A 142629-nucleotide genomic window follows, 5' to 3' on the forward strand; every position below is an offset into this window, starting at 1 on the left:
CATAAAATACGTTTAAAAAAATCAATTTATAGTCTATAAATGCATGAGGCAATATTAGTTTTGTGACGGCCAAAGGAACAAGGAGCAGACCTCTCTCGACAGGGACGGACATTTAATCACACTAGACAAGTACAATAAATATGACACGCATGTATAATCAGTGCAGCATGAATACAATGAACACATAACAGCCAACATGAACAATAACTGACCTCAACCTAGACACACACAGGGGTTTATATACATACAAACATGTGCCCTATTGGTTGGGGTGTGGCAACAAACAAGGAGGCAGTCACATTAAACACAATCAGAACTCCCACTGCACATGGTGGGCCGTACCACATGATCAGTGAGAAGGGGAGCGTACTGTGACAAGTTTTTGTTGCTTGTTTAAAAATAGCCCATGACACTGTATTTAAGCTTGCTTTTATTCAATCCTTTGGTCCGTGTCTGAGCAGAATAATTTGACTCTGTTATTTTAAAGGGTTTGTAATTACTGTTGTTTTTCCAGATTTTACATCTACTATTGATAGATCACAATCAGTGAGGCTACTGATTAAGCAAGTGGGTCTGGTGGGCTCACCTCTTTGGTTGAGCTAGGTAGGGAGAGTAATGAAGCAGACTCTGAAAAACAGGATGATCCATTCATTTCTTTTGCATGGATTTATTTCTTGATTAAAACAGCCTGGGTCATTATGTTGCTTTTGGACTGCTTGCTGTCCCCTCAGTAAAAGAGTACAACATACTGAGGGGAGCTCGCCAGAAGAACCAGCCACACTCTGAGCTGCTCAGACTGAAGGGCATTTGTTAATAATTGTTCTCTGCAAAACTGAGATAGATGAATGAGAGAAAAAAGGCTTCTATTTTTATCTATACTCTATATTTATCTATACAGAGCACTTTTTGTACTAGGCTGATAGTTTTAAAACACTTTTTAACGTACTATTAAATCTAATACTATATTAAATATAATGGGATAGTCCAGTTTACTATTGATATTAACTCTTTGCCATGATCTGTGAGACACATTTGGCTATGAATATGTCACTTCCATAGGGCAAATACTCCCAACTTAATAGCCAGCCAAAAAATAATAAATCCAGGAACAGCTCAGTTCAAATTCCTACACAGCATGATTCCTCACTACTCATACTGAAAAGCCTGCCACTGCTAATGACCAAAACAGTAAACACATTTTCTGGCCTGAATGTCATTCTCGTGTCCTTGCTGTAGATCCTGGTCAGGTAAATCAGTGAGTCAGTGTTCCCTTCTGTCATGGCATACTGTTTGGTGTCATCCATGTACAATTTAACTCTTGAATCTGTACTTGTACCCTCTCTAATTAATTATATATGAGCCAATGCATAACAGCAATGGGCACAGTCCCTCTCGTTTGTATATACAGCACTATGGTTACCTGGGCAACTGTCTTCATGTTAACTTCTGATGTCCTCTAGTACATTCCAATGAGTTTTGGATGAATGCCCTTATGCTCATATTGACTTTATATAGGGCTAGGCAAATATGAAGATGTGTGGCATTGAGTTGCATGCTTTCATATAGCTGATCTGGGCAATCCTTGGAAACTTTATCTGTCAGTAAGTGCTGCCATGAGCCAAATATATATATATATATATATATATATATATATATATATATATATATATATATATATATATATATATATATAAACAAGAAAAATGAAATCCTCGCTGTCAGTTTATAATCAAGCTTTAGAAAAAGTCTCCAGCATCCATTCTACTTTAAAAATACAAGGGCTAACAATTGCAGAGTGCAGAATTCCTTCATATCCCTTTTCTTGCACTGTGGAATACTAAAGACACTCTATGAAGAAAAAGCAAATCCACCTTTCATTAAAAAAAAAATATAGAGTGAGATTGCTTAGACATAGAAATGTATGCATTTAACTCTAGGGAAATGCTGAAAAATCATGATATGTAACTGTTCTAGAACAAACTAACGTTTGTTATAGAGATTGTTGCTTGAGAGACTTTTTTTTACACAAAACATACATATTTTCAAGCATTTCTTCAGCCTGGGGATGTTCATTGTGTTTCAGCAAAGATGTTTTTTTCAGTCCACATATATAGTTAACATTTTTACTCCATTCTATAGGCAATTTAGCATTGTAATTTTTTTCAACAGAGTAATCTAAAATGTACCATTGGTACTCTGGGGAAAGATTCTGGATGAGTAAACCATGGCTGATTTAGCACTCTCTTTTTCTTGAATTATCTCATTGTTTTAAACAGATCTTTTCGTTATATCTTAGGGTTTGAGACAGACATTGTCAGACCTCACTGGTACTACTCTATTATAAACATAAACAACATTGATTCTGGTGCCATTCCTATTAGTTACACACTCCCTAAGACAACACAGCTGCAGGAACTTGTTGAAAACACCATTGTGTGAGACTTTTGTTGAATAGCTAAATAAAAACATGTGAGAACAGTGAGTCTGCTGTTTGGACAACTGTGAGCATACTTATGTCATTAAACCATAGCCAACATGTATTAGTTATGACACGATAGCTCCAACTCAATTGGTTAGTTATGATAAGATTACACTGTATGACTGATTTAAATCTGTCATACAATTTCAAGCAACTTCCAAGCACCCATTTCATCTTGCTGAATGAAAGTCCCCATCACACCACCTTATCCTTCAGGGAGTGATGGTCTCCATCATACTAACTTCACCTTCGGAGAGCACACCCCTGCACTTCACAATTTCCATGTGTCCCTCACACATCCACCCTTCATCCAGGGTCACACCCATGCCCCTTAACAGGGTTTTGCAGTAGGCTTTGCACCATCTCCTCACAGCAGAGGGAGGGGGGTCATCAACCCTCAGTATGCCCCAAATGGCCTCACACTAACATTCCACTTCAGACACCATTTTTAGTGAAGGCTCACAGCCAGTTTGGAACCCAGATCCTACAGATGACAAACACATTCCTTTCTGAGGTCCAGACTTATTTCTTTGCTTTTTGGCATGATAAAATTACTTGTAAGAGTGGTAAGTTTTATGAATTATGTTAATATTGTGCATAATTTGTGTTGGGGAATGGTTGGTGGTATAATAGGTAAAATCCATATGGAACTTGCAGCACTGTATATGCATCAACAATGCCTGTGTAGTACAGCCCTCAACACTGCAGAGACCAATATGGATTTTATGGGTTAGGAAGGGATGAATGGAAGTGAAGGAGAAGTACTGGGGGCTTAAATAATTAGGAGGTTAGCAAGGCCAATTGTGCATGGTTCAGCTTGAGAGAGAGAGGAATTGTGAGTGTGATTGATGTGTGTATTGGGAAGTGGGCATATCCCGCTGTCTGAGTGCCAACCAGAATGTGACATTTTATATTTATGTTTATATTTGTTAGAGAGAGTGAAGATTGATTGTTCTGTGCGGTTAAATGTTGGCTCTTTGTACTGATTAGTTAAGTTTGGGTGGGAAGAAAAATATACTTGAATGCATTCCTGCCCTAAGTACATGACTCCATATTAAAGATAATCCTAATATTTGTCCTTTTATAGCTATATGAACACCTTAACTTGGCAATCGAAACTGATAATAGTAATTGGGGCACCACCCTGATTTTCAGGGAAAATTCATTAATTTTAATTCATATTTCTTAATTCAGTCAGATCATCAAAGTTGCAAGTTCAAAGTTACTGTTTCTTTTCTACCTGAATTTAGGACTACCACTCTTGGATTTCAAGCATTCTAGTTAAGGATAAGTTTATTCAGTAATTAGAGATAAAGGAAAAATGCATTAAAAAAATGTAAGAATATGTTAATAACAAACAGAGGTATCGAATCCACTAACATGGCACTACAGCAAAACTTAACAAAACAAAATTAACCCCAAGCAAGATTCATTTGAGTATGGCTAAAACAAATAGGAAAAAAAGCAAGAGAAAAAATTATTAAAGTAACCTGTGAGAAGGACTAAATAAAGCTGAGCAGGCTGCTTAGCAGACTGGAGGAAGAAATTAACTTATACAATTTTAATACTTTTAATAATATACAGGCCTCACACTTTGATGGGTTTGACCAGGTTAGAACCAGCAGCTCAGTACAAAAGGGAACACCTTGCACAAGCCTGCGTGCACGACATGGGGCAGATGAACAGTGAGATGAACGACCTCTTCCTGATCCTCTGGACTTGATTTCTGAAGCCAGCTCAGTCAGAGAGCTAGCTTCATTTGTGTGTAGGCCTTTCCACAAGATAATGTAGAAAGTGTCCTGGTACCATTCAGTTCTGTAGGCCATCCTTGTCTTTTCTGAAACCGCTTCAGCTGACTAATCGCTGTGCTCACAACAAAACTTCTGTCTATTAGCATGAAAAAAATTGGTTTGGTTGATCAAAAATATAGGTCAGAATGTGATGAGCGAATTCTGACAAATATGCACTAAAAGATAAGAAATTAAACAAGAAAATAAAATGAGACTTAATTAACTTAGCAAGAGTCTACTGACTTGGTTTCTCTGAACAGTTGAAACTGTTGAATTGTTGTTCTTCCAGACCTGAGTGTCCAAACTCTCCTTCCCTCCTCCAAGTTGTCTCCATTGCACCTATCAATACCCCCTTTTTTATCAGGTACATGACAAGGAGAGTTCATGCATTTTTAATATTCTTTGTTTTAATGATAGTGGGGAATTCATTTCAGGCAGTCTTAGGTGGTTCAGCATAAACACCATTAAAACAGAATAAACAAACATGCTTTTCTTAAACAAATTTCATAACAAGATCTTAGAATGAAGTTTTCACACAGCAAAGTATTATACACAAGTGGAATATGTCTCATATATACATGGAATATGCGAAGTGTCACTTTCATTCCTTTACTACTTCAAGACTAGAATATATTTTGTTAAGTTGTGTAACGGTGAGCGGTTCTGAGGTGGACGAATGTGCAGAGAAGAACGAGATTTATTATGGGCAAATCCTCAATCAGAATCGTTGTAGCAGTCCAGGGTCATAAAGCCAACACAGAGAGTACGTGGATACATGATTAAACAAACAAAATACACTACAGCAGACTATAACAAAGGCTAGGAAACACAAAGGCACGGAGTACAAACTTAATACAGTTATTAAAATATCCAAACCCAAAACGCAATGAAGTAAACATTCACAATGTACAGCCAAGACATAGGGAACAAGACAGAGTTTAAATACATGAACTAAACGAGGGACAGGTGTGGAAAATGAAACTATGGCATGGAACTAAAATACACAAGACAGGGAAAACATGGAACATGGAAGATGGCAGGGACTAATCATGACAGTCCTCCACCCCAAAGTGCGCAACACCAGGGCGCGTACAAACGGCAACCACCAAAACCAAAAGCAAAACAGGACTAGGACAAGACACCAAAAGGAACAGAACGGGCAAGATGCAGAGCAAGGACAGGACCCAGACAAGACACAGGAGGCGACAGGTCAGAAACAGGACTCAAACACGGGACACGGGATAAGGAGGAGCAGGCACCGGAACAGCAGCAAACACAGAAACCGGGGGAACAGGAGAAGACTGAACAGGACAAGAACCCTTAGCAAAAGCAGGAATAGACACAGGAACCGAAGGAACAGGAGCAACAAGAAAAGAAGCAACAGGAACAGGAGCAGAAACAGCAGCAGCAGACGTGGACACGGAAGCGGGAGCAGAACCAACAACAGAGGCTGACTGAGGATGAACATGAACAAAAACGGACATGAGCACCGGAAAGGACACAGGGCACAGGGACAGAAACAAAAGGAGACACAGGAACTGAAATGGTCACAGAAACAAGCACAGGTACAGACAACACAACAGGAGCAAAACAAAACAGGCAACAGAGAAGGCAAAAACAGAGACACAGGAGACACTCAGGGAACAGGAGACACAGGCCAGGGTGGGACGGGCCGGAACCCAGGGGCAGGAGCAGCAGAAGACACAGGTCGGACAGGACGGGCAGGGAACATGAAGCCTGTGAATCAGGAGGCAGGTCTGGGGACACTGAAGAGACTGGAGAATTGGGAGTGGCAGCCTTTTGCGGACACAGGAGAGCTTCAAGGAGCAACCACTGGGACAAGTCTAGCACGAGGCATGAGAGAGGCCTGGCACGAAGTACGGGAGTCATGGAGTGGCTTCTTCCATTCCAGGAACTGGAACTGGTGGGTCTTGGGGTGCGGCTGCGGCATTCAGCGGCGGAGGGGCCAGAGGTGCAGCTGAGGCATTCAGCAGTGGCGGGACCCGCGGGACCACAGTGGCGCGGCTACAGGAACAGACCTGGCAACAGAACGGCGGCGTGTCTCCCACACCGGGAATTGGATCAGGACAGGCGGCGTCTCCCACCCCAGGAACAGGAACTGGCTCAGGATGGGCGGCGTCTCCCATGCCGGGAACAGGAACTGGATCAGGACGGGCAGCGTCTCCCACGCCGGGAACAGGAATTGGATCAGGACGGGCGGAGTCTCCCACGGTGAGAACTGGAACTGGATTGGGATGGGCGGTGTCTCTCACACCAGGAACAGGATCAGGACAGGTGGGATGGCCACAGGCACTGGGGGGGTGGGGTTTACCCTGGAGGAACACACAGACACAGAACCTTCTCAGCCGCTCCCAAGGCTCATGCGAGCAATAGGGAGCTCGCAGTTGCGCTTTAGTGCACATCGAGTGCCTAGCCATGGATTGTCTGTGCATTCACTCTGCCTACTAACCTCTTGCACTGCAGGCCGCTCCCCCCTGCAGCGATGGTCAAGACGGGTACACTCTTGGTGCTTACCTGGGATCTTGTCATCATCAAAACAAATGTGATCCTGCTTTTTCCGGGAATGATGAGATGTCCATGTACCTGCAGTGCCAGGGGACTTGTTGTCTCTGGTTTGGTGGTGCTGAGATGTAACAAACTCAGATTGTGTGGAACACCCACCTCCCAGAGTCTCACTCTCTCGCTGCATCCTTTTTGGGCTGTTCATTCTGTAACAGTGAGCAGTTCAGAGGTGAAAATAGGGAACAAGACAGGGTTTACATACATGAACTAAATGAGGGACAGATGTGGAAAATCAAACAAGGGGCAGAGAAAATGAAACTATGGCATGAAACTAAGATACACACAACAGGGAAAACATGGAACACGGAAGCTGGGAGGGACTAATCGTGACAAGTTGCTTCAAATAAGACTTTTATTAACAAAATAAGAAGTGATTAATAATTTTGTTTTATGATAAGCATAAGGTAAGCTACATGTAATGAAGATAATTATGATAGTAAATGGAAAATAATGAACAAGTAATGAAGAGAATATCAGGAGTGGCTGTCATCCTGGCGTCGCTGTTGTCATGGTTTCCCTGTCGTCTGTTCTCCTGCATTTCCTGGTTCCGCTCCTTAGTTTTGTTTTCGCTGCCCCTTGTCTGTTCTTTCATTCCAATAATATAAACAATAAAGAGCTAAATAAACAGTGAAAGAAAAGAATAATAGTAAAAAAATTAAAGAAATAAGCAATGAATGTCTATTCTGGTTTTCTAGAAATCCTAGTCTGAATTCAAAGGTGTACATGTGTCCGAAACCCATCTTGCAGGAGAATGACTGTCAAGGGCAAAAGAGAAATAGTTGGCTGGGGTGGAGGTGTGGTGGGCTACAGCAGGGGACATCAGGGGGTGGTGGCAGGAGCCATGGCACCTGAGACAACTTAGATTTTTAGACATGTCCAAGTACAAAAGTATGTAAATTATGGAACTATAATGTGCAAATATGGGCTCTGGCAGATCTAGCTATGGCAGCACAGCTAAAAGGATAGAGCCAGAAAAAAAAAAAACAGGCATGAGGGCACCCTCATCAACATCAGCAGTCCACTGCTCTCAGTCAACAAGCTGGAGTGACAAAAGAGAGATGACAAAAAAAGAGGTGAAGAGACAGCATCATAATATCACAGTTTACCATAACCTTTAATGCTCATGGGTCCCTAGATCTACACCTTTACTTAAAATGGGAAGTATTTAACAAAATGCCTAACTGTACAGGTTTTCAGCCTAGCCTTAAATATAGAGACTATGCCTAAGCCTCGGACATTTACATGAAGGTTATTCCATAGTGTGGGAGCTGTATAGGAAATGGCTCCACCCCTGCAGTAGATTTTCTTATTCTTGGTACTAGTAAAGAGTCTGCACCTTTCAATCTAAGCAAACGCAATGGGTCATAATGCACTAGGAGTCGTTTAAGGTACTGTCGGGCAAGACCATTTAGTGCTCGGTCAGAGGAGTATGCCCCCCCCCCCCCCCCCTTTGAGTCTTGGCTCCTCTCAAGGTTTCTTCCTCATGCTTTAGGGAGTTTTTCCTTACAAATTACAAGTTGTTCCTCACCCTTCGCTTGCTCACTGGGGGCTTGGACTTGGACATTTGTAAAACTGCTTTGTGACAACATCTGTTGTAAAGAGCACTGTATAAACAGTAGTAATAAACAGTACTGCTTTGTAGGTCATGACAAGTATTTTATAATCGATACAAAATTTTACTTGGCGCAAGGGTAATTATTATTATTAATCACAATTATATAGCACCTTTCTCAAACCCAAGGACACTTTACAGACAGAAATCAGCTTTTACAGACAAATCACTCATATACGGCGAGAAGTGGCAGCCAAGGAGTGGCACAGCATACTCTCTATTGGAAACCACAGCCTCCTGGGGGACTGCACTGGGTACAGGGAAAATAGAGGAGGTTAAGACCAGGACAGAGCATCAACCATTCCTGGCTGCTGGGATTGCTGAGTCTGGCTGCCTACCTTTGGCCCTGCCCTTATGTGATTGCTGTGGTGTATATAAGGACCCTGCTAGAAGAAGATGGAGGCTCACCCTAGGTTTGCTGTAGCATACATTTTGTTTGGTTTGTTGGGCTCCTGGCTGTGCATATCTTGCCTCTTGATATCTATAGTTAGTAAAGCTTGTGTATTGTGTATATCTGGATCTTTATGTAAGCATGCACTGGGTTTCACTAATGTTGTACTCTTGTGACTATAAAATTGTGTTAGAGTACATGTTCTGGTGTATGTGTAAGTATATAGTTACTGATTGTAGGAAGTGGTGTCTGTTTGGGATTGGGGTTATTTTCTGTTTATTCTCAGGGAGTTAATGTAGGATTATATTTTAGTTTTGTCTTGTGGAATGTAGTTAGATGTGGTGTTTATTTTGTAGTGTGGGTTATATATATATATATATATATATATATATATACACACACACACACCCTCCTAGCATCCATGTTGTCATGGTTACCCTGTCTTGTGCATTTGTTTTGCTTCCATATTTTGTTTATCTCCTTCTATGGTAACCCCATTAGTACGTGTGTGTGTGTGTGTGTGTATATATATATATATATATATATATATATATATATATATATATATATATATATACACACACACGTACTAATGGGGTTACCATGACACAGGTATATATATATATATATATATATATATATATATATATATATATATATATATATATATATATACTGTATTGTTCACAGTTAGTTTTCTGGTCATTGTGAATCCTACCCTCTGTTTGTTTCCCAAGCCTCCTTTGTGATCTCTAGTGTTTAGTGTTTGTTCTTATCATTGCTTGTGTCATTGTTATAGCCTGCTTCCCCTTTTCTCATCTTATTTTTTTTTGTGTGTGTGTTTGTATGTAACTGTCCAGGGCCATGATCAGGACACACAGACTCCCTCAACGTAGACAGACATTTATTAGACTAACAAGAATAACGAACACAATGGCACTCACACTCACAAACATAATGTGCAACACAAATTAGACAGGATCAATAACAAAGACCGACAAAGATGCACACTGCCACAATGTTTTGAATACACAAAGACATTACAAGAATAACCTTGTGCAGGTGTGTGCTAACAAGGAGGGTGTGGTTACAAATAAGACAATTAATTCCCTCTGCATGTGATGGGCCATACCACATGAACCTTGGGAAGGGGAGCATTCTGTGACAGTGTGTGATGTGTGTATGATGTATTCCCAGACTCTGCATATTGGCTCTATGACCCTGGACTGTTCTAAATATTATGATTCTGAATGTACCCATAATAAATCTCACTCTTCTCTGCATATGCGTCCGCCTCTTAACCGCTCATCATTCCATATATAAATTCCCTACACACCCTCCTCCGGCCCTTTTCTTTTTCCTTCAGGCTCGGGTCCTCTACCAAAAGCCTGGGAGCCTGTGGGTCCAGCATAGAATTTTAGACTGCAATCTTCTGGACAAAGATGTCAGATGTTGTTCCTGGGATATACTGGAGCCATTCTCCTGGTGTGGAGGTCACAGCCCCTAGTGCTCTGATTATCACAGGAATCACGGTTGCCTTCACAAGTCATCTTTTCCAGGTTTTAGTCTTTGGTATTTTTTTTTTAGTTTTTTTGTGTTCCTTTGTCCTAAAGTTGCAAACACTTGGGCTTGCTAAATCTATCACTGCGGCCCTGTTTGGCTATTTGTCTATCCCTATTATGTATGGTTGGTTCATCATTGTGTACCAATTTGACCTCGGGAATTCCAGCACGTACTCGGAACAGATGTTTCTATATACTATGCTAGCCAGATGGTTAGGGTGTTCCATGTATGCTCTGCTTGCTAGCATCTTGCATCCAACTTCCAGCTCATAACTGCACCCAAACAACTCCACATAAACTTCAGCTAAAATAAGCCTCTTCCTTTCAACGATGTCAAAAAGTTTTGGTGATTAAATTATTCACTAAAAACAATACCCATAACTGCATCAGTTTTGCCAAAGTGATGCACAAGTGATGTTTTGCTGTGTGTATGGTTCTAGCTCACACAATGACTGCCTAAATATTGTAAGTGAGGTGTCTACATTTTTGTCCAAGCGTCTTCTATTTGTGGAAACAGCTGCCAATCACACCAATTGCACCTAGAAAACACTTGTGAAGTAATTTTATGTTCATTGTTTGAATGTCTGAAAGGCCATAAGTTTGTACTCGGTGTATCCTAGTCTGACTGTTTTTCCTTACCTCCGTGTTATTTCTTAGCCTCTGTTATAGCCTGCTTCCCCTGTTTGCATTCGTGTGCTTTTGTTTGTTTATCATGTATCCTAGTACTCTCGTATTGGCTCAATGACCCTGGACCGTTATAACAACTCTGAATCTGGATTTGCCCCTAATAAATCTTGCTCTTCTCTGCACATGTGTCTGCCTCCTTAACGCTCACCGTTACACAAAGAAATAGCAATTATGGAATCTAAGAAAGGAGGGTCTTATCATTCTATTCAGGAACATTGCCATGGGAGAAATGTGCATTTTGTGGTAACTAAAGGCTTGCATATTTTGTGTTAGGTTATGAAGAAAAGAAATGCGTGTTTCACATTGAAAAAATTAATGAACTCATTACTACTATGTGATTTTGTAATCTGAGCATTTGTGGGGTTTTTTGCCTAGTCAGATGTGTAATTGTACTAAATAAAAATCTAGGACTATTATTGTTATTTTCTATTAAGGTCAAGAGATGAGCTGTTCGAGTGGTAATGCCTTTCTATACTTGAGATGGCTCTCCTTCAATGCGAGCTGGATGACAAAGTTTAATGTGGCGCCATTTACGTTCTATCTTTTGAGTATTCTATTTTAAATTGTGAATGTGATCATTATACCAAGGTACTCATTTCTGTTCCTATTTTTTTATTGTTAAGTGTAACAGCATCGTTGAGTGTGCAGCAAAATACTGACTCTAAACATTCAGTCATTTGATGAAGTTCTGTGGGGTTTAAGGGTATCCCAGTGACAAATGATATGTCTGGGAGATTGGCAATAAATCTAGATGCAGTGGCTAACAAGTTCATGCATCTAGTGTGGTAGTGAGGCAAAGTCTCTGTATTGTGGCTTATATGTAGTTCAAATGAATTGAGGGAATGGTGTGAGATAGCATCAGACTGGGATGGAATGACTATGACTATATTGTATAACAGTACTAAATCAAGAGTTTGTCCAACAGAGTGTATGGGTTTTCCTATACATTGAGTGAAACTAGTTGATTCTAGAATATAATTAAAGGCAGATCTCATAGGGTCTTGGGCACTATCAAAGTGAATGTTGAAATCTCCAACAACAATAGCTCTACTAGTGTAATATAGGATAGAAGAAATCTCCAAACTCATTAACAAATCTTGACTAGGGTCCTGGTAACCTGTAGACCAATTATCACTGGCTAGATTACTTATGTTAGTGAAAATAATTTCAAAGGACTTGAAATCATAACCATCTTTCTGATTTACGCATAATGTGTCAGTATAAATAACTATAATATCGCCTCCATAGCCACTTAGACAAGGGCAGAGTGCATACAGTGCTCAAAATATAAGTTACTGTAAACAGTTAAGCAAGTTGAAGATGAAATTATCTCCAAAAGGCATTAAAGATGACATATTCCTTTTGTATTTTAAGCAAAAACTTTTTTTTTTTCATCTTTTACATTTTCAAAATAACAAAAAAGGAAAAGGGCCCAAAGCAAAACTTCAGACACCCTGCATGGTTAGTAACTAGTAGCGCACCCTTTGGCAAGTATCACAGCATGTCAAATGTAGTCCAATTATCTATAAACCCACATTGTTTTGTGAGCACCACTTGGACATCCAGCAGTTCAGCAAAGATAACCAGCTGTAGGCAATATCGCCACCCTGCATTGGAATAGGACCAGAGCATACTACAGCATCAGACATCGCTTTCGCTAATTGGCACACCTCTACAATATTATTCTTTGGAAATGTGTATCATGAGCTCCTATGTGAATGACATATGCTTGCCTAAGACCTTAAGATTAGTTGCAATGTCGGGTGCCCCAGAACCCAGCATAGAGCTAACTACTCTTGCTGGTATCCCTAACAGCCTAGCTAATTTCATGTGTCACAAAATGTAGTCCCTTATACAGATCTCCTATAACAAAAGCTTTTTCAACAGGCTTCTCAGCAGGTGCCTCTCTGAGTGGGGTAAACCTGATGAACATGTGAATGGGAGGAATGTGGTGCTCACACGCACGTGCTGAAATTCGGCTATTTCGCCATAAAGTCACCTGGTTGCCCCACTGTGAGGGCTGTGGTGCCAGAGTTGATGGCTCTTATATTTCATCTAAGGTATCCAGAACGTGTATTTCTATTTCCTCGATATCTCTAACACTTACTAAGGTCTGGATGCATACCTCTAGTGCTAGAATCTAGTGCTATCAAACTAGCAATTAATCTACATTTCTCACAGATAAATCCATTGTTAATGACTGATGAATAATAGATAAAAAATATTGCATTCTACACACTGAAGAAGAATGGAAACATCCGTGTTAAAAATAATAATAATAAAAACAAGTAGTCTCCAATGTCTAGTAGAGGTTGCCGATTTCTGGGTTGTATGTAGTTATCCCGAAAGAAAAATTAATAATAGGTTAGAGAACAGTAATGGCTAAAATACCTAAACAGTGGCATTTGTACAAAACAGTTTCTTTGTAGATCTTATAGCAGTGGGAATAAAAACATACATAAAAACATTTCTCCCTGTGGCACAACGGAACTATGAAAAATGAAAATATTTATTATACAAATTGAAAGCTTTGCAAATAAGTTCATGTGGAAATCCCTTTGGGATGTGCACAGAAAATATTTGGTTGTCCTGTTAAGTTAAAGTCTGATGGAAATTAGGGCTATAGTTTCAGCAATATAAACAGGCTGTTAGAAGGTTTCTGGATTCCAATCTTTGGATTTATGACACTTAGGATGTCCTGGAAAAAAATGAGTGGAAAGTCAAATGTTCAGGCAGGTGTGATGAGACCTGAGTTAGTGTTGTATTATGGTTGTGGTTGCTAGGCATCACAGAGCCTCAGTGGTCCTGATTCCTGTCCGTGGGCAGGAGGTGAGACAGGTCAACCTTCCCACACCAATATTTTTCAGAAGAATAAGGAGTAATCTATCTTCGCTAAAAAAAAAGGCTTAAATCACGCAGGTGACCTCTTACACTTATTTATCACATCCTCCAGTTGACATTATATAGTTTGTTTGGTCTTCTTTGTTTGCCCCTGGATTGGTGCTTTGACATTTCAGTTAAAAAATGCTCACGGTCTAACTTGGCCAGTAAAAAATGTTGCAGATGGGCAACCATGCAACCTAGGACTTCCAAGCTCTCTGTATGCCATCTCCATAGGACCTAGTTTATGCGTCCAAATTTGCTCCCCACCCTTTTTTTCTTCAATGAAAAGTAAGCACATTAAAGATAACATTAAGACTATTAACATGACATCTGGCAGCTACTTAGAGATCAGAACAACCAAGCCAAAAATGACTCTAGAATCCTTTACACGTATCCAAGAGCCAGAACTTACATCGCTGATCTCGTGCGCAAACTTCTCCACTTCCTAGATTTACTGCCCACACACTTTCTTATGAAAATCCTACCTAAAGTAATTGAATCTTTACTAAATTTAATAAACTCCCCCTTGAACCTTGGCTACATTCCTAAATCATTCAAATTAGTAGTAGTCAGACCACTTATCAAAAACTCTAATCTTGACCCATGTCAGCTGTCAAACTACAGGCAGATCTCACCCCTTCCATTTATTTCCAAGATCCTAGAAAAAAACTGTAGCTCAGCAATTAAGCTCATATCTGAATCGGAACCAGATCCATGAAGAATTTGTCAGTCATTCAGTCTCACATCGTCCCTAGCAGTTAAAGATATTGGAGTTCTTAGGGATCCCAGTCTCTCATTGGAAGCTTATATAAATAATATTTCTAGAACCGCCTTTCTCCAACTTGGGAACATTTAGAAGATTAGGAACGTGCTCTCCTCACATGATGCAAAAAAGCTAGTCCATGCATTTGTCACTTCAAGATTAGACTACTCTAATGCCTTACTATCTGGCTATACCATTAAGTGCCTAAACAAGCTCCAGCTAGATCAAAATGCAGCAGCCATAGCTCTTACTAGAACTAGAAAATTTGATCACATTACTCCAATCTTAGCTACTTTACATTGACTCCCAGTAAAATTTCATATTGATTATAAAATACTTCTAATAACTTACAAAGCACCTTAGAGAACTCTTAGTGCATTACGATCCACCAGGTCTACTTAGATCAAAAGGTGCAGGCTCTTTTCTAGTACCAAGTATAAGAATATCTACCACAGGCTAAAGAGCTGTCACTTCACCAACTTTGTGTCACTCAAGTTGACTGAAAGCAGTGGCATGCTGATGTTCCAGGTTGTCCTCATGCCTGTAGTTCCATCTGGCTCTATCCTTTTAGCTATGCTGCCATAGCTAGATCTCCCAGAGTCCACCATTGCGCATTATAGTTCCCTAATTTACACACCCTTGTACTTGGACATGCATAATAAACTATTCTGTCTTTTTGCCAATGTAAACCTACCCCTGATGTCATGACGTAACTGAGCCTCAACCCATTTCAGCTGCCATGGCTACTCCCACCACCCCATGATGTCCCCTGCTGTAGTCCACCACACCTCCACCCTAGCCAACTACTTCTCCCTTGCCCTTGATTGACGTTCTCGTGCGGGATGGGTTTCAGACATGCGTACACCATCAGGACCAGACTAGGACTTTTAGAAAACCAGACTAGAAATTAATTGCTTATTTTTTCCATTTTATTATTTATTTATTTTTCTCTTTCGATATGTATTCTGTTCCTTATTGACTATATTATTACAATTGTGGTGTCCATTGTCGGTCAGAGGATGGGCTCCCCCTTTGAGTCTTGGCTCCTCTTAAGGTTTCTTCCTCATGCTCTATGGAATTTTTTTTTTGCCACTGTTGCCCTTGGATCACTGGCTTGGACTTGGACATTTGTAATGCTGCTTTGTGACAACATCTGTTCTAAAAAGCACTATATAAATAAATTTGATTTGATTTGACAGAGACCTGTCACACATGATTAGTGTTGTTAATACTGAGGTAATAAAATGCTGAGGTTGCTAGTTCAAGCCCCACCACTGACAAGCTGCCACTATTGGGCCCCTGAACAATGCCCTAAACCCTCAATTGCTCAAGTTGTACTCAGCCATGATTGTAAGTTGCTTTGAATAAAAAAAAAAATCAGATAAATGTAAATGCAAAGGATTCTGGGTAGGCTTCAGTAAACCCCTGTGTAAGACACATCATGTCTCTACCAGGCACAGGATTGTACAGAAAAACAACCTTATGTAAGATTAAGTCATTTAAAAAAAAGAGAAGTCTTCTCTTGGAATGTAAAGGTACTATGCTCCAAATAGTATAGGTATTGAATATCAAGTTCCATATATTGACTAATGTATGTTTTGGATATATTGGTGGAGATTTGGAACACTAGTATGTAAAAAAAAGGCAGGGCGAATACATAATCACTCCTGAAATCTCTAAAAATTTGGGTTCTTTGTGTAATTGTCAGACATTCTCCGGAGGACGCCTCAAATGCATGTTATCTTTAACTTGCAATAAAGGGCCAGCTGTTCTCTTCAAATAATTCTGAAGTCTGCATTTTTAGTTTCTATTTGAAACTTTAAACCTAGCTAATTGGGGATTTAGGAACAACAATGCCAAGTTAAACTTGCATTGTGGACATCCCAACTAAAGGGACATCTCACTGAGTGCCACCATGGCCAGCACTCAGTTGTACATTAATGAAGTAAGTAAACCATTTAATTTTATTTTATTGGAGGCCATGGAGACATGCACAGCATTTAAGTAGCCTAAGGCTGATTTGTTCAGATTCAAAAGGTGATCTTATCTGTATGTATTGTATAAGCTCACTCTAGCTTTTGACTCTAGTCTGTTTTTTGACTTCGGTTTTGGAATATCCCATTTGTAATAAAAGGCTCTCATTTTACATCTACAGGCATCTGATTCCAGTCTGTAGCATTACAAAGCCCAAACACCCTAATCTTTCCCTGTGTGCTTTTAAAAAAATCAAAGATAAAAAAGGCACTTAGTTGCTTCATTGCTTTATTGAACATGTGCACAATTTGTTAGCATAGTCATTTCACACAATTATTAAGATACATTAATAACATCTAAGTTGCATGATTAGGCCTAGTAGACAATGTTTTGTCATTTTTGCCATGGTAATTAAATTCATTAATATCTCTATATTAAATTGTTTCATATATTTTTTACTTTGTTTAACTTACAGGCATCAGTAGACAATAAATCTCACAGACATTCCAGTCAATACAGCATAAAACCATCCCAAATAACTTAACAATGCTGAATAAATATACTTTAATAACAGACAACACCATATGTAAAATGTACTTTCCAATGAGGCATTGTATAAATGGAATGACAAACAAATATTAAGAGTCATAACAAATGTTTTGGAACACAAGCTGAAGTTGAGCATTAAAACATTGAAAAGGGATGAAAGAGGAACCAACTGATCACATGATTCTGATGAATATAGTGCATCAATATATGCCCCTCCAAGCCATACTTAAACCTGCTCACATGCCTTTGTTTTAGAACACAGACCAGTTAATAATCAATAGAATCTGATCTAACACACCTCTTTAATGTCGCCGAACCAAACAATTCATTTTCATATGTATATGAACATATTTAAAACAATCACAAACTGTCTGCAAAATAACCTCAAACTATGTATGTGATGTAAATCATTTAAAAATAAATGCTTTGAAAAAGAAATAAGAAAAAATGAATTCACAAACCTAACTCAAATAATTCTAAAAAGACTTCTACAAGAACTTGACTAACACATTTAACTAGTAACAGTCAACTCTAATGGACAAAAAGAAAACTTCTCATTTGCCATATTTGTTGTGACAATCTGTACAGCACTTACATTTGGTAATGACAGATTACGGTACAACATTTACAAGCTAATGCATCACTGGCACAAGGAATCATCGTGGATACACAACAGGCTGGTGGCAGGAAGCAGAGAAGGGACTGGGGATTTACTGGGGTTATCACCTTGGTGTTCAGTCCACTAATGGAAGACACGGCCTTGGCCTACTACATGAGTTTCAGCTACAGAAACAAGAGAGCTATGTGAGAAAATGGAGCAATCCTGTTACAGTTACTGGATAGCTCTTTAAGCTCTTTAAATCCTATGGCATTTTATTTGAAGGATATTGTTTTAATCTGCAAGAACATTCATTATAGTAATAGCATTCCTTGGCTGTTGCATCCTGTTGACTGTGGCCCCATAAGAAAGACCAGCACTTAAGACGCTGCCTAATCTCAAAAACCACGTCCAGGGTCTCAGAATGGCTGACACAATATTAAGTTTGTGTAACACTGTGCAGTGTTCTTTTGAGACATATATTGTAGATGCTTCAACCATCCGGCGCTTTGAACCATGCGTTTTCTCACACATTACAGTGTTTACTTGCAAACATAGTTGCAAGATCATCAATCAGTGATATATGAACTATTGGATTGGAAGACCAGATCATAGACACTTTTTTAATCTGTGACTCTCTAGAACATCCCTGAGATCTGTGCAATTGAACAAGAGTGATTTTTTTCTTTCTAAGGCATGTTCACCAGATTAGGGTTTAAATTGGTGTATTAACTACATGTTTCAGGACAGGGAATATTGGGAAGGCAGCTACAGCTTGGTCACAAAAATTAAACACTTTTGACTACACCTACTTTATCTATGCATATTAACAATTACAAAAGCAAGGGCTAGAAGGGATGTGTGTGACTACAAGTTCCTTGACATGCAGTTTCACTGACATTACTAGTGCTAACAGCAGCAGGGTTAGTTTCACACTTGACAAAAGCCTGTCCATTTTTAAATATTTAGTTTAACATTGATACAATGGCTTACTAAAGACCCCAAACTGTGCTCATACATACAAAGTGTCAGCATTTCTTCAGCATTTAATCTTTTGGTCACAGTGTTCCTATGAAAACCAATCAAGATGAAGCCCCTGACTATAAAGTACTCAGAGATGCAGAGATGTGAATTTTCCAACAAGATCTGCTAAAATTGCTGAAATTCAGCTCTTACCTTCGCCAAAAAAGATTTTTGGCAGCAAAGAGTGCCTTTAAAACTCCAAAGCATTCAAATGGTGTCAGAATAATCCATGATATTGCTTTGCTCCTGTGTGTGTGTGGTCAGAAGATAAACTGGAAAAGATTCTGGAAGAAACAGATGAAGTGCGTTGCCTAGCTGTATTCTTTGAGTGTGTTGCAAAATTTCTCTGTGTAGGATCTTATGAATCTTTATTTGAGCAGACATTGACTTGAATTAAAATGTTACATCGGATGTACACTTATCAATGATCCATGCAAATACTAAACGACATTGATATCCTTGGTCCTTTGTGTGAGCTGAATATAGCCATGCATTTCAGGTCTTCAAATGTGTGTATATCTGTTGATGCAAGTATTTTAAGTAAATGAAGGGTAAATATATGACTGTACATAACAATCTAAACATCTGTCTTTCTGTTCCAAAGCCTGTCTTCTTGGAGTGATTGTGTGTTGAGAGTGTGTGTGACTATTCCACTAAGAAGAGACTGGCGAAGGATTTTCTCAGGTTGCGGATGGTCTCGGCTTTCACCTCGTCTTGACTAAGAGTTGAGCGTGGGGCCGCTGGCATTTCTGGAATGTTGAATGTATTGGTAAGAGACTGGGATTTGCTAAAGAGAGAAAGAATGGCAATAAAGGAAAGGAAGAGGCTATTAAAATCATGCAACAAACCCATGAAGATGATTGTACAGGGGTAGGGTAGAGAATGGACTCATTTCCCTCCATTGGCGTTTTGGCTCTTACTGTTTACATTATGCTAAATGAAATCCCATTGTAACAGCATGCACGGTTTTATCATCATTTATTCAGTCTGAGTATTCCTCAATCAGGATCCCAAGTGGAAAGGTATATTTTCAAATGTATCTAAATAAAGGTACCAAAAATTATAATGCAAGTATTGTATGCATTTTTTTAACCAGGCTCTACATTCTCAGGAGTTAATTGAGGAATAATTGGAAATATTAAATGATGCTCACTTTAAAAGTATAAAAAGACGTAAAGATGTAAAGATGTAAAGTGCAAAGTTGCATTTTAGAAAAATGCAGTTTCTTGCGAAAACAAATTCTGGTGGATGACGAACATTTTAGCATGCAGGCTGTTGGCATAGTACTCTTCATTCTTCCACCGTGCTTTTAATATATGGTGGCTGTGTCCTTCATCCTCCTCCTCCTCAGATGATGATGCATGCATTTAAAGGTTTACTTTAAATTAGCACAGTGTAGCAGAGCTATAGTCAGGCACCCTTACTTGAGCTGTGGGGATCCACTCAGGGCTGGGTGATCAGGACTGGGCTTTTGTGGAGGCTGCGGTTTCTGCTGCACTGGCGGCTGCACCCCCCCAGGTCCACCCTGCCCCCCTTGTGCAGAGGGTCGTGGCTGCTGGGTAGTAGGGGGTTTGGAGACACCCTGCTGTGGCCCTCTCTGCTGTTGGCCTGGCTGAGGGCCCCCCTGGGTAGCCTGCCTCATTGGCTGGCCTTGCTTCTGTTGTGGAGGCCTCTGCTGGTGCAGACCTCCAGCCGGTTTAGGCCCCTGACCTCCTGACTGTGGTCTTTGTTGCTGCTGCTGAATGGGTCCTTGTTGGGGTTTCTGAGAACCACCAGAGCTACGCACTGAAGAGCCCTGGGATGTGGGGGCCTTCTGCTGGCCTGGGGGCCCCTGGCTTGATGGCCGTTGCTGGGCAAGGTTGGATTGTTTAGTCTGCTGGGCTGGGGAATTCTGTGAATTAGGACTGGATGCAGTCTGGGACTGGCAAGGTGGCTGTCCCTGAGGAGAGGGACGCTGTTGGGAAAGAGGTCTCTGGTGGTCAGAGGAACCACCAGGTGCCTGCTGTGGCCCACCTGATAAAAATTAATAAGAAATTTGACCTAAATATGTTGGGCAAAATCCATCATGAAAAATTGACATCTGTGATATTCAGTGATGAATTTATGATCACAGGACAGCTATTTGCTGGATATTTTCAACTGTTGGTTGGATATTTTGACTACTCTCCTAACCCAGCAATAAAATTAAAAGAAATGGTCAAACAAAAAAGTCAGATTGACAAATCTTATCACTTATCCCAAATGTAATCCCTTATCACAAATGTAGTCAACTAACCAAAACAATAATTGCTCTCAATCTGGATGATTTTTAATTGTTTTACACAAACACCATTAGGCAAAATAATTTGACTATTATTTCCCACTAACAGCCAAATATCTAATAGCAGCACTCTAGTCCTGTCAGTGCATCACTGCGGTTCCTTACCTTGTGGAGGGAGGCGCTGGTGAGCTTGCGGAACTTTGAATTGAGAGGTGGCTTGAGGTGAAATAACTTTTTGGGCTGAAGCCTAACAACGGCAGAAACCAAAAAAGCTAGGAGTTTGGTAACACTTTACTGAAGGGTATGGTTTATAGATTTCACATATAGTCTACATTCTTTGGAGAAAATACAGTTAAGGAGCTTGTAAGGAAAGTTCAAATTAGGGTGTAGAGGTTCAAACTGAGTGTGCAAGAGCATGCTTTCCAATAAACGTGGGCCTAAATATGAAATAGATGTACTAAAAAATATATGTTCTGAGGAAAAAAGGCCATGGTTAACAAAATATTATATTTTATATCTAAAGGTTATATTCATTATCTAAAAGCTATATTCTATACAGTGGGGAAAATAATTATTTGATCCTCTGCCGATTTTGTAAGTTTACCCCCTCACAAAGACATGAACAGTCTATAATTTTCATGGTAGGTTTATTATTAATTTTCCCCATTGTATCTAAAGGTTATATTCTATATCTTTGCATATACCCCCAAAACACATAGCCACTGAAGCCAGTTATACTTATACATCCCAGTCATAGATATGTTAATGAAACATCTTAGCAGCCAAGATGTTGAGAATATGTGTATAAGAAACAGAATGAAAGGTTGCTAGAGATTGTGTGTTCTCTTTTAACCTGAGAGTGGACTGGAGAGGGAACTGAAGTTTTTGGGACAGCCTGGTTCATTTTTGACACAACCAGGTCAGCAATCAAGGCCCGATCCTCTTCCTGCTGATCTCCAATCAGAGGCAAAGAACATCCTACCACCTAGCACACACAAACACACAAAACACTTTGTACAATGTTTACAGGGACAACACATACTCACTCTTTCTAAAGACTTAAATTTTGAGTAAGCCCTTACCTCAATAATGTGATCTCGCCCATCTTTGCCATGTAATGCTTCAACAGCACATATATCCAGTCCTCCAAAAACCTCAGCACACCAGTCTACCCACTTACGATACCTATAGGCATCAAAAGCAATACATATGTTTTCTTTGCACAGAATGCATCAATCCAGGTAGTGGCTCAAAGGAATGAGACTATAATGCACAAGTCTTATATATATGCGTGTGTATACACACACACACACACACACACACACACACACACAGAACACACACACGCACACACACACACACACACACACACACAGACGCACGCACACGCACAAACACGTGCACACACACACAGCATGTATATACGCATGGTGAGCCTGATCCATGTACATCAAGGCATAATTAAGATGGCTAAGATGAAAAAATATGGACATTTGTCTTTGACTTGTGCATTATAGTCTCATTCCTTTGAGCCACTACCTGATATTGAGAGAGATATATATATATATATATATATATATATATATTATATATATATATATCAGCAATCTCCTTAGATGTTGTCTCTGCTTGATGCATGCCAATAATTTGACCCTTCTTGAAACAGATTTATATATATAGAGAGAGAGAGAGAGAGAGAGGGAGAGAGAGAGAGGGTTTGGTTTTTTTTGTTGTTTTTTTTCTAAACCTACATGGCCCTGTGTATGTGTGTGTTTGGAGATTAATAGCTCTCAGCAGGGGAATCTCACCTATCAGACATGGCTACCTGTTCCAACATGGCTGATCCTGTGTTTGTCTTCCAGTTTCCAGAGATAGATGTTCTCCTGTTCAACCACACATCTTACATTAAGTATCTTCTCAAGTATAGAAAAGCACTTATTACTGCTTAAACGGGTTCTCTCTCGACCCTTATAGAAAATAACAAAAATATTCCTAGATTTCTTTTTAGTACAATTCTACATCTAACTAGGAATAAAACCAATGCTCAGCAAACAACACCACACAGTAGTAATGAGTTCATGAATTTCTTTAATGAGAAAATTAAGAACATTAGAAATAGCATTAAGACCATTAACATGACATCTGGCAGCTACTTAGAGATCAGAACAACCAAGCCAAAAATGACTCTAGAATCCTTTACACATATCCAAGAGCCAGAATTTACATCTCTGATCTCATGCTCAAACTACTCCACTTGCTTACTAGATTCACTGCCCACACACTTTCTTATGGAAATCCTACCTGAAGAAACTGACCCATTCCTAAATTTAATAAACTCCCCCTTGACCCTTGGCTACATTCCTAAATCATTCAAATTAGTAGTAGTCAGACTATTTATTAAAAACTCTAATCTCGACCCATGTCAGCTGTCAAACTACAGGCAGATCTTACACCTTCCATTTATTTCCAAGATCCTAGAAAAAGCTATAGCTCAGCAATTAAGATCATATCTGAATTGGAACAAGATCCATGAAGACTTTTAGTCAGGCTTAAGTCCTAAGTACAGTATAGAAACAGCACTAATTAAAGTAGTTAATGATCTGTTGTTGGCTTCTGACCAGGGTTGTGTCTCTTTGTTTATATTGCTTGATCTGAGTGCAGCATTTGACACTATAGATCACAACATTTTAGTAGATAGACTCAAAAATGTTGTTGGGATTAGGGGACCAGCCCTAATTGGAACAGTTTCCACTGCTACACTGATGATACTCAGATATATGTCTCAGCCAAACCAGAGGACATATATCATCTTAGTATTATTGATGAATGAATAAAGGACATCAGACACTGGATGTTGAAAACAGAGGTGCTTCTATTAAACCCAGAGACAGCTAGGCCCTCACTGTCTAATTACTCAATGAACCTCAGTGGTCTCCCATTTTCCCTAGCATTTAAAGACATTGGAGTTCTTAGAGATCCCAGTCTCTCATTGGAAGCTTATATAAATAATACTTCTAGAACCGCCTTTCTCCAACTTAGGAACATTTCAAAGATTAGGAACATGCTCTCCTCACATGATGCAGAAAAGCTAGTCCATGCATTTGTCACTTCAAGATTGGACTAATCTAATGCCTTACTATCTGGCTATACCATTAAGTGCCTAAACAAGCTCCAGCTAGATCAAAATGCAGCAGCCATAGCTCTTACTAGAACTATAAAATTTGATCACATTACTCCCGTCTTAGCTACTTTACATTGGCTCCCAGTAAAATTTCATATTGATTATAAAATACTTCTAATAACCTATAAAGCACTGAATGGACTTGCCCCACAGTACCTTAGAGAACTCTTAGTGCATTACGATCCACCATGTCTGCTTAGATCAAAAGGTGCAGCCTCTTTTCTAGTACCAAGTATAAGAAAATCCACCACAGGGGAAAGAGGCTTTTCCTATAAAAGCTCCCACACTATAGAATAACCTTCCTGTAAATGTTTGAGATTCAGACACAGTCTCAATATTTAAGGCTAGGCTGAAAACCTATTTTATTAACTACTTCCCATCTTAGGTAAAGGTGTAGTTCTGAGGGTCCATGGGTATTGAGAGTTATGGTAAATTGGGATGTTATGATGCTGTCACTTCACCAACTTTGTGTCACTCAAGTTGATTGAAAGCAGTGGAGTGCTGATGTTCCAGGTTGCCCTCATGCCTGTAGTTCCTTCTGGCGCGATCCTTTTAGCTATGCTGCCATAGCTAGATCTGCCAGAGTCCATCATTGTACATTATAGTTTACACACCCTCGTACCTGGACATGCCTAATCTAGTCTTTTCTTTCTGCCGAGGTACACCTGCCCCTGATGTCATGATGTAACTGAGCCTCTACCCATCTCAGCTGCCATGGCGACTCCCACCACCCCTTGATGTACCTGCCTGTAGCCCACCACACCGCCACCCTAGCCAACTACTTCTCTGTTGCCATTAATGAACGTTCTATTGCAGGATGTGTCTTGGACACATGCACACCTTGAGACAAGACTAGGACCTCTAGAAAGTTGAACTATACATTAATTGCTTTTTTTTTTTTTTTTTTTTTTAATCTTAATTTTTATTATTGTGGTGACCATTGTCAGCCAGAAGAGGACAGGCCCCCTTTTGAATCTTGGTTCCTCTCAAGGTTTCTTGCTCATACTCTAGGGAGTTTTTCCTTGCCACTGTTGCCCTTGGCTTGCTCAGTAGGGGCTTGGACTTGGACATTTGTAAAGCTGCTTTGTGACAACATCTGTTGTGCTATATAAATAAATTTAGATTTTTTTGATTGATATTAGCTCACTAGCACAAATTCTACAAGTCTTTGTTTACGAACAAATTAATTTGATGCTAGATAAAACATTTTGCAACATGCCTGTGTGCAAAAATGACTTGGTTTGCTTGCTTACTTATACTATTTCACTGCCATGGACTACATGCCCCATAATCTTCCTGTTCATTCCCAATCCCCTACTGCTAAGCTATCAATTACACCTGCATTTTGTTTCCTCGGACTGCCTTTTGTGTTTTCCTGTCTTTTGCAAAGTCTTGCTCAGTGTTTTCTACTATTTCTAAGCCATTTTGTCATCTCTGCTTGTTTCTGCATTCTGGGTTTGACCTTAAGCCTAGTTTCTCTGATTCTCTCGCTCTTTTGTTTTGCCTCAGCCTAGTCTGTTTAGTTCTCCTGTTTATGACCTTAGCCTGCCTTTTGACTTCACTTTTTTTCTATATTTAACCAGGTTTAAATTAATCTTTGAGCAACTCCACTTTGGACTCCCATGCATGACAGAAGATAACTAATGTTTTGGCATATTCTGGTTCATTACCAGACTCTCTAGCTGCTCAGGGATGGTTATTGGGTCAACACCACCAGCACAGTGAATGTCTCTGCAATATGCTCAAGGAGCTTTTGAGGTAGATTTAGTAACTTGTCAACCTCAGCACCCAGGTAAGTGAACTTATTCATTGCTTTGCATCTCTGACACCTGGCAAAGGGAAAGCCATGGGAGCTTCTGTTTTCTCTTACCACTTCTTTTCCCTCTCCCAACAAGTTTACCCAACAAGTATGACAATAAACCATCAGTTTGTCAGGGCTGTTTGTTACAATGCTTGTTATGTTTTGTCTACCAACTGCATTGTACTGATGCTGCATGCATCACAGTAGTAGTAAGGTGAGATCATTAGAGTGGGCAAATGTAGTGTGGAGTCAGGGAGGAAAGGTCACTAGAAACTAACACTTTACTGCCCAGTCCAGAGCTGTCTGATCCTCCCTTGGAGGTTAAGTACAGTGATGAACCTCTTATCTTATTGAAACAAGGCTCTCGCTAAGCAGCAGACTATGCACTGGACTTCTGTACTTTGACATTCATTTGCAAATAGTTCAGCTGGGCTCAACCGCACTCTGCTCCACAACCCCCCAATTTGTATGACCTCTTCATGCCAAACAGAAATGCAATTACAACAGTGGAAAACCATGAAATGCAATAGACACATATTATTTTCAGTTTATATTGCAAAATACATGACAGAATGACAAAAACTAATATATTGTTTTCACACTGTATAGAGCTTTGCATTTACAACACACTGAAATTGTGTCAGATTCCAATACAATTCACCTTGAAAAGTAATCCAGGTACAACTATATTGCTTTCCACTTCAAACATGCATGCATAGGTGGAGTGAGGCAATGGCTTCTGAGGTTCAAGACCTGAAGGTTTTCTCATAAACCCCAAATCAATCTTAGGGCGTATTTTTGTTTGTTTGTTTGAACAATTCAGCTTTGTGTAAGTTCAGTGACTCTGACTGGACCAGCAAATCAGTGGAGCAAAATTTTTTTTCTAAGAAAATATCCACAAATACAAGTCTGCCCTGATATTGCCATGGGCAGTTGTTGCCTTGCATGTATGTTTCATGTGTCCATAGATAACTATGGACATAAAAATGGTTTTCAAGAGGAGTCAGCCTCAGCCACCATCCACTGAAAGTAGTTTAGCTTCAGCAGCAACAGCATTGACCAGTGAACCGTGAAAATAAGTTGTTTCAGGATATAAACCCACAGCTGTAGCCATTAGGCTAGTAGCAGTGTGAAATGAATAATGGATTGTTGCTGGCTAGCTAGGTAACTGTAGCTGTATTATAGCTGTAACATTTCAATAAATTAAATTATTATATTGTTAAGATGAATTGGGCACCTCCCCAGATTCCAGGAAATTTTTATTGATTTTAATAAATATTATTTCAGCCTTAACTCATAGAAGTCACAAGTTGTTTAACATGTCACCCCATCCCTGTTGCTATCTACCGGCAACCATCGGTGCACATGGACATTTGTTTGTGTTATTCCTGTGTTTGTTTTGACTCATGTTTTATTTAACACTCCATCAGGTGGTGTGGTTAATGATGTCCAGCACATACCACTTGTTTGTTATTTAAGCTTGTTTAGTTTGTTTGACCTTAGTCAGTCACTGATGTTACACTGGCTCTTCGTAGGTCGTATTAGTAGAACAGTTTTATGTTCAGTTTCGTTTTTTTTGTTCATTTCATTAAATACTTCAGTTGGAGACTCGTGTTTGTGAGACCACAAGCTTTATCATTGATTTAATGTTTATTGAGTAACAACAATAAAAATAAGATAATGCATTAAATAATAAAATGGGCTGAGGTACCATAGGTATCAAATAAAAAAATGTAAAAAGCTATAACAAACTGACAATTAACATAACAGAAAAACTAAACAAGATTTGTGGTGAAATGATTAAAACAACAAAAGAAACAAAAGATTAAATAACTTCTTGAGACAGGAGGGGATTAATAGTGACTGATTATTCTGCAAAAACAGGTACTAGCGCAATTTTGATGCCCAATTGTTGTGTGAACCACTGAATATATTAATGGAGTTTTTCAAACCTTACAGGGCCTTTTTTTTTTAAATTTGTCAAGGGTTTGGACCATGCCACAGTTGGATTGCTTAGCTTGGGTGTCTTGGTATTACATTCTGATAAGTTGATGGAGGGAATGGTCTTCTGGCCATCTCCAAGCTGGACCCTTTCAAGGATAACAGGATAACCGTGTCGATTTAGTAGGTGTACTCCTGAGATGCAGTGTGTCGGAAATGGGATGATAATCTATTTCTGTCATTTTCTTAACTAGCTAACCTGAATATCCGAGGCTAATCGCCGTTAGCCAAGTGAAAAAAAAAATCCATCACTTTTATCCTTGTAGCTAAAAAATAAATAAAACAGGTCTACTAAATGATCAACTAAGATTGCTTGTTGCACGTGTTGAGAGTTAAGTGAACAAAGAATGAACATGATAACAAATAAAGGGGCCGAAATGGGCCTGTTCAGGATTCATGTACAGTCATGGCCAAAAGTTTTGAGACTAGCACAAATTTTGGTTTTCACAAAGTTTGCAGCTTTAGTTTTTATGGTGGCAATTTGCATTAACTCTAGATTGTGAAGAGTGATCAGATGAATTGCAATTAATTGCAAAGTCATTCTCTGCCATGAAAATGAACTTAATCACAAAAATGACTGCATTCCAGTCACTGCATTTTAACCCTGCCACAAAATGGCCTGCTAACCTAATTTCAGTGATCTTCTCATTAGCTCAGCAGAAAGTGTTAAAGAGCACAAGGCAGCTGATATCACTGTCATACGGATTAGAAGACCAGACTGGTTGCCTGAAAAGAGTGGTGGTGCTTGCAGTTTTCTTCTGTTAATCATGGTTATCTCCAAGGAAACACGTGCAGTCATCATTGCATTGCATCAAAAGTGCTTTACAGGCAAGGACATTGCTGCTTATAAGATAGCACCTACATCAAGCATTTATCAAATCATCAAGAACTTCAAGAAAAGAGATTCAATTGCAGTGAAGAAGGCTTCAAGGTGCCCAAGAAAGACAAGCAAGCACCAGGACCGTCTCCTAAAGAGGATGCAGCTACAGGATCGGGTGCCCACCAGTGCAGAACTTGCTCAGGAATGGCAGAAGGCAGGTGTGAGTGCATCTACATGCACAGTGAGGCGAAGGCTTTTGGAGGATGGCTTGACGTCAAGAAGGGCAGCAAAAAAGCCACTTCTCTCCAAGAAAAACATCCAAGGACAGACTGACATTCTGCAGGAAGTATAGGGATTGGACTGCAGAGGACTAGGGTAAAGTTATTTTCTCTGATGAAGCCGCCTTCAGACAAATGATTGTCCAGAGAAGAAATGGTGAGTGCTCCCATGAGTCCTGTGTCATACCAACAGTGAGGCATCCTGAGACTATTCATGTGTGGGGTTGCTTCACGTCCAAGGGAGTTGGTTTGCTCAATTTTGTCTAAGAACACTGCCATGAATAAGGAATGGGATCAAAACATCCTCCAAGAGCAACTTCTCAAAGATCCAATGATCCAGGAGCAATTTGGTGAACAACAATGCTTTTTCCAGCATGACAGAGCACCAAGTCACAAGGCAAAAGTGATAACCAACTTGCTCAGTGAACAAAACACTGAAATTTTGGGTTTTATCTATCTATCTTTCACACACACACACACACACACACACACACACACACACACACACACACACACACACACACACAAATGAATATTAATAATAATATAATTTAGTTTGGTTTATCATTATTCAATATTTGTATTGAATATTTTTTGAGTATTCATATATAATGAAATTCTTATTGTACATCAGCTTACTCCTACAAACACTTAGTGTGTTATATAGTACTCAAGTGTCATGATACAAAACTATGTATAATTCTAATTAAGTTGATGTACATAAAGTACCAAACATCTTATAGCTTAAACATTTAAATAAACAAATATGTAGTACAGCACTATTCATATATAATATTAAGACATAGACAGGTACTTACATGTAGGCTTTATAATTGTCACCTATTTTCTGGATACGAACATCATACTTGGCATCAATGAAAGGCTCAGAAGTGGCATAAGTTTTGGTCAAAGCCACAACACTGGCAATATCTTGGAAATCATATTGATTTTCTACTTTGACCTGTGACAAACATTTTGAGATGAAAAATACAATTTAACATCCAGCTAGCCAGACATGTCACAAACCTCTAAATAATAATAATAATAATAATAATAATAATAATAATAATAATAAGTATACTGCCTGTAAATGGATTTAATAAAGAAACCAATGCTATATTCTTACCTTTCCCATGCCAGAATGAGCATGGCCCATTTTCACCACAACAGGAAAGCAGGTGCTAGTTAACTGTGACCAAAAGACATGCATGCAGTAAATACAGCTTTAGTAGTTATACATTAAATTAAAAAACAAAACAAAACAACAGTTTGCATATGGTGTGCAAAAAAATGGAAAACCAACAGTTTGCATGTTACTCTTCCCTTAAAGTAGCAGAGAGCAAGGATGAAAATTTTGAAAACATTTTTAACAAATATATCTAATGTACCCAGAAAATTACATGATATTAACAAATTAAGAACAAGAAAAGAAACAAACAAATGATTGAACTAATTAAAAGTGTTTTCCCTAAAAATATATTAAATAAATAATTGTATCTTAATGAAATTATTACTCTTCTTTTGCCAAGACCAGCACAAATCCTTGTCTGATGAGGTTGCCACAATACTGTACCATGTACTATAACTCCCAATCCTTCTGTATTTTTTGCCTTTACTTTGCGTTTTCTTCATTTTACCATATATTTTCTAGGTTGGTTATTGCAAAAGCTTGTTTCTAAAGTTATGGTTTTAACAGAAGCAAACAAACAGATTTTCCCTAAAATATCCTGAGACTTCAGAATGTTAGGATATGCCCTTAAAAACGTTCCAAGGCCTCTGAAACCACCATACACCATGATATAACCACAACCACAGAAGTAAGTTTCTACTACTCTATTTCCAGTTCTTTATTTATTATATGGCCAGAACCCAGTTAGGATTTTTACAAAAATAAGTTATTAATTACCACTTGAGTTCCTAAATAACACATTTATTTTTCATTTCATAATTTTGATATGTTTAGGGGAAAAAAGGTTTTTTATTTAAAAAATATTTGAAGATTACATTCACCTATATTTCAAATAAAATACTTGATATATATCCTGATATACTGACATCCACTGAGACCTGACCTAGCTTTCAGTGTAACACATATGTTTAACTGATATTCAAACATTACTGGAACAAATAGGAAATGGTACAAAAATTTGGAGCAGTCCACATCATGCTTCTAAAGCCTAACGTGGAGCAGTGAAGTATAGGGGTGTGTAGCACTGTAAATTAACAGGGAGGTACAGGACTGTGTTATGTGTGTCTGTGTAGCACTGTAAATTAACAGCAACTACCCCAACCTCCTATATCCTAAGAACTTTTCAGGAAATAATAAGGATGGGCTTAAATTAACCATTGATTTATGACATATATCTGTATAACATGTATATGTGTATTTCTCATCTAAGGATAGTACATTCATGCACAATGGTGAGCTGCAGGCAGTTAATGATGGCTGCAGTGTTGGATCCTACAAAACTGTCAGAGGCTCTGGGACTGAGCAGGGCCAGGAAAGGAGGAGACAGATGGTAGTATGCTCACCATTTCCCTGTGGTTTGGGTAGTAAACCTGCTCGATCAGTGGGAATTCCTCTGGTCCCATTTTCTTGTACAATCTGGACATCTGAGCAAACTATGAGATGCACACATGCGTGTCGACAAACATACAAATGTTGTCATGCAATTTTAACAGATATGAAAACACAATCATATATACACTTTACAGAAATGTGGAGGATGTAATTTTTTGTATATAACATGCCCAATATTACTACATACGATTCATTACATAAAAATCCAAAGTGTTTTAGAAACTCAATTAAATGAGTTAATAAACTGTTCCAAACATTACCCACAGGAACATAAAAAATAATTAAATGACAAATGATCCCTAATAAACAACATTTATATTTATATATATATATATATATATATATATATATATATATATATATATATATATTTATATATATATATATAGCATGATTTTGTACTTACCACCCAAGGCTTGTCACAAAAATTGTAGACAGAGTGCAGAGAGTTGACACTGGGGATGCCAGCATACTGAAGACCAATCACAATGTTCCTGTGATCTCCATTTTTGGCCATACTGAAAGCATGCTGCCGCACCAGTACAAAATCTGGCTTGAAACATCTGTAGAACCAAGCAAATATGAACTGTGACTAATGAATAAGCCTACATCCTGTACTTTTGACATTTTGTAATTCACTTCACAAATTAAGCATCAAAAGAAATTTTAATGCTGCAATATTTGCAGCCAATAATTGTATAATGCTACAAAATGTATAATGCTACTGTTTTTGCTTTATACACCGCAACAAAAAAGTTCAATAAGCATTTAATGTACAATGCTTATATGTGAATATACGTAAATGTTATTTAAAAACATTTTGTTTTGATCATTGTAATTCTTCAGAAATCTGAATTTGTTAAGTTTTACAAAGTTATGACTCTACATATGTCTTACTTTGTGATCTTGCCACCACCACGGATAGATTCAATGTCCACACTATAGCTGCCAGTTGCATGAGCCACCAGATTTATCTCAGAGAAGTCAGCCTTGAAGAAAACCAACACCAGTAATTAACACTAAACAGCATATTAATGCATATGATTAGGACGTTGATCACATGCATGAATATGATCACAGTAATTATACCAAACTAACAACTATGTCCACTGATGTTTAGCTAACAACAATAAATCTCATTATGAAAAATTGGCCTCTATGATTCCAGAGGACTCAATCAAGGTGATTAAAGCCCTAGTCATAGATTTCTGTAATTTGCTGCTTAGTACTATATACTATGTATTTTTTTGTGTGTGGGGTGGCTGGTAGTTTCTTGCTCATAATGTAATAGAAGACATATCATGGAAGATTTCACTGTAAGAATGCATTTTTAAAAATCTACAACAAAAACAATGAAAGAAGGATATTTTGTAAGTCCAACTGGAGTGGAGAAGAACTTTTATTCATCTTTTTTTTTTTTTTTTTTTTTTTTTACAGGAGATCCCATAGTTAATGCCTTACAGATTTACTCAACAAAAAAAAAAATCAAACTGAGCATTTTTAATTATGAGAGAATAAGAACAATCCTGTCAAAACCATCTATTTGAAAAGCATTCACATAATTGAAATGGAAACATTTTTCACCTGTTCCACTTTGATGTCAAATTCACCATGAACCTTCTTGCTTTTAAAGATCTTTGCCCTAATTGGAGGAAAAAAGAGCAGAGAGACTCAATTATGGAAAAAAAATAAAAAATTCGGTCATTGTTTGAACAGTAATTGAAGGCATTTTTTTTGCTCATAAGCCTCCATTATTATTAGCCCTATAGCTCTAGTGTAAAAATTAAAGAAACAAAATTTGGAATCATTTCAGCTGATCAGCTGTACTTGAGATAAATAGATAAAATAAGCAGAAAATTTCTGTTGATTTTTCAGTCAAGCGAAACCAATTATATATATAAAAATATATAAAATATATAAATATAATTTTATATATATATATATATATATATATATATATATATATATATATATATATATTTATATTTATATTTATATATATTGCACTGTACTTTTAAGCCAAAATGTCAATTTCATAACCACAAATCTAAACATCACCAAAACCATCAAGATATAGGTACTCCATTGTAACTGTCAGCAAGACTGTAATAACTGGTCAGGTTCTGCATCAGACTCTGCTAAGGGTGTGTCTGATAATGCAACATATACATATAACGTAAATCAAAAGTCACAAAATCTCAGGGTACTAGAAAAAAAAAATCATTGGGAAATCCTAGCTTCTTTGTTACCTTGTATGTAGACAGACCTTCATGACCTACCAAGCTACATAGTCTAAATTATACTTTTACCTGTCAAAAGCAGCTACCTAAAAAGTAATCGTAGATATATGTGAAGATGACCAGTCTTTCAGTGAGGCTGTTCACAAAACAAATCCTTACTACAGTTTAGGGACCATTATCTGATCATAAGCACAATGTATACTACAAAAAAGGTTTTGTAATTGAACTTGTTGAATTTGTATTCAGCAGCCACCTCAAACATCTGAAAATATTGCACTTCATTCCCCAATAATCAATATGTTTTTTCTTAAGTTTGAGTTTGAGAAAGGTTCTGAGGAAAAGTCTGTCAGATTCATGATGTGATCTTAAACTGCAGAACTGGTCGCATCTTTGTTCCTATAATGATGAATCCCATTATCTTTGTAAACTGAAAGGGCATGCCAGTGGTTCCTAATTAAAAGTAGGGCATTCCTATGTAAACGATCCTCCCTTATTTTAAGGTTTGCTTAAATGAAAGTTTATTTCTCACAATTGACCAGGGATGTCACTAGGCTTGAGCCCCCAATGGTTTGAGACTAGCTATGAAAGGTTTTTCCTCTAGAACAGAGCGTAACGTTAGTGAAGGGTTTCAATATTATCAGCAGTAATTAAGCACAACACTGGTTTAAAAAATTATTTTGTCTGAGGAGAACAGACCAGAATATTATATTATTACATTTAGCAAAGCCTTCAAGTAGAGTGCATGATAACACTATCACATTCACTAACAGTAAAGTCATTTTTAGCCAAGCTACCGCTGTAAATTAGCAATTATGCTTGTCCTTCGATAACCTGAAGTGAAAATCTCCACCATACCCCCATCTTTATCTGGCTTTTGGAAGAAAAAATTGTATGTCCATTTGTTTTATTTCCTGCCTTTATGCTTAGTCAGGAGAGGGTCTAAGGAGAGGGGTCCATTCCTGCTTGATACTGTAGTGTAACTTTTAAAGTGTCAGTAATATTAAACTGAGCTGTTTTAATAAAGCTGAGAGAAAACCTCTTCCAGGGCTGCCATGGAAACGTTTGGGGATTAAACCCTGAAGGCCTACCCCACACAATGCCGCTGATTTTGACTTCATTACTCTTGATTTCTGACATTTTTCTTAATTATTGCATGATGGAGACAATTAAAAAAGCTTGCACCTGTTTATTTCTTTGATTATTGGTTTGCATGGTTCCCAAGTAACATAACTGATATAATTTATAGTGTTACTGTAGTATTTATTTATTTGAAAAGGCCATAATGCTTTATAAACTAATAAGAAATAATTATTAAGATAGAGGCAAGATAACCTTTTATTATCTTTTGAGGCCCTTGTCCTATTCAGGAGAGCCTTCAAATTTGGAGCAACTAGGAAAACACAAGTAAATATTGGATTTGAAAAATGAAGATAGCATAGAGCCCAGAAGGACATGAAGATGGATGCCAAGTTGGCTAATGTTCTTCTGAAGAGGTAAGCATTGAGCTTTAGATAAGGTTTGCTGATCTTAACTCATTTATCATGGCTGCTAGTAGGGATGAGCATTTTAAGTAATTTCAACATTCAAGTACTTGCACTCGCAACATTCAAATACTTGGGTCAGTGTGCAGCTGGGTTATCAAGGCAGTGAGTATTTAAGATATCATACACACTAAACACTGGTATTGGGTTGGGCAAGAGGGTATTGTAAAAATAAGATTTTTTTTTTAAAAGGCCTCCACCCTGCCTCTTGCATTGGGACCCCAGTATTTTGCACTGCACCGCTGATACTAACATTAACTGCCATCAGTCACACCTGAGGAGTGGACTGGCCATGGCTTTTTACTAGCTAATTTTCTCGGTAACAATGTTGATATTAAACTTTAAAAAGACTAATATGTAAATGTTAGCTAGTTAACCAACTTATCTATGGTTGGCTTCACATCAAATCTGTGTATAGCATTGCTTGATGATAAATTCCAAATTGATTTGTCAGTAATTTAAGCCTGGCTAATTAATATATGCAAGTATATGGATAACATAACGTACATGAATGCTGTGTGTGTCCTTCTGACTATTTCAGTTCCATTTTGTGTTTTGGCTGTCTTTGTGTCCAATTCACAGTTCAGTCCTAGGCCTTCGAATTTGCAGATCAAGCTAGCCCAGTGCTCATTTGCATCTCATTTTGACTGTCTGCTGTTTGATATTTGATATTTTGTTTTACTGAGTTTTGTGTGTTGGATTGCGAGTTTTGGTTTGACGCTCTCGTACTGTTACTTGTGTATATTATTGTCTATATAACCTATCGTATAGCTTTGTATATATTCTGTTTCATTTTGTGTTCACCATTGTATATTACAGTCACACTAGGTGTAGGGTTGGTCACTATTTGTGTTGGGTGTGGGCTTTTGTATATGTTTTGTGTGTAGTAAGGAAGGTATGGGATTGCCTTTTGTGTCGGGGCAGGTCAGGTATGGTTCACTTGTACAGTTAGTGTGGATTTTTGTTTGTTGTTTTTAGCATGCGTGATGTCTGTACTGGAGTGTGTGTTTGTCTTTTGTACTGTTTTGCAATATACCCATCCGTGTATTCCACTCCATGTGTTAGTGTTTTTATTCAATTTATCCTACATAATAATAGCTTCAGCTGTTTACAAACATACCCACCCAACACTCCCTCTTTTTGCTGCGACTCAATCTAGAATCTGTCTTAATAATCGAGAAAGCACAAAATGGTTTATTACAGTAATATACTGCTGTTAATGTGTTGTTTTGTAAAAATCTTCTTTTGTACACCATTGTAAAATAGAGTACAATATGGAATCTCTGTAAATGAACATTACATTCAAAAAAGTGAAAAGTTGTAATTGTAATTTAAGTTTAAATAAAATTGACTTAAAGGGGGATTGATACGAACAATACCTGAAAAAACTACAGACAAGATAAATGGAAGTATTAAAATTAAGTTGTGTGTTTCTTTAATTGTTTAGCACCAGCTAACACTAACAGCTGATGTAACTAATATATTAGCTAGATGTTATTTTCTAGAAAGTTTGTTATTGGCATTACTTATTGCAGGATCTACCATAACTAACAGTATTGATTGTTAGTCAGTAACTAAAGTTGAACTTCACATTATCAACACATGAATAACGAAAACATTTCAAAGTTGCAGTTGTGTTCCACTCAAGTAGCTAGCTAAATGTTTTAACAGAGTGAGAAATGTGCTGTGGTGCTTGATCCTTGTGGTATTCTTTACTTGAAATTCTGAAGGGGGAACTATTGTACGTGATTATTTCTGCAACCCAGGTCTCCAAGATATGCAACTTGAGCTCTGGGCTTGGTTTCAGAATGCAATTGCTCAGGTATTCTGGCTTGGCTCTCAGCAGTTGAATCTCTCAGGTGACTTGGAGAATGATGAAACTGGTTGGCCAGGCTTGAGATCTCAATTCTGAGACTGATGGTGTGAGTGATGTCAACTCTACAGTATCTGAATCTCAGTATTAAATTATTTTACAGTCTCTGGTATTCCAGAAGGTAGAATTAATTTCAAAGCATTGTTCTCTGCAAGAACATGCCGAAGCTTTGAAGCTTTGTTAGAACCATTGTCATGTCTGTTGTCACATCCATCTTTTATTCTGAAGAAAGCAAAGTAGAATAAAGGAATGGTTTAGCAAAAAAAAAAAAAAAACTGAAAAAGAATTAACAATTTTCTACTTTGTAATGTGCAGACATGCGGAATTACTATTCTGTTAAACTACCTGAGAAATTATGCATCCAACCGAAGCATTCCAGATTTGTAAAGGAGATAACTATCTGTCAGTTAACTCAATTTAATCAAACATCCCTTGTAGATGGATCCAATTCAAAAGTCCCATAGTGCTCCCTGTATCGTGCACTTAGCTTTCTCACTATAAACGGCAATTTATCCTTCAAAACACACATTTACAAAATCTGGCAGGCTATGAACTGATCTATGTGCAATTATCATGCCATTTGTTACCATCAACAATTCTGGGCAAAATTAATATTGTCTTTCAAAACATTGATACAAATGGCCACCTTTAGATAGGATTGTTCACACTTTGATTAATAGATGTTTATTGGTGAAAGACTTCGTTGTGTTTCTGAAGTAGATTGTGTGCCCAACAACTTGTTTTTAAAAACTGTTTTTGCTTCAAATCTCACTGTGCACAATAAAATGTGGACCAAAATCCTAAATCATTACTGGATAAAGTTTCAGAAGTTTTGGCTAGTTTTTAAAACACGTTTCCTTGTGGGAAAAACTCTTACTTTACTCTCAAAGTATGCAGTGGACTCATTGTTCTGAAAAAGACAATACACAGAGAGAATAGATTGCCACTTAATTTGGGTAAAATTGAATCAATTTTGTTTGGAACATGGAAAAAGTTAATTAGGTTATAGTGTGGTCATTGGGGATAAGGTTATGGAAGCTAAGAATACGGTTAATTATTGAAGATATATGTTAGATAAGTATATTTCAGGTAAGGAGCAGGCAGATAGGGGTTTAACTGAGATAAATCAAAGGATTTGTTTTCTTGCTAGAATTTCAAAATGTTTAGATAGGAGAACAAATGATTACATTGTCAGGGACTTTGGCACAGTCATATTTTTATTATGCCTGTTGTTCGTGGTACAATGGTATTCAAAGTTCATTAAAAACAGATTATAATTTCTCAAAATAAATTGGATAAGGTTATTTGAAATCTCTCAGTAACAACATATTTGGAATTGTCTCTTTATAAAATAATGATATGGTTAAAAGTGCAGAACAGAGCTGCACTGATATATACCTTATGCAAATCTAAGATTTTGCATGGGGTTGTTCCTCAGAAGTATTTCATTTAATTTTAGCTTTTAGAAGCAAATCTATTGTAATAATTGTTTTATTATACCATGTTTACTGTTTTCATCTGCTGCCGAATATGGTATTGTATAAGGAACCACAATGGATATAGATCTTTGGACTTTTTGTGTTATCCCAGACTGTTTCTGTTATGATAGGCACCACATGGTATGTCAGTGTGGATATTGTTTGCGTAAAATATGAAAGGGTCTAATTAAATCAATAATAAAATAAACAAATATCTCTTAAATATGTTTCATAATTTGCCAGACTAGTTCCTCCTCATTTTTAAACAGTGGCATCAGCCATAGCAAAACACCATTTACTCATGGGCAATTCCACAAACTGTCCTTTTAATAAGTGCTACCCTGCATGACCCTCAACAACTATCACGAACATCCTTCTATTTGAGCAACTATTGTAATGATGTCAGGTGCCCTTTTGCATCAGATTCCAACATGCATCAAAGCCCCATAGACTTTAAGCTATAGTCTAATGCATCCAAATTCAATGCTCATAGCAAAGTGGAAAAGTGGAACCCAATCTATTAATGTTTAAGTTCAAATTTACTTAGTAGCCTCTCTGGTATTGGATTGTTGAATGTTTGTGATTTATTCTTTTAATTATAGTTATTTTATTTCAGCAGTCCGTTCCAAAAAAAAATAATAATAATCCACTGAAACTCACTTCTGCATATGCCATCTTCTACATAATTTGGCATGTGGGAGACCACATCTGAAAGCCCTTTGTAAATATAAAGAACTCAACATTTAATACAAGTGTAAAAAGAATGCATCTTCTATATCTGCGTACAATTATACAACCAGAAATGTCTGTTGGCTGACTGCAGAAGTTACAGCAGCTGGCAAACAAAGCTTCTGTGCCGAAGCAGATGCTTCATTGCCTGCTGTAGCTGGGTTCTGCCCATATTTGACAGCATATAATACACTATGCAAAAAGGCCTGTGAGCAAATCATGTTTACAGTAGGTTTCATCAAATAAAATGGAAACGATGTGTGGGCTGGTATGCTTTTTTGCAGGAAAGTAAGATTGGATCTCATCTGGTCACACCGGAGATGGATTTTTGTGAAAAGCGTAAACAGAATCCAGCCAAAGAAAGTCCATATGCATTCTGGATATAAAAAACATGCACAGTGTAAACAGGCTAATACTCACAACTCAGGGATAAAAACCAGTGTGTCTTGATTGTGAATATGGTGAAATATCTGTAAGAATACAGTCAAACCTCACAGATGACATTACTATGGGAATATGAAATGACATCCAAAAGCATATTCCACTGAAGCTCTTCTCAGGGGTCGTCAGGTTGGCACCTCTCTTCATTGGAGTTTCACTGAGTTAAGCCCACAACACATCTGAAAGGCTTAACAGTAAGGTCTCCAGTCCCAAAGCCCTACCCGCCCCCACCAAGTTCACTTTGAAACCACAGATATATCACTTAATAAACTTGTTTAATGCCATGTGCACACTACATGATTTTGGCCACAATTTTGCTGTGGCAGATTTTAATTTTTTTTTTTAGCTCACTGCCCCAGCTCAGTGACATTTGTGAGATTCATTATTTGACTTTCAGGACATTATGCTTTTTTTTTTTAGCCTCAGTCATACCAGACACCCTAGGTTTCACTTTTTCTGACGAATTGAATAATGTTGAATGATGTAAACAAATAGGCTTAGAGGAAAGGATTAGCTTTAGACCAGAATAGTTTTATACATCTCTGTAAAAATCTCAATAATCTTAACAATGGTCTCGTTCTATGCATAGAAAAATATTTACCCATGAGTGAAGATAGTTTGTCTTAAACTGCATATGAAACTATAGCATTTTGCTGATGCATTTTTTAATCAAAAGTGATGTACAACTATGACTAAGCACAATTTGACCAATTGAGGGTTAAGAACCTTGTTCCCAACAACAGCAACTTGGCATTGGTGGGGCTTGAACCAGCAACCCCCCAATTACAATTCAAATACCTTAACCATTGAGCTACCACTGCCAGTGCCATGTGGGCTTCACCCATTTACCCAGTCCACTACATACCTGAAACACCAAACACACCTTAGCCATTCCATCTTTATGGCACATTTCCCCAACTAGCCTGTGATCTCCTCATCCATAGCCACTGACTACTCTCAAAATTACACCAGCAAGGATGTGTCAGACTTAGGTAAAAATCCCCTAGCACCTCACTCTACTGGCCTAATATGTGCTTGTCACCCACATTCACTCACCTCAGTCACCAAATCTTCATATTTAATCTTCTTTTCGAAAGCTTCATCAACTGCAACCTCAAATGCAATTGCTATCTCTATAAAATAAACTGTCCATAATTCTGTTTCAAAAATATTTTGCCAGTGTAGATCGAATTCTTTTTCTCATGGTATCACCTGTCTTCAGATTTAGTCAGGATGTGAATATGACATAATATATCAAACACACCACCCATTTTCTATTATAACCATAGACTGTACATACAAGTAAAGTAGATGTTAGCGGGTGAAAAGTGTCTGACACCCCTCTAGTGGCTACACTGAAACGTTTAACCTCTGCCATTCCCAGAAGTGAATGGATTGAAAATTGAAAGTCATGAATGCACAGGAAGCTGACTCAACAGCTCACAGTTTGTGGCTGGCCTAACTGCCTGTCACTACTGGGTGGTGATGGTACATGTCATCACAACTCCACAGCCTCTGTTCCCATTCGTCTGGAGTCTTCTACCTACATGCTCTACTTACCACTCCTCTGATTCTGCTATTCCTGTTTTCTGGACAAATGGATGACATCTGCAAAATCACCCCTACCCCTGCACCCAGAAAATTAACTTTGATGTTCTTCACCCTCTGCCTCGCACCATTTCTCAGACCCCTTGGGAAAACTCTAGGACTAATAAACTTAACTTTGCATTGCTCAACTGTCGCTCCCTCAAGGATAAAACCTCCATGTGCCTCAATCTCATGTTCATGGGTTTTGTTTTGTTTTTTAGACTTGGCAGCAAGCTGGGGACTACTTACATCTAAATTTACTAACATCCAGTGAGCAAAATTATTTGGCTAATCACAGATCCCAGGGAAAAGGTGGTGGTCTGGCTGCTGTCTATAATAACACTCAATGTTTCTGCCTGTACCTTTCATGAGGTATCCTCATTTGAATATTTAGTGTTGAAGCCAACTGTTTCCTTACCATTACTGTTTTTTGTTCATCTGTTTTGTTCAAGTAGCTCAGAGATGGAAGCATTATATATAGAGGGAATATCTTTTGAGGACACTTTTGAAACAGACATCAGGGGAGAGGAGTAGAGATGAGAAATTTAGTGAATGGCCGAGTGACTGAGATGCTAGCAGTAGTTTCAAATGGTTTATGATCAGAAATACCAACTAGCAATCCAGTAACAGAAGTAATATATAAACAAGAGGAGCAGATTAGATCTAGCGTGTGACCATGAGAGTGGGTAGGAAAATCAGCATGTTGAGTCAGAGAAAAACAGTCAATCAGTGTCCACATGGGTATTAAAGTCCCCCAACACTACCATCACTGAACACACAGAACTGGCCAGAGTGAATTCACTGAAGTCTGACAAAGTCCAAGGATGTTCTGGGTGGTTGGTAGATTAACAAAAACAGTAAGGGTAAGGAAAAAAGCCAAATATTCAAATGAGGATACCTCATGACAGTTACAGACATTAAGAGTGTTATTATAGACAGCAGCCAGCCCACCACCTTTTCCCTGGGTTCTGGTCTTAGCCAAATAATTATGGCTATACAGGGTGTTAGTAAATTGAGATGCAAGTAGTCCCCAGTAAGAAAAAATAAATCAAATTAGTTTTGAACAATGAGATCGTGGCATATGGAGGATTTATCCACGAGGGAGCAACAGTTGAGCAATGCAAAGTTAAGTTTATTAGTTCTAAAGGGGCCTGGGAAGGGGGCAAGGCAGAGGATGAAGAACATCAAAGTTAATGGGGGGGGAAGTTCGCTGGTGTTATCCATTTGTCCAGAAAACAGGAATTGCAGAGTCAAACGAGTGGTATGTACAGAAGTGAGATCTGTAGTAGCGATTAATATATCGGGGGTGGCGAAGAAGGCCAAGTGACTGGCATAGCATGCAGGTAGAAGACTCCAGACGATAACAGGAACAAAGGCTGCAGAGCTGTGATGGCATGTACCAGAATACCATAGCCCAGCAGTGGGAGGCACATAGACCAACCACAGTCCAAAACAAAAAAGTGAAAAAAGGTAATGCATACAACTAGAAAAGGTCATGGCAGATCTTTATTGGCAAAGAAACAGTACGTATTGGTAGAAAAGACTATGGTCGGTGTACTCGGACCTACTCACCATGCTACATTAGCCATCCTACTATACCAACCAAAAACCAACCTAAGAACAGTAATGATGCACATAGCAACCAAACGTATCTAAGTATCTGGCAGCCAACAACTTTAAAGAGCAATTAAAAACTCACCCGATAAAGAAGCAGCCAAAGTGAAGTTTATTGGTAAGAGCTCACAGCAGGAAGGCAGGTAAGGTTGAGATACACACACAGAACTGGTGCTGAACACACTTGTGGGGAGAATCATATAATGTATACAGGAGACCAAAAGAAGGATATAAACCAAAAAATGGCATCCAGAATTATGATCCAGGGGAAAAAAACAAAAACAAACAAAAAAAAAAAAAAAAAAAAAAAAAAAAAAAACAGCAACAAAAAAGTACAAGATCTAGCAAGAAGCAGCAGCAACAACCACGCCAAGCACACTCTCACCTGGTACCGACAGGTCCATTCGTAATTAGGGGACTTAATGTAAGTTTATCTTTTTTATTTAGCCAATAGATGAAATTAAGAATTTCATTTATTCACTTCATGCATACCGTTTATGGATGATCAAGAATCACTAATGTATAAGAGAATGTATTCTTTTGCTGTGGTGGTGTGTCTGCTACGGGCACAAAGAGAGAGCGTGTGTGCACTAACAAATATGGCCAGGATTTGGGTGGATAATGTCCAACCTACAGTCTCTATTGCACGTTCATCTACTGCACAAGTCCACACACGATGGCAACTCCCATTTCAGCCATTCAAAAATGTCTTTAAAAAATTCAGAATGTGAGTCAATGGAGGCATACTATTGATTCATATACAGTCTATAGTTATAACTTGTACCTGTCTTCAAGTGTCCAGCCCCAAAAATGTACCCTGTATCATTTCATGACTGCATTTTAAATCACTGGGCAGGAAACCCATGAGCCTAGCAACTTGTCATGAGTTCTATAAGAAGTGAAGAGAATAATGTGGGCCACTCACAAAACCTTTTTTCAGCCAGTAATGTGAGTAGTGCTCATGTTTACAGAACACGTTAAGGATATGCCACTAAAACATAACTTTCTGCTCATAACTGCTCAGCAGTATAGTACAAAAGATACCATCAACTAACATTCCTCTTAATGAGACATGCACAAGCAACTTTGCTAATTATTGCTACTAGCTAGCAATAGATTAATCATATCTGTTAAGATAGCTATATTAACTGACATTTATTTTTAGTATTTTATACCAATATCTACCATCATCATAAGTTTAGCTAGTACATGTTGCTAACTTTTCTTGCCATGTCAGTCAAAATTCAGAAATCATACTCAAAAGTAAACACATTCAGTTTTTGGACAGAGGTATTATGTATATTGTGTTACTGTAAGACTTTCTTACCCACATATCCAAGGACTTCAAAATTAAATTAATGCAACCTCATGCTGGGCACTGACAGTGTGAAGTCATGTGTTTTACTCAATAAGATTCCATTCACCAAGCAGACACTTATTGAGTAATCCTGAAAAGGTTTCTGTTTCATTAAAACAAGACTGACTCAGTAAAATGGAGTAACATGAATGAAAGAAAAATGAAAGATTTCAGTGAGATTTCATTTTTGAGTATAGAGTATACTATTTTTTTGAGCATACCAGTTAAAGTATATTTACAGAATTATTTTTTTAAAAAGCAAAATTAAATATGTTTATACTCTGCCTGGCCAAAAAAAAAAAAAGTTTCACCACCTGTATTTAACTAAGCAAATAGGTAAGAGCCTCCCATTGGATAATTACTGCATGGGTGATTGTTTCAGCTGGCAACAAGTTATTTAACCCTAACTGATGCAGTGAGTAGCTTCTCATTTGTTAAACAACCAGGTTGAAAGACACATTCTGTGGTCGTGGAAAAGATGTTAATCTGTTTAAGAAGGGTCAAATTATCAGCATGCATCAAGCAGAGAAAACATCTAAGGAGATTGCTGAAACTACTAAAATCGGGTTAAGAACTGTCTAACGCATTATTAAAAAGTGGAAGGACAGTGGGGAAACATTATCTTTGAGGAAGGAATGTGGTCGGAAAGAAATCTTGAATGATTGTGATCTGCAATCACTTAAACGTGTAGTGAAATCAAATCACAGAACAACAACAGTAGAACTCAGGGATATGTTTAATAATGAAAATAAGAGCATTTCCACATGCACAATATGAAGGGAACTCAAGGGATTGGGACTAAACAGCTGTGTAGCCTTAAGAGAACCACTTGTCAGTGAGGCTAACCGGCAAAAACAGCTTCAATTTGCTAGGGAGCATAAAGATTGGACTCTAGAGCAATGGAAGAAGGTCATGTGGTCTAATGAATCCAGATTTACCCTGTTCCAAAGTGATGGGCGCATCAGGGTAAGAAGAGGCATCATGCCTAGTGCCTACCGTACAAGCCTGTGGGGACAGTGCTATGATCTGGGGTTGCTGCAGTTGGTCAGGTCTAGGTTCAGCAACATTATGTGCCCAAAGAATGAGGTCAGCTGACTACCTGAATATACTGAACGACCAGGTTATTCCATCAATGGATTTTTTCTTCCCTGATAGCACAGGCATATTCCAAGATGACAATGCCAGGATTCATTGGGCTCAAATTGTGAAAGGGAGCATGAGACATTTTCACACATGGATTGGCCACCACAGAGTCCAGACCTGAACCCCAATGAGAATCTTTGGGATGTGCTGTAGAAAACTTTGCGCAGTGGTCCAAATCTCCCATCATCAATACAAGATCTTGGGGAAAGATTAATGCAACTCTGGACAGAAATAAATGTTGTGACATTGCAGAAGCTTGTGGAAACGATGCCACAGCAAATGCGTGCCGTAATCAAAGCTAAAGGCGTCCAATGAAATATTGGTATGCGTGACCTTTTTTTTTTGGCCAGGCAGTGTATTTAATCTTGTAGAAGGCAATTTCTTAAAGCAATATGCTTAAAGCCATTCTTTCAGAAACTATGTGCATGGTTCCACGTACTTTGCTGTCCACTCCTATTGGCATGCCAACTTTGACACATCCATTAATACACAACCATCGAGCTTAGTACTCAGTACTCTGTCCTGCAGAGACTTGTGTGTCCAAAATAAGGTGCCTCTAGGGAGTTGTCTTATGGGACCAGTTTTATCTCAAACATGAAAATCCTGCTCAAGAGGCCTGTATAAATTGAGGCTTTGACTGAGTTCTGTCTGTAAGTGAACAGATGCAAGTCTTAAATTCTATTTTGGTGTATTTGGAATCTTTATAATGTTACATGCCCATTTTTTGCAACTCAAAAGGCACTGTTGCTTTCCAGAGAACAAGACATTTCAGACAGAGGACCATCAGCTGTGCCAAGTTTGGAAGAAGAGTAAGAAGCATATTGCTTGCACAGATAATGAAAATCTTGTTTCTCTGAGATCTTGTATATTTCTCTACTACACACACATACACGCACTGCATCTTAAATGTAGCAAAAAAATAGACACTTTTTAGTTTTAATACATTTGCATCTCCATTAGCAGTGGGTTGACCTTAACGCTAGTTAGGCCTAGGCCTAAATTCCAGTCTTCTGTCTACGCTCATGAATGCATGAATGGGTTCTTTTGGATTATAAATATAAGCATGTATTTTTCCCCATGTCTTGTTGCCTGTTGAATAAAGTAGTCTGCGTCTGTAGACGTAAGACATAAATGCATACGTACATACATTATACAGTACACTCACAAACACACCCATACACACACCCACACACAAAACTGAAATAACATTCAAAAGTCATTTCAAAGGTCGGTCAAAAAATAAGAGGGGAAGGAGAAATGGGGACTAATGTTTTAGTATTTATCTTACCAGTCTGTCTGCTGATCATCAATAACTAGCAGAATCTTTGCATTTGTTGCGCTCGCTCTCTCGGTAGCCTCGTTAAATGTGGCTGCGGCGGCAGCGGTGGTTTGTTTGACAGCATTGGAGATGGAGGAGAAAAAGCCGGCTCCTGTAGACTGACTTGTAGGCTGCCGCCTCTCTTGAGATCCAGGCGATACTGCTGGGGCAGGGCTTTGTTGAGGCGAATCGGGGCGTTGTAGGTCAGTCATGTAGCCATTTGGCAAGTTGGACATAAAATTGCTATCCGATAGTCGACGTCGCAGGTAATTCATAGTGAAAATAAACTGAGACGATAGGAGGAGTAAATTAAACTACTATATATTCGGTTAATCGTCAGATGTTGCAAAGGATCCTATATTTACTGTGCTACTCCCCCATCGAAAATTAGTTGAATGAACGACACTGAAGATTTATCCTACGCCGTAGATTCTTCAAGCTGCACCTTACTGCAGTCGTCGATTTCACAGAAGCAAAGATTCTAGTGTATTGCTTCACGAGCATAAAACGTAATAAAGGTGTTAAAAAGCCGGACTGCAGTGCTTATTCTAAAGGACCATTTTTAATTGATCGTACTATTTTGTCAGTTCTGGCAGGTGGATCTACATCAGTTAATTAGCTGTACTTTTAAGATAACAAAATACTGAGCGAAAAGATTAGCAAAGAAAAAAACCGTAAACATGAGTAAGGATCTCCTCTTGTCGTCCTCTGATCAGAATGACCGTGATTTCTTTCGGGTTCTTGTAAGCAAAGGTGTCGCGGAAGCTCCAGAATATTTATCACGCCCACTGCCAAATCCTTACCAGCAGAATCCGCTTAGTGTTTTCCTTTATCCCGTCTCAGACTCAACATCCGTTCTTTCTCTAGCTCATCTTATTTGGTTTGGTTGTTAGGGTGATGCTCATGGATCGGAAAAGAGGGATGTTGCATGAACGGGCAGAACTACATATACCATTAGCATGGTAAATTCATTGTTTATATTACAATATTTATTTTTGTTTTCTCAAAAAATCAGAAATATTTTCCTGTGCAAATCAGTTTTGTTGGCTTTTATTCACAGAAATATGTAGTGAAGTTAACTATTGGCTCAACACTAGCCTAAATAAACATTTTACCTATATGAAAATTCATTTCTTTGACTGAGAAAATTCATGGACCCAGTTCTTTGAAGCCTCTTTGTTCAAGTACAGTGAACAATACTAAATGCTTCATTTGAGCAGACTGTGATAGTCTTGTTTTACCCTGATGATAAAGAAGCACATGAAATATCTTGCAAAATACATTTCAGCTCACTCCAAAAAAAAAAAAAAAGATTTTATATAGTGTCATACAATATCCAGTAGCCTGAAAGCCCCTAAGTGATGTACTTCTGAACCTGACTATAACTAGAAGACTTAAAGTACCAGATGTGTGTTACAGTAGTAATATAAGAGAAGAAACTGGCAATAAATATTAACATGTATAAAATACATTTGCATACCATGTACTGCATACAGTAAATGAGGAACTGGCCAAATTAACACATATAGACCAAAACATTAGACATGGCTAGTCTCACTCAGATCTCTGTATCCAGTGAGATGCAAGCTGACATCAGGGGAGCTGGAGCTGAAGCTGAGCTCTAAGTGAATTTGCAGAAGGAACATTTCTAAAAGTTTTTCTAGAGGATCAAATTGACTTTGCACCTCATTTCCTTCATTTCAAGAAGCGATTATGTAGAATTTTAACAAGTAATTAGACCCCTCTTAGATATTTTAATGACTATTAACAACCTTGCTGTTTCACATGATAGGCTGTTTCACATGCTGTTTCGTATTTCACATGATAGGCTACAGGTTTGTTCAGTAAATTTCACATGATAGACTACAGGTTAGCACAGTAACTTATATGCATTGACCGTTATCTTTTTACTACTATGAGGGTTTCTTTTTATCTGAATCAACAAGATCTACATAGAATTGATCTGTTTTACCTAGACTTTTTTGAATATGCAGGCTGAGCAGTTTGAGCACTTTAAAACCATGAATCATATATTTCTTATATTATGCATATTTGTAGAGAACTGTTCTTTTGTTAGTAAGGTAGCTATGTGTTATTTTGTACCGAAACACAGGGTAGCAGTATATACCTTATTTTGGAGAGCATGGTAACAATATAGGTTGTAGGATAGCTAGTCAGTTCATTCAGGTCAGAGTTAAAAATAAATCAATTTTAGAAGCTGCATCCTGATTCTGGACAGTGTGATGATTTGATGATTCTCAACATATAGTATGTCACATAACTAGCAATAAGGTTAAACCTATGACTACGTTTTCAACAAAAGAGTCAAGCAGAAATCATTTGGGCTTCCAAGAGCTTCAAACAAGTAGCAAGGGCGTTCAAGCTGACAATAGCCATGGTAGGAATTGTGACATCTTTTGATTCCTAGTCACAAATATGAGAAGAGTATTGCCAAATGCTAGAATATTTTTTCAAGGCCAATGATATTACTGATGCAGAGAAGAAAACTGGCTCTTCGATAAACTGTGTTGGTCCTGTTACTGATAGCTTAATGAAAAGTGTGAAGAAGCCACAAAAGTATGTGGAAAGACTTTTGAGCAGCTAGTTAACTTGCTCAAGGCATATTTAAACCCCTAAGGGAAATTGTACAGAGATTCATGTTCAACTACAGACCTCTTAAAGATCGTGAAAATGTGGCCAGCTATGTCTCTGAATTAAGTAAACTTGTGCAAGACTGAAATTATGATGACATTATCCTGGGGACTGGGTGGGTTCTGTAAGGTCAGTGTAAGCTAAGAAGGTTGAACCAAAGCCAGAGAGTTTACCTTTTAAAAGAAGAAGGGGAACAAGACTCTGAAGAGGATGCATACAGTTTATATTGTGGAGCATTGCTCACACAAAAAGTAAACATAAATTGTATGTAGGTGATATTCAAAATAGATACAGGCTCTGGAATGACAGTAATGGACAAAGACTAAACTTTGGCAGATGTCTATATCTAACTTATAAAGCTGCAGTCTGATGCTAAAGACATGCACAGGTAAATGAATAAAGATTCAAAGTAAGACAGAGGTAAAGGTGAAATGACAAGATGGCAAAGTCTCTACTAATAATTTTCATATAGAGAACAGGACCAAGCTTAATGGGCTAAGATTGGATACATCAGTTTGCCATAGTGATCCAGACAGCTAAACAGATCCCTGCAGTGAAACCTTGATGGAAATGTTAAATAAGCTCTTCAAGGAGGAACTAAGCTCCAGTTTTTACAGAATGCAGCAGACAGTTTTCACTCGACCAGAACAATTGATCATATTAATCCCACTCTCTCCACCCCATACTGACTACGAGTTAAATTCCATATTGACTCAAATACTCTTTTTGATGTATAAATCTCTAAGAGAACTTATTGAACCTTAAAGCCTGCATGTTCCCTTTGCTCAAGGGTGCTGGCCTGCTGACTGTTCCTCGAATTTTAAAAAAAATCACAGCAGGTAGCCTAGCGTTCTTGTATAAGGCACCACAACTTTGGAATGTACTTCCTACTTCAGTATGGATTCAGATACACTCTCAGTATTTAAAACTAGACTGAAAATTTACCTTTTTGCAAGTCTTTGGCTAGCATATTGTGCTCACACAATGCTATCGTCATAGTTTATTCTAACGTGTACACATCATTTTTAAATATGTTTCTACATTTATTGCTACTTGGTTAGAGATTAACTGATTCTACTGCTTTCTCTTTGTATTGTCTACCCTCTTAATTTTCTCATCTTATCCTATGCCTCTGTCCTTTCTCCAGGCTGTCCCTGCCCTAGTACCCCTACCTTTGGATTATGCTCCCTACCTCAGAATAGGACCCTGATACACCTTCAAACCTTAAACCCAAGTTCAATCATATCTATTTGCATAATCCTCTAGCTAACATCCAGTGATATGTACTATGCTTATATATGCTTTTGTTTGCATATATACTACTATACTTCCATCCTGTTACTGCCTATCTTTCTCTTCTCTCTGAGTATTCCAGTCCCTATAAGTGGAATCCAACTGAGATTTAGCCTCTCAGCCCAGCTGTCCCTGGACCATTCTCCACCACCATGAGGTCATTTGCTTCTGCATGCCTGATGAAGGAAACCCTTAACCTTCCCTGAGTTGGCCCTCCACCAGACTTGACCCTGGATAGACAAAATTAACCACGCCATTGCCATCTCACGTCCTCACTTCAAATTTAGAGACATCAGTGTCAATATAATTCCCCCAATTTGCCTGTCCCTTCTATTCTGTCTCCATGTGGTTATTGTAACCGGGTATTTATCAGTTGTACCTACACAAAGATGGTGCTACAAAAATGTCCAGCAGGTGGTGGCATCGCGATAACAAGCGGGATTAACATGTATACTAAAAAACGAACAAGGAAAATTTTACTCTAGCTGCCATTTTGTAAGTGGTGAGAAAAAGGTGAAGAAATCTTGGATTATGCCTTTATCAACACGTTAAAGATTTAAGAGTTGTTTTAGCCGTGTAACAAAATGGTTCTTGAATGACTTTGTGTGTGCGCGCGCCTGAAGGTGCGTATTGGCGCATGGGGAGTTTTACATCAGTGTAGCAGGTTAGCCTTCCATTAACCTTTTTATCCGTTTAGGAGCAACGGTAAGGCAGCCATTTTGTGGTTTTATTTTTATCCAGTTTTTGACGATTTTGTAATAAGGGAAATGGGAATAATTGTATATGGTCAGTGAAAAGTGAAGATGTTCCTTTTTTGTTTTGTTTGTTTGTGTAGCTACAGTGAGTGGGCACAGATAAGTTCCAGTGTTCAGCCTATGTGTTTTGCAGTTTAGCACCTGTGGACAAAGTACAGGCACAAAAGGCCAACGATCATTGTAACTTTTTTTTGTTTGTTTTGCTTTTTATTTCCAAACAGCCAATGTCGTATTGTGTACCCTAGCTTCTGTGTACTAAATACATACAAGTGTATGAGTACAGCTGGACGTTAAAAAATAAATACATGGTTTCAATTGACGTGCCTGGGTTCCTTTTACTCATATGTAAAAGGAGTGACCCACTAGGGCCTCAAATATTCACAGGCCACAGCATTATCAATTATTTATTTTTATTTATGTAGGGACCCTAAAAAGGGAAAGGAACCCCGTATTGTTTGTGTATTATTTTTAGTTGTTGTTTATTATTATTGTTGTTGTTATAATTATTGTTATAATTATTGTTATAATTATTGTTATTATTATTATACTGGGTAAATACTCTACTTCCCAGAACTCTTCGAGTTTCGCGCCAGTTTTCTTGCTGGCTCGGCCGGTCTCTCACCAAGGCGAGCAATCAGATGGCTGCTAGGCTTGAGCGACATTGTCGCTGACCTATCCGTGATTAGGAGGAGGGACTAGACTGGGACGTTTGGGAAGGTTTTTGGGCTGGAATGAGAGAATGAGAGAGATGCAATGTACCCCAGAAGTTGCGGTTGTCGGAGACTCAATATACGCTGTATATAGGCCAAAACTAACTACTCCCCTTGGCTTTAAAGTCTAACGGTGTTTGTTAGCGTGAAAGTATATTCTCTGCTGTGCCTTTGTTTCGGTTCTGTGACGAGTTAGCCGTATTCGGTTGAAGAGCTAACTACAGCTCCAGGCTATACCACTGAACTGGCTACTTCTCAGCGAAGAAAACTGAATTCTCCACCCTGCTGCTTGTGTGGATGTACAAGGAGGACCAGAGTCTTAACAAAAATCATCGCATTTATGTCGTGTGAGAAGCTGAGAAAAGACGCAAATAGCTGCACGTTGCGGACGCTATGGCTCATATCTATAGGTGTCAGGGACTCGTGAGTACCGGACCAAGCAGCTCCGTCTTTCTCAAATACTTCGTTCGGCATTCTTCAAATGTACCAACGTTTTGGGCCCTAACGAGTTATAATACAAACGCTTGTGAACATCCACGTGCTAAACTGGACATGGCCCAATTCTGGTTCACGGTTGCATTTGCTGTAGTGACTATTTATTATTGAGCGTTTCATTTGCTAATTTTCCGTGTTTATTCAGTTGACTAATTTAAAACCGAAGCCTCGGAGGGTAAGATAAATATTAGTATTGGTGTATTGTTTTGCATGTTGCTTCTTTTTGTTGTTTTCCCCCGCCACTTGTGACGTTAATATGTAACTGCATTGCTCAGTCATACGTTGAATCGGTTTTAGTTGTGTGTGACTTGCTTCTGTTATTTCGCCATTGCTTTCCTTTGTGCAGAAATATATGTGCATTTTTTATATTAAGTGTCGTTTGGGGTATTTACTAACCCGTGAGTCATTCTGGTCACTAAGCACGAGGGGTTTAAAAGGTTTTATTACTATCAACATAATTAAAGTAGACACATTTTTGGAGGCTCCGCGCTAACTTACATTGATCTAACACGAAATGATACGTTCCCCCTATTTGATGAGGGTCCCTTTAGGGAGGGGTTACATTTATATCATTCACATCACTATTCCTTTTCACATTTGTTATCTACTGTTAATGTCATTGTTGTCTCAACCAGAGAGGCATGTTACCATTTTGTGGAGTTGGTTCCTCTTGATGTTGTTACTCTCTGCATCAGGGAGTTTTTACACACCACTGTTGCCTCTGGCTTGCTCTATTGGGGCTAGGACCTGGACGTATGTAAATCTGCTTTGTGACCAACAGCTGTTGTAAAAAGTACTATTATAAATAAACTTTTGCTTTGCTCTTCCCAAATTTTCAAACCATGGCCAATGTCTTATGCCATGGTGGAAACAGAGCTCCAGTATCTCCTCAGAGACAAAATCATAGAAACAATTAAGTTCTGAGAGTGGGCAGCTCCAAAACAACCTATTGTCACACATGTGGGAGCTGTATCTGCAGGAATTATAAATCATTAAGAATGCCTCCAACCTCAAACAGTTCCCAATCCCAAAGATTGAGGATCTGCTATCTGATCTAGCCGGAGCAAAAAGTAGAATATGAGCCAGGCATACCAACAAATTGTGTCGGAGGATAAGGATGCTGAAATTATGTAACAGTGAACACATGAGCCTGTACACCTACTGTCATTTAGCAGTTGGTGTGTCTTTTAGCCCCACCTTATTTCGGGGAACCATGGACATACTGGGGGAAAAACTGAAGCCAAAAACCAACAAAGTAGATGAAGTGCTGAACAGATTGGGAGAGTGGCCTCATGCTCAATAGACGTGAGTGCAGTTTCTTAAAAAAGTGATGTTTTAACATAGCTGGCCGTGTGAGGGAGTGAGAGCATTGTTACAAGGCTGAGCCATAATGACAAAGGTACAATTAAGGCAAACCAGTCTCAAAGTCCAGCAAAACAAACAAAGGCAGAATTCAGAAATGTACAACTCGATAGCCAGTGAGCACCAGGCTGCCATACTTCACAATAGTAGGCACTTCTGTGTCCCATAATCTGTGTGACGGCACACCCGGACTGGCCCATAAACCGAACTCGGTGGAGCAGCAGGCATAAATGGTCAGGAGCTAGAGCATTCAGAGAGAAACACAACACATACATATTGGAGCCTAGGAAAGTGCCTATAGAGGAGCCGGTCTCCACTGCTCTGCATTGTGTATTTGAGGGCGTACTCAGGATACTTGAGTGCTAGTACTAACCACAGATGTTACAGAATGCTCTGGATGAATAAAACAAATGTACTGGGAAAGCTAGATCAAAGCCCCTCTCTGTCTGGATTTTGCCTCTTTCTTCAGCCATCTAGCAAATTGGTTGGATGTATTTATGTATAGTATTTGTATGTATAGTGCAATTGTTTTTATTATTTATTTTTTTAGATGAATAGTCATTGTAAAATTGCTTTAGGATACTCTGTGGGGTTAATAATGATCATAGTTTGAAAATATTGCTGGCTGAACTGCATTTGACTTGAGAAAATATTGAAACAGACGGAGTTATGGAGTCAGCTAACAGAAATGTGGAAGACTTGCAGGGACTGGAGGAGGGAAGTTACCTATGATAAACTACCATTTCTATCACATGATGTCTGATCACAAATATGGATCTGGTGTGCCTTAGGTGCAAAAGTTCTTATTCAGCAGTGGAGTACATCAGCACTATAAAGGATGTGGTAAGAGGGGTCACATTATGCAGGCATGACCCAGCACAGTTAGTGTGGAGCCAGACCATTCTAAAAAAAGGACCTGGGCTCTTTGGAATATCTTTGGAATACAATATGAATAGTATTTCTCAAAAAAGTGCATACAAAACCACAAATTACTATAAAAGTGATTCCAGTGCATCAAATCATATTACATGCTCAATTAACAAGTGCAAATTGTAACTCAACTTCCACTGCAAATTAAAAATGTTATGTATAGAAAAAGATACTAAGGCACACGTACATGAAATATCCCTTGACAATGTAGCCAGATTGCAAGCCTTGTATTTAGTGTTCTGTTCAGATTTTTAATGCATAATTTTTTAGGTAAATGGTTTCAAGACATAAGAACCAATAAAAAAACTTTTAACTTACTAAAGCAGTATAAAACATATCTGGGTGAATAAATCAGATGCATTGATAGATGCACAAAGTCTGTTAAGCTATCTGCAAGCACCTCTCAAAACAGTCCCACTTAGACCTGCTGGGTATGCATCTCATCTGGTCCAGTCAAGCTCACCTGATTTTTAACATGCCACATCTGATCATCAACTCCCTTCCTATCAGGTTCACCTTCCCAAGCTTCCACTTCCTCAACACAAAGTATTTGTTGTTCTTATAAAGTATACTGAGCGATTTCCCCTGTTTGTTGATCTTTGTGGTTACTGAAGTCTGTTTTCCTCCTAGACCAAGCTTTCAGCCTAACTCTTCCCAGAGCTTCCCAGACTGTTCAGCTGTATAAACCCTGGACTGCATTGACTTCGTTCTGGACAACTCACTGATAGTCCTTACATGGTCAACATTCAAGCAGCCAGTTCTGCAAACCAATAAAGACCTCATGCAATTGGATTCTCTTTTTCTTGTGAGATTACTACCATGACAAAGCCATGTATTTGCATTTACTCTCTGCGTACACCCAAGCAGAGAAAATTGGGGGGGAAGTCACACAATGCAGAGAGAATCAACAGCATAAAATTTCCTTGCATTAACAGTATGATCTTAACAATTATACAATTGTAACAATTATAGTTACAAAGCCTACAGGTTCATATATTTAATAGTTTTACCTCATATTTAGGAGTTTTCAAAACATCACACTATATAGAACCTTATTGTTTTGTATGTGTTTTGCTGTATCAGCTAAAGAGTTAATTGAATATTTCCCTTCAACTGAGAACCCTGTCATGAAAAACATTTTTGCAACTTATTTTGGATGTGATTGAACAATTGTCTCTTTAGCCTGATTTATAATTTCTAGTAATAATAAATAGATTTGTTTCAATTTTAAACCTAATATATCACTTGTGACATGTTTACCTCGGATTTGGGGCTTCTTCTCTGTCTTGCTAGATCTAGGGAGTGTGGGATTAATGTTAACTGTTAACGTGGTCTAGGTATTGGATCGTAAAAACAGCAAGACGGGGGATAATGGGTAATGGAGTTATTTATTCATTATAAGATGCAGGAGTTGAGAAGGAAAAATTATAAACAAAACTGCAACTATAACCAAGAAGTTGCTAATGTAATGGTGAGTGGTAAGGCGGACGCATGTGTGGAGAAGAGCAAGATTTATTATGGGCAAATCCAGAGTCAGCGTCGTCGTAACGGTTCAGGGTCAAATTACCAAAACAATCTGAATACAAGATTAAACTAAACGAAACAAAACACTGAAAAAATGGAAGCAGGCTACAACAAAAACAAGCAACGATAAGAACAAATAACTAGAGATAACAGCGAAACCAAGAATCTTGTAAACGAGAAAAAAGATGGATTAACACGCAGCGGCTATACCCAACACAGATTAGGAATTGCATACAAGTTTCAATACGGTCTTATAATGAACATCACCAGCACTAACCTAACACAGGTCTTGAATACATGATCTAATGAACACTAAACAAGACACAGGTGCAAATCATAAGGGGCGGAGAAAATGAAACTAATGAATGGAATAACAACATGGAAGTAAACCAAACAAACAGACAGGGAAACCATGGAAACATTAATGCTAGGAGGGTGGCCAATTGTGACAGCTAATTTACATTCCCATAACCAAAAATGGCAAATAAAACACAAAAATCTACCCTGATTCCCTAAACCTATAAACAGTAGACAAAATTCAGGGAGCAAAATAAAAGGCATCAATTCCCTACTTCCCACCTACGATTACAATTATATAAATGTTATACACTACAATGATATTTACAATGGCAACCAGGTCCAGTGATTGGGGAAAGCAATCATTGTAAATGGTATAACAAAGCCAAGGTCGAAATAACAGAGTTGTAATATAAACACAATAACAAATAGAAACTAAGTGACACAAACAATCACACAGCAAGACTGCATACGAACACACTCGACAATAATCATAGAGACGCAAACTCTCAGTCACACAGTCAAAGCAAAAGAACAGCAAAGCAAGAGGGAAAAGCCCCCTCATCTTATCTGGGCAGGCACACCACAAATAGTAATGGGAGGGAAATCCAAGTAGGAGGTGTAGAGCCTGGAACACAGGAAACATAAACAAACAATTGAAACATATTTAAATTGGTGAGTACAGTGACTTTGTTCGTATCAAGGATGGAGACTTACAACTTGTCACTTGCTCTGTCTTCCTAGGTGAAGAATTTATACAAATCCTCTGGGAGGTGGAGATAAAAACACCACCCACAAAGTTTGACATCATGAACATGGACAGAACACAACTTAGTTTAAGCTGGTTTCATGTCCCAGGTCTGGAGGCTAATGTCAATCTAAGTTAGAAGAGCTAAGCAAACAGTTTGCCAGTTTTGATGACTGGTCAGGCCTGCAATGAAGCATAGCCTTATTCCAAGCAATAAAAGTCCCAGAAAAGAAGTGAAATATGTTTGCCAAACATCACCTACAATAGAAGACAAGTTACAGTGAAGTTCATGTTGAAAGGACAAGAACAGTCAGTGACTGAGATATTCAGTGCCTTGGGTCAAACCTATAGTTACAAAGTTCCCATCAGCATCAGACTGAGAGTTTTGTGACAGAAAACAGATGCCAGGAAATACTGTTTGTTCCTATGCATACAACTTACAGGAGAAGCTGACTAAGATTCAACAAAGTCCCAGAGGAAAAGAGTGTGCTAAAAGAACAAGTTTTGTTGATGCTTGGTGATGATCTTTTCAGATGTGAGATGAAGCAAAGACTCAAGGATGCAGAGCTGCTGACATTTATCCAGCACAAGCCACTATAACCTGGTCAGAGAAAGAAGAGGTACATACTCTGAGTTGCAAAAATGGACTAAAACCTTTTAAGGTATTGGTTTTAGTCACACGCCCTCTGAAGTGTTCAGTTGTCAGAAAGGGCTTAATACAGTCTGAACTGTAACCCTGACATCCTACTACAGTGTGTGAGATCATTTGACTAATGATGTATTACTAAATATTAATGTATGTACACTTCAAGTGCCTTTATAGTTAGATGTATCACATTTTATAGCCTAAATACCTAGCTAAGGAGATAGATATCAGGTACACTACCTTGCCTAGCTGATCCAGGTAGTGCCAGTTCTGGTAGTTTAGTTCAGTAACACAAAGTAAAATTTAGTAGCAAACAGAGCAGTACATTTGAAAACTTGTTTTACTTTTGGAACAAAAATCATACTGAGTACTAGCCATACACAATGCAACATTAGACACTGAGGGTGACTCAGCTCTTGACTGGTAGATGGCAGGCTAAGTTGTTGTAGAGGCAACATTTAGTACTGAAAAGGACAATTTCATTGTTTCTTATTGTGATTATACATGACAGCTAACTAGCTAGAGAAATAATAACAATACCTCAGCCACTTGAGTGACATCACACCCTTAGCAACGCACTAGGCTCCAGTGCGTAGTAGTAAGAAAGTAATTATATTGTAAGTTGGATTCTATATTTGTCTTTTGTTGCAGTGTTACATATGTATTGATAGAGGAACATATATTAATGTGGTTCCTTAATTTTTCCAAAATTCCAGTAGTATTAGTAAGTACACTCAAATAGAAAAATAAAGATGCAGACTCAAGAATTAATTGAAGAGAATAGCAAGTCCTGTGTTTATTTGCTGTTCAGTAAAACATATAAATGGCACTTTTTGATCTAAGCTGACATGGTGGATCGCAATGCACTAAGATATTAATGCACTAAGGCACTGTGGGGCAAGACCATTCAGTGCTTTGTAGGTTTTTAGAAATATTTTAGAATCAATAAAAAATTTGACTGGGAACCAAAGTAAAGTAGCTATAATAGGAGTGATGTGATCAAATTTTCTAGTTCTACTAAGAACTCTGTATGCTGCATTTTGAACTAGCTGAAGCTTGTTTAGACACTTAACGGTACAGCCAGATAGCAAGGCATCACAGTAGTCCAATCTTGAAGTAATCAGTGCTCTCCTGTACTGCAAGTGCACAACTATAGCTTAGTGACCACCAGCATATTTTGATGGCAAAATGCATACTTGCTACGCAAAATGCATAGATTGGCAGGTCTGCTTTCATTAACCGAGGTTGTGAGAGAGAGACTGTTTTGTTTTGTTTTGTTTTGTTTTGTGGGTTCCCCCCGCCAAAGTTCACGTTTGTCCTAGCTCCTCGGTGTTTAGTTAGCTCTCGTTTTCCCTCGCTCATATGTGTTTAGCATCTACCCGTTTGTGCTCCCCGCTCTCTGTTTAGTTCTCCGCTGTTCCCTAGTCTATCGTATTCTCTCCGCTCCGTTTAGGTTTCCTTTCCCCGTTCATGTACGCAAGTATTGCCTGGCTTTCCTTTTTAGTTCTGTTAACTGTTTTCGTTTTGGAGGTTTTATTTATCTTACGTAACCCGTTTCTGTTTTCCCTTCCTTTCCAAGTTTGAATGTTCATAGTTGTATTTATCGTTGTTCTTTCTGCCAAGGTACACCTACCCTTGATGTCAGGTTGTTACTGAGTCTCAACCTGTCTCAGCTGTCTTGGCTACTCCCACCACCCCAGAATGGGTTTCAGACATGTACACACCATCAGGACAAGACTAGGACCGCTAGAAAACTGGACTAGACAGTAATTGCATTTTTTTTCATTTTATCATTTATATTTTTATTATTAATTATTTTATTTATTATTTATTTTTCTCTTAAAATTGTTACTATTGTGATCGTTGCCAGCCAGAGGTGGATGGTCCCCTACTTTGAGTCTTGGTTCCTCTCAAGGTTTCTTCCTCATGCCTTAGGGAGTTTTTCCTTACCACAATCACCCATGGCTTGCTCACTGGGGGCTGGGGCCGGGACTTGGACATTTGTAAAGCTACTTTGTGACACAATCTGTTGTAAAAAGTGCTATTTAAAAAATTGATTTGATTTGGAATCAGGTGATGTGTATTTGTGTAATGAGGGAGAGTGTGGTCTAAAGAGCTTTAATTGAATCTGAAAAGTCAAAAATTGTTTTAAAAAAAAAGGCTTTAAAAGGGATACGGCACTCATAACATTTCTAGAATATTGGGGCATAATCACAGAACCATCAAATGTTTTGTTGATTACATCAATTACAGCATCTTGCTTACCTATTGTTAACAGACTTTAGACTCAAGAGGTCACTGTTTACAAATAAACTGAGGTTATATATCATGCTATTTAAACTGAGAGAGGTTATGAGAGAGATACATCAGAGAGATATACATATTGCTCCCCACCTCACACCCCCCAAAAAACCCTGCACAATACAGTATGCATACGGTACACAAAAAACTTAAATCACTCTTCACCTATCTCTGAAAGCTCTTTCTTATTCGGATGTCTATGAGTAATTTGATTATCCATAGATATTGTTATTGCATATAGATTACTGCAATAAAGTATAAATCCCCATTGAACATTCTGACATAGTAAACAGTAAAACCATTAATGATGGACAGTATGTTTGACATGTATTTACAATAGATGGCATACAACCACATGTATGGCAGCTGGGCAAGATATTAATTTAGGCAGATTTGCAGTATGGGACAAGTTTAATTGTCTTTTGATTTAATTTGATTGAAATGGAGAGTGTAATGATAAGGAAAAAGGCTTTAAAACATTCATTAGGTTACAAAGAAAATGCATTAACTGCACCAGATAGGAAGTGTATTGAAGAATATAAAGATGGTGATTGACAGGCACCAATATTATCTTCTTCAAACCTTATTTGAGTTTACTATATTTTCAAATAATTTCTATACATTTTCCCCAATGGGGTTAATGAGTTCACACTGTGTGTCCTAAGTGTGTGTGTGTGTGTGTGTGCGTGTGAGAGAGACACAGTGTGGTTATGGATCCAAATGCATTAGCATGCTTAGGCAGAATTACACACATAAAGCACAGCTATCTTTTCTTTGCTTTAAGCCTTTGTTCAGCAAAGGAAACAAAGAAAAAAACCTTGTTAGGGGAACTTACACAGAGCTGCATGTATGGGCAGGCTGGTAGAATGACTGCAGCTCAGGCAGGCTAAGCACTCAAAAAAAAATGCAGTCAAGCGAGATTTTAGATTAGCCCTGAAGGAGGGGCTGATGACAGGTGCTGAGTCTTAGAATGGAACCAAAGACAGAGCAGGACTTGTTTGTGGATTAAAAAATCCAGTTAAATACAGGAATTGTACACTTAGATTTCAAAGCAGCATTTGCATGCATCTTTCTCCACTTTAGTGAATATGCCAAATATATATTCTCCGAACATAGTAAATATAACTCTACCAAAGCAAGTTAGGTAAATGTTTCTGTTGACTCCATGCTGGAAAGGGGGAGGGGAGAACAGAGAAAATTCACAGTCCCTCAACCGGCTCCTCCCATAAGGAACCTGTGGAAGTTAATGTCTTAGAAACAGAAGCAGACAAAGAGCAGGGAGGTAGGGAGAAGGGGTTGGACTTGAAAGAGCCAATGGGTACTCAGAGGGAGATGTTGAACAACACATAGCACAGGTCCTTAGTCCTGATACAAAGCAGGTTAGAGCTTCACATTTCAGTTGTCCTAGCAAACAGCCCAGGTAGATTTCACTTGCAAGCAGCTGCCAAGGGGGCCTGAACCACTAGAAAGTAAGGATCTGGAATCATGGCTGTCACTAATTTCCATTACATCACTCGGATGAGCAGTGGCTTCAAAGTTTACATCCTTGAGGGTAATTATCACTCTGTGCTCTGTGGTCTTCTACTAGTTACTTAGTCTTCAATAGGTCTTCTACTAGCAGCTTTCTTACAGGTGATCTTCTACCAGCAACTTGTGTTTCATATTTGTCAGTGAAAAATAAGACCAATACCTGGTGCATTTGTGTGTAACAGGAGCCCAGCAGTAGGTGTAACTGAAATGAGATATCTTGCCTCATAAAACACAAATAAGATTTTAAGCTATTTTAAGATGTTTTACTTAAACCCACAATTCATTAATTGATGTCATGTAAACTGCACAAAAAAGAACCATGTTGATGCTGTTCTAGCTTTAAAAGTGGAGGAGAGTGAGATTATTTTTCACTTATAGTCATTTTGTAGGTTTCTTCATTTTATACCACTGGAGCTGATGTATCAGGTGGAAGAGGCTTGTTAATTATTGGGTAGTGACTTATTGGGTAATGACTATAAGTGATGGAAGAAGCCCTTAGGAGGGTCTGCTTTTGTGTCTGAGCAATCAAGAAAAATAACCCTCCCTCAGGCACTAGAAAACCACTCAAGTTGCAAGGTGTGGTTTACACCCGGTCCCCTGTCTTTTGCCAGACCGTGTCATCTTGTCACACTCCACTGCATAGGGGATATGCTTTGTATGTATGTCTGTATGTGTGAGGGAGAGGGGGTACATTCAATTCACCAACAATGCTGCTCATTACCCAAACCACTTGTGCGTTTTTAGAGTGTTGAATGCTTGATATGATTACATTCCCTCAAAGGTCTGTAAAAAAATAACCACATTCATTCACTAATTTTTTATTTATTTTATTTTTTTTGTAGAAGTTGAGGAGCTTTATTGGCCTTTAGGAATATTATTGCCAATCTCATGTAAGGTTTCTCTTAGTTGACATTAGTGTGCTTTATACCAGCTCTGTTGTAATTGAAATGCCTCAGAGAATTGTATACGCCACAGTGATAATTTAAAGCTTTCATATCTCTGTTATATAATGATTGAGATTTCTAAACTAATTGTGAACTATTTGTCCAAGATACCTTTTTCAATGTTTGTATGATAAGTGTGAAAAAGTTGCCAGTGTTGTAGACCTAGCAGAATTGGACTAATGTATATTAATTACACCATAAATTTATTTCTGTTCGCATTAGACCATCTTTGCTTAATTTATGTTTGGATTAGTCTGTCCTGCCTCCTGTCATTGTCATGATGTTGAGTAAACACATGATCTAAACATTACACTTTATGACATGGCATAGGTCTGATTTCACAAATGTCAAGTTCTTAGCCATCAGGAGAAACAAACATGTCTGTAATGGCTAATAATGTTTCAGTTTGTTTCCAGGCAGTTTAATGTGTTTTCATGTGACAAATATTGCTTTTGTGTTTTGTATGTGAATGACATTTACCGTTAGTGGTGAATCAGCTGGGTTCCACAGTAGTACTAAAAGCCAGTTGATCTTGTTCTGCTGCTTAACGGAGTTTACATTTAACGGTGGCACAGCAACATTTTCCCACAATTAAGTCATACAGGTGGTGATGAAATGGTAGAGATTAACAGTAAGATGGTTGTTTACGTGTTTGCCACTCCTTTTCACCGTTTGGCCCTGTAAACAGTGCCTGGTCATGTGATATGACTGTGAGGCCTACCTGTGTCAGTTAATTCACCTACACACCAATTAATATATTTGTGACTTTCCTCATTAAATTTCTATTTATGATGTTGCCTCATAGGTCAGCCTAACCTGAGGAGTGAGGACAGATTCCGCCATATGACCAGTGACAGAGTCCGAGTAATCCCTGCTCATTCACTCAAGCGCAAGCACAGTTCAGAACGAGGGCGAACACTGGAGGAGAGGTACACCAAAAGAGCATCAGCTATTTGTTATAGTAATTTTTTTAGTTTATCAAATGCTACAACCAATTTTTGTCACTGATAGAAAAGTTATAGTTTCCTGAAGATTAACAGTCTGTGTGTTCCAGGAGAGAGAGGGCTCTGAGTAAGAGCCTATCCATTACTGCTAGGAGACCATCAGGGTTCAGTGTGCCAGAAAGTCCTACTTCTACTTGGAGCCCCACAGCCAGCCCCACTCACCTCATTCCTAGCCCAGTCCACTCAGCACCAGTTATGGATGAGCCTCTTGCCCTTATCAAGAAACCCCGCATGGAGCCAGAGAAGACAGAGGATAAAAGCAAAACAACTGCAGTGAGGCACATACAGGTAATTGTTTCCAAAGTGTTCTTTGCTAAACATCACAAATGTGTTTAATTTTTGTTGTTACTGTGACATTAAAGTGGACTTTGACTATCCAATTTTTTACCCAGCAAAAACATTGCCATAAAATATATAAATAAAAATATATAAATATATATAAATAAAAGTGGCATTTTAAAAGATACAGAAGAAAAGCTTCACAGCATTCCAGAGAATTCCAAGAACCTAAATGTTGTCCTTTTTGATTTCTTACACTCCTACACAAATAACTTAAGGACTCGTCCAACAACCAAAAGAACAATTTGGGCCATGTGCCATCAACCCTGCCCAACCTATAGCAAAGGCTGCTGAACACACGTAGTATAGCTCCCCAGTTCTCAGAATCTCTCCAGGGCCTACTCAAGTCTACTTATCTCAACTATCTGTGAGTAGCAGCAGAATGCAGGAAGGCTGTCCATATTCCTGAACGAGTCTTTCTGAGGGCACAAACAGGCCTCTGCCTGTCTTAGATATGCAATCCAGCCGGATTCAGGGAGAAATGTGAGCAATGGGCGGAGGAATGCTGTCAACAAGTCCCAACACACCACTTCTGTTGTTGACCTGCTAATAGCACCAGAACTGAAGGAGCAGTCTGGAGCTTTGAAAAATCTAAATTCATAGGGTTTAAGTTATGTTTATGTTTTTGATATCCTCTTCCTTTAGAATATGCTTTCTTGAGACCTGAATCTGCTTGGTTTGACTGTCTGTTAACTTTGGTTTTAGTGTTGCACTCATTTTCTAGAGTTCAAACATTTATTAAAGAATTGGTCTTTTCTGTACTGTAGTATTTAATGAATCATTAATCACTGTGTGTCTTGCAGGTTCGTCCCTCAGTAATCACTTGTGTCTCATCAATAAAGTCAGCCCACAAAGCTGAAGTCTGTTGCAGTCATTCCAGTGGTATGTTACATTAAAACTTAGCAGTCTGTGATTTACATTTTTCCTTCATAGCATTTCTCTTCACTCGCAGCTTATTTACAACATTAAAAATCAAAGCACTACAAATAATACGGTATTAAATCTGTTTTGGGGTCTGTTCTGAGCATGATTTTATGTTGATTTCCTCTGCATAGTTATGACACAGCGCAGTTATGACCATGTTGAGGAGCATTTCCAGAGGAGTCTTGGAGTGAATTACCAAAAGGGCTCCTCCAAGCAGCTCTCCATTAGTGTGTCTGTCGATGATCACTTTGCCAAAGCCCTCGGAGAGAAGTGGCTTCAGCTCAAAGCGTCATCCTCTTCTTGCAACTCTTCTTCATCACCATCATCATCTTCTTCATCTCCACCTAGCAGTCCAACCTTCGTCCATTCACCTTGCTACGGTCAGAATCCAATACAGGTCAGCAAAGATTCTGTCAGCCCAACCACAACCACTCCCAGCCTGTGGTCAGAGAAATGAAACTGTTGGAGAAACATTTTGATTGAACGGACTTCAGTGCACAAGGCTTATACAAAGAACCATGCTATGCATAACCACTGCCTGCTGTACAAAAATGCCAAAATCAGAGTGTTCAATGACAGGGTGATGGGATAGTGAAGCAATATTGAACATTTTGGTGCTGAATCGCTACCAGTTTGGGTGTCTCTACATGGGGATTTTCTTTGGAAGAGCTAACCATACTATGTCCTAATTTCAAGGATGTGATAATTTCATGATGGCTATGTACTGTTAGAGCAGGTCAAATCGGTTAAGCTTTATTGTTTTTTTGTTTTTTTCCCATGCCTTACATCATGTGCCACTGATGAATGTTTATGGTTCTTGATTGCACTGATTATAAATAATACCATTTCATTTGGCAGTATTTGCCTGTATTCTAATACTAAATGTGTATTTATGTGTTTATGTCCAGTACTCCAGTAGTGGTACCATGCAAAGAAAAAACATCAAATGCATTAGTAGGTCTTACATCTGTTCATTTCAATTTCTGTTTGGATTTCAAGATGAGTTATGGATCAGCTACTGTAAATATTTGTAAATAAACTTCAGTCTGTTCATTCAGGATTTTGTTTAGCATTTTATTGAAAATAAAGTTTTATGTTTTCCATAACACATTGTCATCCACTACATACAAAACTGAGTTAACTTTAATCCTAAGATCCTGCTTAAAGTAACACTGTGTTTTTAGATAAAAAAAAGGGGTGGTAACAGACTAAAACATGGAAACATGCAGACATTACAGATTACAGAGAAAGAAAACAACCTTTGATTATCAGTAGAATGACCTTATTCGGACAGGAGAAATGGCAATCAAATTGTTCACAAACACAACAAAAACAAACAAAATGCAGGTAAATTTCATAGGCAGAACTTGTCAATCATATGAAGGCACAGTAAAAACTGGTTTGAACAAATAACTGTAGGCATATGAATATTGTAGAACAACTGAAAAGGTTCAAAGGAGTCTCCTCACCGACAAACTCTAGTTCTAGGCTCAGTTTGCATTGTTCTTGTGATGGTTTCCTGTTACTTAGTGAAAAAATAACTCCCACTTCATTGCTTAGCACTGGAGGTGGTGTTGTAACATGATGACCTCCTGGAATGTGGACACTTCTGGGTAATTCTAAAGAACATGAAAAACAGATTAGAGATGACATCACCATTGTCCAATCCAGTTACACGGTGATTAATTTACTGGCAAGTTGAACTGAAAGAAATAGTTACTATTACTACTGCTATTATTTGATTGTAAACCTGCCAGTGCATATGCAATGGTTTAATTAATCTTACTTATTTTTTTGCTTCAGTATTTTTTTTACTGAGTTTGTGGTTTGTTTTTGTAAAAAAAGATACTAATCATTACATGCAATGTAGAAGCAAGGTCTGTGGAGCTGGATGGATCATCTTGCTATTATTTGTGTCTAAAAACTGAAATTACCATCACTTTGCCCCACTACAAATCTTGCTTGTCAGCTTCGCTGCAACCGAGCCTTGCCCCTCAGGCTATACATACTGTAGTCTATCATGTTGTTCTAATGTGTAATTACATGGACAGAAGGAGAGCATTCAGGGGCTTTCACTAAGTTAAAATATCACCTTTGTGGTGATATAATAGTTAACTTACAAGCCTTATTAAGAAATAATCAAAAACTTCATAGTTTATAGGTGTTTGAAACAATCTTGTTGATGGGAGGACAAGCCAGTTTGCAGAGGCCACACCTTCTTCACATGTCAAAGTGTACATTTGTTGAAACACATCCCTTTTTCCTGAGTCATCACTTTAACTATTTCAGGTCTAGAGGTCATTAGCTAGAAATTATCTTAACAGACACATGCCTTCCTTAAGATTCCTATAATAAAACATAAACATATACCACTTATACATATACCACTTATACTTACATGTGTTTTATTTTAGCATAGATTGTATCACATGATTATGCATGGTATTCAGCCATTCTTTAAAAAAAGTTATATTCATATATATATATATATATATATATATATATATATATATATATATATATATATATATATATATATACATACATATATATATAAATGTATTTATATATATGTGTATATATATATATATATATATATATATATATATATACATATATATAAATACATTTATATATATATGTATGTATATATATATATATATATATATATATATATATATATATATATATATATATATATATATATACATACATATATATATAAATGTATTTATATATATGTGTGTGTTTAATTTGAAACCCCAATAAACACTCCCTGTTGGATTCTAGTAAATTACTATGACTCACTTCCACAGGATGAAATCTTGAGACTATCTTCAACCAAACCTTAAAATTCCCACCTTCAGAGTATCTGCAGACATGTATGTCAGAGCACTAGACAAACTAATGTGATGACACACTGTTTGTTGGCAGCTCTTCTCCCAACCTGAAGGCCACATTATCTAGGAGACCAGGCAACATCTGTGGGATTGATTCACATGGACAGGGGCCACTGGCACAGAAATCAATACACAAAAGACATGACGCATGAGTTATAGTTTTCAAGTCCTGCTCTGAGAGATGTAATGAGGTTCAGTGGGGGATGGGGGTGCAATGAAGAAGTGAAACAGCATAAGCAGGCCCCAGCAAGTTCATGCACCTCATATCCATACTGCACACATATACACATGCACACACACGCACAGAGAGAGAGAGAGAGCGAGAGATAAATACTTGTGTTTACTGTAGACAAGTATTGCTAGTTTTGTTTTTCCATAAAAAACAGAGACCTCATATTTCTCCAGGATGCACACACACCCATACATACACTCACAGACATTCCTCTCTCCTAAGAAATGCTTGTGAAGGATCCTACAGATCCTGTTTGGCAAGAGAACAGAGCTAAGGAAAGTATGGATAAGGGAGGGTTACTTGGAGTTAGAAATAAGTAGAGCAGGAATAAGGGAGGACCAAAGAAGAGCCTGTTCTCATGAAGGAGTCATTTTTCACAGGTTCATTTACATGTTGTGTCTTGTCTAATTGTGGCAGCACAGAAGCGTTCACTTAGAATTCTGCCTTTGCAGTTCTTGATTTGCAAGCTGTTTTATCTATCTGGAAAATCAAGTATGGGAATATTTACACAGATTTAAATCAACTGTCTTCTCTTTCTGTATAAAGATGGCACCCTTTAAATATGTAACTATGTACAATAAAATGTTTATCCTTTTACACAGAAGAAGCATTAAAGCTATAGAAAATAGACCACCACCTTATCAATGTGAATTACTATGACATTTCAAATGTAGGTTCAGCAACTGAAATTTATGTTTTTTTACTATAATGACTGATAGGTTATTGCCATCTAGTGGTCATTATATGAAATGTAATGTATTTCAGTATTAAGGTATACAGAATAAAAATCTGTATTTACTCTCAGTGCTGCTATTGCTCGCACACATGTGATCTTTTGAAGTAATTTCTAAAAGTGAAGATAAGGTAGCAGTTACTGAATAGCCATGAGTTAGCCCATTAGCCTTAAATCATTTAAGTTAAATATTACAGTCTAGGTTATATAGACAGTGTAAACTGTAACCTACTAACAGAACCAAGGTTTTGCCTATGGTGCTTATCATATATAAACCGTAATGGTGTCATAAGAACTGTCTATAATATAAAAACAAGCAATTCAGAAGCTAATAAAAATGTGAAGCATTAAAATAATGAATTTGGATACAGCAATCATAGCAACTGTGTCTGCAATTTCTTGATGTAGTTACTGAATGCAATATCAAGCATTAAAAGAGTTAAAGTAAATAATTCTCTTATCTCAAATGTATCTGTATTTACTTTTTTTTCCAGTCCAATATTACTGTTTTAGGGGAGCTCTGCATCTTTTCATTGTATCTTCCAATTTGTGCAATAGTTTTATCAGGAGTCAGGAAATGTTTGGCATTACAATAGTCTGCTTTAGTTTGGAGGCAATAAAGTAAAATATATGGATCTATTTCATGGCTTCAGCTTCCTCATATAACATTGCACACATCAATCCCCTACTGTGAAACCTAACTATGGGACTAAGACGATTAGCAAACTTTATAAACACCCGTCATTTATTAAAAACATTATAGTTCAATTTAATGAAAGGGTATATAGATTTTATTTAAGGACAATACATTTCTAGGATGCAGTGTAAGGGTCTTGTCTGAAAAGAGGCACTGATCAAGAGGTTGTAGCCTATGGGAAATATCTCCAAGGCAGAGATCTCCCTGCCTTTAGCAAGTTCAAGCTTGCTTCTGAGTTTTGTCTTCTTACCTCCATGAGCATGTTTGCCATTTCTTAAGGTTGTGTTCTATGGGAAGTCTGCAGGTGTATTTCTCCTTTTTGCTTTTTTAGTCTGTGTGTGGTCTTATGTACAGAATATTATGTAAGATGTTATTATGTAAGAGACCAAACAGAAATTCACAGTACATATGTTTTTTTTCTGTGCTTTTTGATTATATATTTACAATGCACTATTGCTATTCTTCTCAGCAGATTGCATTGTATATATAATTCAGCGAAACTTGGACAACACTTCTTTGACTTGTCTCCTCAATGCATTTATCACTATCTGTTCTAATCCCTCCTACAATTATTCTCACATTATCACTACTATTTTATGTAAGTGATGTTTTGGGTAGAGGAGAATTTTAACATCACCCTCTCCTTAATATGTAAAGTTGTCCTTTCTAGTTTGCTGCTGTGTGGATTGTCTATATAATTATATAAGGTTCTATGAAACTGCATTGGACAGACGGTAGTCTAGGGAATGATGTATTTAGACTGCTCAACAATGCTATGTTTAACAATGCCTACTGCATTTGATAAACAAACAAGCTAAATGCTCCTTTGCACCTTGTGCAATTAAGTATATTTGTAGATAACAGGTTTAAACTAAGGATTTAAACATGTGGACGTAGAAATGTGGGGGAAATGCAGATGTGCAAACTAGTTATTTAGTGAACTTTTTAAAGTAATGTAAAAATGTTATTTCAACAATCACAAGTAAAAATATAATAGGGCAAAATTGTTTAATTATCATGTGAGGTTATTTGAGAGTGAAAACAGGCAATAAAATCTACACTTCTGTTAAAGCCTTGCCAGTGAGATGCAGAATGACAAGACACTAAAAAAATATGTTTTCTTTCAGTTTTTCTAAGGCAAACATATTTCTGAAATGAGGTCTGTGCAGCATAGCACCAATCCCTATGCCATATTTATTTGCTATGCTGCACAGACCTCATTTCAGAAATATGTTTGCCTTAGACAAACTGAAAGAAAACATTTTTTTAGTGTCTTGTCATTCTGCATCTCACTGGCAAGGCTTTAACAGAGGTAAACTCAGGTGAGTGAGACAAAACAAAACAAAACAGTTTAGTCTGAAAGCTCTTTTCCTGTTTTGATGTGACCCTTAAATATGGGGTTAGAGATGTGGCCACAAGCAAGCAATGCCACCACTGTATGCTTATGGGCAGGGAAATTATTTTTGGCATTCCTAAAAGTTCTTAAAGGAAACAAAGGAGAAAATGAGTACTAAACATTAACAGTTCTTCAAGCCACATACATTTGATTTCACTGGAACTCAATTTAATAGCTGGATAATGCAATAGTTCAAAATTTTGAGCTTTATTGAGGTATGAGATTCAGTAGTATAATATTATAGTAGTGTAATATTTGGTAAATTATGCTCTAATATAATTCAATATTTCAGAATGAATTTTAATAGCACAAAAACATAACATCAAGCTAATTTAGCCAACTTGCCAGTTTCCATAGCTTTAAGTCCACATGCAAATGTCCTGGATTTAGCACTGGAGTTATTTGTCTTCTACTGTGTAATCATTAATCATTTAATCATGTAATCATGTAATCATTTCATTATTTCTTTAACTATTACTCTCTTGTAAGAGGTGTCATTGAAAACAAATGTGTAATCTCTTTATCCAAAAGACAGCTACCTCAGAGTTAAATATGAACTTCAAGAGATCTTAAAATAATTTCCAGTGATCAGTTTTTTAAAGCAACACAACAAATCCACTGACATACAAAAAGTGGGTTTCTTTCCGAGCATTATCTGAGGATTGTGGATTGATAACAAATTTCATAACATTTTAAACTTTAAAACAATATGTTCCCTGGTGTTCTTCTTTATTCCCTTCAAATGGGGAGTACAAAAAGTTCTCCAGAAATTGAATCCGGTAACTTTATGCTGAACAAACCTTTTCCATCCTCAAGACAAGGTAACTTGTAAATAATAATTACACAGTGTAAGGCTGTCAGCAATTTTGTGTGCATTGTAGCATCTCCTCTTTGTGCGTAAAGTTGATGATGTTGAGGGATCAGCTTTTTTATTTTATATTTTAAAAATATTGTGTTTGTGAAGTTGGTACTTATGCAGTGTTTTGCAAGAATAACTTTCCATCACAAAATAATTATATTATATTATATTATATTATATTATATTATATTATATTATATTATATTTTTGCTTGTTTTTAATTTATGTTAGATTTTAAATCTCTCTCACTTCAAGACATAATAATATTCTCTTATTGTGGCCATGGACATTCACTGGAAAACTGATGAAGATTTCTTAAAACTATTTTAAGGAAACTGCTAATTGTAAGCAGAGGTTTAACATTTATGTGAAATATAGCTATAATGTTTTATTTAAAAAATAGGCAAATGTTAAGAAAATGTTTTGTTTTAAAATCATTCAGTTCAATACATAGGCGCACCTTACAACAATTTCACCGTACAGAACATTGAAAACATATAAATATAGCTACTACGAAAAAGCACATTAAAAATAGTTCACCAGTAGCTAAATATTAAAAGCTGTTTCCTGTGATTCAAACAACCCACATTGCTACGGAGGTGTGTCCTAATCAGCCGTTTGACCGCCTCCTCTGAAGCAAAAAAACAAAACAAAACACACACACACACACACACACACACACACACACACACATATAAAATCAGCCTTGGATATTTACAGAGCCTCAGAGCTAATGAGGGAGCCAAGTAAGATCACATGAAAATATATCCGAGTAGATTTTTGAGTGAATGTTTGGCAATTACACTAATTAAAATAGTTTCTTTTGCAATAGCTGTGTTTTGTTTATTTATAGGCTGTATTTCTGTTTAAATTAGCGTTTCAAATATTGGCGCCACTCTGTGATTGATGAACATTTCGATGTACCTTTTACACCGATAACGCCCTTGGTGAGTAGCCTACTTGCTATAATTAATACATTATTGTGCTTTGACCTATCGGAGCTTCTTCTAGTGCTTTAACACCTTCTTTGCAAAAAGAGGGTGCGCAAACGGGACTTGAAAGTCACTACAACTCAAAAGAACATACCTATTTCAGTAGGCCAGTATTCTGTTACAGTGTCTATGCAAAATTGTTAAAATATTGTTATTAGTAAGATACGTATACACTTTTACTTCAGTACTCTTGTCATTTTCAAATTAAGTACCAATTTTATGTCTCGTGACAATTATCTAATCCGCCAACGCTGTACTTCACACCTTCAAAAAAAAAAAAACTGTTAGTGAAAAAGTGTTCCCCTCAACAAATTATATCCTGGCATCGGCCCACTGTTTATTTTACAGCTACTTACCTACGTGAATAATAGTAAGATTAATAATAGCAAGATTCATATTTTCATATTTGAATCAAATGGCAAAAACTTAAAATTGTTTTGCTGGTAATGAAAACCACTCTTTGTTTAAGAAAATGCCTTATTTTCATTATTATTATTATTATTATTATTAGTAGTAGTAGTAGTAGTAGTAGTAGTAGTAGTAGTAGTAGTAGTATACCAAATTTCCTTATTATTATACCAAAATGTCAGTGAAGTACAGAAGGTTTTCAAAGAAAGAGAATGTTTCATTCAGAGGGCCTTCAGCATATTTGATGAACCATTTTCATTTTACAACTGCATATATGTTTGATATGTAATGTTTAATATATTGCCTTCTGAATGGTTAACTGCAATATTCTGCCAAGGAAGAAATTATTTTGGAATTACTTTGAAATAACCTTAGAATATAAAAAGCAAATTTGTGTGTTTGGTGTTTTCTGTTTTATAATGTTGTGGCCTACTTAAAATGCCACATTTCTGCTCAATTCTTTCTTTTTCAGAATTTGCTGTTCACCATAAGATGTCCTCTGCAATGGCATTTTCTGTGTGTGTAGCTGTATGTGGCCAAAACAAAGCAAAAGCTAAGCTTAGTATATGCAGCTAGCATGTGCTTTTTGCCACTTCCATTCATTTCCCAGACAGAGAGATGAAAGGAAAAGGGCATTGCTGATTTTCTTTAGTTTGACAATGATATTACATTTTTAAAGTTCCCTCATATAAACTACTTTTTTGTAAATCACCAACCTTGTTATCTGTATTTTGACTATATATTAACCTTTTTTTAAACAATATCTTATTTTGCCCATATGTTGCATAAATTCTGTAATGCATTCATATATATTTATATCTTAATAACTAAAAGTTAGATCATAGCAGTTTGATGAAAGGTACATTCAAATAACTGCAATGGAGTCCACCACAGTAGCATCACTAGTAGCTGTTACCACAGCAACCTTAGTCACCAAAGCCGATATGTCTCCCTTTCTATGGCTCTTGGTTTTGGGCTTCATCATTGCTTTTATCTTGGCATTTTCTGTGGGAGCCAATGATGTGGCTAACTCTTTTGGCACAGCAGTGGGCTCTGAAGTAGTCACACTGCGTCAAGCTTGCATCCTTGCTACCATATTTGAAACATTGGGTGCTATCCTTCTGGGGGCAAAAGTCAGTGAGACCATTCGATCTGGCATCATTGACATTCACATGTACAATGGCTCTGAGCCACTGCTAATGGCTGGCTCCATCAGTGCCATGTTTGGTAAGAAAGTGTTTATAATTTTAAATTGCATTTATTTACTTTTGTTTTATTTTTAAATTTTTGACCCAAAGTTAATTAGGTTTTCCCTATTGCACAATAGCTACCAACTTCATATGTTTATAGACATATGTTTGTATATTTACTTTTTCCTCATATATTTGTTTAATTGCTACCATTCAACATCATAGAACAGTTCATCTCGCTTTTTAATATCTTGTTTTTCTGGGTTAATTCATTTATATTTGCTTCAGTGTCTTCTTGGTTCATCTCCCCTGTGCTCTAAGGCATCATATCTGCTATTCTCTTTTACTTTTTCTGGAAGTTTATCCTGTCAAATGTGCCTTATATCAAACTGATATATCAAAAACATGTATTTATACTGCAGGGTCAGCTGTTTGGCAGTTGGTGGCTTCATTTTTGAAGCTCCCTATCTCTGGAACACATTGTATTGTTGGGGCCACTATTGGTTTTTCCATAGTTGCTAGGGGTTATCAAGGGGTAAAATGGCTGGAACTTCTCCATATTGGTAAGACATTTTTAATATGCCTTTATCTAACCTACTTTAAAAATATATCATGGCAATAAACTTTTAGATCAAATCAAGGCTTAATTCTTTAATTTGAAGATATCTTGTTTGTTACTTATATCTTTATTTAAGGAACAATACAGTTTGACTGCAGATAGAAATGTAAATATATGAAAAGTGTTTACATGCATTAAATTTATCAGGTGATTTAGGCAGTTTATGGACACACAGCTTTGAGTTTTAATAAACTTGAGATCATCTAATAACATGATCTCTATATAGAAATATACCCAGAACATCCCATTTTCAAATTATTTTAATAAATATAACACAATAAAACTTAGAGTTTTTAATAGTTTGTTTTGGGTTTATTTGTTTATGTTTCTCCAGTTTCTTCCTGGTTCCTCTCCCCTCTTCTGTCAGGCATCATGTCTGCCATTCTTTTTTACTTTGTCCGAAAGTTTATCCTAAATAAGGTAAAATAAAAACCTACTGCTAATTTTTATGTGCAAATATGGAGTTTTATTAAATATTGGTTGTGATTTACATTGACTATTTTATGCATTCAAGGATGACCCATTGCCCAATGGTCTAAAAGCCCTTCCTGTATTCTATGCTGTTACCATGGGAATGAATCTGTTCTCCATTATGTTCACTGGAGCACCAAGTAAGTACAGTCCTGCACATATGCACATGCATGCACACATAACCATGCTCACATTAGACATACCTTTGTAAGTTATTTGAATATTTTAAACCCAGTTTGAATAGTATGTTTTTGTGTCTGACAATGGTGAATGTCTTTGTCATTTCATATTCTTTTGACTCTTGGTAATTCAGCAGGTATTTCCCACTCCTAATCTTCTGCCATGTTTTCAGCTTGTTTGTCTTGACTTTAGTTTGGTTGAGAGATGTTTATTAAGCAGGTCATTTTGACCTTCTCACTTTGCAAGTTTGACCTAATTGAGAGGGCTGTTGTTTGTCAGCAATTATTAACCACAAAATACAAAAAGTATCACACAGACATCAATATAGCTTTCAGTATTTCCCCCTACTGCATTCACATATTTTCTTCTTTAGCTTGCATGTGCACAGACACACAGTTGCACACACATAATGGACACATTTTTAAAAAGATGTTACCAAGATCATAAGCCATGAGCAGACAAATTAGGTGCTTGCTAATATTTGCCATAGGTGATATTTATCAGAGCAAAGTTTGACTATCATAATCAGCAAAAAATAATATTGATTTCCAACCAAATCTGTCCAATAGTTTCCATCTGTTTTTTGGTTTGTAAAATTGTTGTAAGATTAGCAATATAACATCTAACTTAATATATTATGTTCACATTCTCAAAACACAGAGAGATAGGCTTAAGTAAAAACATGCTAACTCACAGTTAATGACTTCATTTTCTAATCATTAAACAGCAGAGAATTACTTTCTCTCATTATCTGCTGTACCATGCACATGAACATGCCTGATACTGTCTCTAGAATGGACTGTCCTGCTTCAAGGAAATTAAAAAAATTTGTTGAAACTTGGTTTCACCAGAAATTCACTCCTATTCATCCTCACTAAATATGACTCACAACTTTGAAAAATGGTTGTACATTGGTAAAAATAGATTCAGCAGTTTATATACTGAATATTTTTCTTTGCACCCTTTAGGGGAGTTTTGTTTAATTATTTCTAACAGACAATAAACTTCTTGAGGTGTAAATTGACTTCAAGTATGGAGGTTAATGCAGACTGATGACAGTTAAGTTCTAATTTGAAACATACCTTTTAGGCAAGTAAGTGCATTATGGTTCAAGACATTTGTATAAAGGTTTTGTCGGTCTAATATTGGATAAAGGTCTTGCAGGTCTAATATTGTGCCAGCACTGCCACTGGATAAAAGTGCTGATAGGTTTGGATTTTTAATAGCGTCGTTTATCTAATCATTATCTAATCATCATGTCTATTTTTGTATTTGTGCAGTGTTTGAAAGCATGAATTTCTGCATGAAGCATGAGTTTCTGATCATTTTCATTTCTACTTTCACTCATTAAAGTACAAACACCTGCAAACATGCTGCTTAGGCTAAATGGGCTGTTTCCATGGAACCATGCCGCACATTTTCAGGAGTCGATTAGAATATGCCTGATGCATAAATCACGTCCAAGTACTGCTTGGTGTCGCATTAAAAACATTTTTGGTTGAACAACAAAATAAGATAAACACATTAATGTCCATATAACCACACTGTTATCTATTTTTATAAAATAGCATCAATTTTTACTGCATGATTGCACAGATATTTGCTGAAAATATGTACATTTATGTTCATATAGGCTTTATACAATTTTTGTAGTTTGTATCTAGGCTTTTTTAGCTGAAGCCATATACTGAAAATGCAAGCTCCGCCCCTGTATAGCTGCAGAGCACAGAAAGCCTAGACTTGCCAGGATTTCAAACATCTTTCCCTCTTGTTTTTGAACAGTGCTGGGCTTCAACAGAATACCGTGGTGGGGCACTCTCTTCATTTCACTGGGTTGTTCTCTCCTGACTGCTCTGGTGGTATGGTTTGTCGTGTGTCCTCGCTTAAAGAAGAAGATGAAAAGTATGTTTCAGCATCATCTGTTTCTCATTTAACCTCTGTTGTCTTCTTTAAACTTATTTAATCTTCTGTTTTATAGAATTTTTATAAATAGGTTCCCTTCATCTGGTGGTGTGGTTCCCTTAGCAACTTGCCATGTGTTCCTTTGTTTTGGTTCTGTTTCTGGTCTTCACCCCTTATTGTTCTCATCTGTGTCACATTAGACCTCATTAGTCTGTGTATTTAAACACTGTATTTAAACGCTTTCCCAGTCTTGTTACTGATCATTGTATAGTGAAGGACTTTGTTGGAAGTACTATGTGCCATGTCCCAGTGTTCTCCATACCAGTGTGGTTCTATGTTTGTGTGCTTAATTCCTGCTTTCTCTTTGTCATGTTTTATTTTTTGTGTTCTGTTTGGTTGTTAGCTATGTATTCCAGTTTTGTTTCTATGACTGATTACTCTGGCTTTTCTATCATTGACCGTCCCAATGACTGATTATGGATTTGCCCTTAACAAACCTCACTCTTCTCAACATTTGCACCTCTTATTGCTCAATATCACATAATCGTTCAGTTTGCAAAATGGAATCAATTTTGTATTTCTTATCATTAGGTGTAATTACACATAATCATGGTGATACATCACTGGTTGAGAAGAGTACCCCCACAGATGAACCAGTGGAACATCATATAACACCTCAGTCCTACTTACCTCTTCCCTGCACACCTCCTGCTGATAGGAATGTGGCCTTTGACATTGGGGGCTCAGAAGAAGGTGACCTTGATACTAAGGTCTTTGACAGTAAAGGCCTGGAGTGCAGCAATGGTCAGTTTCCTCGAGTAACTGAAAATGAGATTCTTTTAAAACTTTAAATTAGCTCTTTTGCAAATATCTTGCTTATTTCAAATATTAAATCAAAATTTAATTAAGGTAAAATTGCCGAATTTGCTAAAAAAAATAATGTAATGTAATGGCCAAAAAAGTGTAATATTTTATTGCTCATTTGTGCAAGATGATATTCTTTAATGTATCTTAACTTGTATGCCAACTACAGTGCTAAATGAAGGAATAGTAATTGCAGAGCTGCATGGGAGTCAGTTCCATACAGTGCACAAAGACTCTGGCATCTACAAAGATTTGTTGCTCAAGTTGCATCTCACTAAGATGGGTGAATGCATGGGTGAGAGTGACGATAAACCCATCCGCCGCAACAACAGCTACACATCCTACACCATGGCAATCTATGGTATCCACGGATTTAGAGAGACTGGAGAGAAACGGCGTTCACGCATGGATAGTTACAACAGCTACTGTACAGCAGTGTTAGATGCTGCTGGTGTTGATGCTCTAGCTGTAGATTTGGGTGATGGAGAGAGTGGAGAGGACCCTCTAGAGGAAGAGGATGTGGATGAGCTAGAGATTGATAAACCAGAGGTGTCAATGCTCTTCCAGTTTCTGCAAATTCTCACTGCATGCTTTGGATCTTTTGCTCATGGGGGGAATGATGTCAGGTATGTAATTCTGGTTGGTAAGCTTTTCACTTAGCAATAGGAATCCTAAATGCATAGACATAGTTCTGAAGGGGGTGGTGAGACGTGTCCCTCCCAGTAATTCCTGCTCACACTACTCAAATAATATGTTAGGTTGGGTGATGTGAGTGGTGTTGTTGAAATGAAACCTAGGCCACTGCCTAAATTATTCTGTTTAGAAATTCTGTTCTGTTTAAGACATATAAGGTAAATATGGCAGTTAACCATATAAAGTTAAACAAGGATTTATTTTCCTAGTCACTGGTACTGGCATTACTAAATTGCACCTTATATACATTTATGAGCATACAAAACCATAAATACATTATAATTATTAAATTCCCTTGTTTCCCTCTTCCCTTTCCAGCAATGCAATAGGACCCTTAGTAGCTCTCTGGCTGGTGTATGAAAGTGCCTCTGTAGCTTCTAAAGCCCCAACACCCCTCTGGCTACTCCTTTATGGGGGAGTGGGTATTTGCACTGGGCTGTGGGTTTGGGGCCGGAGAGTTATACAAACTATGGGCAAAGATCTGACCCCCATTACCCCTTCTAGGTAAGAGGTAACACAATTACACTCGAATAGTGGTTGGCGAATATAGGTTTTGCCAGTGCTGATGCCAATACTGATTTTTAGATAGCAGGGTGGCTGTTAACCATTATATTGCTGACATTAGATTGCACTTCAATACATGCAATTTTAAGAAATAGGAAAAATCTTAACCCTAAAATTATAAAATGTTACTGAATAATTAACCACAAAATTAATCTCTTAATTGAAATCTTACTGAGTGTCAAATAATGTAATAAGCATTTATTACGTCCTCAGAAGCATTTTTCTTGCACAGCTGAGGAAGGTCCAAAACATCCTGTTTCCTGGAAACCTTGTGTACTTCCGTACTTCACTGCAATCTTGACCATCTCTGCATCTTTTACTAAAGTACACTGTAGTTACTCACCTGGAATCAAAAATATAAAATTCCCCACTTTCCCTCTTCTGGGTAGTCTCTTTTTCCTATAAGCTCAGGTACTGTACCACTGTACCAGAGGCCTGGGAGCTCTATGGTCCTGCATGGAGTTTTAACCGTTCCCAGGACTGCACTCTTCTGGACTGAGATCTCAGATGTTGTTCCTGGGATCTGTTGGAGCCACTCTCCCAGTCTAGCGGTCACATCCCTTAGTGCTCCAATTACCATGGGAACCATTTGAGGGCTCCACTGTGTGTCATATTTGGGTTTTTGTCTTTTGTTTTGTTTGTCAATATTAATATAATTCTCATGGACCTTTGTGTAAAACACAAAATGACTGATATTGTAATCATTTCTTTATAGTGGATTCAGCATTGAACTGGCCTCTGCTGTGACAGTAGTGATTGCTTCCAACATTGGTCTTCCAGTCAGCACCACTCATTGCAAGGTGAATTGTCATATTCAGACAGAAATATGCAGTGGCTAGTTTTCACTAGAGCACTAGTTTTCAGAAACATGGAATATCAATTACTTAATTGATAGCAATCTGCCATTGGTAAATTTGAGTAGTTAAGGGTTAAATTGTGTATGTTGCTTTCAGCTACATAGTATTTGTCTCTGCCACTTTGTGCTTTTAAATTAACAGGTTGGATCTGTAGTGGCTGTGGGCTGGCTTCGCTCCAGGAAGTCTGTTGACTGGCATTTGTTTCGGAATATTTTTATTGCCTGGTTTGTGACTGTGCCAATTTCTGGTCTTATTAGTGCTGCCATTATGGCACTATTCTATTATGCATTTCTACCAGTAAACTAAAAGGTTCCCTAGAGCTGTTTTCATTTAAATGCTTTTAAGAAATACTGTATGTGCAAAAGAGGGCCTTTTTTCCAGAAAACTCTGGTTTTCATTATGACTATAAAATTTGTTTGATGTGCAATATGTGATTAGGTAGACATATTTGATCTGTGATTTAGATATTTATTTTATGTGCATCATTATATTTGAATAGGGTTTTCTAGTAGAACTATCTCCATGACAATGTATATCTAATTTTCATTATAGCTATATGATTCCTGACGTTTGAGAATGTGTATATATTCTTATACATTAAGTGCACTTAGGAGTTCCACACATAAAAATGTATCCACAAACAAGTGATTTAGGCCATCATAAGGCAGTGCTTTATTTATGAATCTACGCTTGCATGACAATAAAAACTAATGTTTGAAAAGTTGTTTTATTCTATATTTTGATGTATGTGTGTGTGTGTGTGTGTGTATGTGTGAGAGAGAGACACACACACACACACACAGAGTGAGAGAGAGAGAGATTCAAAACTGTAGTGAAGTCCTTCATCAAAATCAATTTTGAATCTCTCTCATTCATGTATATAAATACAGAATGAGCCAGTTGACATTGACACAGTCAGTCCTACCCACAAAGAGCTGGTATGGCTACAGGTTTTCATTCCTGCAGCCCTTTTTGAACCAGAGACTGCTCCTGGTCCCACTTGAGATGTCATGTTCCCCTCATCCTGGATCTGTCTGACATGACACCAATCTTACCAAGCTTACTAAGCTTAGATTGTTTTTTTCACCCAAGCATAAATGGATATCGAGTGGATGGAGTTCAATTGTACAGAAGTCTATTATGAAAAATGGCATACTGCTAATGAATATCAGTTTAACTGTTGGTATTGCCGCTAAATCTGCTTGCTCCGCAGTGTGATACAAACGTGATATATATATATATATATATATATATATATATATATATATATATATATATATATATATATATATATATATATATATATATATATATATATATAGTGTCACATGTTTGTATATTTCTTGTATATTATGTTCTATGTTAACTACCACTGCGGTGTGAATCTCGTCTTGAGGTGTTTCACTCACGTGCACGACGTGTGGATTTGTTTTAACTCTAAAAAGTCTCTTGTTGAGAGACAGCCACGCCACATGGCGTCGATAATTTCCCCCTACAGCCGGAAATGCCTGGAGCCGGAAATTATCATCATATGCCTGTCGTTGTAGCAGCGTTTTGCACGCTTGGAACTGATTAGTTTCATGCAAAGCTAGCTGGCTAAAATCAACGGAATTTGTTATATTGCATATCTATTTTGAGTGCTCTATTATAGATCCCAGTCTACCACCTCGACTGTCGGTGCGATCTACGTGTTTTGTACAACGATTTGGTTTGTGCAAAATAAAGTTGCTTAGCTGAACGTGTCCGAATACAGCTAACATTGTAGCCAAGTTATTTGCTAGCTAGCTAGCTGGCTAGTCAGCTAGCTAGCTAAATTAAAGTGTTTGAGTTGTATCTGGGTTTAGGATTTCAGTTTTTTATATTTTTTTAGAATAGAAGTATGGCAGATGTTACAGCGCGTAGCTTGCAGTATGAATATAAAGCGGTAAGTATTACAAGTAACGACTTGTCAGTATCTACCTAGGCTAGCTCATCATGCTAAGTCTTTTTGCTGTGTTTTGGCGCACGTTTTGCTAGAGCCTTTGAACTTGCTACTGGGCTAAACGAAAATGTAAAATTGCTGGCTGGCTAACTTGCAGCTCTTTTGCTGGATTTCGTCAAAGAACTAATAAGCACTCTAACAGTTTGGTCTAATTGTTGTACTTGTTAGAAATAAATGCAAGAAACTGCGTACGTTCGTGGGAGTTTGTGTGTCGTTGAGTGTTGTATTATTGTCTTTGCACCGTAGAACTCAAACTTGGTCTTGCAAGCCGACCGCTCTCTCATCGACCGCACTCGGCGAGATGAGCCCACGGGCGAGGTTTTGTCACTGGTTGGAAAGCTGGAGGGAACCAAAATGGGAGACAAGAGTCAAAGAACAAAGCCTCAAATGTTGGAAGAGAAGAGGGCAAAGTAAGTATATTTTGTTAGTAGAGGTATAAATGACTTTTAACTTCTAAATGTTAACAAAATGAAGGTTTTTGCACAAGTTTTTCTTGTAGTGCTTAACTTATGCCTGTGTGATGTAGGAGAAGAAAAAGGGATGAGGACAGACATGATATTAATAAAATGAAAGGCTTCACACTGCTGTCTGAGGGTATTGATGAGATGGTGGGCATTGTATACAAACCCAAGACCAAAGAGACCAGAGAGACATATGAAATCCTCCTCAGCTTCATTCAGGCTGCTCTCGGAGACCAGGTATTTCCAATATTGACAGTGACATGCACTTTGTCTAAACAGCTTGCTCCTCAATGCTGCTAGATAAATAGTAATAGATGTTGGCAGAAATATTCAGAAAATTTTCAGAAATTATGCGGCTTGTGTTTAGTAGTAGAAGAGTTTAAAAATGAAGCATTTGTGTCTGTCTTAGCCAAGAGACATCCTGTGTGGTGCTGCTGATGAGGTATTAGCTGTCCTAAAGAATGACAAAATGAGAGATAAGGAAAGGAGAAGAGAAGTCGAACAGCTGCTTGGCTCTACAGATGATACGCGTTACCATGTCTTGGTCAACCTGGGCAAGAAGATTACAGATTATGGAGGAGATAAGGAGCTCCAAAATATGGGTAAAACTATGAACCTTGTTACTGCCATGTGTAAAATGAAGCTCGTAACTGTTGCACCACTAAGCTTTCTGAATGATTTGAAATGTACGTTCATAACTTTGTCCATATATTAATATTGGTCTAATGTTTTGTTTTTAATTATGCTTACTTTGTGGTGAGGCTATTTATATTGTATCAAGACTGATGCAATCGTTACAGTGGTGATTTTTTTTCCCCCCACAACAGATGATAATATAGATGAAACATATGGAGTAAATGTGCAGTTTGAATCAGATGAGGAGGTGAGTGGGGGGGCACTGTGTGGGACTTTTATTACACATTATGTATGGAATACATTGTGCTATATCATTTTATTACAATGGACGTTCACCCAAAATTGCATCGGATGCCTGTTAGATCTGCCTTGAATGTTTTCTGAATGTTAAACAATTCGTCAGTTTGTAGTTTTGAGGGGGTTTTTTTCCCCACCACCAAAGACTAATTTATAATCAAATGCTCTTTGACACAATTTTGTTGACAAACTCCTCTAGTTCTTGATTATCATAAAAACGTAAATTGTATTACCGGGTGATGTTTTCTGTTGCTAGTTGGCTCTTTTGGAAATCAACAACATGAGATGTGTCATGGATGTTTTCCATTAAGAGTTAAAGGACAGGTTAACTTTCACTACTTGACTTATCGGAAGGTTGCCGGATGCCACTGTTGGGCCCCTGAGCATGGCACTTAACCCTCAGTTGCTCAAGTTGTACTCAGCCATGATTAAGTCATTTTGTATTAAAACGTCAGCTAAATTCCATAAATGAAAATGGAAATCATTGAAGGTGTCAAATGTGAAATGAAGTGAACCTCCCATGTAAAGGAGAAGTTGTTACCGTATTACATTTAAGTAAAATATGGAGTATCAAAGTCTGGCATATGTGTTTTTAGGAAGGTGATGATGACCAGTATGGAGAGGTGCGGGAGGAAGGCTCTGATGATAGTGAGGGTGAGGAAGCAGATGTGGGATGCACCCTTTCTGCTAATGTAAGTCGTCTTTAGTCCAACTGGTGAAAAATAATAATTATAAAGTTTTTGGGAGGTCACCAATTGCTATAATTTTCTTCTAGTAGATAAAATGTTTTGGCTCAGATACTTTTCTTAGGTTATGTTTGAGCATGAAAAGAAAGATGTCTTGCTAGTTTTAATCCCATCCTGGGGACCTTTTATTCAAACTGTTTTCTCTGTAGCTGGGAAGTGCAGGAGATGTGATGATGACCAAAAAGAAAGACCTTCACCCAAGAGACATCGATGCTTTTTGGCTTCAGCGACAGCTCAGCCGTTTCTACGATGATGCCATTGTGTCTCAAAAGAAAGCAGATGAAGTACTGGAGATACTCAAGGTGATGAGACTGTTTATGCTCATTGCTGGAGCTTTTTGGGAAGCCTTATTTTCCTCTTCCAGAGTGCTTCATGTTTACTTGCTTTGAATTCCATATATTACTTGTAGGTTTAACTTGTAGATTTTCCTGTTTATAGACTGCCAGTGATGACCGAGAATGTGAAAATCAGTTGGTACTCTTGCTAGGCTTCAACACATTCGACTTCATCAAAGTTCTACGCCAACACCGACGCATGAGTACGTGCCCTGCAAACGCATTCTCATTAATTTTTTCCATGCTATTTACATGGTTTAGATATGTCAGTGCTGACCTTTTTATAATCATTTACAACTGTATTTAGTGGTGGTTCTTGATATTGTTCACTGTTGTTATGAAGAACTTTGTAAGGTATTTGTAAAGTGTCATTTAAAATTGACCTGGTGACCTGACCTGGACACTTTGCAATTGTTTTGTGCCTCCTTTCAGTTCTCTACTGCACCATGTTGGCCAGTGCTCAGAGTGAGGCAGAGAAAGAAAGGATCATCAGCAAAATGGAAGCAGATCAGGACTTGTCCAAAGTTCTTTACCAGCTGCAGGAAACTGAGAAAGAGGACATTATTCGAGTGAGCACTCTTATCTTGCTTAATGTATACTTGGTAATAATTAATAAATCTTTTTTTTATGCCAAAAAATCGTAAGTAATATTCAGCGTTGCTCTGTAACATTACATTCTTAACAAAACTATTTTGCAGGAGGAGAGATCACGGAGAGAAAGAGTAAGAAAGTCTCGAGTAGACAATGATCTGGAGTCTATGGACATTGATCATGGAGAGGTACAGTCAAAGTTTAAACCTTGACTACTGTACATTTGCCATTTTGTTTTGGTTATATAATAGTTTGATAACTTGCTTTTTGTATAGATTAACTGAAGTAGGTGTTGATTTTCTCCTCTTCTCTCTTCAGTCGGTGGCAGCACGGCAGATGCTGGATTTGGAGGACCTTGCTTTTACTCAAGGAAGTCACTTCATGGCAAATAAGCGCTGCCAGCTGCCTGATGGGTCCTTCCGTAAACAAAGAAAAGGCTACGAGGAGGTGCATGTACCTGCCCTTAAACCTAAGCCATTTGCTGAGGATGAGGTGCGTGTTCTATTCATAAATGTATTTAAGAATCATCCAAAGCTGTCACGTGCAGGATTTGATTTACAGCTTGTGTATACATTTAAGTAATTTATTTTTGTCAGTTTTGATTGTTGAAGTATTTTGGAGGCCTTGTTTTAGTTAAGCATATGTTAGTATACTTGGCTGAGCTTTGGGTGTAATGCTTGACAGAGCTATTAGTGCAATTTAACCCACAGCTTTTGTTCATAATATCTCTAAAAAGGTTTTACATTCACTTGGTTTCCCTCCTTTTATCAATAGTTTATGCAAAACGTACACAATAAAATGTTTGAGTGAGTAATTATATAGTGAAGCTAAAATTATGGATAAACTGTTTGTGCCTATTACATTTCCAAGATTAAAGGACAGTCTTCCAGGCTGACAAGTGATTTTCATTTAAATTGTTACAATGACTGTATTCTTGGCACCTTCTTAACACCTAATCATTGTGAGCGTAGTGGAGTGTCCATATGTTTGTGTGTGTGTGTTGTGTAGAGGCTGTTGCCATTCAGGAAATGTAAGAGGCAAGTTGTTGTTGTTAACTATAACACTGTGGCCTGATGCTATGCAGTCAGCAACTGACATAGCTGTGGTGTTAGCCAGTTCACACAGTATTTTGCATTTTTGCACACTTCAGTTACACCAGAAGCTGTGTTTATCTCCCTGTCCACAATAGCTTCCTTTCTGAACACCTTTATTTCACCAGGAGCTATATTTTCTGTCCACCAAGACTTCCCTATACATCATATCTGGTATGATATGATATTTAAGTTTGTTAAAGTTCTTCTAAACACTGCTTTTAGTTGGTTTGGTACCTGGTACCTGATTATTGGTTCATTTAAACACTAGCCCGCTAAAAATTGAGACAGTAAACAACAGCTGATTATGGTCAGTCAGGCCATTAGCATGCTTTGCCCTGGCAATCATATTAGCACTTGAATACATCAAAACATTACTATTATTAGATGAAATCGTAGTAGTTTTAACAGACAGCAGTTAACATTAATTCCATTGCAAGCCTTGAATTGTTTGGATAACATTTATGGCATTTAGCTGGCACTTTTGTCTAAAGTGACGTACAATTATGATTGAGAGCAATTGAGGATTAAGGGCCTTGCTCAGGGGCAATTTGGCAGTGGTGGGGCTAGAACCAGCAATTTTCCGATTACAAGTCAAGTACCTTAACCACTTAGCTAACACTGCCCATTTCTGTGGTGTTTTACGTTAGTTCTAAGTGTATGAGTTATTGGGTACCCCCAAGATTTCTGGGAGACTTTTGTTGAGACTTTTAAGGTCTCTCTAGACATGGGGGAGTGCTTACTGCCTGTACAGACCTTTTTATTAACTCCACTACCTTGGATCAATATGATTTAAACATGCTTGATAGACCATCAACTACTTGAGACAGATTTTTACAGAAAATTCAGATTTATTTACTTTTTTTCATGTTGTCAAGATCCAAAACCATGTCCCTACACTGTCATCCTACCATCACAGCAGCACCATCTGTACCAAGGCCCACTGTTTTTTGATGTCCAATCTGGACCTCTTGCTTTTTGAGGAGTTCAGGTTTTTGGATGTTGTACTGTTGACTAATGTGATTTGCTCATTTGTAGGGTCTGCCTGTAATATCTAGCCATGATCCCCTCCCCCCAAATGTGTATGTTTAAGTTTATTATATTGCAACAAACACTCTCTAAAATGGCATCTTTAACCAGTGTGTGCAAATCTTCCCCATTTTGGATTCAGTATTTTTACCTTTTCAATCCACATTCAGGTAGGATATCTGCTCTATTGTAATCCCATGCCATGGCAGGAGGCATTTAAGACTACCATATATCTGTTTTAATCAACTGTTTCCATAATACCTATTTATAATTAGAATTGTTAAGTCAGACCTTGTTACAGTTGGTAGAGAATACTCCAGCCTTTCCTCATATTGCTGATGTACTCTCCATTGTCCAATGATATGAGTGAATGTTCTTTTCTGTGTTTAATTTACATGTTAACAGTATTTACTGTGAAGTTTCTTTGGAATATAAGCGGCCGGTATCTGGAATCTAACACAAGTAACTTAACAAAACAAGGCTTAAAATATCTTTAAATAAAAATCTCATGTACTTTTGCCGCATGTTCATATTTATTGAGGAATGAAAACTATTTTGACTTCACTGTTTGGGTGCTTACATTTTCATTCTACGTGCCATATATATAACCTTTTGAAAATTTATCAAATATGTATGTCCAATCAGATCACTTTTTTTTTTCCAGTCTATTACAAACTGTTACTCTTTTTCAGACACTAGTAGCTATTGAGAAGATGCCAAAATATGCTCAGGCAGCCTTTGAAGGGTTTAAAACCTTAAACCGCATCCAGAGTAAACTGTTCAAAACCTCGATGGAAACTGATGGCAACCTGTTGGTGTGTGCTCCCACTGTAAGGACCATAGCATTCTTTTATATCTAATAGAAATCATTGAAGATGAAGTCCTCCTAGTGCAGTTAAATGTAGACACAACTTACCCAGTCAATGTTTGCTATTGTTTGTGGCATTTGTTTCAAGCTTGTATCTGCTGTGTTTTTTTTTTTTGTGTTTTTTTTTTTTCTTTTTCTCTCTAACTTTATTACCTTTCTACTTGACTCACAGGGAGCTGGTAAAACTAATGTTGCTTTGATGGCAATGCTACGAGAGATTGGCAAGCACATCAATATGGATGGCACCATCAATGTAGATGAATTTAAAATAATTTATATTGCTCCTATGCGTTCACTGGTCCAGGAAATGGTTGGCAGCTTTGGAAAGGTAGGAGTGGCAAGGACTGAAGGTTAAAGAAACTAGTCTTTACCAGTTCTTTTATACTGATGTTGTTTTTTTTTTTTAATAGTTTCCCATGTTGTAATGATTGTTGTTTATAGCGTTTGGCAAGTTATGGAATAACAGTGTCTGAGCTGACTGGAGATCACCAGCTCTGCAAAGAGGAGATAAACGCCACCCAAATCATAGTGTGCACACCTGAGAAATGGGACATCATTACCCGCAAGGGAGGGGACCGTACATATACCCAATTAGTGCGCCTCATAATTATTGTAAGTAAACTTTGGAATGCATTCATTTAATATTTGCACAGTGGTCTTGTAAAGATGTGCAGTAGACTCCAGTCTTTTTTCATTTGCAGGATGAGATCCATTTGCTACATGACGACCGTGGGCCAGTGCTGGAGTCTCTCATCGCTCGTACTATACGGAATGTGGAGTTGACCCAGGAAGATGTGCGCCTCATTGGCCTCAGTGCAACACTGCCAAACTACGAGGATGTTGCCACATGTCTGCGTGTAGATCCTGCTAAGGGCCTGTTCTATTTTGACAACAGGTAAGGGTGCTGTTAGTTGCTGATTGGGGGGGAGGGGGATGTGTATTAACACACTCCTGGAAGAACTGTCTGAATGCTCTGGGTCTCATAAAGAAGGTAAAATTATATGTACGTTTTGTATATAGTTAATTTGGAAATACTTTATTTGGTATTAACTTGGTGGTTTTATTTTCTTATTCTCTTTGCTCTTTTTTTTTTTTTTTTTTTTTTACCTTTTGTGCAGTTTCCGACCTGTGCCTTTGGAGCAGACATATGTGGGGATCACAGAGAAGAAGGCTATCAAGCGCTTTCAGATCATGAATGAGATTGTCTATGAAAAGATCATGGAACATGCTGGAAAGAACCAGGTAACTGAATACTACAAAGGTTCTATTAGAGTATTTGGATGAAGCCTAGATGTGAAGAAGAAAATCTTGCTTGTGGTTGTCAGGTTTTGGTGTTTGTACACTCACGAAAAGAGACCGGGAAGACTGCACGGGCGATCAGAGATATGTGTCTAGAGAAAGACACCCTCGGACTCTTCCTCCGAGAGGGGTCCGCATCTACGGAGGTTCTGAGGACTGAAGCAGAGCAGTGCAAGGTCAGCCGTAACTGTTGCACAGCACACTTATACACTACACACTTCAGATCACCAGCATCATGGACTGTCAATTATGCTGTATCAACCTGGATAATTATTGCTGTTCTGTCCCCTTTATATGCGCTATATACAACTTGACAGGCAGATTAGCTCTTGTCCACAGGTTTCTTCACATCACAAGGAAAGGTGAAACTGAAACATGAGACAATCAACAATGCGTTTGCTATAATATTTACTGATGTACATAATACAATGCATCAGATTTCACAGATCATTATTTTGTGGATAGTGTTATTCTGTGATTGCAAGTAACAATAAAATAAACTATACATAGTGGCTATGCGTTCAAATTCATGAAATGAATGCAGATACAACTGCATTAGTTCAGATACAGTGAACCAAAGCTCTTGGAGTTGTGCTCATGTGTATAGCAATTGGAAAGTGAGAATCAACTCACTGCTACTGACACCCTGTGATTCTTAAATGAATTACAACTACCACAGAAACACAAATGACTTTTTTTATGGAAAAAAAGTGGAACAAGGTTTCTAAACTCATTTGTGACGGAGCAATTGATGCGCTGTAATATTAAACAAAAAAAACCCCTTTAAATATAAACCTGCATAGTTCAATATGAGCTGTTGTAATATGTATTGGGGTCAGTGCCATGTGTGATCCTTTCAGTTTTGTGTTCATGAAAGAAAAAATTAAGCTGGACCTGTTCCTGCTTGTCATGAAAAGAACAGCATGGTTTCTCTAACCTTTTAAAAAGAACGAGAGATAATGAATAACGTCTAAAACATTATATAAATGCAGCTGGCTTCCAGGTTCCATGTATGTAAATCACTGGTGGAGGAAAAAAATGATTGCCTTTTGGGAATTACATACTTTGATAAATGAAGATGCATGGATGCGTTTTAAATTCATGTGTTTTCATAATCACTATAACTGAAATCACCAGCAGCAGCATTCCTCTTTCTCTTCGCTGTGTTAACATATGTGTGACCAAGAGCATGTCAAGGAAGATTGTAGTTGTCAGACTACATGAGAATCTTAATTTCTGACATGCTGGACTTTTCATCAGGTCTTCGTGGGGCGTTCAGTGTTCTTCGATTATGACACACTTTCCCCTGACACACCCTTTCCTCATTGCCAATGCTCATAATTGGGCCCCATGATGGATATTACACCAAACTTGTGTTAAAATCAGACTGAATTTGTGTACACTGAACCCAGCATAAGGAGACAGATTTGTCAGATGCTTTTTTTTTGTGTGTGTGTGTGTGTGTGCGCACATACTGTATGCCAGCAAAACAGACATTGCACAAAAGTGTTTCAACATTAAGGTCAGTTTTGTTTGTGCATTTTAAGCTTTGAGTATCCTTAGAAGGTATCCTTCCTGTATTCTTTGGCCATACTAAGAAGCAGACTGAGCAATGGTTTCTTAAGTGACCAGTTTGGCTCTATATAGAATTTGGATTTATATAGAATGGCCAAAACAATGCAAAAACGCACAGCTGTGGAGAGTAAATGTCAGTATGATGAAAGGAAAACCAAATCCCCAAATGTGATTTGTATGGCTATAATTTGCTCTAGCCACTAAACCAGATTGAACTACCATTTGAAACTGAAACTTGGATGGATCAGGGTGTGTGTGTGTGTGTGTGTGTGTGTGTGTGTGTGTGTGTGTGTGTGTGTGTGTGTGTGTGTGTGTGTGTGTGTGTGTGTGTGTGTGTGTGTGTGTGTGTGTGTGTGTGTGTGTGTGTGAGTGAGCGCAAGACTAGGAGTATCTGTTAGATTAGTCTGTTAATCCAAAAGGGCTGTGATTTTGTAATCATTAGTCTAACAAGTATGCATTTTTTTTTGCAGCCATGCTAATGAGCCAGCCTTTAGACATTATATGCAAATTGCAGAGTTGTAGTGTTGATGCTCACATATCTTGACAGCATAGTTAAAGTTGTGCATGTTGGGTCTAAAACCAGAATAAATTTTATTACTGGAGAGCCACAAGCCCAAGTGGATCCTGATTACAATTTAAACTTCTTTTCCGATAAATTATTTAGAATCTGGAGCTGAAGGATCTCTTGCCATATGGCTTTGCTATCCACCATGCTGGCATGACCAGAGTGGACAGGACACTGGTAGAGGATCTATTTGCTGATAGACACATTCAGGTAAGTAAAGTGATCTCTTCCACTATTTTATAGCCAGCCTAGACAGAACTTAATCCTTGTCACTTTCAACAACTTGATAATCCTGTGTAGACTATTAGTCTTGCTTGTTTAAAGTTCTACAAAGGTTTTTACCTTAGGTGCTGGTGTCCACTGCTACACTGGCTTGGGGTGTCAACCTGCCTGCACACACTGTCATCATCAAAGGCACGCAGGTGTACAGCCCAGAGAAAGGCAGATGGACTGAGCTTGGAGCTCTGGATATTCTGCAGGTTGGTCACTTACTCCGACTTAAAATTAATTGATTATTTTTCAAATGTTCTTTGACTGGTTATTTCTTGCATTGTATCATGCCATTCCTGTATTTCAGATGCTGGGCCGTGCAGGACGGCCACAGTACGACACTAAAGGAGAGGGAATTCTGATCACATCTCATGGAGAGTTGCAGTATTATTTGTCTCTGCTTAACCAGCAGCTGCCCATAGAGAGCCAGATGGTGGGCAAACTGCCCGACATGCTCAATGCAGAGATTGTGCTGGGCAATATCCAGAATACTAAGGTAGGGCTCCCACACCTGAGGCACATAGTGCCATTTGCAGGTAGCAGAATCTTGATAGTTTTGTTTTTGGCTATAAAATAACAAAAACCTGGCTGTTTTTATACATCTAAACATAATTCCGAATCTTAAAATTAAGTCTTAAAATTAGTAGGAACATCTTTATTTGTATAACAATCTTTGAGTACTTTGTTGTACAATGAAATACACAATTTTACATCAAAAGACAATCACCCATTAGACACAATGTTAGTCACCATAAAAATATTAGAACCTACTGCTGATGCATTATATTTGCATAGCGCCTTTTGGTTGCTTTACAAAGAATGGTTGCTTTACAAAGAATTAAAATACAGAAGTTTAATAAAGCATGAAGAAGGAAAAACAAATGTACAAGAAAAACATGTAGTAAATATTACTTTTTAATAAACTGATACAGGTAGTTGGCATTACAGTGTAATTTAGTTGTTAATATAGGTGTGGTAGTGTTGATTGAATGAATAGGTGTGTCTTAAATTTAGTTTTATTTTTTTATTAGTTTTTTTTTTTTAAGGTCCTTTTGGAAGACCCATAGTACTTTTTTATTAATAAAACCTATTTTAGAAACATATTGACTGCATAATATCTTCAATAAGATGGAGGACATGGAGGGGGAAATAATTTGTATACATATTTGGCATTTAAACATTTTAAAGAATTTTTAGATAATTAGCATCATTACTTGGTGTGTGTATGCATTTGTGGAAAAGACAGTTATATGGAATATTTGTATATGTACAAATTATTCTGAAACATACCAGGTAGATTATTAAATATTGGTGGCTGTTCTGGGGGGTTTATAGCTCTTAAAAGGGATGTGTCGAATTCAAGATGGGTTTAGAAGATTACTGTTGTAGGGAATTAAAGTTGACCAGGTCGAGAAATTTAATTTGTTTTTGATCAAAACTGAAAGATATTCTTTTGATTATATAATCAATAATTTTTTTTCTAATGAGTAATGTTAGTAGTCCTCGTTGATTCAACATAATTGTTTTTTTAGTGCTATGAGAGGTATTTTTTAGTTAGCGCTATGAGGGGTATTTGCCAAAGAAATTACAGAATGTCGCAGAAGAAATCAACTCTTCAGACCAGGCAATATTTTTCCAATTTTGCTGAGCCAGTGCAAAGCCTCAGTTGCCTGTTGTTAGCTGACATGGTTGGCGCCCAGTGTGGTCTGCTGCTGCTGTAGCCCATCATCTTCAAGCCTCAACGTGTTGTGCGTTCAGAGATGTACTTCTGCCTACCACGGTTGTAACAAGTTTGACTTATTGTTGCCTTTCTATCTGCTCAAACTAGTCTGGCCATTCTTCTTTTACCTCTGGCATTAACAAGGCATTATTGCCTGTAGAACTGCCAGACACTGGATATTTTTTCTTTCGGACAATCCTCTGTAAACCTTACAGGTGGTTATGTGAAAATCCCAGTAGATCAGCAGTTTCTGAAATACTAAAACCAGCCTTTCTTGTACGAACAACCATGTCACATTCAAAGCCACTTAAATCACATTGTCTCCCTATTCTGGTGCTTGGTTTGACCATGTCTGCATGCCTAAATGAATTGAGTTGGTACCATGTAATTCTTATTTAGATATTTGCATTAAGACGCAGGTGAACAGGTGTACCCAATAAAATGTGGGTGGTGGTAAATTTTTTGTTTGACATTTAGTGCTGGAATTTCCTTTGAGTATCCCATTGCTCTTTTTTTTCCCCCCCACAGTTCTTATAGGCCTAGCTCCTAACTCAAATGTCAGTTCAAATACTTAAGGACTGCACTGAATGCTTGTGTGAGAATCTAGTTATTAATGTATGTTGCAACTTTAGAACCATATACACCTGATTTTATGCACATGTTCTCCTTTTTGATCTCAGGATGCACTGAACTGGATGGGTTACACTTACTTGTATGTGCGAATGTTGCGAAACCCCACACTGTATGGAGTTTCTCATGATGAGCGTAGTGCAGACCCCCTTTTGGAGCGACGGAGAATGGACCTGGTGCATACTGCTGCCACTGTACTGGAGAAGAACAACCTGATCAAATATGACAAGAGGACTGGCAGCTTCCAGGCAAGTCCTAGTCTAAACAGTTGCAGCATACTGCAAATACAGGGTTATACTGTAGATTAGGGTTGGTGGTGCTATGATATTGGAGAATGTACCCTGAAGTAGTACCACAGCAAGTTATGCTTCAGAATTTTAATGAAGAAAATTAAGACACACTTTTAACTATTATCAATACTATTAACAGAATAGATGTAGCTTTTTCTATTATAGTCTATTATTAAATTTACCATTGTAGCTAAATGACCCTTTGGTATTCAACTAATGCCAAGTGGACACCATGTGAAAATCTCAATCATTGTACCAGATTACACAATATATCACCTGTGCTGTGACCTTATTTATTTATGTATGAGAAAATACACATGTGAACTGTAGTTATGTCAAGATGAAACCTGAAAAACTGGCTATAGTGGTTGTTTCTGCACTAGTTTATACAGAAACAAGGGGGAGAAAAAAAGCAAAGGAAATTGTGGAGGAGTTGTGGCAGCAAGGAATGTCTATTCGTTAGAGAGCTGGCAGTAAATAGTGCAATAAAATGTTTGATTATTTATATATATAAAAAGTGTGTGTGTGTGAGACCCCAAAATAGGGCTATTAAGTTTTATAGAAACATGTACAATTATTTTTTCGACTAATTTAAGCCCATTTGTTCATATCATTCAACAGTTGAGCAGTGTTTAAAATGAAACCTCTGATGCTTATGACTGAGGCATACAAAAAAAGCATAATGCCTGAAAAGAAAAAATATCTCTCTTCACAAATGCTTTCCCAGATCATACTGACACAAATGATTCCGTTTTAAAGCTTTAATTTTCGACTGTTAATTAAGAAAGTTATACACAAGTGTAAGACAGTTATATATTCACATGCATCAGTTGGACATGTGCTTGAGTTTTCTCACATTCTCTTTGGCTGTTGTACATAGCTACTTCCTACTACTTGCCACAATGGTACTCGCACTACAAGATTTGATATGACTTGGTCCTTGCTGTGCTACTCAGGTAGAGCTGAATATAATGATACAAGTAGGGAGACTGAGATGTATAAGAATGCAGTATATAACAGAAGTGTACATCCCTTGTACACTCTGAAAAATCAGTATGGTGGCTTGATTGTTGGCACATTGAGTCTCTGGTGCATGGAGTTTCCATGTTCTCCCTGTGTCTGCGTCTTCGTGGTCTCTGGTTTCCTCCTGCAGTACAAAAAGAGTGACTTAACCTGATTCTGCACCCATGCCAAAGTAATCAATTTACTTCACAAGTGTTTACTAGACGCACATGGAGTGATTGACAGCTGTTCTGACAAGCAGTGCTCCCTCAGCTACAAATGTATACAACTCACTTGTGAGCTCAAATGGAACCTAAATGATTGGCGAGGGGACGTAAATGTACTGTATATAGATTGCACTATATATGAGTGTTTTAATTTTCACAAAATTCAGTCAAATGTTTCTTTTAATGTTTATTCATTTGTGTCTTGTTCAAGAAGGATGTGTGTGTGGCCAAAGTCTCTAAGCTGTGTTGTTCCATAGGTGACTGATTTGGGCCGCATTGCCAGTCATTTTTACATCACCCATGATTCCATAATGACCTACAACCAACTGCTGAAGCCTACGCTGAGTGAAATTGAGCTTTTCAGGGTCTTCTCTCTCTCCTCAGAGTTCAGGAACATCACTGTCAGAGAGGTACTTGCATTGCTATACTGAATACTGTTCTATTGCATTCATTCAGTTTTTATGCTTTTTAACTCTTTAAAGTCATAAGCAGCATTCCCTGGTGCATTTTCACTGGATTTTTAAGACATACTGAAATCAAAATGGACCTCTCTGTTCCTCTTCTCATTTAAGACATTTAAAGCAGCGCTAAACAATTTTTCACTGATCAGCCCTATAAATGATTGGATTTCATTCCTTTTAATGCATTCCTGTGGCTGCATTCCATTTGACTCATATGGATTCAGTCAAGTGTAGCTTTTCATTGTCATGCTATTCAGATTTTGTTATCGGCTGGCTTCTGATACTCACTGTGCTTTGCTGGATGATGTACTTTTAAGTTCTGAGTCAGGTTCGTGATATGCCATCATGAGGAGTATGCTATATTGCAAAGAACTTTACATTAGATCTAAAATTGGCCACAGAAAAATAAGGACTCAAGTGGACCTGTTCATATAGATTTTGCTTTGTGCAGAATATTATATTGTGGGAAAAGCCATGCTCATAATAAACCAGTATTGAATTAAAACTTAAGGCTATGTTCACATTACCAACCTGAAGGGGGTACTTTTTTTCTGCGTGTGTGCACCATTATGTAGGGTCCCATGTTAACCTCACTAGTCACCATTTAACCCCTGACCTGTGGGTTAAGGTTTCCTTTAGTGAAAAAATACAATTTAAAAAATAAAACAAGGGTGACTGGCCAGTGGCTGGTAACTTCTTTTGGAGCTGCAGCATGCGTTAACAAAAAACTGTATATCTGTGTATAAAAAAGATGACTTTCTTTCCCACTGATCATTCCTAAAGAATGGGAAAGGATCAAATAAAATAAATAAAAGCAGTTACCTAGTAAAGAAATTCAGTGATTTACTGTTCTATATTATAAGTAATATACTAAAAGCAGTAATGCATGATGCAGGTGGCCAGAAAATAAGCTCTCCCGGCTCAAATTGGCGAGCTTTGCCCTTATGGCCCATGTGGTTTGTCAGGTTTTCAGTTTGGATGGTAATTTTACTTCCTAGTTTTCTACCATTGGCTGATGGAATAATAAGAAATAATTTTAAACTTCTGCAGTTGATATGATGCATAGATGACAGCTTCATGGCTGGTCACTGTTGCTCATTTGCCACTTTAGCCGACTGTTTAAAAAAAAAGAAAAAAGCCACAACTTAATCAGCAGTGGCTACATTCTGTCGATGGCTGACAGTTAGTTGAAGGCACTACATTAAATTATCCATAAAATGTATATGTGAAATAATAATCTTTGTTCTGACAGGAGGAGAAACTAGAGCTTCAGAAGCTTCTGGAGAGGGTACCCATCCCAGTGAAAGAAAGCATTGAGGAGCCAAGTGCTAAGGTTGGGCGGTGTACATGTTGCGAGAGAATTTTTTTGACACTTATTAGTGATGTGAACTCTCTTAGAACTACAGTTTGCGGTCTCTTTCTTAGATAAATGTTCTACTGCAAGCATACATCTCCCAGCTCAAATTGGAGGGCTTTGCTCTAATGGCTGACATGGTCTATGTCACACAGGCAAGTTTACAATATGAACTCTTTATTAATGCCTTTAAGGATCTAATTTTCAATTTCCCTGCTCCAACACTCATTGTATTGTAATATCTTAAGTTAAATGGAGGGGTGCAAGATTATACTGTGGAATGAATGTGTTTGTACCTATATAAATACCGGCAGTATTGAACTGACACATGGGTTGTTTACTTAGATTAATATTTTATGTACATAGTAGGGCTGGGCGATGTGGCAAAAATATGATCACTCATATAGGTGAAACAAAGCTTTGCAGTAGAAAATACCTGTATACTTTGACATACAAGCCAAAACTGACCGATTGGCTGTTGTCATTTTTATTTCTGCTGTTACAGCTATCCATATCAAGTTAGAATGTCAAAAGCTTAGTTATTCCACATACATTTTATTGTGACACTGTTTATTATCCAGCACTAGTACATAGTTATGTACAATGTTATGTACATAGTTACATAGCCACATTTCAGTTTATCAGTATCAGCGCAACAAGCAGTGAGCGATGCATATGCACCGGCTGCATTTGTTTCCAACCTGCGTCGTTTGCCAGTAGTTGCAGAGAATAGAGGTCATTGAAAGTATGCTAAGTATGTATTGTCCAGTGCATGTGAAAGTAGCTACACACTGGCTGTATTTAGACCATCTGCTATATAACTAAATGTGTTGGTACGTTTTGTACACTTACAGATGGTTTACAGCCAGCTTGTAAAGTCACATTTTTATCTAGCTAATGTTAACTAGCAAGCAACGTTATTTGATGAAAGTGTGATGGATCCAAGCATGTTTCAGTTGTTTAATCACAAATGTGATTAGATTAGACATGACAGTTAGTAAAATATGCAAGAGTAAACATTGCAGTTGAGTACACATTTCTATGATGTCCAAGAGAATAAATGATGGATGAGCAATGTTGTCATTTCTGCATACTATCTTGGATCAAATATAATTTCACTTTGTGTACAGAGTGCTGGTCGGCTAATGAGGGCTATCTTTGAGATTGTTCTGGGCCGTGGCTGGGCACAGCTCACGGACAAGACAATGAATCTCTGCAAGATGATTGACAAAAGGATGTAAGTAATTTAGAATCTTTTTTTTATTTGAATATTTAAAATCAGGTTGAAAAGGAAGAGTTTACTACATTTGTGAACATACTTTTCGGCCAGAGGAGGTTGGGGTACCCCCCCCCCCCCCCCATTGAGTCACCCTTGGCTTTCTCACTGGGGGCTTTGCCTCGGACATTTGTAAAGTTGCTTGTGACGTCTGTTGTAAAAAAGCACTATATAAATAGATTTGGTTTGACTTATCTAAGCCACAATTTATTTTTTTTTCTCAGGTGGCTGTCAATGTCTCCTTTGCGTCAGTTCCGTAAACTTCCTGAAGAAGTCATTAAGAAGATTGAGAAAAAGAGCTTCCCCTTTGAGCGTCTGTATGATCTGAACCACAATGAAATTGGTTGGTGTTATACTTAGTATCTTTTTAAGTGTGTGTTTTTTGAATATATTTGTATGTATGTGTGTTCACATTTTATTTATTTTTCTTTTCAAAATTGTAGTGAAGTACACAAAGTTTCCAGATCAATAGTAACATACGTTTTCCTCTATCAAATTACTTGCATTTAATGTGACTTCTTCTCTGTCAGGTGAGTTGATCCGCATGCCAAAGATGGGGAAAACCGTTCATAAGTATGTACACCAATTCCCCAAACTTGACCTGTCTGTGCACCTGCAGCCCATTACCCGCTCCACACTTAAGGTGGAGCTCACAATCACACCAGACTTCCAATGGGATGACAAGGTCAGTCTGGCTTATACCACACCTTGTGTAATATACAAAAACAGACATTGGCATCTTTATGATTCTCATTTTATTGATATAAGATCTGGTTTTATTTATTTTTCTTAAATGTTTCTCAGGTGCATGGCTCATCAGAGGCATTTTGGATTTTGGTGGAGGATGTTGACAGTGAGGTGATTCTGCACCATGAGTATTTTCTGCTCAAGGCCAAGTATGCTCAGGATGAGCACTTGGTTACATTCTTTGTGCCTGTGTTTGAGCCATTACCTCCACAGTACTTCATCAGAGTGGTCTCAGACCGATGGCTATGTAAGTTACAAGAGGCTTTACATGTATCTGTGTTCTTTGTCATTCACACTCAAATATGTTAACTCACATTCCTTGTGAAATTTTTTTTTTGATGTCACTCATCTAGCATGTGAAACTCAACTCCCAGTATCATTCCGACACCTGATCCTCCCAGAGAAGTATCCTCCTCCAACCGAGCTCCTAGACCTGCAGCCTCTGCCTGTATCTGCCCTGAGAAATGCTGCCTTTGAGAGCCTCTACCAAAACAAGTTCCCTTTCTTCAACCCCATTCAGACCCAAGGTGTGGATCAGGCTCACTTATACAAACCTACACCAGTATAAACTTTCACAAAACACACATTTAGATGCAGTGGATTAAGGTGTTAAACCCTCTACTTGTTGCGCAAGGTATTGTGAATTTGATTTTTATTTTCAATAGATATCATTTTTACCCATCAGCCTACCATCAAATCACCCATAATAAAGCCCTACTAGATTCACATAAATTAATGCCCTAGGTTTAAAAAAATATATATATATTTTAAGATGCATGCTACATTTCAGTATTTATTAACATATTTAACTGCATATCTACAATAGTAATTATGCTTCACCACGCTAGCCTGCCATATAGACAATCTTAACCAACAGCACTGAACATCAGGAGGTGGTGTAAGGCTTTCTCGCTCAATGGGATGATTAAAACAACACTTGTCTATGTTTAAACATGGTAATATCGCTGAATTTTGATATGCAGTGCCAGACACATCCCAGTTTAGAAAGTTGTTAAGCCTCAAACAACTTCTAAAATACAATATTTGTGTTACTATTGATTGGAGTACTTGCCTCTTCTCTTACTGGACATTGAACTCCTAGACATTTTCCCAGTAGGGATGAGTAACATCTGTATACTATAAAGTGTAGTTGCACAAACTGTCAACTTAGACTGGGTCTATAAGTGCTCATAGTCCCTGTCTTAATAAATATGTATCTTCGCCTCCTAACTCTCCCTTGGAAAAATATTTTCAACACGGGTCAAAAATGTATAATGTTATCTTACTGTTTTTGCATAAATCCTCCATGTGTTAATCTCAGACTGGTCTCCATAGCAACAGAAAAAAGTGAGGTCTGGCATATAATTCTGCATGCAACTAGTAAAAAAAAAACATTTTAAAGTTTCCTGCATTTCACAGAATCGTATTTCACTGGAAACGGTCTGCGAATCCGTTTTCATAGCCATACATTTGGTAGGGCCCTACCCATAATTGGGTGTAAACATGTTTTTAGAGCATTTATAAAGTTGATTAAAAAACAAATTTAAATCTCATTCAGAAAATTCAGACCTTTTGCTGTGGCACTATAAATTGTGGTCAGTTACGTTTCTGGCTTAATTATCTGTGCGATGTCTATAGAACTGAACTGGAGTCTGCCTGTTGCAACTTGAATATATTGGACATAATGCAGTATAAATTGAAGGACCTTATCACAAAAAAAGCCAAGCCAAGAAGTCCAAGGAACTGTCTGTAGAGATCCTCATAGAAGTAACCTCAGAGAAATTTGGGATGTTTTTCTGTACAAAAAAAACCCAAAAACTAGAAGGCACATATTGCAACCACTCCATGCTTCCATGATTTGTTTCCAAATTTGCATCCAGCCTCTACTGCAGGTTGATACGAGCATTTTCAGATTAAGATGAGTAATATCTTTAGGTTAGTGGCTGTTGCTGTTTTCCTCTTTAGTGTGCTACCTGAAGAATTGATGTTTTGCAGATGTGACTCAGTTCAGTGTGTGATCTCTTTGGACTAATGTCAGATCTAGATCATTAAAAAGTCGAGCACAAAATCTGATTTCGTGATAAAATTGGAATTGTGCCACTTGTACCTGCTGTGTGAATGTAGGCTTAGAGATTTCAGGGTTTGATTTTATTTTTTTCAATTAGTTTTCAAAACTCTAAAAGCATAGTTTCACTTAATTTGTGGGTGAGCAATCTTTACTTAATGGGTAAAAATGAGTCTTATGTCTGTTCAAAATCAAATCCACAACAAAGTGTATAAAAGGTGTCCAATAGTTTCTGTCCCAGATGAGTCAATTTCATTTCTTCCGTCCTTGCAGTGTTCAATGCAGTGTACAACAGTGATGACAATGTTTTTGTGGGAGCCCCCACTGGCAGTGGGAAGACAATTTGTGCAGAGTTTGCCATTCTCAGGATGTTGCTGCACAACACAGAAGGACGCTGTGTCTATATTACACCAGTGGAGGCTCTAGCTGAGCAGGTATGCCCTAAGATGTACTACAATAATATATAGGAAATATCATTAGTTATACCCATTTATCTCTATTAATCTCATGACCCAATAATCAACACCATCACACTTTACATAGGTTAATATTTGAACATGTTTGTAATACTTATCCTGTATAGGTGTTTGTAGATTGGCACCAGAAGTTTCAAGATGCTCTGAATAAGAAGGTGGTCATACTCACTGGAGAGACCAGTACTGATCTCAAGCTACTGGGAAAAGGAGACATCATCATCAGCACCCCAGAAAAGTGGGACATCCTGTCACGCCGCTGGAAACAGAGAAAAAATGTTCAAAATGTCAGCCTCTTCATTGTGGATGAGACTCATCTCATTGGAGGAGAAAATGGGGTAAGCTCATTTATTTATTCATTGTTTTTGGTTTGCCATTTAGTGTCAACCAGAGGAGAATGGGTTCCCTTGTGTCCACTCATGATTTTTCCTCTAATGCTTAGGGAGCTTTTTTTTTTCCCCCTTGCCATCGCTGCCTGTGACTTGCTCATTTTGAGCCTGGACCTGGATTCTCTGTAAACCTGATTTCTGCAAAGCTCCTTTGTGATAACACCTCTTGCAGAAGAAGATCTCTCAGTAAATGTTCATTCTATTTGAATTTGTGTTCTAGCCTGTTCTGGAAGTGATATGCTCAAGAATGAGGTACATATCCTCTCAAATTGAGCGGCCCATCCGCATTGTGGCACTTAGCTCCTCTCTGTCCAATGCTAAAGATGTAGCCCACTGGCTGGGCTGCAGCACTACTGCCACATTCAACTTCCATCCCAATGTCAGACCTGTGCTACTGGAGCTGCACATTCAGGTACTCTTCAAGTTCGGTTTATTCGTCACATACATAGTCATACACAGTATAACACGCAGTGAAATGAAACTCTTTCTAGAATTCTTGAAATTGTAAGCACATCCAAATTCCAGAGGAAGGACTTGCTGTCATATCCACATTGAGTGAACTGAGTTTTAATTTACTTTTAAAGCAACCTATTTATGGGTGTTTATTTAAATAATTGCAAATTATTTCATTTGTTTACCTGTTTGCTTTTCTTTTTACCTTTTGTTTTCCTTGTCTGTTCCTTCACTTTTCTCAGGGCTTTAATGTGAGTCATACACAGACCCGTCTGCTGTCTATGGCTAAACCTGTGTACCATGCCATCATGAAGCACTCTCCTACCAAACCAACCTTGGTGTTTGTTCCTTCTCGGCGTCAGACACGCCTCACTGCCATTGATATCCTTACATTCTGTGCTGCTGATGTAATCCCACAGAGGTATGTTGAGAGCTCCCCAGTTTGTGCTAGCAGTCACGTCATTGGTCCCACTTCCTCCTTATCTGTTGCTTTGATGCTTCTCAGTGTTTGTTTTTATTAATGTTTGTGGTTCAGTGCTGAAATATGATTCAAACCTTGCCTGAATTTGTAGAATCCGCCTTTCAATTTTGTCAATAGTAGGAGTTAAGGGTCAATGAAGAGAGGTTAAATATGCCCATATGTCATTCATGTCACTTGGGACTCGTGTGATTGGTGGATTCATGTGGCAATTTGTGTGAATCGGACTCATAGATAATCATGAAATTACTAAAGATTTACCCCTCATGTCACAAACCTTTGCTTGTTCAATCAACAGGTAGCTAGCTAAAATGTTATGCAAAATGTTTACAGTTGCTGAAAGTGCAGCAGATTGATACTAACTTTGTGTGTGCATGTGAAAGAACAGTATAGATGAGTGAAAGTCCTAAGTGGAAAAAAATGGGTATGTTTTGGCCATACTGATCACTAATATGTGCAGATTAGACTTTTCTGTTTTGTTTTTTAAGACCATTTTTGGCTATAGTTATTGTAATGCTCATTTTTCATTTGCATACATGAAACTTGATGTATTGATGCATGTTTGTCGCATCTGATCATATATTGATCATATTTTCAGCTTTAGGGCCATATTTCTTTGGCATGTACTAGGTCAAGTGATTCTCATTAGGAAGAGCTGAGATGTGAAAAACTTTGGTATAAAACATTTTGGTACCTTGCTATATGTAAGAACCTTTTAAAGTGAATTTTACAAAATATGTAAACAGAGAAAATGCTCTGAACTTGCTGAGATGATGACTGTGATGGCCACATCTGGTTAGATCACCTGGGTAATTTGTACCCTACAAAATATTTTTATATCCTCAACAGTACTCTATTATTCTTTATTGCCTTGTAGGTTCTTGCACTGTTCTGAGAAGGACCTGGCCCCATTCCTGGAGAAGCTATCTGACGCAACGTTGAAGGAGACGCTCTCTAATGGTGTAGGCTACCTGCATGAGGGGCTCTCAACCACAGAACGCAGAATTGTCGAGCAGCTTTTCAGCTCAGGTAAGAATATGGATACCTTTTATTTAAAAAAAAAAAATATATATATATATATATATATATATATATATAATATATATAAAAAAAATAAGGGGTGAGACTTGATGATTAAAAAAATAATCTAATTAATTTGAAGCTTTGTAATTAATCGAAATTAATCACATTTAATCACATTTCAATATTTAACATGAGAAATATTAATTTAAGTTTGGATGATGATTGAATCAATGAACATAAGATTTTGAAGTTTAAGCTTGTTTATTTTCCCACCAGTCTACTACACAGACCAACAGATGAGTGCAGAAAACATAGAGCAAACAGTTTTCAGAACACTGGAAATTCTGACCAAAAAGTACTGATTGACTTCAACTGCTCCCATTATAAATAAAATGGATAAAATGTTGTCTACCATCATCTAAAATGGTATTAAAAAACATCCTCTGATGGACTTCAGTTCTTCTTATTCTTCCAATATCCTGAGCAAAACTCCCAAAATTAAACAACAACAACATGGAGCATGTCAATCTGATCAACATTTAGTTAAGTCAGTAACAAACCCATTGGCCTTATGATAACATCTACTGCTTCCTCAGCCAGTTACAGAGACAAACTAGCCTTTCGATATTTTCAGAGGTCAATGCTGCCCTCTTCTTCTGAACTATGTTACCAGCAAGTGAGAAAAGTCTCTCACAAGGAACAGACTTGGCAGGACTGGCCAGAAAATATCTGGCCAGGGCAGGGAAGGACATTGCCTTTCTGGACGGCAGTTCGTAACTTGCATCAGCTGACGCAATTTGCAGCGTCTCTTGTAACCCTTTATCTTCGACCGCAGAGTGCAGTCGACAGTCCACAGCAATCCATCTCGCCAGTGAATTGGTCAATTTGTCTGACGTGGACTTTGACATTTTGTTTCTGAATGTGAACCCCGACATGTGGTCAAGTGTTGACTGGCGACACTGTTTGCTCGTACTAGGAATACTATCACATTTAGCAGCCAAGTTAACATTACTGACCTGCGCGCTAGCCCCAACATGTTTTGCGTTGAAGTGGTAACGAAGGGTGGAAGTGCTCCTGTGATGAGCAAACTCCTTCTTGCATAAAGTGCAAATAACAACATTTTTGTTTGTACTTCCATCTGGAAGTTTCTTGTATTTAAATTTCCCATCCACCAGCGTAGCCTCTTCCATCATCTCCATCATGCTCATCACATTGTGCGTCAATATAATCTGTATGCCTGGAACTCGTGCACTGAGAAACGTTCCACGGTGCAAAAGTGTGATTAAAATGCGTTAAATTTATTTCGTTGTTTTCTAATTTCTAATTAATTAATCAAAATTAACGTGTTAAAGTCCCACCCCTAAAAATATATATATATATATATATATATATATATATATATATATATATATATATATATATATATATATATATATATATATATATATATATATATATATATATATATATATATATATATATATATAGTGCGCGCACACACACAAAACAATGTTTCAGACAGAGGTCCTTTGTCAGCTGTGCAAGCAAAGTGCAGTGTCCATTAGTATTAAAAAGGAAACGGCATTGACATATGTTTGCATATCCAGCTGTTGCTATCACATCAATTAAATTAGGAAACCTCAAACTCCTCTACATTCTTGGAACTTTAAATCATAACATTCATTCCATGGGGTTCTAAAGATCTACTATTTCCTATATAAACTGGCTCCTACTACTAATTCAGAGGCACTTTGCTTGCACATCTGATGAAGGACTTCTGTCCGAAATGTTTGGTTCATCTGGAAACTGTGTACTTAACCTGCAAAATCTGAGATCATGTTTGGTAACAAATAGTGTGTTATAACGGCAGTAGCTGACGTGGTATTGGGAACACTTCTTAACATTTTGAGACTACTGGCTTATACCAGCATTCTTGTGTAACTTGTCTCTTTTGTATAAAAGGTGCCATTCAGGTTGTGGTGGCTTCTCGTTCCCTCTGCTGGGGAACAAACATCTCTGCCCACTTGGTGATCGTCATGGACACGCAATACTACAATGGCAAAATTCATGCGTGTGTATTTCTGCACGACTTCTTATTCCATAGGCAAACAAATTGGCATAGTTCTTCATTGAATTTACAGAATGGATGTTTCTTTCATCTCCTTAGTTATGTTGACTACCCAATTTATGACGTACTACAGATGGTAGGAAAGGCCAATCGCCCCTTACAGGATGATGAGGGGCGCTGTGTCATCATGTGCCAGGGCTCCAAAAAGGTATAGCCAAGATCTCAAGCACTAAACATTTTTCCTTTTTGCAGTTCTGGATAATTTTCCCAATTTACATCCCCCTGACACTCTTTCCTTAAGGACTTCTTTAAGAAATTCCTTTATGAGCCTCTGCCGGTTGAATCTCACTTGGACCACTGTCTACATGACCACTTCAATGCTGAGATTGTCACCAAAACGGTGGAGAACAAGCAGGATGCTGTGGATTATCTGACCTGGACTTTCCTTTACCGCCGCATGACCCAGAACCCTAATTACTACAATTTGCAGGGTGAGACTTTGCTGTAAAAATAAATAAATAAATAAATAAAAAATCAGAGCTGATGGCTAAACAACAGAAATGCAGTGCTCTAGTAAACAAACAAATGTGTTTAATACAGTTCTTGATTATAAAATATCAGCATTTTTTTCATCAGTTTTGTGCACATCATGGATTTGTTACCTATGTATTTACCTTTATTACTTCCCTATTTTTAATGCCTTTGCCATGGCAGGCATGTCTCACAGGCACCTGTCTGACCACTTATCAGAGCTGGTGGAGAACACACTGCAAGATCTAGAGCAGTCGAAGTGCATCAGTATTGAGGATGAGATGGACGTGGCTCCCCTCAATCTGGGCATGATTGCAGCCTACTACTACATTAACTATACCACCATTGGTAAGAAAGATCAGTATTTCTCCATACACCAGCCACTTTAGAAGCACATATCTTGTATGTACACTCAGTGGCCACTTCATTAGATTGTTGTGTTTAGGTGCATTTTGCAACAGAATCTTTATAGCGGATCTTTATCAATCTTTATTTTGTAGATTACAAAAAGTAGCTTTTAATTGTTGGCTTGCACAGTTCACCCATTCTCTCCCATTTTCATTACTGGCCATAGTTATATTACTTCTGACTTAACATTATGTGGCTGGGTATTTCCCAATACAGAAGTGATAGTGAAGGCAGATGTGGTGCTGTAATGCATTGTTGCAATCCAACAGTGACGTGTAAAAATTCCAGCAACTCTGCTCAACAATACCCACTACTATGTCACTGTCACACTGGCATCATTAGTGTTGTGGTCTTCCACCTAAATAATACTCAGTCATTCAAAGGCTAGACTTGAATTTGTAGTGGTTTTAATAATTTTAATATATTGTTAGATACAAGTATGTTTTTTTGAATAAGCATAGATAGGAAAAACATGCGCAATAATCATTGACTAGAATTCTATTAATGACCAGGAGTATTAAGTTCACTAGAATAACAATCCTAACAGGCAACCAAGTGAAACCTAACAGATAATTGAGAATTGGTTGAGAATAGCTGCCTAATAAAGGGACAAGGGATGAAGCAAAAAGAGAAAGGAGAGATTGTTTTAGCAACCTCTAGATATGAGCTGGATTACCCTTAGTGCACCTTCCTTTTTGAACAATTTGTACTTGTTCACTTTAACACTAGTTATCTAAAATTGTACACAAAGTACAATGATCATTCAGGATTCAAAATAAAGTAGACACTTGGGCCAAGACATCCATTCACATCCAGGCTTACATTTCCATCATTTAGGTTCTATTTGAGCTCATCTAATGCAGAAGAAAAACAAAAAGCACCTTTTATTTTTGGGGTGTATAATGTGTATTTGGATGCTGAAGATTCATTTTCAGTCATGCACTACATTTCCTGATTCACCAGGGTCTTGTCATATAAATTGAACAATTTTGAGCATATACATGAAATTTCTCAGGAGATGCACAGTATATTCTCTAGGCGTCCAAGACATCTCCAAAGTAACCAAAACCTCTCCAAATGCACACAGTCATAAGTCACTATCCATTCACTTCTGGAATAATTTGTAATTCTGATTGCAAATTGTAAGTATAAATGAGAGAATAGACTTTCATTACAGTATTACAGTGCTTGCAGTATTTCCCCAGCATAACCTTTAGCCTAATAGCAATGAAGCTAAAATTGTTTAGCCTTTAACAATAACGCTATAATGAAGATAAAATTGTCTTTTAGTAAGTTGTTGAACACTTTTAGTAGGTTTGTGCCTGCCCAGTGGAAAATACTGTGTAGCTACAATGAACTTAACTGGAGGTGCACATAAGGGTACATAAAGACATGTTTCTGAGTTGGGCTAGTTAGTATTTACATCACGAGTCATTTTTGCTTTTTACAAAGCTTTCTGCTCGGAAAGAGGGGAAATGACCCTGCAGGCAAAATAGCTAAGTCAAACATTCTCTCTAACGGTAACTGTCCAAAATCTCCCCATATATCTGGAGCCACAGAATAGCTAATATGCTTGTAATGAAAACTTTTTAAGATGACTTGTGTTCATCTATTCACCACATTGAATAAAATTATTTAAATAAGCTTATTGTTACAGGGTGGGATTACTTCAGCTTTAAAGGATGCATATAATGCTGCCTCATTTTTAGAATTTAAAATGGGTAGTATTTAAGAACTGAAAGAGCACATGATGTTGGTGCATATATGATGCAAAATGCTATGGATTGAGACATGGCTGAAGATTGTTTTTATTTCTGACAGAGTTATTCAGCATGTCTCTGAATGCCAAGACTAAGATTCGTGGCCTGATTGAGATCATCTCAAATGCTGCTGAGTACAAGAACATTCCCATCAGACACCACGAAGATACCCTACTTCGTCAGGTGCATCACATGCAGAAATTCAAAAACTTATAATGGTTCACTTTAAAGACAGTACTGAATGTTTTTGGTTTTTTTTGTAGCTGGCCCAGAAGGTGCCTCACAAGCTGAACAATCCCAAGTTTAATGACCCGCACGTGAAGACAAACTTGCTGTTGCAGGCCCATCTTTCTCGCATGCAGCTAAGTGCTGAACTTCAATCTGACACTGAAGAGATTCTCAGCAAGGTGAGGGAGATAAAGACCCCAAATATTTAACAGCACTGAAAACCTTTTTATTAACTGGGCGGTTATTTGAGTTCAGGCACATAATGTTGGACTCTCTAGTGTTTGGTTTCATGAGACTAAATGAGTTTAAGAAACCATCTGCACAATCATGCAGACCAAACCATGAGGTCCAGGAGCAGAAAACTTGGATGAAAGGTGAAATGAAACTGCACTCAAATACAGACACCCTTATTGGCCTGAAGGTAGCAATATAATGCAAAATATTAAATGTTAGCACATGCCTTCTGAACCATATTGGTCACAGACTCAGAATTCTGAGGCTTTGTCCCTCAATTTGTCATGATGAATTTTTTAATGAATTTGCATTATATGCAAAACCTACTTCTGCAAACTAGTCCTGCACAAAATTTGTCATATTTGCATTTTTTCTACTATTTTTCTGACACTGCAAAGAACTTAACACTGAGGGTCTATTAGAACAGTTTTCTGTTGAACAATGGCTTGTTTTACTTGAGAATTGTCAAGGCGAACAGTCAGTTAACACATTCAAAGGATAAAAAGTCATGCAATGGTTAGTATAGCTGCTGTTGTCAGCTGCCTGTAATTTGACCAATACTAGCTGTCAGTCATCTCATTGCTACACTTTAAATATATTTAAATCTCACCAAGTAAAACCCATTCATCATAATAAATATATTCTGACAGAGATTAACACACCAGAGGAGTTTATAGAACAGTTCCCCCAAACATTAGATGTGTATAATTTGAAAATTTGCATCTGAGCCATTCACTAGCATGGAAATGTGCAGGGTTGAAGGCTGTACTGCAGCCAACCACTAGAGAGCATCAGATACAGTGGCTTCACTTTTCACCCACTGTCGTGTTAATCCACTTCCATGCATACTGTCTGTGCTCTGAAGACATCTACTCATTTTGGTAAGAACTGGCCTCGGGGTGCACTACTGTTGTGCTCCTTCTAAAAATTAAATGTTGCTCAAGTGTACTTCCACCTTTTCAACATTATTTATGGATCTATTTTTAGATAAAAGCAAAAGAAGCTTTTTTTTGTTTTGTTTTGTTTTTTAATCTGCATTTTACATTTTGATAATTGCATAAAATGAAACTTTTTGCAGTAGGCCTATAATTTTTGCCCAATCCAGTATTTACATTTATGGCATTTAGCTGACACTTTTATCCAGAGCGACTTAGTTATGACTGAATGCAACTTGAGCAATTGAGGTTAAGGGCCTTGCTCAGGGGCCCAACAGTGGCAACCTGTCAGTGGTGGGACTTGAACTGGCAGCCTTCCTAGTCAAGTACCTTAACCACTGGGCTGCCACTGTCTTCAGTCAAGTACTTCAGATTGCAGCCAATCGCACCAGTACATGATTTGGTCATAACTTTTTTTGGTACTGATAGCCAAATAGATGTCATTTGCATTTCCTCATTTTGCATTACTGTAAAGATTTACAGTAACCTGAGACTTTATTTTAAAAAATATTTTAATTATTCCCAGGATGTCAAATATTCTGTGCAAAACCAGTAAAATTTCACATAGCGCCCAGCCCACTCACTTCATACCAGAAACCACATCACAAGCTCTTCCCAAGGGTTTGTCATACAGGCATCTCCCTTTGGTGGTGTTTTGCTGAATTAAGCCCATGACGCCTCCAGAAGGCTAAATGGTGAGATCTGGCTAAAACTTGGCTATGGGTATCAGACTGTCACCAAAATGGAATGCATTGTATGGAGTTTCAAGTTGTGGAAGCATGCTAAATTTGGTTTGAATCACTGGTGAGTGCTATAGGCTGCAGTCTTGTCAAATGTGAATAATATGACTGCTAAATTGCTTTTTTAGAAACTGTAGTGCACAACTTCTGTGAAATTTTATTCATTGCTGTTTTTGCCAAACTGCTTGTTCATACCTTGTTAATTCAGTCTCCAAAGACTGGTGAGCATTTGTTTTAAGTGTTTTAATACCAGTCATTGACAGGTCTTATTTGTGAAATGTTTGCTTGGACTTTGCATCTGGTTATATCTGTTAATGTTATCAGAAATGGATGTCATCTTTCTGTTCCCCCCCATTTTGTTTGTATCTACAGGCTGTGCGTCTAATCCAGGCTTGTGTAGATGTGCTGTCTAGTAATGGTTGGCTAAGTCCTGCTTTGGCTGCTATGGAGTTGGCTCAAATGGTGACCCAGGCCATGTGGTCTAAAGATTCATATCTCAAGCAGTTGCCTCACTTCACATCAGAGCACATCAAACGCTGCACTGAGAAGGTTAGAAACAGCTATATGGTTTGGTGGTGTGGGGACTTTACTACTTGTGGATTTGCATGTCTTACTGTTTTTCCTGTAGGGTGTGGAGAGTATCTTTGATATCATGGAAATGGAGGATGAGGACCGTACTGCTCTTCTGCAACTGTCAGATGTTCAGATGGCTGACGTGGCACGTTTTTGTAACCGCTACCCCAACATTGAGCTGTCTTACGAAGTGGCTGACAAAGATGATATTAAGAGGTGAGTACTACTGTGTTTTTGTTCGTGCAATTTCATTAGTCAACCCTGCTGTCAGTGACCTTTTTTTATGCAGGACAGGAGCTTGCTTCCTCTGTCTGAGCCTGCATTCACACTAGTAGCATTTTTAAAAGAATTTAAAGAATGTCATTTTACAAAATATTCACCATATTTAAAATAGACTTTGTATGTATTGCATGAGTGAGTTTTGGAAAAGCTAAAGTAATGTGCTTAATTTACAGTGGCAGTCCAGTGCTGGTTCAAGTGCAATTGGAGAGGGAGGAAGAGGTTACAGGACCTGTGATTGCTCCACTCTTTCCTCAGGCAAGTAAAATCTGTTACTCTACTGAACAGCAGTACTATTTTTGGCCCCTATGTTTTTCTTTGAGAAATTAATGTGTAAAGTATTGTTTGGCCACTCTGTGTTGGTGCAGAAGCGTGAAGAGGGCTGGTGGGTTGTGATTGGGGACCCCAAATCTAACAGTCTCATCTCCATTAAGAGGTTGACTCTGCAGCAGAAAGCCAAGGTTGGTTTACACTTACTTTATCTATGATTGAACAATACACTGGCCAAATATTAAACTTGTGATCCAGTATTGTACTCCAAGGGTTGAGACATGGGTATGTTGTGTTTGAGGGTTTTCGCCTCTTTTTAATTTAAAAATTAATTTTAATCTTTGTTTTCATCAGGTGAAACTGGACTTTGTGGCACCTATTGTTGGAGTCCATAACTATACACTGTATTTCATGAGTGATGCATACATGGGCTGTGACCAGGAGTACAAATTCAGTGTGGACATCAAAGAGGCTGACAGCGATAGAGATAGTGACTCAGACTGATCAGAAAGGTATCAATGTTGGAGACTGCTAAAACCAATTAATGAGCAGAATGATTTTCTCATATTTCATATTATTGTGAAATGAGCATAATTCTAAATATGTGGCAAGCCATAGCATTTTTTAGACATATTTTCTCATTTCTATTTTTCTTTTTTGTTGGTTTTGCTCAGTGAAAAAATGCAAGGAATGTGATAAAAATCGCTCTTGACAAATTGTGTGAAAATGAACATTAACCTATAAATTAACAATTGATTTTGACTGTCTCTATAATTGCTTTGTATATGTATGATCTTGGTTGATGGCTAAAAGGATCTGTCCAATTTTGTAAGAAAAGGGGGGGGGGGGTGCGATATGCTTAGACATGTCACATTTCAATATAATTTGCGTTTCCGAAGAAACAAAACAACTTTTATGCTACGTCAGGAAGTGGGTAAGTTGTCCTAATTTGATCTAAAGTCGAAACTACTACTTCTGTGTCATGGATGTTCATTTGGAAGAAAACTTTTTACAATTAAAATAAGTGTATTAGCACTATGAAGTCCAGGGTTTCTTGCATGTTGTCCTATTTTCCCAGTCTATACCCATTTTAACCCCCCCCCCCCCCCCACACACACACACACACACACACACACATCTCATTTTCTCCGTGGACTCATATGGTGAAATTCTGTGGTTTTATAGCTATTCATACCAGATTTGTAGATGTGTTGTGACCATGTACCTAAATGTGTTAATAAAATGGGTAATTTGTGTTGGGGCTACAATTATTGGTTTCTAGTCCACTTATTATTTACAGCGGTGCTTGAAACTTTGTGAACCCTTTAAAAATGGCTGTATTTAAATATGATTGTCACACCAGAGCTAAAAGTAGAGAGAACCAATGGGACAAATTAGACCCATTTATTGAGGGGAAATGATCTAATATTGCATATCTGCCAAAACTATATGAACCTTTAAGATTAGCAAATAATTTCGAGATGAGCTTTTAGTTAGATGTTTTCAATGAGATGACTATCAAGTGTGAGTGGGTGATCCACAGGCACACAGGTTATGTTCAAATGGAGGAAATTAAAGGCCAGTATTGGTTTTCCCAGGAGTGGTCTTTTTTAAGTAACCTTATGCCAGCAGAAATGTTTTGGAAGGATTTGAAGCCAGCAGTTCATGGGAGGAATCCCACCAACATAATTGAGTTGAATCAATTTTGTACAGAGGAATGGGCTAAAATTCCTCCAAGCTGAAGTGCAGGTCTAAACAATCCTCAGAAATGTTTAGTTGCAGTTGTTGCACAAGGGGTAATACCAGATACGGAAAGCAAAGGTTTGCACAACTTTGCCACTCCGATGTATAATATTGAATAATTTCCCTCAATAAAGGAATGACTGAGTAATGTGTTTTCTAATTTGTTTGATTCTCTTTAAACTACTTCTTGGACTTATGTGACAGTCTTATGAAGTTTTTGGTCAACTTTATGCAGAAATAGAAACTTCTAGAATCACCACTGAATGTATTGTTTTTTATTTTCAGTGTATAATTTAAAAATTGTAAACTGGAGCGTTTTTATCACATAGGCCGGTGTTGTCGGGCAGAATATAACACATCACAGGAGCTGTTGGAGGCAATGTTGATTAGGTTCAATTATTTAAGTTCTTACAGCACAGACGTAACTTTGAAAGATGACCTCAAAAAGAATCCAATCCAAGATCAAAATTCTTCAAAATCTAGTTAGGTAACATCTTAGGAACTACCTGAGACAACAAAGAAATCACCTAGTAAGACCATAGGAACTAATTGGGATACCATAGCTAACTCACAATGCCCTTATCTAGTTTACAATGAGTTTACATCAGGACAGATTCAGATGTCCACAGTATTATACAACAAGTTCTGGATACTGTTGAGAGCTTTGTATGTTGGAGGAATTTGGAAAGGCATGGTCACACTTGAATTTTCACTTAGTCCTAAAAGCCCTTGGTTAGGGGACCTCAGTAACCTAACCTAGCATGTAGCATGTAGGACCAGCAAGAAGCGAGTTGGAGGAGTCTATCTTTGAGATTACAAGAGACTGCACAAGGACCTGGGCAGCTTCCTGCGAGAGAAAGGGCTGAATCCTTTGTATGTTACAAAGGAGAAGTCTGCAAGACCAGGTCAGATTTGAAATATGAGTCGAGAATGACAACTGGTTGTCCAAAGTTATGCCCAGGCTATGAGCAGATTCAGATGGTGATACCAGGGAGCTCTCAAAGGAAACTATGAGGTCATAGAAAGGGCTAGGGCTAATACTGAGCCCTGGGGGACAAAAATATCCAGCCAACAGCGTCCTGTGACCACTGATAAAGTAGAGGATGACAACCAGTCTTATAACCCATTTATAGTAATCATTAAATTTTAGTTTGAAATTTAGCAGGTTACACTTTCATAACACGTCTTTAGGCTATAGGCGATGCTACACGAAGCTGCCAGAAACATCGTGCTTCTGAGATTTTTGGCTTCTGGATATGGTAGCTACAACACCAGAGGTTTGCTACAGACTTCAACGACCTGAGAAATCTGTGCAACGCACAACGAAACTGTATGTTTCCTCAGCCGCCTCCCTACTTGAGATTCATAAAATCTATTTTGTGGAATTCATATAAATGATTTTATGGTTCGTTTTACAGAATGTAAAAGTCCGTAATCTTACTGATGCGGGAATGGCCAGTCGGTAAAAATGACTGACTGCGCATTCGGACGGGACTAAAATCATAGAGGAACGCTGGTAATTACATTACCACCCCCCTATGTAAAACGAGCGCTTTAGTTGAAAGATTAGAAGAAAAAAAAAGGTATAACTCCATACACCGAGTAAACCTACGAACGCGGCGTAAAAGGCCTCATGAGGCGTACTGTTCACGCATGGCCAGAAGCCTACTAGGTAATTGGGCGACCCAATTTTCCGAGACAGTTACGCTTTTTCCACTTTAGGTACTAGAGAAAATTAATAATTTAAATATAGAATCACATGCGATCATTTCCTTCGGAGTGCTTTTTCATTGGAAGAAGGAACCAAAACATGTGACAACTGTATTAAAATTGTCAATTGGTTCAGTAGTTGCACTATATTTGACTGCCACAATCGAAAAATTATTTGCATTGGGCATTGCATTAGTGCAGCCTTCTATGAAAATATATTATACATTCGTGCTTTTTTACAGTACAAACTAAGTGGCACAGTAGTTTGAAGTGTTTATACAGTTTCGCAAAATACACCTACAAATTCTGCTTCAACGGTGTTTCACAGGGCTACTGACCTTTCACAGTATTTTCACACGATAGCTTTTTAACCACTTGCACCGCAGTAACCGCCTTCTTGTAGAAGAGTTGTCAAGATGAGTGGCTATCGTGGAAAATAATAGACAAGTAACTTCTGTTGTCGATTGGCTAATAAAAGGTGATTGACAAAAAAAATCTAGTATCTCATTGGCTGCAGTTGAAATATAGTTAGCAGATACCCGGCACACTTACCCTTTCTGCTAGTGCTCAGAGCTGCAGCGGTACCCTTTTCATTTTTTTTTCTATAAAACCAAAATGGCTGCGGCCTGTGCTCGAAAAATTTACAAGGTCGGTAGAATCGTTTATGAGACCCCATATTGCCGCCCAGGTAATGCAGCCATATGTGCTACACGGATCTCTCTACGAACCCCAGGAAGGAGTTATGGAACTATCGGTGAAAGGTTAAGATCTAAACTTTTGCAGTGTAGACCTGCACTAATGCGTGGCGGACAAGTTTTAGGTTGTGCGTTCTTCATCGGTGGTGGGTTCGGATTGTACCACACAATCAACCTTACTTTTCAGCGGCACCTTGCAGAAGAGTCTAAGGTAGATAATAATAATTATTCTGATTGTTGTTAATAATAATAATAATAATAATAGTAATAATAACAATAATAATAATTTTTAGACTACTTTAACTGACTGTGCACTTGATACAAAACAGTTTCATGAATATCAGTTTCTCAAGAGTTAAAGGTGTCATTTTCCATATAACCCACTAAAAAAAGGTTTACGTCATGTGAACACTGGATATAAGCCTACAGACAGCTTCTAAACATCTCTCTTTCGTAGTATTTTTCAATGCTTCTTGCGTCTGTAGGCTAGGTATATATGCATAAGTATTGGCATCACTACTACTGACGTGTAGGCAGATTGTAGTGTGGTATTACCCTTCTACAGTCTTGGAGACTTTCCTGCCCTGCAGGTGTTCTGTGCTAAATTATTAAACCCATCATGAGTTATTTGTATTATAGTAGAGAAAGCATGAAACTTCAGTGGCTCAGAAAGATTTTGTTTCTTGAAGTGTCAGTTCGAGTTTTCTTTAAGCCTCCTTTTTCAGACATGCTTCCAGACTGTTCTAACAGCTGCAATTTTTATCCTTCTATAGGTACCAGATCTTGGAACAGATCTTAAGCTGACACTGTATCAGTACAAAACTTGCCCATTCTGCAGTAAAGTGAGAGTGTTTTTGGACTACCATGGGCTTCCATATGAAATTGTGGAAGTTAATCCTGTTATGCGGCAGGAAATAAATTGGTCTACTTACAGAAAAGTGCCCATCCTGATGGTGAATGGAAAAATAGTAAGTAGTTCTTTTAGTATTTTGAGTTGCAATGTGTCAAAACAAGCAAAAACGGCCAATGTCAATATTTTTTTCTTTCTTCCATTTCTATAGCAACTTAATGACTCATCTGTCATCGTTAGTGTTTTGATGACCTACCTGATTAGCAAGTAAGTATAGACTTCATAGTTGCATGATATTATAATCTGAATTAAATTTTATGATAAACATCTGCAAAAATTGGGTTAATCTGTTGTAGAAAACACACAAAAACGAATTTCATAATATATGTGAGGGGTTACAATCTTGAAACCCTTTCTTAGGGAGAAGACAATTCCACAGATTGTTGCTTGTTATCCTGAAATGAAAGCAAAAACTGACATTGGAAAAGAGGTGACAGAATTCGGCAACAAGTACTGGGTGATGGTGGATGATGCAGAAAGTGGGAAAATGTATCTGGAAAAAGATTCCAGAAAGTAAGTATCATGGTTGATGATGGACAGGACTGCAGACATGTTGTAGTTTATACTATGTTTGATAGACCACATTCCATACCCTGGCTACTTGATGTCTATATTTATTTTCAGAGAGGAAATTAAATGGCGCAAATGGGCAGATGATTGGCTTGTGCACCTTATTTCTCCTAATGTATACCGCACGCCAATGGAGGCTCTAGCTTCCTTTGACTACATAGTCAGTGAAGGCAAGTTTGGCACTTTTGAAGGTTTTTTTGCCAAGTATTTTGGAGCAGCTGCCATGTGGATCATCTCAAAAAGGCTCAGAAATAGGTTAGAGCAATACTTATCACTTACTTTAAATATGATAGTATCTTGGTGTCTTTTACTATTCAGATTTAAGTATTCTGATGTGTTAATCAGTAAAACTGATAATCATTGTGCTGATGCCTACTCCAGTGCTGTACATGAATTCTATTGGTACTATATAAATGCAACTTAATAATGATGATGATAATAATAATAATAATTCAAATTTTTGAACTTATAACTAGACAGAGTAGTTCTTCTAGAACACTAGTAGGTTCTATTTGTATTATTAATTGTCCTTGGTTATTGACTCTGTTATATCTCCATGTCCCTTCTCAATAACATAGACATAACCTACATGATGATGTGAGACAGGACCTCTATAAGGCTGTCAATGAATGGATAGCAGCCATTGGAAAGAAGAAATTCATGGGGGGAGATAATCCCAACCTTGCAGATCTGGTAGGATTTTCTGCTTGTTTGAGAGAGGAATTATTTAAGATTGATAAAGATCATTTAAGGTCATAGAGAATGTACAGACAAACACTAATGCAATGCTCCGCTTGAAATTTGCCCTACTAGAACGTGATGCTTAATTCACCTGACATTCCAGTGTCACTATGAGCACTGCATGTTATTTATTGATTTAGTTTTGTATGTTGCTATGACTTTTTTTTCCACTTTTTTGTCCTTTATTTTAATTACAAAAACCCTTTTGAGATTTAGTTTTGATTAAATTTATCTTGAATAATAATCCATAATGTATAGAGATGACTCAGATTGTTATTGATGCAAGAGTGTGAACTTTCCACATTTTATTTGTTTACTTTCAGTATGGAAAAAGTAAGTCTAAAATGGCTCTTACTAAGGCATAGCTCTTACTAAACCATACACTTATTGCAGTATATATTTGTATGCTTAATGAGAATTTTACATTCATTATTTGAACAGCGTTTAATGTTGTTCTTTTGCACAGGCAGTGTTTGGTGTTCTAAGAGTTATGGAAGGTCTTCAAGCATTTAACGACATGATGGAGAACACTAAAGTAAAGAAATGGTACAGGTGCATGGAGGAAACTGTACATCATAATTGCAATTAAAATTAATTCAAGTACTCGAGTTTGAGACCTTTCCTTTATGGGAAATTAGTGGCATATGATACAAGCAGGGTCAAATGCAATGTAATTCAATGTACCATATGCTGAATTTAAGACAGAAGGTTTCTCCTGGTTTACAAATGCAATCCCCTTAATTTCATGTCAGGTAACACCCTTATTGTACCCCTATTGAATCCTTTTTTTTTTTTTCTGTTGTTGTAAAGTGACAATAGCCAACTGTTGGTATGTGGAATGGTATTCAGTTTTCCTCCATCGAGTAGCATTGCCTCAACAATGATAAATTATTCTCCTAGTGACTTTTCTTGAAAATATGTCTAAGGCATAGATTTAATATGTGCCTTGCAAACTGGGTTATGACTACCTTACTGATTCTAATGCCTATGAAAAGTTTCTTGCTGCAAAAAGAAAAAAAAAAAAACAAGGATTCATTTAGTATTTTACAGAAGAGTATGCAGGAACAGTCTTTGACTAAATATATCTGTGAAACAAAACATCGGACAAACTGATGCATGTAGCATTGGTTACACTCTAAATATCTTGATTTATGCAAAAAATAAAGTCCTTAGTGCTAGTGTGATTATACAATGTTAAAAATAAAACTGGAAATGATTATTTTGTTTATTGCTATCTGTATATCTATTATTTTCTTTATTCTTTATTTATTCTTTAGTGATCCATTCTAAATGTTTTTATTAATATCCTTGCTTTAATGCAACGCAGAAATATGGTTCAAACACTTCCTCAATCTGTAGAGTCTGCCCTGTCAGTTTTGTTGATTAGTAAGAGTTAATTGCCTATGAGAGATTAGATATAGGTTAAGATGCACGTCATCTGCCTCTCAGCATGTGCATACAGAATACTGGAGCCAACAAGGTAATGGTCAGATTACTGTTGGGGTGGAAACAATTATGTAATTTAGATTTTATAATTTCTTCATTAAAATATCAGTCCAGGATAAGTGCTGCTTTCACAGTTAGTTTAATTAGAGTTATGTAATTATTATAACTGTTACTTTTGTACTATTTAAGCATATGTTCTATGTTCTAATATAACTGTAACTTGTGAATTTTATCTTTTTACTTTAATATCCTGTGTTCGTGTGTAACTCAAGTCTTCTCCATCTAATCACCGTGATTGAATGTGTGTCAGTTTGCATGAAACTAACCAATAAACAATCATGAAATCTCTAAGGATTTACCCTTCATTTTCAGAAACATTTACTTCCTTGTTCTATTGACATCTAGCTAGCTGGTTCGCAAAAATATGCTAAACATTTACAGATGCTGAAGTTGCAGCGATTTTGGAAAGTAGTGACAAAGAAAACGGAGCTCTGGAGCCTGAGGGGTTTGATTCCTAGGAAGAATACGAAAACAAAAGATTAATGCATAAGTGAATCTTGTTTGTTTTTTCAATATTGCTACATTAGTTCAGACACATTTAAGCACGATGTCGGCTACTGTGCCAAATTTGTGAAATTGGTTTGTAATATGATTTTTACAAATGGACAATACATTTTGTTAAATAAATGTTTACATTGTTAAAGTTTTTTGTGTGTGAAAGTAAGCTAGTATAGTATAGATTTTGACCATACTGAATACTGTCCTATGCAGCTGAGAATTCTGTATTTGCCATGTTTTGGTTATAGTTCTATATAAAGTCATTGTCACATTCCTCCAGTCCCTACAAAAGAAGTAATGTGATGGACCACACGTTTCATTAATAAACAGTTGTACAAAATGTCTTCTTTTTTAAAAATATATGTACTACACGTATAGTCCCAGAACACACCCATAGCAGCCCAAGACATGATATCACAATGTCATGGCAATATGGCCTGTGCTTTGGCTGTACTGCAGAAGGAGGCATCACCATTTACTAGTGATTGCTGAGTATGTCAGGCTCTGTCACAAAGATGACACACTATCTCTCACATACAAATTGGTGCAGAATGTCATGCATAATCAGACTGTTAATGATCCAGTACATGTTGCAACAAAAGGTGAATTATATGAACATAACCACGGTAGATTTGAGATTCCCCAGCTGGACAGGATCCTCCTTTGCTGGCTTGTGTGGCGACGGTTGCTCTGGCTTCAAGCGCACGCGCATCCGGAGACGCGCCATCTGATTTGTCCGCCTCGGTGGTGGAAACTGGTGATGCTGCTTTCTTACCTTTACGAAGCTTAGGTGTAGGCACCTGAGCTCTGGGACTGCAAGCCTTCATGGAGGGATTGTCCTCATTGGGCACCTTCTTCCCCTTCTTATTCTTATTTTTCTTTCCCGGCATGGACCTTTGGCGGTCCATGTTTCTGTAATGCGAGGAGGCAGAGCAGAATGTGGGGGCAAGTCATGTAAAACACAATGACATGTTTATTGCAACACACAACAAGGATGACTACGTGGCTTGCAGGCTAACAGGGTTCAAATATCAACAACATTCACACTTAAACACACACACACACACACACACAGGGAGACATTTGGGAGGAGAGGCCGTACCGTGACAGCTTGATATTAGGTGTGATGAGCAAATTCTGATGAATACACACTAACAATAAGAAATTAGTAACTAATAAAGAAAGGAAAACATTATTAAACAAACTAAGATAACATGATGTCCTTTATGCATTTGTCAATAATACTAAGCTGATATATGTCCTCTGGTTTGGCTGAGACATATAGCTGAGTATCATCAGCATAGCAGTGGAAACTAGTACAATGTTTATGTATAATGTCACCTAGACAACATTATATATAAAGAAATATAAAGAAAAAAGCAAAGGCCATAGAACAGATCCTTGTGGGACATCATAGATAACCTTGTTGTATGCTGAGAAGTTTCCATTTGGTAGCGTCCAGTTAGATAAGATTTATAATGGGAAAGTGCTATTCTACTCCCAACCACATTTTCTATCTAGTAAAATGCTGTGATCACTCAGATCCAGCAATATAAGCAAAGAGACATAACCCTGGTCAGACGCCAACAACAGGTCATCAACTACTTTAATTAGTGCTGTTTCCGTACTGTAATTAGGCCTAAACCCTGATTGAAAGACTTCATGAATCCTGTTCTGATTCAGATATGAGCTTAGCTGCTGAGCTACTAGGATCTTGGAAATAAATGGAAGGTTTGAGATCGGCCTGCAATTTAACAGCTCACATGGGTCGAGGTTAAATTTTTTAATAAGTAGTCTGATTACTGCTAATTTTAATAATTTAGGAATGTAGCCAAAGTTCAAGGAGGAGTTTATTAAATTTAGTAAAGGTTCAATTACTTCAGGTGGGATTTTCTTAAGAAAGTATGTGGGCAGTGAATCTAGTAAGCAAGTGTAGAATTTTGAGTGCGAGATCAGAGATCGACTTATACAGTGCTTCATTGTATTACATACTGTTTTAACCATGATCAGAAAACATATTTCAAGTGAAATTAGTTTTTACAAGTGGAAACAAGATGTTTTAACACATTTGCAAAGTGCACATTGCAAGTAATAGCACCTCTTTTCTTTCACTTCTGCCCACTATGAAACAGTATTTCCAAGCATTGTAATTGAGTTATACACTGTTTCAGTGCAAGACATACTGTTTTAAGCAAAATCTAATTCATGATATGAAAACACTATGTAACACATATTTCAAGTGAAAATAGTTTATGCATGGAAAAGCATGCTGTTTTAACATGTTTGCAATGTGCACATTACAAGTGCACCTCTATTCTTTCACTTCTGCCCACTACAAAACAGCGTTTCTAAGCATTCTAATCGACTTGTACACTGTTTCTGTAAGGGTTGGTACCAGGCCGAGGCCCCCTCTGGCCACCAGAGGGAGGCTTCAAGTCAGGCACACCACTAATCAGGCTTAATACCCAACAGCTGGTCTAGACCTTATATAAGCCCAGTGACCAGGTTATTTAGTGCTGGGTTTTTGCCAAAGTTCTGAGCCAAGTGCCTAGCTGGTAACTTCTGGTATTGAGGTCTGTGAGCCCTTGTGGGTCTTGTTTGTGTTTTTACACATTCCCTCTTCTCTCTAGTTTTCCCCCTTGTGCTACAACTTACTTCTGTGCTGCGAGGGTGTCTGGGTTTTTACACGCCTCCTCTCCAGTGTTCCCTCTTGAGGCTTCCCTTAGCCATTCAAGTTCCTCCCTGTTTTCTGGTTCTTTTTGGGAAGTTTTAGTTTGGTTTTGCCCAGTGCATCGGAGTTCTCACTTCTTCCTGTGATGTCCTTTGATCTCCCCTTTTCCACGCTTAGTGTGGTGTTTTAGTTTTTTCCTTTTGTTTTACCTGATCCAAGATCTAACTGTTCTGCACAGAGGCCCCCGTGTTGTTGGAGCATGATTGCTCACCCACTAGGCTGTTGGTGTCATCACCCAGCTGATCTGGGTTTGAGACCACCTTATAATAAGTACTTGCAGCTCTATTATTTCTTCTCTGCACACTATGAAACATTGTTTCCAAGCATTGTTATTGAATTTTAGACTTTTTCAGTGTATTGCAAACTGTTGTGTGTGGTATTTCAAGTGAAATTAGTTTATGCCAGTGGCAACAAGATCTTTTAAATAGTTTGCAAATTGCACATTGTAAGTAATTGCAACTCTTATGTCTTTTCTACCCACTATGAAACATCGTTTCAAAGCATTGTAATCGCCTTAAACATTGTTTCAGGGCAAGAGATTGTGTATTAGTTTAAATTGTAAAGCATGATAAGAAATCTTTCTAAAATTATTTTAAGTGAAAACAATCTGTAGTATGATTTGCAATAAGTACATTGCTACTCTGTTCTTTGCCTTTTAAACATTGAAACAGCCTCTCAAAGCATTGTAAAAGCCTTAAACACTGTTTCAGGGAAAGAGATTGTGCTTTAGAATAAAATGTAAGGCCTTTACAATGCTTTGAAATGCTGTTTCAATGTTTAAAAGGCAAAGAACAGAGTAGCACTGTAAAGATTATATTTATTATACATTACATTTTAGTCTAAAGCACAATCTCTTGCCCTGAAACAGTGTTTAAGGCCTTTACAATGCTGTTTCAATATGTTTAAAAGGGAAAAAATGTAAAATGTAGTGCAAAATAAATATAATCTTTACATTGCTACTCTGTTCTTTGCCTTTTAAACATATTGAAACAGCATTGTAAAGGCCTTAAACACTGTTTCAGGGCAAGAGATTGTGTTTTAGACTAAAAGGGAGTGTATTATAAGAAGAATCTTTACTTTGAAAGTCTGTTCTTTACCTTTTTTCACACTATGAAACAGCTTTGTATTCACCTAAACACTGTTTCAGGGCAAGAGATTGTGTTTTAGATTAAAAGAGATGGCATTATAAGAAGAATCTTTACTTTGAAATCTGTTCTTTACCTGTGTGAAGGAAATATTGTTGTTTCTTTCTCTATCATTGTAAAGCGTGAGAAAGCTTAGCATAAGATTAGAACAGGACGTTCCCTAGAGAACGTCCTTGAAGAAATGCACTCCTTCCAAGGAGTTATCTGGTCTGAGCAGAAGCAAACCCTCCCTCGTTCTCTCGAACGCTATGGCTATTATATAAGGGGAGGGAAGTCACCCAAAGGGGAGCGAAGCAAATAGGCACGCTCATTTTTTGAAACTAATAACTCAATAAAATCTTCTTATCCACATCTGACTCCTTGTTTGCTGAATTTCCACCACAGAATTTGGCGTAGTCGGCAGGATCAGCGAGAGGCACCATGCGGAGCGGCGGTGACTAAACTTCGAGGACGCTCCTCAGAGAGAAAACTGAGCTGGAGGAAGAGGGAAACCCACAAGAATACCGGAAAGTACCTAACCAGGGAGTGACGTCCCGCTTGACTCCGGTGGTGTGCTCCGCCTGATCTAACGAACAGAAAGTAAGTGGTGAAGTTCAGTAATTTAATCCTAGAAGAAAGTGACAGTGATCCGCCTGAGTCTACCCTGGGGTGGGTCTGTAAAGTAGCATAGTATGAGATACTAGGGCTTAAAAATAGGGTCTAGAGGACTCCGGAGTCTGGGACTCCGCCAGCCTAAGAGAATAGGCACACTGAGTAGACGTACTAGTGTAAGAAATGGGCCCGGGCCGACAACACCCCGCAGGGAAAGGAGTGGACTCAGTATACTAGCACGATTTGCTGGAGCGGAACTAATCCATATCGGGGGTAGATGGTGTGGATAATAAGAAAAAAAAAAATAGGAAAATTGTAGAGAGTAGGTAAGTTTCCTTTGTTCGTTTGTTGCCTGAATCCAAAAGTAAAAAAAAAAAAAAAATGGGTGCAGGCAATAGTAAGGAGTGAGTTCGGTAAGGACAAGCTCTCCAGTAGCCTATTCTTTCAAATGAGTAAAGATTATGGGGAACATGTAAACAAACATGTCCCGTTTTGGATTAAACATTATGGGTTTAATACCTCAGGGACGCTGCGTGTTGCATACCTGTTAAAATTGAGTCGAGGTCAAACCTAGAGAAGCTGATAAGAAAGCACGGAAATATTTTGACAAAAACAGTGAGGATATGCTAGAAAAGGCAAAAATGTGGTTAGAAGAAGCTGAGAAAAGACAGAAGAAACAGGAAGGGCAAAAGAAATGTAATAACGAAGTATCTCAGTGTGTTTCCTTAGCTGATCCTGACCTCGATGCCGCCCCACCAAGAGCCCCCCAGCTGATTCAGCAACCACAAGCGCTAGCAAATCCACCTCCTTATCCCCAACCAGGACCAAAGCCGTCTCCATATGACGAATTAAGGCGACAACTGGAGGCAATAACCTCACCAGTGGCTCATCGTACCCCAAGCCACACCCCTGCAGAGTCCTCCACAGAGCCTGAGGTAGGCTATGCCCCACAGTTCCCGATGGTGGAAGTGTCAGGACCTGAGGGAGTGATTATGGTCCACCGTCACTGGACTACAGACGACATCATGAAAGCGGCCGACGGCCTGAGCAAGCCAGGTGATATCGGCGGACGACGCTTCGGACAAGAACTGATGGCATTTGTGCAGTCCTGCAGACCAACACAGGTTGAACTGAGACGGTTGTTGATGATTCGACTCGGACCACAGTATAATCGCATCCACAGAAACTGGGGGAATGGAGATGTCCGTCTCCATCTGCCGGAGTGGAATGCACCGCCCCAAGGCCAACCTGACCTAAATGGCCCATACAGAGAGATAAGAGGACTCATCGAAAGGGTGGAAACGGCCTATCCTACCACCATCAACACCGACGTGATCGCATCATGCAAACAGAAAGATGACGAACCCATCGCTGACTTTCTCGTCCGTCTGACACGTGTCCACACTGACCATTGTGGCATTGACACACCAGCACAACGAGCAGCAGGACCCGGAGAAGTAGGTGCGTGGGAAGCTCATCTGAGAAATAGCTTCCTAATGAATATGAGAAGACATCAGCGATCTCATTAGAAAAAACTGCATAGGCTATAGTAGAGCTCCCCTATCTACTATTGAGGAGCACGCCAAGCATCATGAGACGATCCTGGGAAAGAAAGACGCCAAACGAGAGCGTCAACGAGCAGATACCACGCACCAGGCAATGCTAACGCTAGTCCAGACGGTGGGAGACCAAGGGAAAGGTCTCGGACGAGAAAACGATCGTGGAAGGGGACGTGGCCATGGACGAGGCAGAGGCAAAGGAAGAGGAGGGAAAAACGAGTGGATGAAAGAGCAGGAATGCTACAACTGTGGAAAGCTTGGACATTTCGCCAGAGATTGCACAGAGGAGGAGAACTCTTATAGCGGGGGCACAGACCTGGATCCCACTATCCACGAATGACGGGCGGTGGAGAGGCAGGACAGCAGCAGACCACTGAGTGAAGACGGCAAAAGGGAAGTAACAAATTTAAATTACCAACTATTGCAGCAGATTAGTAAAGGGCCAAGAGGCCTCCCCGAAGTAACTGTGAAAGTAGAGGGAAAAAATGTTAGGTTTTTGGTTGACAGTGGTGCCACCCACTCAGTGTTAAAAGAAGGATTAATAGAATGTAAAATGAGAACAGGATATGGGATAACAGTAATCGGAGTAGGGGGTCATCCCATTGATGAAAGGATGTCCGAGCCTCTCCAATGTAGTTTAGGAAACAGCCAATTCAAACACAGCTTTTTGGTGTCAGAAACCTGTCCAATTAATTTGTTGGCTAGAGATTTAATGTGTAAACTTGGGTGCACAATTAGCAGCAACCCAGAGGGGTTATTTGTTATGTGGGAAACACCTACACAGGGAGTCCAGCTAGAGGCAGGAGTCCCTTTGTACGTGTATGAATTGCAGTGCACTGCTGGGGAAGTACTAACATGACTGAAGTTACTAACGTGCTACCTGGTGAGCTGACAGTTAAACAAAGTGATTCTATTCACTGTACAATGAAGGTCCATGAGGGATCTGATGTTGATTTTGAACAAAAATTTGACTTGGGGGGGGGGGGGGGGGCAGTGACAGTCTGATTATCACAGCTATAGCATGGGACTGCGAGTGGGCTGCGGGAGTGGTGCAGCTCTCAGCTAAACAGAAATCTTTATATTCAATCTCACATGCAGCACCTCATGCATCGCTGGCTAGCGCACATGTTGATCCAGACTGGCAGAGAGTAGGGTTGTGGACAAAACGCATGTTGAGCACAACTGATTGGATAAAAGAACCCCAGTGTAAAGTCATGTACAGCCCAAGCATAGATGTGTGGAAAATGCCAACCCCGTATAGGCGAAATTGTAAAAGGGGGGTTGAGCTTGTAAGTCCTAATATAGTAATTATGGCAGCCTCTGTTGCCCTCTCAGAGGAAGAGGAGGAGGAATTGAAAACAGTTCCTGCAGGATTATGGGCACAGGGAAAAAATGATGTGGGCTTAATAAAAGGATGTGAGCCTGTCCACATCACCCCAAAATCTGATTACAGACCACGCCAGCACCAATACCCTCTAAAACTAGAGGCAGTGGAGGGCATCAGGCCTGTGTTCCAATCATTAAAACAAGCAGGAGTTATCGTACCATGCCCAGACTCACCAGTACGTACTCCAATTTTCCCAGTTAAAAAGCCAGGGAGAGATGAATGGAGATTTGTGCAGGATTTGCAGGCTGTCAACACGGCAGTACACCCTAGAGCCCCAGAAGTTCCAAACCCGCACACCATTCTCTCTCAGATCCCACCAGACAGTAAGTGGTTCAGTGTAGTTGATTTGGCCAACGCTTTCTTTAGCGTACCTGTGCACAAGGATAGCCAATTTTGGTTTGCTTTTACCTTTGAAGGAAAGCCATACACATTCACGAGATTGTCAGGGGTATTGTGAATCACCAACTATTTACAATGCCGCCTTACATCGAAGCCTAGAGGCTTTAGAACTCCCTGAAGGAACAGCCTTGCTGCAATACGTTGATGATCTTTTGATTTGTGGAAGAACACGAGAAGCGTGTAAACAAGCCACGGTGGCACTGCTACATCATTTAGCAGGGGAAGGCCACAAGGCATCCAAATCCAAATTACAGTTTTGTAAGCAGCAAGTGCATTTTTTAGGACATGACATCACTGAACAAACGCGCATGCTGACTAAAGACCGAGTGAATGCCATTTTGACTATACCAAAGCCCATGATGAAAAAACAACTGTTGTCCTTTTTAGAAATGTGTTCCTATTGTAGGACATTTATACCATCCTATGCAGAACATGAGGGACCACTCAGAGATATAATACCGACGAAAGGGTCAAATTCCTCACAGCCGGAATGGACGCCGGAAGCTGAGGCGGCCTTCACAACACTGAAACAGCTGTTACAAGTCATGCCAGCGTTGGGCATTCCAGACCCAAACAAATCATTTGAACAAACAGTAGACGTTAAAGGGCAATATATGACAAGTGTATTGACACAGAAACATGGGGACAAACAAAGGCCGGTGGCCTACTTCTCAGGAAAATTAGATAGTCGCAGCAGGCCTACCTTTATGTGTAAGAGCTGTGGCAGCCGCCGAGAAGGCACTAGTGGCTTCCAGAGACATAGTAGGCTACGCCAAGCTTACCCTATATGTGCCTCATGCAGTGTCAAGAATACTGCAAGATCAAAAAGTGGCACATTTGTCCACTCAGCGATGGCTTGGATACCACACTGCCTTACTAGACATGCCAAATGTTACTGTGAAACGATGCACAACTCTAAACCCCTCCACTCTATTGCCTACAGGGGAGGAGGGAGAGCCCCATGACTGCCAACAGGTGGTAGAAATTGCAACATCCCCCAGAATAGATTTAAAGGAGGGACCAATATTTAATGCGGACCTGGAATTGTTTGTGGACGGTTCAGCTAAACGTGACTCTCAAGGCACTAATCGAGCAGCATATGCTGTCACACACAGAAGTGGTGAAAGCAGAATCACTCCCATCTAATTACTCAGTGCAGGCAGCTGAACTTGCTGCACTCATACAGGCGTGTAAACTAGCACAAGATAAGACCGTGAACGTCTGGACCGATTCCCGGTACGCGTGGGGAGTGGCACATGACTTTGGGGCTATTTGGAGACATCGTAACTTCCTTACGAGCTCAGGAGCAAAGATAAAGAACCATTGCCTAGTAGCAGAACTGTTGGAAGCAATCCAACTACCAAAGAAAGTGGCCATCATAAAATGTGCAGCACACACAAAAGCAGGGGACCCTGTGTCGAGAGGAAACGCTTATGCAGACAAAGTAGCTCAACTCACAGCCACACAACAAGTCCATACACAAATGGCACAAATAGATAATGGAACCAGGATAACAACCAAAGATATCCAAAAACAAGCTACTCCACAAGATTATGTGAAATGGAAAAAAGGGGGGTGCAAACAAATAGGCGGGATATGGGTACACCCAGAGATAAACAAACCCTGTCTCCCCATGGCTTACATGAAAGGACTAATTGAGATTGCTCATGGGAGGAGTCACATGAGCAAAGGGGGGATAGTGGAAAGTATAACAAAATATTGGTATGCACCAGGAATAAACACACACACACCAGTAAATTTTGTTCCCGATGCTTGGTATGTGCACAAAACACACCACACGGAGACAATCATACCAAACACGCACCCGCCGGACACCTGCCGCCTAGTGAGCCTTTTCAACATTGGCAAATAGATTTCGTAGAACTGACACCAGCTGAAGGAAAGAGATACATGCTTGTGTGTGCATGTTTAGTAAGTGGGTGGAGGCCTTTCCAACGGGAAAACAAGATAGTGAGGCAGTAGCAAAAGCGCTATTGAGAGAAATTATTCCCCGGTGGGGGTTACCACAACGAGTGTCCAGTGACCAATAGGACACCCTTCGTACATGAAGGACTAAAAGCTTTGACTAAATACCTAGGGGTAGATATGAGAACACTGCAGTTACCACCCTGCTAGTGCAGGGGCAGTAGAACGGACAAACGGCACCATTAAAGGAGGTCTAGCTAAAGTAACGCAGGAAACGGGCATGAATTGGGTAAAATGCCTTCCCCTCGTCCTGTGGCAATGTCGAACCAGACCACAGGCACGAACAGGGTTATCAGCTTTTGAAATAGTGTTTGGACGGCCTCCCAACATGGGGGTGGGTCCGCCGGACTGGGGTACTAACCTGATCAATGAATCACTTTTGCAGTACTGTGTCTCTGCACAAATCTCTCTCCCATGTGTCTAAGCAGGTGAAGGCAGTTCTTCCCGAGGTGACGGATACTCCACACCCACCAACCAGGTGATTGGGTGCTGATAAAGGACTTCAGAAGGAAGCGGTGGAGAGGACCATTCCAAGTGCTGCTGACGACTAACACCGCCGTCAAAACCGACGGACGAGCAACGTGGATACACCACACTCATTGCAAGAAGGCACCAGAATGACCTGAGGACTCATGATGAATTCTCTGTTTGTCACTATCCTACTCACTACTCTCGCCCCGATCGCGGGACGACAACTCCTGCCAGAGGAAAGATGCAAAGGCAATATCGCTTGTGCAATGGCATTGGTGACGGCAACCACTGCCAAGCCAAACCAGTCTTGCCTAGTGTGTCACCCCTTTCAGGTGCCATGGACGCCCATACCCATCACCCACGACATGGCGACCCAGATGACCAATAAGACTACATGTGAACTAAATAGGCTAACAGGACAGCTCTATAATTTATCTAGAGAAATCATAAGCTCAATGAAAATACCCGGCTGGGCGGGTAATGGGAGGGCAGAAGTGGCACATCGAAATAATGTCTGCGAGACTACGACAAAGATGCATTTAGCCGATATGACTTTTGATACAACTAATATTCAAGGGGACTGGTGCTTGTGTTCAAAAGGGGGGGGAACCCACTGACCCTTATCTAGGACATACCGAGTGTAAGGTGAATTATATAGCATTAGATAAGGATGGGCACAACTGTACCATTCAGGGAAGAAATGAATTAAGGAATGCCACAAAAACCTTTAGTGGGAGATGCAACAGTATAGTCAACCCTATTACACAAGGGGCAATGATGTGGGCATGTGGGGCAAAAACCTACTCCACCCTCCCCATTACCAAGGCCAGTAATTGGAAGAAAACTGGAAAGAACTATGAGTTCCAGTGGTCAGGATGTTGCACACCAGTACTCCTAACCCCGCCAGTGTCTATTTTCAAACTATGTGGGGCACATGCACACACCATACATAAACGAGGCACTGGCATGCAGCACCCCGCTAAATACAATGGCTATACCCTGGCCGACCCATGGACCACCCCTGCATCGGCAATAGGTTGGTCTATATTTCTGGGAGGAGGCACCACTGCAGCCTTGAATAAGATTAACGGTTTAGCGTGGCAAGTCCTAACTCTGGCCAATAGGACTGAGACGATTTTTACACTCCTAAACCAAGAATTGCACCAGATTCGCCAAGTAGTCCTGCAGAATAGAATGGCCTTAGATTTGCTCCTAGCCGAGGAAGGTGGGGTGTGTAAGAAGATAAATGTATCATGTTGTTTTCACATCCCAGATTATTATGATAATATAACAGACCTGATTACACATATGAAACAGGACATCCAGGAGCCGTCCCCAGCAGACAATTCATGGTTCTCATGGTTCACCTCGGCGCTGGGCCCGTGGGGACACTGGGCAGTGACGGTGCTTTTTCCTGTGCTCATTGTCGTATTGATGGTTATGTGTTTCCTGCCATGTATTATGAATTGTTGTGTCACCTGGGTGACTAATCTTACTCGTGTACAGTATCAACTGTTGCAAGAACTGCCAGAGGGGGTGGATGAGGATTCTGAGGAATTTAATGACCTCCAGGCACTATTCATTGAAAATTAAAGTCTAGATGATGTTGATGATTGACAAAGAATCAAAGGGGGGAAGTGTGAAGGAAATATTGTTGTGTTTCTTTCTCTATCATTGTAAAGCGTGAGAAAGCTTAGCATAAGATTAGAAGAACAGGACGTTCCCTAGAGAACGTCCTTGAAGAAATACACTCCTTCCAAGGAGTTATCTGGTCTCAGCAGAAGCAAACCCTCCCTCGTTCTCTCGAACGCTACGGCTATTATATAAGGGGAGGGAAATCACCCAAAGGGGAGCGAAGCAAATAGGCACGCTCATTTTTTGAAACTAATAACTCAATAAAATCTTCTTAACCACATCTGACTCCTTGTTTGCTGAATTTCCACCACACCTGTTTCACACTATGAAACAGCTTTGTATTCGCCTTATACACTGTTTCAGGGCAAGAGATTGTGTTTTAGACTAAAAGGGAATGCATTATAAGAAGAATCTTTACTTTGAAACTCTGTTCTTTACCTTTTTCACACTATGAAACAGCTTTGTATTCACCTTAAACACTGTTTCAGGGCAAGAGATTGTGTTTTAGACTAAAAGGGAATGCATTATAAGAAGAATCTTTACTTTGAAACTCTGTTCTTTACCTTTTTCACACTATGAAACAGCTTTATATTCACCTTAAACACTGTTTCAGGGCAAGAGATTGTGTTTTAGACTAAAAGGGAATGCATTATAAGAAGAATCTTTACTTTGAAACTCTTCTTTACCTTTTTCTCACTATGAAACAGCTTTGTATTCACCTTAAACACTGTTTCAGGGCAAGAGATTGTGTTTTAGACTAAAAGAGGAATGCATTATAAGAAGAATCTTTACTTTGAAACTCTGTTCTTTACCTTTTTCACACTATGAAACAGCTTTGTATTCACCTTAAACACTGTTTCAGGGCAAGAGATTGTGTTTTAGACTAAAAGGGAATGCATTATAAGAAGAATCTTTACTTTGAAACTCTGTTCTTTACCTTTTTCACACTATGAAACAGCTTTAGCACTGCTTCAGGGCAAGAGATTGTGTTTTAGACAAAAAGGGAATGCATTATAAGAAGAATCTTTACTTTGAAACTCTGTTCTTTACCTTTTTCACACTATGAAACAGCTTTGTATTCACCTTAAACACTGTTTCAGGGCAAGAGATTGTGTTTTAGACTAAAAGGGAATGCATTATAAGAAGAATCTTTACTTTGAAACTCTTCTTTACCTTTTTCTCACTATGAAACAGCTTTGTATTCACCTTAAACACTGTTTCAGGGCAAGAGAATAGTGTTTTAGACTAAAATGGAGTGCATTATCAGAAGAATCTTTACTTAGAAACTCTGTTCTTTACCTTTTTCACACTATGAAACAGCTTTAGCACTGCTTCAGTGCAAGAGATTGTGTTTTAGACTAAAAGGGAATGCATTATGAGAAGAATCTACTTTGAAACTCTGTTCTTTACCTTTTTCACACTATGAAACAGCTTTGTATTCACCTTAAACACTGTTTCAGGGCAAGAGATTGTGTTTTAGACTAAAATGGAATGCATTATAAGAAGAATCTTTACTTTGAAACTCTGTTCTTTACCTTTTTCACACTATGAAACAGCTTTGTATTCACCTTAAACACTGTTTCAGGGCAAGAGATTGTGTTTTAGACTAAAAGAGACTGCATTATAAGAAGAATCTTTACTTTGAAATCTGTTCTTTACCTGTTTCACACTATGAAACAGCTTTATATTCACCTTAAACTCTGTTTCAGGGCAAGAGATTGTGTTTTAGACTAAAAGGGAATGCATTATAAGAAGAATCTTTACTTTGAAACTCTATTCTTTACCTTTTTCTACACTATGAAACAGCTTTGTATTCGCCTTAAACACTGTTTCAGGGCAAGAGATTGTGTTTTAGACTAAAAGGGAATGCATTATAAGAAGAATCTTTACTTTGAAACTCTGTTCTTTACCTTTTTCACACTATGAAACAGCTTTGTATTCACCTTAAACACTGTTTCAGGGCAAGAGATTGTGTTTTAGACTAAAAGGGAATGCATTATAAGAAGAATCTTTACTTTGAAACTCTGTTCTTTACCTTTTTCACACTATGAAACAGCTTTGTATTCACCTTAAACACTGTATCAGGGCAAGAGATTGTGTTTTAGACTAAAAGGAGACTGCATTATAAGAAGAATCTTTACTTTGAAACTCTGTTCTTTACCTTTTTCACACTATGAAACAGCTTTATATTCAACTTAAGCACTGCTTCAGGGCAAGAGATTGTGTTTTAGACTAAAAGGGAATGCATTATAAGAAGAATCTTTACTTTGAAACTCTGTTCTTTACCTTTATCACACTATGAAACAGCTTTGTATTCACCTTAAACACTGTTTCAGGGCAAGAGATTGTGTTTTAGACTAAAAGAGACTGCATTATAAGAAGAATCTTTACTTTGAAACTCTGTTCTTTACCTTTTTCACACTATGAAACAGCTTTATATTCACCTTAAACTCTGTTTCAGGGCAAGAGATTGTGTTTTAGACTAAAAGGGAATGCATTATAAGAAGAATCTTTACTTTGAAACTCTTCTTTATCTTTTTCTCACTATGAAACAGCTTTGTATTCACCTTAAACACTGTTTCAGGGCAAGAGAATGTGTTTTAGACTAAAAGGGAGTGCATTATAAGAAGAATCTTTACTTAGAAACTCTGTTCTTTACCTTTTTCACACTATGAAACAGCTTTAGCACTGCTTCAGGGCAAGAGATTGTGTTTTAGACTAAAAGGGAATGCATTATGAGAAGAATCTACTTTGAGAACTCTGTTCTTTACCTTTTTCACACTATGAAACAGCTTTGTATTCACCTTAAACACTGTTTCAGGGCAAGAGATTGTGTTTTAGACTAAAATGGAATGCATTATAAGAAGAATCTTTACTTTGAAACTCTGTTCTTTACCTTTTTCACACTATGAAACAGCTTTGTATTCACCTTAAACACTGTTTCAGGGCAAGAGATTGTGTTTTAGACTAAAAGAGACTGCATTATAAGAAGAATCTTTACTTTGAAATCTGTTCTTTACCTGTTTCACACTATGAAACAGCTTTATATTCACCTTAAACTCTGTTTCAGGGCAAGAGATTGTGTTTTAGATTAAAAGGGAATGCATTATAAGAAGAATCTTTACTTTGAAACTCTTCTTTACCTTTTTCTCACTATGAAACAGCTTTGTATTCGCCTTAAACTCTGTTTCAGGGCAAGAGATTGTGTTTTAGACTAAAAGGGAATGCATTATAAGAAGAATCTTTACTTTGAAACTCTATTCTTTACCTTTTTCTCACTATGAAACAGCTTTGTATTCACCTTAAACACTGTTTCAGGGCAAGAGATTGTGTTTTAGACTAAAAGGGAATGCATTATAAGAAGAATCTTTACTTTGAAACTCTGTTCTTTACCTTTTTCACACTATGAAACAGCTTTAGCACTGCTTCAGGGCAAGATATTGTGTTTTAGACTAAAAGGGAATGCATTATAAGAAGAATCTACTTTGAAACTCTTTTCTTTACCTTTTTCACACTATGAAACAGCTTTGTATTCACCTTAAACACTGTTTCAGGGCAAGAGATTGTGTTTTAGACTAAAAGGGAATGCATTATAAGAAGAATCTTTACTTTGAAACTCTGTTCTTTACCTTTTTCACACTATGAAACAGCTTTGTATTCACCTTAAACACTGTTTCAGGGCAAGAGATTGTGTTTTAGACTAAAAGGGAATGCATTATAAGAAGAATCTTTATTTAGAAACTCTGTTCTTTACCTTTTTCACACTATGAAACAGCTTTAGCACTGCTTCAGGGCAAGAGATTGTGTTTTAGACTAAAAGGGAATGCATTATGAGAAGAATCTACTTTGAAACTCTGTTCTTTACCTTTTTCACACTATGAAACAGCTTTGTATTCACCTTAAACACTGTTTCAGGGCAAGAGATTGTGTTTTAGACTAAAATGGAATGCATTATAAGAAGAATCTTTACTTTGAAACTCTGTTCTTTACCTTTTTCACACTATGAAACAGCTTTGTATTCACCTTAAACACTGTTTCAGGGCAAGAGATTGTGTTTTAGACTAAAAGAGACTGCATTATAAGAAGAATCTTTACTTTGAAATCTGTTCTTTACCTGTTTCACACTATGAAACAGCTTTATATTCACCTTAAACTCTGTTTCAGGGCAAGAGATTGTGTTTTAGACTAAAAGGGAATGCATTATAAGAAGAATCTTTACTTTGAAACTCTGTTCTTTACCTTTTTCTCACTATGAAACAGCTTTGTATTCACCTTAAACACTGTTTCAGGGCAAGAGATTGTGTTTTAGACTAAAAGGGAATGCATTATAAGAAGAATCTTTACTTTGAAACTCTGTTCTTTACCTTTTTCACACTATGAAACAGCTTTGTATTCACCTTAAACACTGTTTCAGGGCAAGAGATTGTGTTTTAGACTAAAAGGGAATGCATTATAAGAAGAATCTTTACTTTGAAACTCTGTTCTTTACCTTTTTCACACTATGAAACAGCTTTGTATTCACCTTAAACACTGTTTCAGGGCAAGAGATTGTGTTTTAGACTAAAAGGGAATGCATTATAAGAAGAATCTTTACTTTGAAACTCTTCTTTACCTTTTTCTCACTATGAAACAGCTTTGTATTCACCTTAAACACTGTTTCAGGGCAAGAGAATGTGTTTTAGACTAAAAGGGAGTGCATTATAAGAAGAATCTTTACTTAGAAACTCTGTTCTTTACCTTTTTCACACTATGAAACAGCTTTAGCACTGCTTCAGGGCAAGAGATTGTGTTTTAGACTAAAAGGGAATGCATTATGAGAAGAATCTACTTTGAAACTCTGTTCTTTACCTTTTTCACACTATGAAACAGCTTTGTATTCACCTTAAACACTGTTTCAGGGCAAGAGATTGTGTTTTAGACTAAAATGGAATGCATTATAAGAAGAATCTTTACTTTGAAACTCTGTTCTTTACCTTTTTCACACTATGAAACAGCTTTGTATTCACCTTAAACACTGTTTCAGGGCAAGAGATTGTGTTTTAGACTAAAAGAGACTGCATTATAAGAAGAATCTTTACTTTGAAATCTGTTCTTTACCTGTTTCACACTATGAAACAGCTTTATATTCACCTTAAACTCTGTTTCAGGGCAAGAGATTGTGTTTTAGACTAAAAGGGAATGCATTATAAGAAGAATCTTTACTTTGAAACTCTGTTCTTTACCTTTTTCTCACTATGAAACAGCTTTGTATTCGCCTTAAACTCTGTTTCAGGGCAAGAGATTGTGTTTTAGACTAAAAGGGAATGCATTATAAGAAGAATCTTTACTTTGAAACTCTATTCTTTACCTTTTTCTCACTATGAAACAGCTTTGTATTCACCTTAAACACTGTTTCAGGGCAAGAGATTGTGTTTTAGACTAAAAGGGAATGCATTATAAGAAGAATCTTTACTTTGAAACTCTGTTCTTTACCTTTTTCACACTATGAAACAGCTTTAGCACTGCTTCAGGGCAAGAGATTGTGTTTTAGACTAAAAGGGAATGCATTATAAGAAGAATCTTACTTTGAAACTCTGTTCTTTACCTTTTTCACACTATGAAACAGCTTTGTATTCACCTTAAACACTGTTTCAGGGCAAGAGATTGTGTTTTAGACTAAAAGGGAATGCATTATAAGAAGAATCTTTACTTTGAAACTCTGTTCTTTACCTTTTTCACACTATGAAACAGCTTTGTATTCACCTTAAACACTGTTTCAGGGCAAGAGATTGTGTTTTAGACTAAAAGAGACTGCATTATAAGAAGAATCTTTACTTAGAAACTCTGTTCTTTACCTTTTTCACACTATGAAACAGCTTTAGCACTGCTTCAGGGCAAGAGATTGTGTTTTAGACTAAAAGGGAATGCATTATGAGAAGAATCTACTTTGAAACTCTGTTCTTTACCTTTTTCACACTATGAAACAGCTTTGTATTCACCTTAAACACTGTTTCAGGGCAAGAGATTGTGTTTTAGACTAAAATGGAATGCATTATAAGAAGAATCTTTACTTTGAAACTCTGTTCTTTACCTTTTTCACACTATGAAACAGCTTTGTATTCACCTTAAACACTGTTTCAGGGCAAGAGATTGTGTTTTAGACTAAAAGGGAATGCATTATAAGAAGAATCTTTACTTTGAAACTCTGTTCTTTACCTTTTTCACACTATGAAACAGCTTTGTATTCACCTTAAACACTGTTTCAGGGCAAGAGATTGTGTTTTAGACTAAAAGGGAATGCATTATAAGAAGAATCTTTACTTTGAAACTCTGTTCTTTACCTTTTTCACACTATGAAACAGCTTTGTATTCACCTTAAACACTGTTTCAGGGCAAGAGATTGTGTTTTAGACTAAAAGGGAATGCATTATAAGAAGAATCTTTACTTTGAAACTCTGTTCTTTACCTTTTTCACACTATGAAACAGCTTTGTATTCACCTTAAACACTGTTTCAGGGCAAGAGATTGTGTTTTAGACTAAAAGGGAATGCATTATAAGAAGAATCTTTACTTTGAAACTCTGTTCTTTACCTTTTTCACACTATGAAACAGCTTTGTATTCACCTTAAACACTGTTTCAGGGCAAGAGATTGTGTTTTAGACTAAAAGAGACTGCATTATAAGAAGAATCTTTACTTTGAAACTCTGTTCTTTACCTTTTTCACACTATGAAACAGCTTTATATTCACCTTAAACACTGTTTCAGGGCAAGAGATTGTGTTTTAGACTAAAAGGGAATGCATTATAAGAAGAATCTTTACTTTGAAACTCTGTTCTTTACCTTTTTCACACTATGAAACAGCTTTGTATTCACCTTAAACACTGTTTCAGGGCAAGAGATTGTGTTTTAGACTAAAAGGGAATGCATTATAAGAAGAATCTTTACTTTGAAACTCTGTTCTTTACCTTTTTCACACTATGAAACAGCTTTAGCACTGCTTCAGGGCAAGAGATTGTGTTTTAGACTAAAAGGGAATGCATTATGAGAAGAATCTTACTTTGAAACTCTGTTCTTTACCTTTTTCACACTATGAAACAGCTTTGTATTCACCTTAAACACTGTTTCAGGGCAAGAGATTGTGTTTTAGACTAAAATGGAATGCATTATAAGAAGAATCTTTACTTTGAAACTCTGTTCTTTACCTTTTTCACACTATGAAACAGCTTTGTATTCACCTTAAACACTGTTTCAGGGCAAGAGATTGTGTTTTAGACTAAAAGAGACTGCATTATAAGAAGAATCTTTACTTTGAAATCTGTTCTTTACCTGTTTCACACTATGAAACAGCTTTATATTCACCTTAAACTCTGTTTCAGGGCAAGAGATTGTGTTTTAGACTAAAAGGGAATGCATTATAAGAAGAATCTTTACTTTGAAACTCTGTTCTTTACCTTTTTCACACTATGAAACAGCTTTGTATTCACCTTAAACACTGTTTCAGGGCAAGAGATTGTGTTTTAGACTAAAAGGGAATGCATTATAAGAAGAATCTTTACTTTGAAACTCTGTTCTTTACCTTTTTCTCACTATGAAACAGCTTTGTATTCACCTTAAACACTGTTTCAGGGCAAGAGATTGTGTTTTAGACTAAAAGGGAATGCATTATAAGAAGAATCTTTACTTTGAAACTCTGTTCTTTACCTTTTTCACACTATGAAACAGCTTTAGCACTGCTTCAGGGCAAGAGATTGTGTTTTAGACTAAAAGGGAATGCATTATAAGAAGAATCTACTTTGAAACTCTGTTCTTTACCTTTTTCACACTATGAAACAGCTTTGTATTCACCTTAAACACTGTTTCAGGGCAAGAGATTGTGTTTTAGACTAAAAGGGAATGCATTATAAGAAGAATCTTTACTTTGAAACTCTGTTCTTTACCTTTTTCACACTATGAAACAGCTTTGTATTCACCTTAAACACTGTTTCAGGGCAAGAGATTGTGTTTTAGACTAAAAGAGACTGCATTATAAGAAGAATCTTTACTTTGAAACTCTGTTCTTTACCTTTTTCACACTATGAAACAGCTTTGTATTCACCTTAAACACTGTTTCAGGGCAAGAGATTGTGTTTTAGACTAAAAGAGACTGCATTATAAGAAGAATCTTTACTTTGAAATCTGTTCTTTACCTGTTTCACACTATGAAACAGTTTTGTATTCGCCTTATACACTGTTTCAGGGCAAGAGATTGTGTTTTAGACTAAAAGGGAATGCATTATAAGAAGAATCTTTACTTTGAAACTCTATTCTTTACCTTTTTCACACTATGAAACAGCTTTATATTCACCTTAAACACTGTTTCAGGGCAAGAGATTGTGTTTTAGACTAAAAGGGAATGCATTATAAGAAGAATCTTTACTTTGAAACTCTGTTCTTTACCTTTTTCACACTATGAAACAGCTTTAGCACTGCTTCAGGGCAAGAGATTGTGTTTTAGACTAAAAGGGAATGCATTATAAGAAGAATCTTTACTTTGAAACTCTGTTCTTTACCTTTTTCACACTATGAAACAGCTTTGTATTCACCTTAAACACTGTTTCAGGGCAAGAGATTGTGTTTTAGACTAAAATGGAATGCATTATAAGAAGAATCTTTACTTTGAAACTCTGTTCTTTACCTTTTTCACACTATGAAACAGCTTTGTATTCACCTTAAACACTGTTTCAGGGCAAGAGATTGTGTTTTAGACTAAAAGGGAATGCATTATAAGAAGAATCTTTACTTTGAAACTCTGTTCTTTACCTTTTTCTCACTATGAAACAGCTTTGTATTCACCTTAAACACTGTTTCAGGGCAAGAGATTGTGTTT

The 142629-nt window shown here is 38.0% G+C and overlaps 5 protein-coding genes and 1 long non-coding RNA gene across 18 annotated transcripts; 4 read left to right on the plus strand and 2 right to left on the minus strand.

Moving 5' to 3' along the window:
• Positions 1-16995: 16995 nt before the first annotated feature.
• syn1 (synapsin I) lies at positions 16996-47993 on the minus strand. Of its 2 annotated transcripts, none has more exons than XM_035536423.1 (13): positions 47108-47993; positions 33401-33458; positions 32714-32805; positions 32223-32379; positions 31768-31857; positions 30362-30424; positions 30054-30196; positions 22963-23037; positions 22237-22339; positions 22008-22139; positions 21320-21401; positions 20319-20907; positions 16996-19643 (listed from the first exon to the last, which is right to left on the minus strand). In XM_035536423.1, the coding sequence occupies exons 1-13, from the start codon at positions 47410-47412 to the stop codon at positions 19613-19615; spliced, it is 1920 nt and encodes a 639-aa protein (XP_035392316.1). In that variant the 5' UTR covers positions 47413-47993; the 3' UTR covers positions 16996-19612. The 2 variants fall into 2 exon arrangements, with proteins under 2 accessions (XP_035392316.1, XP_035392315.1); XM_035536422.1 differs by having other exon boundaries at positions 16996-19681.
• A 3558-nt stretch (positions 47994-51551) lies between these two features.
• On the plus strand, positions 51552-66644 carry vgll4l (vestigial like 4 like). Of its 8 annotated transcripts, none has more exons than XM_027030466.2 (5): positions 51552-51787; positions 64130-64253; positions 64379-64616; positions 65471-65549; positions 65723-66644. In XM_027030466.2, the coding sequence occupies exons 2-5, from the start codon at positions 64168-64170 to the stop codon at positions 66046-66048; spliced, it is 729 nt and encodes a 242-aa protein (XP_026886267.2). In that variant the 5' UTR covers positions 51552-51787; positions 64130-64167; the 3' UTR covers positions 66049-66644. The 8 variants fall into 8 exon arrangements, 3 of the variants coding, with proteins under 3 accessions (XP_026886267.2, XP_035392262.1, XP_026886266.2); XM_035536369.1 differs by lacking the exon at positions 51552-51787 and adding an exon at positions 60237-60315; XM_027030465.2 differs by lacking the exon at positions 51552-51787 and adding an exon at positions 62266-62402.
• A 6479-nt stretch (positions 66645-73123) lies between these two features.
• On the plus strand, positions 73124-81869 carry slc20a1a (solute carrier family 20 member 1a). Of its 2 annotated transcripts, none has more exons than XM_027030473.2 (12): positions 73124-73154; positions 73284-73355; positions 74281-75035; positions 75421-75561; positions 75952-76037; positions 76132-76228; positions 78051-78170; positions 78762-78974; positions 79204-79660; positions 80046-80231; positions 81007-81091; positions 81290-81869. In XM_027030473.2, exons 3-12 carry the CDS (start codon positions 74687-74689, stop codon positions 81452-81454), a joined length of 1899 nt encoding a protein of 632 aa, XP_026886274.2. In that variant the 5' UTR covers positions 73124-73154; positions 73284-73355; positions 74281-74686; the 3' UTR covers positions 81455-81869. The 2 variants fall into 2 exon arrangements, with proteins under 2 accessions (XP_026886274.2, XP_026886273.2); XM_027030472.2 differs by having other exon boundaries at positions 73144-73154; positions 73262-73355.
• Positions 81870-82693: 824 nt separating this feature from the next.
• snrnp200 (small nuclear ribonucleoprotein 200 (U5)) lies at positions 82694-114774 on the plus strand. Its single transcript, XM_035536329.1, has 45 exons — positions 82694-83072; positions 83376-83539; positions 83656-83827; positions 84000-84192; positions 84418-84473; positions 85120-85215; positions 85419-85571; positions 85708-85807; positions 86037-86173; positions 86303-86383; positions 86514-86687; positions 89008-89145; positions 89356-89511; positions 89625-89795; positions 89885-90078; positions 90302-90425; positions 90509-90658; positions 92722-92832; positions 92970-93101; positions 93200-93388; positions 95293-95490; positions 97019-97171; positions 98475-98555; positions 98648-98731; positions 99707-99813; positions 100077-100195; positions 100383-100537; positions 100657-100846; positions 100953-101126; positions 102938-103098; positions 103248-103475; positions 103747-103938; positions 104222-104400; positions 105335-105486; positions 107443-107551; positions 107648-107756; positions 107850-108039; positions 108263-108427; positions 110309-110430; positions 110511-110654; positions 112757-112933; positions 113013-113173; positions 113413-113494; positions 113605-113697; positions 113861-114774. The coding sequence occupies exons 1-45, from the start codon at positions 83028-83030 to the stop codon at positions 114008-114010; spliced, it is 6411 nt and encodes a 2136-aa protein (XP_035392222.1). The 5' UTR covers positions 82694-83027; the 3' UTR covers positions 114011-114774.
• LOC113590364 lies at positions 96279-117551 on the minus strand. Of its 2 annotated transcripts, XR_004777122.1 has the most exons (4): positions 117512-117551; positions 117298-117383; positions 103310-103396; positions 96279-96679 (listed from the first exon to the last, which is right to left on the minus strand). It is a non-coding gene; the product is annotated as an uncharacterized LOC113590364 (long non-coding RNA). The 2 variants fall into 2 exon arrangements; XR_003412098.2 differs by lacking the exon at positions 117512-117551 and having other exon boundaries at positions 117298-117502.
• On the plus strand, positions 116347-121672 carry ptgesl (prostaglandin E synthase 2-like). Of its 3 annotated transcripts, XM_027030470.2 has the most exons (8): positions 116347-116579; positions 116668-116765; positions 118428-118622; positions 118716-118771; positions 118925-119077; positions 119189-119389; positions 119713-119827; positions 120342-121672. In XM_027030470.2, the coding sequence occupies exons 3-8, from the start codon at positions 118557-118559 to the stop codon at positions 120462-120464; spliced, it is 714 nt and encodes a 237-aa protein (XP_026886271.1). In that variant the 5' UTR covers positions 116347-116579; positions 116668-116765; positions 118428-118556; the 3' UTR covers positions 120465-121672. The 3 variants fall into 3 exon arrangements, with proteins under 3 accessions (XP_026886271.1, XP_026886272.1, XP_026886269.1); XM_027030471.2 differs by lacking the exon at positions 116668-116765; XM_027030468.2 differs by lacking the exons at positions 116347-116579; positions 116668-116765 and adding an exon at positions 117513-117865.
• Positions 121673-142629: the final 20957 nt, after the last annotated feature.

The sequence above is a fragment of the Electrophorus electricus genome, chromosome 18 (genome assembly GCF_013358815.1).
Source record: "Electrophorus electricus isolate fEleEle1 chromosome 18, fEleEle1.pri, whole genome shotgun sequence".
Lineage (NCBI taxonomy): Eukaryota > Metazoa > Chordata > Actinopteri > Gymnotiformes > Gymnotidae > Electrophorus > Electrophorus electricus.

What these genes read in the sequence shown, in the direction of transcription:
- vgll4l (XM_027030465.2), top strand. Translation starts at nt 62,336, where the DNA reads ATGGCTGTCACTAATTTCCATTACATCACTCGGATGAGCAGTGGCTTC. An exon ending in GGGCGAACACTGGAGGAGAG is followed by an intron (nt 64,254 to 64,378) that starts GTACACCAAAAG and finishes TGTGTGTTCCAG; the next exon opens with GAGAGAGAGGGCTCTGAGTA. An exon ending in CTGCAGTGAGGCACATACAG is followed by an intron (nt 64,617 to 65,470) that starts GTAATTGTTTCC and finishes TGTGTCTTGCAG; the next exon opens with GTTCGTCCCTCAGTAATCAC.
- slc20a1a (XM_027030473.2), top strand. Translation starts at nt 74,687, where the DNA reads ATGGAGTCCACCACAGTAGCATCACTAGTAGCTGTTACCACAGCAACC. An exon ending in GCTGGAACTTCTCCATATTG is followed by an intron (nt 75,562 to 75,951) that starts GTAAGACATTTT and finishes ATGTTTCTCCAG; the next exon opens with TTTCTTCCTGGTTCCTCTCC. An exon ending in AGGCCTGGAGTGCAGCAATG is followed by an intron (nt 78,975 to 79,203) that starts GTCAGTTTCCTC and finishes TGCCAACTACAG; the next exon opens with TGCTAAATGAAGGAATAGTA.
- snrnp200 (XM_035536329.1), top strand. Translation starts at nt 83,028, where the DNA reads ATGGCAGATGTTACAGCGCGTAGCTTGCAGTATGAATATAAAGCG. An exon ending in GGAACATCACTGTCAGAGAG is followed by an intron (nt 97,172 to 98,474) that starts GTACTTGCATTG and finishes TTGTTCTGACAG; the next exon opens with GAGGAGAAACTAGAGCTTCA. An exon ending in CAACCCCATTCAGACCCAAG is followed by an intron (nt 101,127 to 102,937) that starts GTGTGGATCAGG and finishes CCGTCCTTGCAG; the next exon opens with TGTTCAATGCAGTGTACAAC.
- ptgesl (XM_027030468.2), top strand. Translation starts at nt 117,575, where the DNA reads ATGGCTGCGGCCTGTGCTCGAAAAATTTACAAGGTCGGTAGAATCGTT. An exon ending in CTGGAAAAAGATTCCAGAAA is followed by an intron (nt 119,078 to 119,188) that starts GTAAGTATCATG and finishes ATTTATTTTCAG; the next exon opens with AGAGGAAATTAAATGGCGCA. An exon ending in TCAAAAAGGCTCAGAAATAG is followed by an intron (nt 119,390 to 119,712) that starts GTTAGAGCAATA and finishes TCAATAACATAG; the next exon opens with ACATAACCTACATGATGATG.
- syn1 (XM_035536422.1), bottom strand. Translation starts at nt 47,412, where the DNA reads ATGAATTACCTGCGACGTCGACTATCGGATAGCAATTTTATGTCCAAC. An exon ending in GATGATCAGCAGACAGACTG is followed by an intron (nt 33,459 to 47,107) that starts GTAAGATAAATA and finishes TCCTCCAATTAG; the next exon opens with GGCAAAGATCTTTAAAAGCA. An exon ending in CCTCTCCAGTCCACTCTCAG is followed by an intron (nt 21,402 to 22,007) that starts GTTAAAAGAGAA and finishes TGCCGTTGTTAG; the next exon opens with GCTTCAGCCCAAAAAGTTAT.